Source organism: Pseudopipra pipra, chromosome 7 (genome assembly GCF_036250125.1).
Source record: "Pseudopipra pipra isolate bDixPip1 chromosome 7, bDixPip1.hap1, whole genome shotgun sequence".
Taxonomy (NCBI): Eukaryota; Metazoa; Chordata; class Aves; order Passeriformes; family Pipridae; genus Pseudopipra; species Pseudopipra pipra.
This window is the reverse complement of record NC_087555.1, coordinates 11030859-11175037: the sequence shown is the minus strand read 5'-3', so window position 1 is coordinate 11175037 and position 144179 is coordinate 11030859. Positions and strand designations below refer to the sequence as shown.

General features: G+C 44.1%; 2 long non-coding RNA genes across 2 annotated transcripts; both read right to left on the bottom strand.

The window, feature by feature from the left end:
• Positions 1 to 44337: 44337 nt before the first annotated feature.
• LOC135417019 (uncharacterized) lies at positions 44338 to 102749 on the bottom strand. The gene is made up of 3 exons (XR_010431865.1): positions 102561 to 102749; positions 83473 to 83541; positions 44338 to 46708 (listed from the first exon to the last, which is right to left on the bottom strand). It is a non-coding gene; the product is annotated as an uncharacterized LOC135417019 (long non-coding RNA).
• A 15941-nt stretch (positions 102750 to 118690) lies between these two features.
• LOC135417028 (uncharacterized) lies at positions 118691 to 139258 on the bottom strand. Its single transcript, XR_010431867.1, has 2 exons — positions 122224 to 139258; positions 118691 to 121668 (listed from the first exon to the last, which is right to left on the bottom strand). It is a non-coding gene; the product is annotated as an uncharacterized LOC135417028 (long non-coding RNA).
• Between the last annotated feature and the right edge of the window lie 4921 nt (positions 139259 to 144179).

Here is a 144179-nt window from a genome sequence, read left to right as displayed (position 1 = left end):
GATTAAAGTTTTTAAGCTGTATGCTTACTGTTGGAGCTCTTCTGTTTGAAGTGTTAGGAGTCTGAAAACTTCATCGGGTACTTTAAATCTTATGTACCTAAACCCTGCAAGGAAGTTATTTTTGTTGGCCATTTCTCAAGCACCAGCAATGTGCTTGGTGATGTGTGAAATGCTAATATCAGGAAACTTTCTTTCTCAAGTAATTTACATTAGAGAAGAAACAGATTCACTGAGACAGGGTGAAACCCTCAGGCCTCTGCCATGGAGTCAACAGGAGATGTTTTCCTCCTTAACCTGGGGTGGTTTTTTGTTTCATATTAAGGTGTTTTGGAAGAAGTGATCCTCCAAAACATCGGGCTTGTGCCCAGAGCATTGCATGTATTCTAATGTGTCTGTGGTGGGAAGGGAGAGGAGCTGACAGGCAGGAGAGGGCCTGGCTGGGTGCAGTTTGGGGGTCCAGAGACCGAAGCCTGAGTAGCCCCTGCTCCATTGCCCTGGTGCTGTGGGGTGCTGAGCACCTCCGGGCAGCGAGGCAGTGTTTGCACTGACTGCAGTGGCGTCTGCAGCTACTCACGGCACAGATGACAGGTTAGATCTGCTTCAAGTGTCCCAGAAGTGCCTGGACTTGTCATTTCTCCAAGTTTAAAGATATACCCGAGAATTCTAAAAATATTGCTTCTTCCCACGAAAAAGTAATAAATTGAAAACCATTAACATTTGTTAAGGGCACTCACCCTGCCCATGCCTAAAATCGAGGGAGTGTCCACTTAAGAGAGTACATATTCTTCCTATTTTAACCCACACAAATCGCACTTATAACTTCCCCTGACAGACACTGTCTCTATAAATAAGTCCCCGTCACCTCCCCCGGGTACAATAACACAGTATACTAGAGGTGTCAAACATACGGCCCATAGGCCAGATCAGCCCACATATGTACTCAGAACTGACAGAATCTAATCTCTCATCTGAAGAAAGCGAAATCTCTAGACCTCAGAGTTTAAAAAAAAAAAAAAAGAAAGAAAGAAAAAAGGCAAAAAAAAAAAGGGCTTTGGCAACGGGTTGAAACTAAGGAGTTCAGTAACATCTGCTTGAATCCACGGGCAGCCAGACACAGGGATGGAGGACAGGAATTTGTCATTGACTTCATTTGGATGTCAATGCTTTGGAAGGCTTATCAAGCCTCACTTTGTCTGAGAGATAATAGTTCAGTTTAACACCCTGAAGAAAAAATTAATGTCCATTTGTAGCCAATTAACCGCTTGTTATATATCTTTTGCCAACAGTTATTGAAAAGAATTTTCCTCCATGACACTTATTCTTCCTTTTCCTTTTCCACTCCAATGATTCTGTAGCTGCCATCATGGTCTGCTTCTGGCTTCATTTTGCTGGGCTAAACCAGACAAGATCCTCATGATCCATGCCTCCCTCGTTGTCCTAATAGCCTTTCTCGCTACCTGTTTCATTTTTCCTGAACATGGGTGATGATAAGAGTTTGCTCTGTGAAGTCTCCTGACCTTGAACTGGGTGGTTACTGCTGCCTTACTTCTAGGGGAATTACTTTGCCTCACCTGCCACGGCAGATGCCTTATTTTCTCAAGGCCAAGTAGTGCTAGTTATGTTTGTCCTATGACCAGCCAATACTTCCAGGCCCTTCTCATCTGCTGCCATTCTCAGATAATGAGCTCCCAGAGCACAGCAGTGATGCTGCTCTGACTCCTTATAGCTTGTGGTTGGGCATGCTGTGCTATTGAATCTCACCCCATTTCTGTCACTTCAGTCATCCAGCTCTTCCAGTTCTCCTGGTTCAGACCAGAAATATCCCTCCTATGTACTCTTTTTCTCTACCTTTGTTGTGTTGATCCAACTGTAAAACCATTAAGAAAATAAGAACACTTGTTTAAAAAGGATGTTTAAGATTTTTTATGTCAGGTTTTTAAATGCAGGGGTTTTGACTCATTTCATTTTGTAACAAACAAAACAATGGCAGAAAATGGAATTGCTTTCTCTTGCAAAATTATTTTGTGTTTATTATTCTGAAGGGTTGCCATTTTGACCTGGAAAACACAGTATGGATATTACTTTGATAAAGTGCAATGGTTCATCTGGTGTCCCAGCTAAGTTAGAGGAAATCCTTTCACCTGGAATTCTGCTCCTTGCCCCAGTCAAGGGAGTGGTCACAGGACGTGGTAACAGGAAATTTGGATAGGTGTAAGTAATGTTATCTGAAGAACATGGTTGGCCTCTGTTGATTCAGGACTTTACCTGTAACATTGTAAAAGCACTAAGATGTCTCCTCCTAGATGAGATATTTGTGAGACTGTGAGGATCTATAATTTTTTCTCGATCAGGTCTCAAAGCCAATTAAAAGAACTCCTGCCTTCTTCCTTTCATGTATAAGGTTGATTTTGCCACTCAGTGCTCTCAATTCCTTATTCAATAGTGAGGGAGTCACACCATGCTTCATCAACTATCCTGAGGGGCTTTTATGGCATTTAAGCACTGCTTCTCTTTATGTAAGCCCTGCATTTCCAGGCAGAGACATTTAAGGGACATATAACCTTTTCAGCAGTAAACCAGGAGAATCCTATTGGGGTGAAACCGGAAACCATCACACCCACACTGAAAACACCATCATAAAGTATCAATAGGAAAGTGAAGGTTGAAATTCTTGTTGTTCATTCTCATTTAGGAGACAGAGACATTCAGCATTGACTCGCTGAAAACTACTAGGGGAAAAATCATCAAGATAGATCTATTTTCGACCACAATACTCAAGTTGTTCTGCATTTTTTCAGTCAGGTTATTTCTACAACGAGACTTTCGCACGAGGCATAGAGCACAGGCCAATATACCACATTCAGCAGGGCTGGGAAAAACCAAAATGGCTTTATTTTTGACCCTTGAAAGTTTCTGATATCTCCATTTGGTTTGGATTTTCTCAATCTCCAACATGATGCTGTAGCCGAGTAGAGCATATGGTCCTAATAGATATTCAGTCCAGATGTTAGTTGTCTAATATGTATCCTGAACGGCTGTGCCGAGCAGCATATAAGAAAAGCTGGTGGAGCAGTTAAATAAGGAACATGCACATTCCAGTATTCTCACCAGTTTACGAAAGTTAAGAGTTCCAGATTGCAATACCTCCGGTTCTGTCACTTTGAATTTCTGGGAAATGTTAAGAGCATGAAGCTTGCTGTACACGCTAAGAGCAGGCGGGGAACGGGCCCACCTGAAACCCAAGCAGGAATGCGAGGCTGGGAGCTGTGGCGTGTCCTGGCTCGTGCGGGCCCTCTGCTCTGCACTCTGTGTGAGAAGTGCTCTTGATGCCTGTGGTCTCCTGGTGCCACTGAAATTTGGATAGCAGCTTGCTGTCCAGACAGTCTTGGAAAGGAGGTTAGTCTGAGGGAAAGCTCATGCTTAATGAGGGAGGGGAAAAGTTTCCTCTGCACCTTTTGAACCCAGGGGTTGGTCTCTGCTAAGCTTGAGCAACATCTATGAGTGGTAGAGGTTTTAATTCTGGCAGACTAGATGGAACTGGTGATGGACAAAGAGAAAGAGCATTAATCCTGTTGCCAAGAGAAGGGTTGCTCTCATAGTGGCAGCCTGAATGCCCCCCACCAGTGGGAAGAGCTTCAGTCAGAGCTTGCATACTGCTCGGCACAAGAAAATCCCACCACAAATTACAAAGCCAAGGAAGCCTTCATGTTTTCCCTGCTGCTCAGAGAGCTATTTATATTTTAGTGTTCAACATAGCATGTAAGCTGAGAACAGACCTGCTTTTCTTCTCCCATACTGTGTCCTCTTCTTACTGAGGTGATGCTGGGACTTCTGGGGAGTCCCACGCTGCTGGTTTCTGTGCACAGAGCTTGTGCACGGCTGAACACAGCCAAACTGGTTCACAGCAACTTGAAGTAGTCTGAGGCATCTGGCATGTCCTTCATTCCCTTTTCTTTGGCTAGAGCTGAGGAAGGATAAATCTGTGTGACACCTAACTATTCTTTAGCTCTCACAGCTAGATTTTAATTCAAGAATAGGGACAGGACTGTATCCACTGGGTTCCTTAAAAAAAAAAAGGGTCAAAACCTCCCCTTCTCTCCTTACCCTTTCTATTAATGAGGAAGATTCATTCCCTGTAACAGCCCCCCACAAACTGTGACCAGATGAGAGTCCTGACCTTACTCCCTGAGTCTTCTCACCTCAAGCCTTGTTCTGATTTTCATGGAAGTAAGACTCCCTGTCAGAAGACAAAACAAATTGCTTTATAGTTTTAACTTGTGAGTGAAACTTACTCAGCAAGGAAATTAGCAGCTTCAACACATGCATAGGTACACACAAACCCTCTTATTACTCAAGGAAACCTGAAAGCAGTTTCAGAGCTACAAGTTTATTGACTGGGAAGTCAATAAAAAAGATTAGCTTTTAAGATTAACAGTAAAACTTGATTGCTGCTTTCAGCAGCTAACCTAATAATTTCAGGAACAGAGACTCTGTGAGCTGTGGATCACATACAAAAACTTAGTGAATATCTTTGAGAAGAAATGTTTTTTACACATGGCTGGAAATAATTTAAGTCACGTAAAGCAGCATAGATATGTGCTAACCCCTATGTGTGGGTTTTGTCGTTGTCAAATAGAGAAAAGAAGACTTTGACCTTTTTAGGAACAAAAGGATAAGGTTTTCTTTATGAGAAGTACTCTTTAGTGATTAAGTCTCTGATTGTGTTAATTCTCAGGGTCTATGCTTATTAATGTTCAGTTGTTGATTAAAGGCATTGTCTGTGATTAATGCCTGTCACTGATGTTTGCACATGATGATGGTATTTCATCAGAAAAGATAATACTGTTAATAAGTCGCAGCCCTGAGAAATAAGCACAAGTGTAGGGGCCACACAGAGGCCATTGATCACACACATGCTATTGGGTACTAAGCTGGGCTCTTGCATATCATTCCTGTGCTTGCTCACAAAGGCTTTGTCTGCCCTGCAGATAGGCAACTTTCTGCTTTTGGGTTAGCCCAGGGAGGTGATGGAAGAGATGCAAGGGGAAACAGGACAACAGAGCTGGCTGGGTCCCAATAGCAGTATTCTGATGGTAGAACTTCTGGGGTGAACACCATGGTTACCTGATCTGAAAAACATGTGAGCAACTCTGAATTCCTTCTCGGTGGCCTTTAGAAAAATGTATTTGGTCTTCCTGCCAGGTTTTCATGATTCTGCCTCATCACCTTTGAAAGATTTTTTAAGATATGGGATAGTTTGAGGCAGTACTGTCTCTGTGCATGCTTGTGTTTCAGTCTGAAGTGTAGCTGTGTGTCTTTCCTGTATTGTATTAACAGCTTGACTGTGGATCCCTGAATCCCTGAATGCTGGAGGGAATTTGCACTTCTCAGGTCCCTCAGCCTCAAGCAAAATCAGAGGTTTGAGGTGAAGCTCTCTAAAAGCCTCCCATAAGAATAATGCACAAGTGGGTTTGAATTCTCTTGTCTGAGATAGCTGCTACTTGGCCATATGAGATGCAAAATATGTCTACTTTCCCAACCATCAAAGGAGTTAAGGGCAGGAAGTACCTACTCAGCAAAATAGAGTTGTCTTCAACAAGTCATTGGAGGAAAGGTGTTTAAAATAATAATAATAATAAAAGCAAATAGAAAAGAAATTTTAACTGGGGAAAATAATTCCAGTTCTACAGCATAATAGGTATATGTTCATATATTTTATTTTACTATTAGTTCATTACTCAGTGTTGTATCTGAAGCAAATCCTGACTTCAAGAGAGCTAAGTAATCTCAGTGACCTGGTCCTAGCTTTCAGGCTTAAACTTGTGCCAGGACTAATCCCTGGCAGGTCAGAGAGGGTCAAAGTTGCTCCCTTTTAAAGCTAAACTAGTGCTGGTCCTATGTGGATTACAGGGGTGATCGGAAACCTGTAAAAGACTTGTATTCTTCCCAAAGGAGGTTTGAACTGCACACAGCATTTGTAGGAAGACACAGATCCTTCCTGTTAACTCTGGAATCCACTTTTACTTCTCTTACTAAGTTTTGCAGACAAATAATTTTGCAAGAGTTAGTGGGCAAGAGGATCGCCCATAACAACTGGAAAGCTCAACGGGAGCCAAGGGGATGAGAGAACAGGAGGTAAGTATGATGGGAGAGGGAGCTTGGGCACAAACTGAGCATTTGTTTTATAATATGGAGCTCGGCTTCACTGTGAATTTCAAGTGACCTTGCATAGGAAGTAGTTGAAGTGGCCAAAAGCAGAGCAAGCAGGATTAGTGCAACAGGACCTCTGTTTCTGTGAAGAACCTTCTCATCCACCTGCACAGATACTCTGTGGAAGTCCATTTATATCATTAGGAATCAGTCCTCTCTGAGGGCAGTTTAGTATTCAAAGCTCTTGTCTACATGAAAATAGACCTTGAAAGGTCCAATGCAAGGTAGGTCTCTCTCATGGGGGAAAAGGATCCTTAGAAAGCAATACTGAAAGTGTAGCACTTTTTTGGTTAGTCTTCAGTTCAGGTCACCCAGCCAAGGCCCTCTCAAATCTCTGGCTCAGATTCGTCCAACCACAGATAAGTTTATAAACTCCAGGATTTGAGTGTTTAGATAATTTTCAAATATTGCAAGTTCTCTGTGAGTAATCAATCTGCTCATTCCAGGATGAAATACCCTCTACCTATGGGAAGTGTGATACCATGCTTACACCCAGGAAAATAAAACTTTCTGGCCTCCTGCCAGTCAAGTTGCTGTTGTAGCACTCTGCACAAAGCTGTGGCCAGCTCTGAGCCATTACAGAGGGATTCCACCAGAGTTTTCTGTCTTCATTTTTAATAGGTTTTCCGAAAGAAGAAAGAGAATAGTTTCAAGCAACTTTCATTTTTTGCTTTTCCAGACCTTACCACTGAGATTTCAGTCAATGGGAGTTTTGTGAGTTATAAGTATTAAACATTCACTTCTTACTGCATGAGAAGTGGAGGTTTCCATCCTCACATTAATAGATCATTCTCAGAGTTCTGCTTTCCTGGGCAATCTGCATCAAAAGAAGCAGGGCAAAATCAGCCTGGTGTCACTAGAATTCTTGCCTTGTTTAGAGATTCTTAGTGTGCCTAAGTTTGGCTTTGAGATCACCCTTTCAGTGTCTCTATTTTCTTTGACTTGACCCACCTCATTTGTGGTGTTCCAGATTCAGTCAGGTCCCAAGTTTATTCACAAGGAGGTGCCCCTTGGAGGCTTCATCCACTGCTCAGCTCAGTCAGTGAAAGGGTCCGTGTTGACTTCAGCAGATGCTGGATGAGACCTTGAGCGTCTTTTGCTCCATTATCTTTGGCGTCTACTGCATAGGGTGCACAGCTTGCAGGCATTCCAGAGCTTCTGAATTTGCCCACCATCTGCATTCCAGATAACCAAGTGCTTACTTCTTTAAAAAACAAAAAAAAAATGGTGCCTATAAACTGTCCTGGAAGTTTACATTACATCAAAGTTCAGAAGAATGCATAACTGTTTCATTCTGCTTCCAATCTTTAGTGTGCAGTTCTAGGTTATCCTTTCTGTTTTAGGAAAACCTTTAAACATGATTTGGGGTGACACAAAACAACCTAGCTGACTCTGACAAAGATAGTGTGCCCTTTCCAAAAAAAATCATTATGTCTATTTAAATATTAGGCTTCAGCTTGTTAGTGAAAAATGTGTCGTGCACAGCATTTTATTTTTTTTGTGTGTGGGAAAATACAGTACAGATTTTGAAGTTTAAAAAAGTCTGGCGAATTACAAATTAGGATAATAATTCATGGGAGTAATAAAATATCAGACTTTTATTGCACAATTGAGAAGGGCATTAAAAAGCATCTGGGAACTTGAGGTTTGGAAAGATGGTCTTTGAAAGACTTGGTGGGTTAAATATTAATGTAGAAAATATGGCATCTGTAAATGCCTGGAAATATGCTAATAGAGCTTGATTCAGTGAAGGATTAAGCATTCCTTTGGGGTGCTGAGTGCCTCCAGGAGCTCCTGCTGACAAAAGGAGCTGAGGGATCTCAGTATCTCCTGAAAGCCTGTGGTGCCTGAGAGAGCTGTGTTTATAAGGAACATGCCAAGAGCTTTTGGTGTCAGCTGGGCCAGCTGAGGGGGGCATGGCAAAGTGAGAGTCACCCATGCAGCACAGCATTTTCCCAGGCCAGCCTGGGCCCCAGGGAGCCAAGGGCAAGCAGCAGAGTCACCCCATGCAGCACTGGCTGGCATGGGATTGTGGGGCAGGTCACTTGGGAAGCTGGAGTGAGGGAGGAAACAAAGACTGTGAATCCCCCTGCACCTGCGGTCTGGTAGTCTCTGCTGCCAGGCTGGAGGCAATACCATCCCTGTTATCTGTGGTAAGCTGCAGGAACAGTGGCCAGAAACACTGCTGTGCCCTAGCGTGGTGGAAATGGGAAATGTCTTCTTCTGGGGCCAGAAGAAAGGGATCCTCACATTCTCCCCACTTCTTCTAACTCTGGGTAGCAACTACAGTTATCCTTCCGTAAAGTCTTCTTCTCTTTTTCCCTTAGTTTTAGTTTTATTCTTCAGTCTGTTGTTTGTTTAGATGTGCTGGTCTCAGGAGAACTGAAGTCCTCACTCATCAGCCTTTTATTGTTTATGCTGAGGAAACCAGCCCTTGTTAGCAATGGAAGCCTCTAGAGGCATGTGCTTTTCGTGCTGTTTTTCAACACAGAGAACCAGCCTGTGTGACTTACTGTCCTTTTGAAGACACTGTGAGTGCGAGGGAGACTGGTGAACTGGGACAATCCACCTTTATGCTTCAGCCACCACTTCCTACCTGCAACAGGCTGCCACAGCTTTTCACCTTGCCCCAGCAGTGGCAAGTTGCCAACCCGATGATGAAGGCTGCACTCTACTCTTCAAACACCTTGATTTTACTTACATTATTATTTTTAATAATAATTCTTCTCTCACTCTGTCTCTCCACACACCTACATGGTCTTTAGATTCCTGGAGGAGTTGCTGTACCATGTGCTCCACATAGTCTATGTGCAGCAGCAGAACTGTGATGGTGCACAGGGTGATCGATCCTCAGGCTCCACTGGTCACCGAGGAGCCGGGAATGCAGTGCTATCCCTCACTCAGCCATCCAGGGATGCCAGCACTGTCAGTGCAAGGTGCTGGGAGAGCCTTGGTGTACTGTGGGCCTTTGTTAGCACTTGTCACAGAGCAGACCTGTAAGGAGTCTGCATGTTGCTTATTCTGAGACAGAACAAATATGTCTCAGCTTTCTGGCATTGATTTTTGACAAAGGATTCAAGAAGCTGCAGCTGTGTTGGCTCATACCCTCCCCCACTTTATTACAATGCGCGTTGTTCTGAAATACTCAATTCAGCTATAAACAATCTACTCTATCAACAACATGCTTTTGCACTTTTTGAAATGGTGCTTTGAGGCAGATAAATGAAAGTAAGTATGGCAGCTTGCCAGTAAAAATCCTGCAAACTGTATCATCACAGGGGCACTGACTAAGACAGCACATTATTTTATTTACTGTGGAAACTGAAAATCCATTTCTGCCCATACAATAGCTGTTTATTTCATCTTTGCTTCATGTTTGTTCTAATCCTTCTTGACACTTCTAGATAGTAATGGTTCACAAGCTGTTCAGATCAGTGCTCACAGGACTCCATCAACCAGCACTTTTTTCTAGTTTTAGAAGTCCAGCACCCTCTTCGCTGGTATGGCCCACTGGCCAACAGCAAGGGAAACTGCTTAAGCCCTGGACACAGGCAAAGTACTGGGCAGGTCCTACAACTCCCTCTATCTGTCCCGTGGGCTAAACTAGCATATTCACCTCTACCAGCCAAGGGGCACACAGAAGCTTGTATTGTGAGTGCATTACAGCAGGCTGACCTGGACAAAGGAGTTCCTCAGGGTTTGAGTTTTTCTCTGTAGATACTCAGTCTATCAAATGTTTACATTGCCAACTGTCTAAATTTCATCATGCATCCCATACTAGAAAAACCGATTTTGAAATGCAGAAAGATGAGGTGACAGGGTGGCCAGTACATTCCTGCTAAGACCTGCTGGATTCAGATTAGCCTTGGTGATTTCCTAATCTGGGCAATGTGTCCTGACAATGTGACGGCCCGTTCCTCAGCTCCCGCTCTAGTAGAGCATGTCCTCTGGCACCACTCATCACAATGGCTTGGAGCTGGGAGAAAACCAGGCTGGGGAAGAATGTTGAAACAATTTCAAAAACCTCTGGAGAGAAAATGAGTAATATTTTGTTTTCCTGAATGGTTTCACTGAAATTTAGGGTAAATAATTGCAGTTGAAAGATCTCAGTTTTTGTTGTTCTGTTCTTTCTTTTCTATTTGTTTTCACACGCTTCTTTGTGAATATACTTACTCCTTTTCATCTCCAGCCTCTCCTTTGTTACCCCTTATCCCATACCCCACTGCAGAAAGGTGCAAAAACAGTGGAAGGGAAAGAACAAATATAATGAAGAAAAGATAAAAAACATTTCAAATTTCCTTTTCCAGATCCAGAGAAAACAGTTTTTTGTTAACTTTCAGATCTTAGTGATGGGATTTTATGATCAAAAATCAGCTGAAAAATGTTCTAAGGAACTGTTTTTAAGTCATAATTGATTACCTAGCTATTTCTAGGGAATTCCATTTTATCCTTTTACATAGCCAAAGGGCCTACCAAATTCATTTTGCTCTGGGGATTTCTTCCCTCTGCATATCCATTGTAACCCATCACGCTGAATGGTCAGAAAACTCATGAAGAGCCTTTGATGCTGTGTTGTTGGCCATCTTTTATAAACTTATCCAGAGTACAGTCTCTTCCTATGTCCTCTTCTTGTCTTTGAGGGTGTTTGTTAAAGTATAATGGTGTTTCATGCATGAATATGTTCTTTTCAGTGATTCTGTATATTCTACATTCACGGTTACTTAAGAAAGAGCACTTGTATGGAAGGAGATGCACCAGAGGTCAAATAGCAGCCAAAGCATCTCTGTGTACCCATGTAGGGGAAACACAGAACTTTGTGATACCTGGAAAATCTACTGAACGAACAGAACAAAACACTTTTAAAGCCACCATCCATGGCCCACAGACAGAATCTCCTTGGTGCTTACACTAGAGCTGAGAGTCCCAGTGAGAGAGAGCTAGTAACAGTCCTGTTGTGCCCATGGGGCAGTGCTAATGAGCAGTTGGCAATGGGAAGACAAGAAAGCTGTGTATGGCATGAGACTAGGTTGCTGGGCTGCTGGCAGGACAGCTTTTAGCAAAAAAGGGATGGCTGAAGATGAATTATTAAGAGTTACTTTGTTTGGAGAGAGGTGTCCCTTTAAATCTGAGGATTTGGCCCTGCTTTTACATGTTGCTTTCAAGTTCTGAGCAAAAATTGCTAATACAATTTTCCATTTGAGAATAACCTGGAAGCTGAACATGCAGGATTGCTGAGCAATTTCAAATGGTTGCAGGCAGATAGGTAGGTGTTGTTCTTCATTCTGCCAAATTCAGAATATACCCAAGTGCCTGTATTTCTATCTGGTTTGTCTTACCTTGAATCTATTCTAAATATACTAGAACTGACAATTACATACATGCTCTGTACACTTGAGACCCACAGGTGTACTTCCAAATCAGCCTAGGGGACTGAATTATGTCTTTGAATAATTTTTTATTATTCAGTTTTCCAGTGCTCATCTATAAGTATCAGCCGTACTCCATATTGGTGGCCCTTCATATTTTTATTTCACAAAGAAATTGTACATCTCTGTTTTCAGCCCATCATGCCTCAGATCTAAAAGAAATGGCCCTTCCTTTCTGCATAAATGTTTTCCTGGAGTGTCCCTAATGGTAAAAGTTATGTGCAATATTTTGGGTATACTCATTTGTGAAAAATTGTGAGCCGCTAAAACATGAGTTTATTCTCAAATGACTGGTAATGTTTGACCACTGCAGAGCTGGGGGTAAAGCTATTGTGTGCACACAACTGTTTTGGCAGCAAATAGAAAATAATGATGTGAAAGTGTCTTGGTGAGTACAGCTTATTTCACTCCGGGGCACTTAGTTCTGTGGTCTAGTTGACATGGTAGTGTTTGGTCAAAGGTTGGGCTTGATGATCTTGGAGGTCTTTTCCAACCTTAGTGATTCTATGCCAGGCAAATAGCAGCTTGGAAGAAGTCATCATCTTTGGAGCAGTTCCTGTCTAGATAAGGTTCACATTGTTCTGGCATGGGAATGATTGTTTGCCACCTGTGTGATCCTCAGGTGTGTTCAGAGCTGGGGGGAATGGGACAGGTGGGGATAGGAAAAAAGTATGAAGGAAATCCCACCAAAAATGCTCCAGGCCAGAAATACCTTTGTTTTCTTAGTGAAAACCAAATGTTTTAGAAGATTTTTCTTCTGGCCTCATATATCAAACATGACCACATTTTATCCTCTCAAATACTGACAGGATTTCCAGCTCTTTCCAGAGGTGCAGAGAGCTTCCACAGCAATGAGATCCTTAAAAAGATACAGAAATAGCAAAAAAAGCAGTGGATATTGTAAGGTGTCAATGTAATCAGCAAGCCAATGTCACCTCTGCCATGGCAGAGTATAGCATGTCCCTTTGGATCAGAGCTGGTGAATGGCTACTGCTCATCCTTCTGTGTTCAAATATGCAGCAAACCACTGTTAGAAATTCCCATAAAGAAATGTCTGTTTTATTCTTCTCCCTTTCTTTCGTTTGCTTTCCATTTCCTATTGCTTTTTTCTTGTCTGGAATGTCCAATGCCTTATTAAGCAGCATCAATTCTACCAAACTACGCATCCTTTCTCTCTCAGTTCCTGCACAATATGAGAAGTGTCGTCACATAGCACTTTGTAGTGCAGCCATCCTGGCGCAGGTGGAGTGACCCCTCTCACAGTCTCTTCAGCTCTTTGCCTCTCAGGAAGGATTCAAGCCCTCACCAGTACCAGTTCTGGCCTGAAACCTGTTGTTGCTGATTTAGGAGGGAAGTGAGGCCTCAGTGTGGGAAGGGAGGAGAGGCAGAGCAGTCATATGCACTGTGCTCCATTGAAACCTCCCTCTGCTCAGCCAGCCCAGGAGAAGGCCAGAGGGCACTTCTGCCCTGACCTGAGCTCACAGCACTCCCCTTCAGCACAGCCACCTGCACGTACCCTGAGGGAAGTGCTCATGCTCCTGAGCAGTCCCTCTCAGCCAGGAGGTGCCTGCTCATTCCAACTGCTTGTAAGATGAGACCTCATCCCTCTGGTCCCAGGGGGACCAGAGCTGCAGGTTCCCCTCACAGGCATGCTCTTAGGAGAGGTATCACCCGTGAATGGGGTGATGTAAGGGGTGTGTTCTGGGTGCCCCTGGACACAAAAGAGGAGATCTGACAGCCCTTTGAGGGAATGACAGTCAATGGTACTAGTTAATATAAATCAGGGACCCAGGAAGAAGTTTTCTTGGGGAAAGCAAAGTAAATCTAACCCCATTGGCCCCCATTCCTCCAAAGAGTGATTGCTCCCTCATCCTGAGTGGGAATTTCCTACTAAACAAAAAAAAGAGTTGGATTTTCCATGCAACAGATGCCAAATGTAACTGCTGAGGGAGAAAGCAGGTGGAGAGATTAGACATGCCTGGTGCTGACAGATAGCATGTTTGTGTCTAATACATTGGAGAAATTGTTCAGGAACAATTCAGCCATGTGAAAATGCGACCCTTGTAATATTGCCAAGGTCAGAAAAACCTGAGGAGATCCGCTGAGTAAGTGCTGGTCCTGCAAGGAAAAACCATCTAAAGGCAGTGCGGTCATGTTGCAGAGGCAGTTTGCCCATAGGGGCAAAGAAAGGGAGAGGAGCTCCTGCTGCTTTTACCTTTTCTTCCTGCTCATGAGGAAAAGTCCTGCATCAATATCCAAACCTGCTCAAGCCCACCTGGCTGTTGGCTCTTTAGTCACTTCCAGCTAAATCTTAAAAACCACACTGATCCAGAGAGGTTGATGAAACCTGTGGGAGGGAGCTGAGTGTCCTGTGGGTCCTGTTTCCATGCTGTCTTCTTTTCCTTTTGCTCTGTTCTGAAACTAATGAGGTTTAGTAACCTGTTTCCTTCCTTCTCATCCAGGCCAGCTTGAGGGAGAGAGGGAACATGGCTCTCCTGTAAATGTGTCCCTGCCTGGAAAGTCCTTCTGCAAACACATAAGAGATGTGTGAGCATTTTGGGGCAATCCTGGGGTGCACCAGGTGCAGAGAAGATGACAGTTGCTTTTTTAGAAACATCACAGACATACAGGCAAGAATATTGCTCCTCTGGAGTCCTCTCTTTCACTTCACTAAGGGTTTCATATGAAAGACCAGTCCTATATCTGCTAGAAGATTTAGCTGAAGGGAAGCAATAGCCAGATGCTCTTCCCAGGCAACTAAGAAATGCTGTGAGTTAGATCTCCATCATGCCCTGGCCAAATGAGCTGGGCACAGACACTCAATGGGCCTCAGGCCTGTAAGCAGGGAGGAATGGAAGAGGCAAATAGTTTTGGGTTGGTGCAGGCAATTTTTGCAATGCCAGTTTGGCATTCCATCACTCTCTTGGTAGAATCCGAGGAGATGTTTTCAGGGAAGGCAGCTCTGGAGATGTCTGAGGCTCTGTGAAGGAAAGAAAAAAAGATGAACTTGCAAAAAGTTAATTAAAACTCTTCTGATTATGAGGTAGAATTTAATACTTTAAAAAATGCAGTGTGACACAGTGCAGCACTGCAGCTGAATTAATCATGAATGAGGATAGTAATTTTTAATTTTTGTGTGCATGAGAAAAACACTCAACAGATTTGACAATTAGAGCAGGGTAACAGCATTGCATGGCACAATGTGAAGTAGTTTTTCCCAGTGGTTTTTGAGAGGGAGCTAAACAGATGTGCTCAAATATTTACAAGTGCACAATATTCACATGCTTTTCAAATGCTGACCCTGCTGATTCGTGGAAGTCTGCCTCAATCTGGAGACCAGCTACTGTGGTGACACAGGCTATTTATCATAGGTAACACAGCGGCACAGCCGCCAGCTCCCTGTGTACTTGTGTGCTCAGTTGTCTCCTACTTTCCTGACAGTGATACACCACCTCAGCAACTCACCTGTACCACCAGTTTGTCCCAACACAGTCCTGGCAGCAAACTGGGCCCCAGTGGCTTAGCCCCAGCATGTGGGGTAGGAGTGGCTCCTGTGCCACACCACACCAAAGAGAAGCAGCTTTGATTTCGGCCACAGCAATAAAAATCAGAGTAATTCAGTTGAAGTGTCACAAGGGCAAAGCACTCCTGTAAGGGTCTAATATTACATGTTTACACTGTGTAATTCAACAGGGTTAGCCATCAATTATCTGCATCAAAGTGACCACCCAGAGACCCAGTGTATTTGGCCTCGTCTGTCTCTTAGCTGTCCCCTGTCACGCTTCAATTAAGAGCTGAGAATGTCAGCTAATATTGTGCATATCACCAGCAATGCAGGGTGTTTCATTGCCTTTTTTTCCTCAAAAGGAGCCCAAAGAAAAGTCAGGTTTGTTCAGCACAAACTGTAGTTGGGGAGGATTCAGGTAAGCCAGATGGCAATGTCAGTGATGAATGGCACAGATACTGTAGGGCTATGCCTGAATATCCTAACTGAGAAAGCTGAGCTGCTCTGTACCTCACTGAAATATTGACTATTGCAGCAGTTGCTTTACACTGTTCAATTGGCTGTGTAATTGCTTTCACAAATTAAACAAAAACAATGGTGAAAATATGTAAAATGTCACCTGGACTGAATTGTGGTTCAGATCCCTGGTGAAAATGAGTTTGGCAGCCTCCCCTCACTTCTAATCTGCTTGATTTCAGCCTGAAGGCCTCTCTGCTCTAAAGCCCAGGTTGGTGTTGCAGGTCAGGCTTTGAATGTGGTATGGGTGCTGCTGTATGAGAAGCCCTGCTTATCTGGTTCAAGCCAGGATAATTAGTGCCCCATTTCTTTCAAGCCATCCCACTCATTCCATGCCTTGTATACTTTTTGATTTGCTGTGCCTGTTCTTCTGGGTTTCTTTACTTTGAAGGGCAAACATGCAGTGATACACTTTTCTCTTGAGTTCACATTTCTTTTTCTTTAGCATTTAGCCTTGTAGATGTGATAACCATTCACTTAGTGAAGATAACTGAGGGAATGAGAAGGGGCCAGATCAGGCACTTGCAGATTTACAAGTCAACAAATCCCATCTGTGTTAACCTTTCCTCAATAATCTCAGTGTCACAGACAGCAGGAAGTCAGACAAGGTGAACAGCATGCCCAGCTCTTTCCTCTCCCTCCCTGCTCCTCCGTGCTCCTCAGACAGCAGTTAAGGGGAATTAGCCAACTGGGTTTCTCCTCATTCCAAGGTGTCTCCTGGCACACCTCGTTCCAAGGTGGCAACCTGGCACACCTACCTTTCAGTTTCTTTTCACTGCTCTTTTGGGGGGCTGCACTTTGCTCCAATATCTCTCGTTTTCCAATCTGACTGTGTTCCTGATGCAGCAGCCTGTGTTTAGGAGCAGTGTGCAGCTGCTGCATCTGAAGAAATTCATCGAGAGACAGTGCCATGACCTGCAGAGAGTAACTGCAATTGCTGTGATGCGTCTCATGGGTTTTCAGGAAAAGAGGTTAATTCATCCACTCTTGAGTGGGGAGACTGGTAAACGCTGTACACTGAATCCCTTCGGAAATTATCATTTTTCTCACATTGCCCTCACCACTGGGTGTGAAGACCTCTAGCCAGTATTAACCACTGCCTGGTCCTGGAGCACTGAATGGCTTGGTTATCTCTTCTGGCGATTTAGATTGGAAAGCTTTTTTAAAGTACCAAATGAAAGATGGCTCTGTTTTGGCCACACTCTCAAAAGCCAACATGCTTTAGATGCCAGTTACTGTGTATCCTGAAAAGAATGGGCAGTTGTGAGTTAGCTGTCTTGCTTTTGGTTGACAGTGCCTCATGTAGAAAAGAAAATGAGATCTCTGCATTCAGCCTGAGGAGCAGAGTAACCCAGGTAGCAATAGTACAATATTCAGTCTCGGTGAAACTTGGAAAGTTTCTGTACCAGTGAGAATCTGGATTGCCACAGCTGGAATCATCATCAGGCAGTCACAGAGATACATTCTGTCAGGCAGGCTGGAGGAGCCCATGTTTCTCATCAGATAAATGTAGTAGTGCTTTTTAATACTTTTTAATAGTTTACAAAATTATGATAAGCTCTGCAAGGCCATTTAAAATGGATAATCTTCAAGTGGTATTAAGGATTAAAATGGGTCTGCCTTGTATGCCTTAATGGGCCCCTCACAGACTGTTCAACATTATCAAAAGGTGATTTTAAGAGTCTGTAATAAATATGTTCCTTTGGGGAAGATTAGGAAACAGGGTGGGATTTGCCATCCTTCTGCTACCTCCAAATTGCTGTGCTTTAACTGAATTAATTACAGCGTGTCTGTCTTGAACTCCAGAGTGCCAGTTCACTTCTGATCTCTTGCTCAGTAAAGAGGTTTGTCCTTAGGGGGAAATGTTTGTTCCAAGAGCCAGGGCTATTTAGTATTTGATTATCAGCCTAGGAGAAATTAGTCAAATAAGGCTCCAGTTTCATGAACACTTGCATGCATGTTTAACCTTCCATTCCTAAGGACTCCTTTAGACTTCAAAACGCAATAAAATAAAGTGTGCCTGCAGAAACCTTTTGGGGGCCAGGGACTATGAGAGTTATTTATTCTCAAACCAGAAGTGAATGACTTCATTCAGAAATTTTTCCGTGTGCAAGCTGTGCTTATCCTCTTCTAGTGTCCAACCTTGTCTTTGTTGCAAACCCAGCTTTTGTGCACACCACTGTGAAGGGCTGGGCCTGAAATTACTGGGAGGTTTGAGTGTGTAAGTGAAACTGGATAAAATGACAGAAATTACCCTCCCTAACCATTAACTTGTCATTTCACACTTTTTCGTATTGACAAAGTTCATGTCCTTGGGCAACCAAGTTGTCAGAGTAGTACATAACCCACAATAATAATTCTTCTTTGTCAGCTTTCTGAGGTTACTCTTTATATATCAACTACATCAGTTAAAGGACTTAAAATACGGTTATGAAACTTGAACATTTCATAAAATGTTGAAGGTTGAATGATTTTTCGAGGACCCCAACAGAAAACATAACTACTGTCAGTGTCCTGCCAGCAATGTGCTCCTGCTATTTTTGTCTGTCTAAAATGAACACACTGGAATTTATTGATTTGTTGAAAATTACCAGTTCAGGAGCACAGAGTGGTTTCTTTTGGTTTTACCAAATCTATTTGATCTTTACTGTTTCTGAAGTAGGATTTTACCCTCTTGGCTCCCCTAAGATTTGTGCTTTGGAGTCAGCATTCCCAGAGCTTTCATACTGACTGATTTTCCATTATTTTCCTTGCTGAGATACTGAGGACCCATTAGAACTGAGATCATCCACGTTTTCATGGACCTTGAGTGTGATTTGGAGGCCTCAGTTCAGGCAAAGAGCCTTCAAAAGTCACAATAATCTTTGTACATTACCAAAGGGTTTTGTGTAATTGTAAGTTTCTGCCAGTGTTGTGTGAACCCAGAAAACTCCACACTTAGCTCTAGCCATCTTTCTTGACTGACAGGTTATTTTAAGTCATTGTCACCGAAGCAGATCTTGCACACAGGATGTTAATTTTCTTAATTTGCTTAACCATATGATTGCAAAATATCAATATGTAATACAAGAGCAAGAAAACATTAATATAGTAATTTGTATTAACCCCACAATATGATGATGTGAGAAATTGCCATCTGTATGTCCAACTCACACTGGTTTTTAACCAAAATATATCGTAAATAGAGGTTAGGGGCTAGAGAATGTATTTAATTGGTCTGGTGATGCTTAATTTCAAGGAATAACTGAGGGAGGGGCAAAGGAGGGGTTTATGGGTCTGCAAACCTGCTAACCCCATGCTGTTGGTTGGTGTTCCCAGTTCACACGACAAGCAGAGCACATATTCAGGCTGAGCAACACCCCTGTCCCAGCTGTGGCGACATTTGCTTTTTATTGTGACTGCCTCCAAGTATGTAGCTCCAATTTAACTGAGCCTAAAGACACACACTTCCTAAATTTCAGATTGTAGTTTTTGGGTCTGTGATTAGTGCTTAAACTCTGACTCTGGGGTTAAACTTTGACTCAGGAAATTGAGTCCTATTACCTTCTGCATTTCACACCTTTAATCCTTTTTTTAGGCATCTTGATGAATCAGCCTAACATCCTAGTAATGAAAATGCTAAAGCAGATATTTGACTTGGAGCACATGAAAAATGCTGCACCAACATTTAAAGGCCGGTACCTTTTAGATCCAAGAATAAGCTGGAAAACTCCAATGAGGTATGTACTGCTTTTACTTTTATCCTAGAGTACAGTGGTATTTTTGCCTGCAGGACCATTCTGGGTGACTGAAAACGTGTGGAATCTGGAACATTTATGGTGCAAACATCATTTCAGCATTCTCCTACGCAAGAGATGATGAAACTTCCTAAGATGAGAGCCTATGTAAATATGTGTTATGCATCAGCTAGGCAAACAGATGAAGCACTCTTGTTTTTAGAAGCTCCAGATGATGGCCATGATCCTGTAATGTGATTATTGTGAGCAGAGACACATCTGCAATCCAGCTAATTCTTGCTCTGCAGATCCAATGCAGGACTGGGGTCTAATTCTGCACTGCCACCAGTACCAGCTGTGATTCAGGAGAAATGAGCAAAGCCAAAAGAAGCTGAACCTGTCACCCTAAAAGAGGTGGAAAAACATCAGAAGAGCAGGAACCCTGCCATCCATGCTGAGACAATACTTGTTCAATTAGGCATCTTCTGGCTGCATGGCATTAGCCTCTATGTCAGTGTCCAAAATCCCTGGCTCGCTACTGGCCTCTGCACATATTAGCTTTCTTAAAACCCCTCAGACTGAGAGGTGCCCCTTCCACTGGGGAGAGTGGGTCCATTCCCTCCTGACCATTGAGGGTCACTTCAGCAATCCTTTCAGAGTTATTTTGTCTGCAGAAAACACAGAGAGCAGCATATGCCAATGCCAACCCTGGCACCATGGTCACAGAAATGGGGGTGCTCTACTTCTGCATGGTAAATTTCCCCCCACTCCAGTAAAAACAAAATAGAGTTGTCACTCTAAGCTGGATATTAACAAACCTGTTCTTTTGCAGAAGTAGTACATATATGTGGGTATATATCTATAAACAAATATAAAAAAGAATACCCTCCATAAATGGCAGTCTTCTTCTCTTATTTTTATTAATACTTAATTTAAACCTTGACATCTAACTCTTCTTCAACATTCCTGACTAAAGAAATTAATTTACAGTTTGTTCTGAAAGCATATCAGCAAATGGGCTTCAATACAGATAAGCCATGTATTGCTCCAGCAGTGAGGTTAAGCAGCTTGTGCTTTTAACTGCATGGTACAAAATATATAAAACTATTTGCTTGAATATATAAATATATAAAACTATTAATCCAGGATGACCTGATATAATGTGATAGTAAGAGTTCTTTTCCTAAGAAGAAAAATTCATGCTCTACTCAGTACCTCCTGCTGACTCTCTGCTCCAAGTGAATTGCAGCCTCCAGCTGCATTCTCCCAGCCAGGTGTGATCCAGGAAGAAACTGGCAGCACATCTTTGTGTCTGCTAATGTAAATTCTAACTCACAGAAGTGGCCCATCACCAGCTCTGCAGTCAAAATGCTTTTTTTTCTTGTCAAGAATCAACACAGAACATGCCACAAGCACAAAAAAATCACCTGGTTTAAATCTCTAAAGAATGAAGCACATGGTTTACACTGATACACCATTAAGTATCACGTGCAAGGGTGGTGTTTCAGGACTCAGCCACCATAGATGAAATGAAAGTAAAAAAGGGAAATCTTGCACAAATTAGACAATAAATGCTTTTAAAGACAACTTATAAAGACTAATATCTACAGAAACTCCAGTGATCTGAATTAGAAGAGTTTAAGGTATCTGAAATAATCTGCTCCTCAGAACGTGGAGACACAGTCCCTCAGCCTCCAGCTGCTAAACTGTCCAGCAGGTCAGCTAAGGAAAATTGCATACTGAGTTTGAATATTTGTCCTTTTCTTCTGTGATGCAGGTTTAGCCTTTCTCTCTGCTCAGAAAGAGCATGAAACACAGTTAAACTCAGCTCAACAGCTCAATTTATGCTACAAATAGAGCACATTAGCTCTTGACTATAAAAGGCACATCTGGATTTGAATAAGTCAACTTTGTCTTGGTATGGTAATAAAGAAAAAGAGGGTTAACAAGAGATATGGTCATATATAACTAAAGCTAAGGGAAGCTGAGTAATAGTTACCAGCATTGGAAAAGTCTTTCATGGGACTTAAGTCTCACAGAATGAGTAAAAATCAACGAACCCATGATTAATCCTTGTAATGGAATACTGATAGTTGCCATTGGCTGAGAAAGAATTCAGACATTTCAGATCCACTGATACACTTTGGTCCTTTGGATGTTAAACTCTGAAGCAGTGCTGAGTTTGGCAAATTGATGATAAAAACCCATTCCTATTCTAATGCTACTTTAGCTACTAGCTTTTCCTTCAAGAGAGGGTTTTGTTGACAGCAAAATTATTTCCTTAGAAAAACACTAAATGAGAAGATGACAAATGCTTTTGTGAATGTTCACACAACTCCAGGAGCAATCAACCACGATTATTCAGACAGAAATGGATAGAGCTAAAATCTTGAAATTTGGCAAGAATAAAGTCCTCAGTAAGGAGTAGCACTTAGAGTTGCTCTGGAGAAAATCTAGTTTCATCAGCTGGATTCATGCTCATTTGGAATTGACCATGTGCAATAGAACATCTTGTCTGTATGGATGCAATTAAGAGATGCACAGTGAATAGTTGCCGTGTAGTCAGTGTAACATATGCTCCAGTACTTCCAGACGTGACTACTGAAGTTGGTAGCAAATCCTGATGTCTTCAACAAGGCCTCAGTGTTAGTCATATAAAAACTGCTACGTGTGAAAGCAGCTGGGGATCTCTCTCTTCACTGAAAAAATGTGAGAAAGAGAAGAGGAATCCATGCCGAGGAACTGACTGAAAGGCTGGAGAGGCTACAAGCACTGGCTTGTAGCATTCAGGAGATAAAATTATACTGCTACCCAGTCTGTGACCTGCTGTTTGCCTTCTGGCAGATGCTTTTATATTTTTTACATTTTACCTAGTGCATCTCAATAAGAAATCCTCAGCCTGACCGCTACTAAAGGCATCAGAGCATTCCTCCATGTCTCCACAAGCATTGATGTAATGTAATTTTAATCATAGGGCCATAGGTACTGTGCAAGAAGAAAGGCTGGATCACTGCGCTGGACCTCTGTCACAGCATCTTGGCCTCAAGGACTGAAGCTCACTTGGTGGCCTGTTTGATATAGGACAGTAAGAGGCTGCACACTCATGAGGCAGTGACCTGAGGAGAAACAATCTCAGTCCTAATGACAGTTGTTGATCTGAAGCCTCCTTCAATCTCTGGTGCCAAAATCCAAGGTTGAACTCTGCAAATCACATGTATTTCCCCAGTGACCTGTCCTGAACGCTGGCTCCAAACACCCCCCCACTGGAACTGTGTGTGGTTCCTGTGGTGGTCTGGCTGAGCCAGAATTTATTTCCCCATAGCAGCCTTCACAGTGCCGTGCTCTGCATTGGTAGCTAGAGGTGTTGATAACACACCCGTGTTTTGGCTACTGCTGAGCGCAGCACTGTAACATTCCTTCTTCAGTGGGAGGGGACACAAGTAGGCCAGCTGACCCACACTGACTGCTAGCTGTTGTTTTCTTTTCCTACCTTACTCTCTCCCCTGTCCAGCTGGGAAGGGGAGGGATAGAGTGGCTGGGTGGGCATCTGGCATTCAGCCAAGGTGAACCCACCACAGTTCCCCACTTGAAGTGGCTGATGTGAGCCCATCTCTCATCATGACAAACCCAGCGGGTGATGCCCAGGTTTGTCTGGCACTACAGTTCATCACCAACTCCCTGACTCTGTAGACAGCAGGACTGTGTTGAAACTTTAGACAAGGCAAACTTCAGACAAGGCAAAAAATGTCAGGTAAGATAAGGACAGATTTTTACCCAACCAGAACTTATTTATGCGAGGTTTGTAAAAGTTCAGTAGTTTTAACTCCACTGCTGTGTGCTTTACTGCTGTTTTCTGGAATCAGGAGAGGAAGTAACAAATTAGCACAAGGGAAAGCATTCTTGCAGCCACACTATGGTGGAGAAAAAAGTCATGAACTGCTGGAAATCCACCCAAAAACTTCCTTTGATCGTCCAAGATTTTTTAATCCCTGTTCCAGATGCCTGAGGTCTATAATGCAACAAGTTTTGGATAGGTCTGCACAACACTGATGCCAGATTTGAAATGGGATTTTTGATGCTCTCTCCTGTCTAGTTTCCTTTTCACAAGTCCAGGGGTTGGAACCTTTCCCTCCTCACTTTGAACTTGGGGTCTTCTGCTTTTAACAAAACCTGAGGAGATGAGGCCATGATGGGAACATAGGCTGGGTACCAGCTGGACACTGTAGTCCGAAAAGCCATCTGCTGTGGCCAGGAGCCTTGTGAACCTCAGAGGCTGCTGCCCCCCTGGCTACCCAGCTCTTTTCTTTTCCTCCAAGAATGCCATCCAAGAAAGCAGTTCTGTGCACCAGATCTTTATTAACTCCAGGACCAAATTGTCTGCTCTGGAGCCAGAGCTGGATTCTCCAGAACTAATTTGAACATCTGGATTTGAAAGTCCCATGTTACATTATTTAAAAGCAGGTCAGATTCTGTTGAACCATGATAGCCAGCAGGTAATTCAAGTGCAAATCAACAGCCTAGGTTGTATGTTTGTGTGTGTCATGAAGATGAATGTAAACACAGCACACACACTCCCCACCCCAAGGAAGGTTAGGAGGAGCACTGGCTGGCTTCTGCTCCACACAGCAGTTGTTAAAACATCACTGCAAGGTCATGGACAACATTCCAGCTCATCGACGCTGCAGATAAACACACGTCCTTCCCAAAGAGCATATGAAAACAGCTGTTCAGCATTACAGTGTATTGCAAATGATTTGTCTCTTCAAAGGTAGTTGTTCTTGGATAATCCAAAGGTAGTGGTCTGAGAAGCACTCGGCACCTGCACTTAGCTATACTGCTTGGAGAGGAAGCTGGAGCAGAGGAAAGGCAATGATATGCTAGACTCACTGGTTTGCATCCAACATTTATTAAGATGCTTTTGTGAATTAAGTGGAGAAAAAAGTCAGGTGTCTAATGACCAGACATCTGAGGTGGGCAACATGTCAAATATTTCTCCTACGGCCTTACAGTAATTCTTGGTTCACTTTCCTTGCTTCAAACATATTGGGAGGGCTCAGCCTTGCGAAATTCAGTGCAACACGGACCTGTGCACACCGTGGAAAACCAGACCTCCTTGCATATGGAAAGAGAACGGGATAAGGTCAAGACTGGCCTGGGCAGGTACAGGGGCCAGCCAGGGTCCTGACTGGAGGACCGGAGGTGGACTGGGAGGTGTGGATCCTTTGCTCTGCAATAGCCTGTAAAGCAGACAGCTCTACATTTCTCCTGTCTCATGGTCAAAAACACACAGACAAGGCAACGTGCACTGCATGTGCCTACTGAGGAAGCAGCCCACCAGGCCCTGCGGGGCCTCCTGGCAGGAGGTAGGAAAACATGCAGGAAAAAATGTGTTCTAGTACCGTCCTTGTCTTTTCTTTAGTTGTAAAGCTACCCAGGATAGTGTTTGTTTATCATCCTAGGCTTGCATGTGTGAATAGAGTGCTGACTCGCTGTTTAAAACCCCTGCAGTGGGCAAGCTTTCTAAAGCCAAATTAAAACCATTAGTTTGCTGCATTATCAATTGGGACAACTGACAATCGATGAGAATGCTTTAGAACAGACAGAACTCATGGAAGTAAATAACTGAATTCCTCCAAACTCCATTGCCCCAAAAATGTTTCCGTTAAGATACTGTTTACACAGATTTAATCAGTTGTGTCACTGGGGCACAGCGAAAACAGCCTGAGATTTAGCACCAGATTGCAATTTATAATCAATGCACCAAGAGTCACTGAAGTGCATAGCTCCTGCCCCAATTACTAATTAATCAGACCCAAAGAGGTCTCCATAAAAAGCATAGCAGTCAGCTGTGAGCCCTATAAATTCAAAGGGCTTCTCTATCCTTTATGTAGGAAAGGTGACCCGAGAAGCTTTGCATCCTGCAGTTAGGAGCTGGTTACAGGAAAAAGGAAGGCTGTTATTTGGTTTTGTTGGTTCTTTTCCCCCTCCCTCCTTAGTAAGAATGAAACCAGTTTGATTGCAGTAAAGCTTAGGCAGTATGAGATGCTGGGATGAAATGCGTTGAGTGACTTGTTTTCTTGAAAGTGCAACTATTCAAATGCTTTGGTTTGGTCATTTGTTTGCTTAGGTGTTTGGTTTATTTTTTAAATTTGCCTAAAAGCAATTAGCAAAATGGGAGTAGCTGCATTGGCTCCTAGTGGTGAGGTGGTAACAAAATGGTTCACAAGGCCTGTCACCCACGGAGGAGGGTTGTGGGGAGTGTGGCATGGGCTTGGCATTATTTGCTTGTTGAACTCCTGATGGATTTACAGCATTTGAGGCTTTAAAAGCTACACTGTGGGTACTCCAGCTGGGCTGGAGGTGAGCAGTGCTGCCTCGAAGGGGCTGAAGGAGATGCCCCTACACACATTTCCCAGGAATCTGCAGCTCCTTTCCAGAGGTTAGAGAGGTTTCTGCTGCCTTTGACTCCTCTAGAGTGGTGTCTGTTGGGCTCAATGGGTTCTGAAAAACACCTCAAAAGAGTACCTGAATTCTTCCTACCTTGTAATTATTTTGTAAAAGGGATAATTCTGACATTATTAAAAAAATAGAGAAGGAAATATAAAACTATGAGCTAAATTCTCCCATTTGATGTTTTTGCTTGTTTTATACATTTCATCCCACTACTTTTATGGTCAGACCAATCCTTTCTGATATTGATAGTCCAAAATAGAAACCAACATTTTTTAATACATGCTTTAGATAAAACCACAAGATATTGTGAAAACATGCAGTCCAATGTGTCATTAAAGTGCGTTATTTAAGTATAAATATTCTATTTTCTATTTTTTTTTAAGAGTTCTGTCTATATTTTAGGAGATGAAATCTATTTATTTTTTGAGGGCTAGAAATAACAGGGTAAAATCTTGCTGGTGGTATTTTTCTAGTCACTTTTCAAATGCACGACTGTGCATATTACATAGGGGAGAGAAAAAGCCTTCCCTCTTCTCACCCCTCGGCAACATAACAGGGAACAGAACTGCACATCTGTAAATAAATGCATCATTAGATTCTCATCAATTTGTAAGCTTCACTTGATGTATGGCTAAAATAATCCCACAAGGATAACTAAAGAAGTGTTTGCTTTCAAGCACACACAACACAGACCAGCAGAAACACTATTTCAGTTAACACAGTGTGTTGAAATTTTTGGTTGTTGGCTATTTTGTTTTCTTACAACAGTCCACACTGAAGAATTATTTTAGATGCATTGCTACCAATATATTCATTAGCTGAGGATCTCTGGACATATTAAAAGAACACAGTAAAACAACTAATGATGCACTTGAGCAGTAACAGGTTGTCATTAGAGCAGCATCTGCTCTCATCAGAGTTAATTATTCAGTTGCTTTGTTTTCCAAGTAGGTGTCTGGTAGAATTTAGCAGAATCTTAATTAAAACACATTTTCAAACTCCATGGATGCTCATCTCATCTAAAGAAATCAAGACAATTTCCACCATAAACATCAAGCTTCAGTTGAGCCATCAAACAGCAGAAGGAGCTGAGCCAAGGCGAGTTTTAGGCATTAACCATTACAGTGCCAGTGGGATGCAGGTTGCTGCAGGATGCAGGAAATGGTGCCCTGATGAACTCCCCTGATAAACTGTTCTATGAACTTACCAGTAGCCAACACAGGCACGCAGTTAAGTAATGAGAATACTCACACTGTGTAATTGCTTTCTCTTTACAAACCCCTCACATGCTGCATGTTAATTCTGAGCTGCAGAGGGGCAGAGGGGCAGGTGTGCGTGTGCTCCCCAAAAACGAGTCACTACATGTTCAGGCACAGACCTGCCTTTCTGCCCACTTCTGTTGTTCCACCACCACCCTGCCCAAGGTCCCCTGAGCTGACTTAGCAGCAGATGCTGGTGTTTTTGAAACTCTTTATTTCCCTGTGCTCTTCCATAGTGCTGGAAAAAGGTGATTTTCCTCTTATAAAAACTTCTCCCTTGGAAAGACAATGGAAGTATTCTGTCTTTGGACATAAAAAAATTAAGTGATTATTTTGAGGCTGCATTAACTGTCAGAAACTTCCTGCTAATATAGTTGCCACAGTCATGTCAGAGAACTTTTCCCATCAGATGTAGTAAACCCAGTATGCTTGCAGGGAGAGAGTAGGGAACTGGACGAATCCGTGCCTGTGTGTTTCCACACAGCTAAAAATGCTTTGTAAAGAAAACAGCTCTCTGAGGTAAATAAGCTTGGGTTCAATGTGCTTCACTTGAATGCCAATATCTTTACTTTCCAGGGTCTACTCTTTATTAGATTTCAGCAAGTGCATACCAAAAAAGTTCAGTCTATGAGTAAATAAAGTTTATTTCCCAGTGGCCAGCACAGAATATGAGAACTTGAATCTTAAGCTTGGACTTTTTTGCTGCAGTCTATTGACTTACACTTGGAGCTAGTTGGGAATTTTCTATCATAAAAATGCTGTTTCATCAAACAAAATATTTTATGAAAATAAGCAGGCTGAGACAGCTGGATTCAGATTTCTGGATGGGAATATTCTGCTTTTTCACATTGAAACTGGTTTTATAAAAATATTCTTATTTGTAATGTTGTAAAAAGTTTTTTGAAAACTATAGATGAAAGAAAAAAATCGAAATCGTCATGAGACATTTCAGGTTTACCACAATGTGTTTCTATTTCAGTCCTATTTTACAGTGCATTTCAAAGCTTTTTCGGCTGGTGATGTTTAGAAATGGAGCTGCACCTGGACAGTACTTTTGTTCCTGCCTTTCTGATCCCTTTTAAAATAAAAGCTGTTCTAATAGAGAGTACCTGTCTGTCGTGAAAGGGAAAAATGGAAATCTGTAATTCAGTGACTGTAGTTTAATGGCTTGTACAATTTTTTTCAGGTTATTTTGAGGAGTTGAGCAAGCAAACCCTCCAAAGAGCAGGGGTAGTGCCAGGCTCTGCAGTATCACAGGACTCCTGATTTGATTGATGGAAATACCTTCTGGTTTGGGCTCTTTAAGGGACAACAAACCTGCAAAGAACACCAAGACATTTCCTTGTATGTATTCTCATCCTCCTCCAAACTGCTGCTTCTCACCTCAGCAGCTGTAAGAGCTGTTTCCCCACCACCATGTTCCCTCTTCCCACCAGAAGTGACTCAGGATGAAGCTGCCAGTACTTTTATCTCCTGCCTGGATGACTTTCAGATCTCACATCCAACAAACAGCACACCGCAGGAGCACAGCAATCCTGGTGAGGGGAGATGGACGTCTCGGGGCGTCCTGAGGGGTTTGGAAGGACACACGTTCATTTCTCAGCCCAAGCCTAAGCAGCTGGACTCACTCTTTCAGGCACAGTGGCTTTTTGGGCAGCAGGGCTCAAACCAAGTATGAGCTGATAACCACAGTACTACCACCACCTCTGAAACCACAAGCTTTTCTCCTGAATACTCAATTCTGCATCAGAATTATTCTGAAAACTGGCTCACATTGAATACCTGATGGTCCACAGGTGAGCACTTGCAGGAGATGACCTGAATAACTCACCCAAGTTTTATCCCTCAGGAACAGCCCTGGCTCCCCAAACTCACACTGTTACCACACCCACGTGTGTTTGCGTGCTGCTCCACTGACTAACAGGCAAAGCAGGCAGGCAAATCAACAAAGCTGTGGGCTGGTGCAGGTGGCATTTTCATGCTACAGCACTGGTGGATGACATGGAGCGCTGCCACGTTCGAGCTGTGGGCTCCTGCTTCAGCGGGCACTGAGCAGCCATCGCTGCAGCTGCTGGGTGGCTGCTGCTGCCACGGCGAAAGCCCTGTGTCTGGGAAGCTTTTCAGCTGTGCTTCCTTTTGCAGCCTCCTTTTTGCCCAGACTAAAACCTATCCAGGGACCCCACAGTGTTGGAGGATGCTTCTGCATGACCTCTTACGATGTTCAAATCTGTCAGAAAGGTTGCCAGGATTTGCTGCTTGGAGGGGACAGCACGTGGGCTGTAGTCCCTGCTGTGGGAGTTGGTGCCCTGTCCTGAGGAAAGGTGGTGTTTGGGAGGGGAAGTGGCTTGCTGGTTGTCCTGCTCCTGTCATCAGAGCATTTGTTGCGCAGAGTGAAAATAAATAAATGAGAGCAATGCATTGGTCTTCACAGAAGCAGCTGTTATTCACTGCTCAATGGGGCCTCTGGTTTCTCCTGAGGAGTGGCTGCCTCCCAGCAGAGGTGGGTGCGTGAGCTCCATGTGGCATCTTCTGATGAAAGACACCATGACAAGCTGGTAGAACCTGGGCCAAGGCAGAGGAGAGGGCCACTGTTCCTGCTACGGTCACGGAGTCACGGTGGTGACAAGCTGGACCTTATGCATGGCCCTCACTTTTGGGAGAGAGTAACATTATTTACTCACTGCCATGTGCCACCAGCAGAAAGATCTACCTTGTGCCATGCTGTCTAATTGGAGCTTGGGTCAAACAGTTGCTCAGCCCCAAATTGTGGGCACACCTTTGCAAGTAAATGTATCTGCACACGTTTACATTTAAGCACTCAACTTGCAGCTGGCACCTGTGTCAGGTGGAGCTCGGCAGACCAGAGCACTGCCACTGAGTGGTGTGGGCTGAGCTGGGACTGCCAAAGGACCAGAAGGGCAAGATGTGCCACCCAGTGCAGCACCCGCCCTGCCCTGAGGGGCGTGGACGAGAACTCTCCCTTGTTGCTGTGAAGACTTCTGTGCCTGCAGAAGTGCATTTTTCCACCCTAAGCGAGATCAGATGGGTTGTAATAGCAGAGTAGGCAGAGAGGGGGGCACGTAGCAAGCCCAAAACTGTAAGTGGGGAGCTACAGCGATGCAAATAGCTCATTCCCAGAACTCACACTTTCAGCTTAGTGATATGATCTGATCAAATTTGTCAAATTCTTTGACAGCTAAAAAAAGAAAGGAAAATGAGGACTCTATTTGGGTAAATGGATTTTTATTAAAATTTTTATAGCATATTTTGTATCACTCAGAACTTAACTTGAATCAATGTGCCAAAGACTGAGTTTCTAGTGAAATTCTGTTTCCTCTTCCTCTTGCCCAGGCCTGATTGCAGGATCAGGCACCTGCACCGCCCTGACAGAGACACAGAGCAGACACAGGGTACCCACCACTGCAGGGACATCAATCCTGCCAGAATACCCCAGAGCAGTGCAGGTCTTGCTGGAGCAGGGGCAACCATGAGGACTGAGCTTAACCCTCCAAGGTGCCCCTGGGCAGGACCCTAGCACGGCCTGGGCACAGGTGCTTCAAGTTAACCTCTGGATGAGCTTATTTTTTTTACATTGATTTCAGCTGGAGCTCAGAGGTATGAGGTTGAGGCTGACTTGCAGAGGAGTTGCAGCAGTGAGAAGGGCTGATCTGCACCAACCAGCCCTGATAGGAAGGGAGCAGCATGATGACTGTCGAACAGTTTGAACTCTGCCAGGTAAGATGACATGAGTGTGCCTTTGTGGCTGGGTGGTTTGTTTTGTGGTGCTCTGGTGGGTTGTTGTGCTTGGCTTCCTGGCACTGATGCTACTTACTGCCTTTTGTGCTGTTTGAACCCAGCTCTGCTGGTTTTGCTGTGTTAGTGCCTGAGCAAAGTATTGGAGAGACTGCTTCTTGTTGGCCTTGTGAAAATAGAGATGAGAGCAAGTAATGGTAATGAGAGGGAGAGAGGAAAGCTATGCACTTGGGTGTAAAATCTGTTTTTAAAACCAAGATGCTCACTGTGCTCTGAAGTGCGTTGTTGCTACCAGGGTTTGACCCAGTTCTCGGTTCAGCCAGGCTGGCTGGTTCTGGGGAACTCCTCCTCCTTTCGTTGCGAATACGACATCAGCTCAATTAATCAGGTTCCATGCAGTGAATTGAAAACCAAAAAGTCCTCTGTGACATTTATCTCTCTCTTTATTCCTGGAGGAAAAAACACAGGCACACAAACCCCTCCTAATGAAAATCAGACAGTGTGAGCAAGTGGCTCTGAAGCAAAGTTTTTCTGCTCCTAAACTGTACTTCAAGTCATTACAGGCTTTGCTTGCCAACGTTACAGTAGCTGAAGCAGTATGTACAGCCTGTGATACGCAGACTGGAGTAAAACCTTCTTCATGACATTTTGTTGTATGGGAAAGCTTGAGTTTTTGGAAGACGCTCCGATAACACAATATGGAAAGCATGCTATCTTAGCATTTCCTACGCCGACTTGGAATGCCTTCTGTTTGGAGAAGATCCACTGGCAAGTGAGGGAAGGTCTGAACAGTCAATTTAGATTTTTCTTTTAAATGTATTCTGTATGCATATACTGTGGTTATTTTGAGATTTTTGCCTTCTGGAATGATTACTGTCTGATACTAGATAGAAAAGTCATTATGCATTAAACATAGGTGTACAATGAGTTCAGTAGCTTAGGGGAGCTGTGGATGGAGCCAATTAAGTTTCACCAAGAGGTGCAGACTTTATTTGTCTTTAAAACCCTATTCCACACCTGCAGAGTTGTTACCATTAAACTAAAATAAGTTGTAGAAGCTGCTTTTCTTTTCTGAAGTATGTTTTTGCTGAGGATACCCGGACATCCTAAAAATGGAGCAACATGCAGTTGCTGACCCTGGATCAAATGCATGATCTCGCTGTGTTTCAGACCCTTCTGCAGTTACATCCTTCCATGCCTAGCTCAGAGGGGCTTGACATAATCTTGAGGGGGATGTTGGGAATCCTAACCTTTCTGACCAGCATTGGTCCCCTCTGGGCTGTATCCTGCAAGTCTGGCAGCACAACTTGCCCAGAGGGGAAGCACAGTGCCTTCCATCCCTGTTTGAGCATGCAGGGCTACTCATGCCCTGTGGTACAACTGTGTTGTGCAATGGGAGCATCTGTGTGTTCCTTTCAAAGAGCTTACAACTCTCAGAGGAATGTGAGTGAGTGGGATGTTATCAGAATATGCAAAGGTGTTTTGTGCATTATATCTGTATTACCTGAATTACCTTCAAGGTGACCGTGAGTGGCGGGAGGATTGATGTGGTTGACTGGAACGGTTGACTGGCCAGTCTGTGTTGGTGAAGAGGGAAGGCTATGCAGGAGGAACGGCAGCAGTTGTAATGTATGGAGTGGCATAGCAGAAAGGATACAGATGGCTGTAAGGGAGGTGCCAAAGTGACTGGATAACCCTGCTCATCTACAGCATTAGAAGAAACAGCCGTGGAGCAGAAAAGTGGAAGCTCCTGCACTAAGGGGACCTCACTTCACCTTGCACTGCCTGTCTAGGGCAATGACAAGATAATGATACCTCTTTCTTGTCCCTCTCTGAAGGAAACAATAGAGAAGACATAGTCACTAAACTTGTCGGGCAGCCCCCAAGTACCCACAGCTTTTGCTTGTTGCCTTTGCTTCCCTGCTCAGAGCACGGCACAGCTTCAGGGTGGAATGTGACCTGCTGAATGGCTGCCCAGCCCTGGGACCTGCTGCTGGGGAACACAGGGAGCTCTGCTGGCTCCTTGCCTCCTTCATACTGTAAATGGAGCTTGAGTGATGTGTCTGGGTGCAGCAGGGCCAGCACATGGCCTTATTCAAACTTGGCCCAGTAAGCCCTGAAGCTGCTGAGCTGCAGCTCCAGTGGCCTGATCCAGCTCTCTGCACATCTGGGTAACACATCAAAAACATGGGATGCTCAGCTCCACCATGGCTTTGTGGAGCCCTTAGCCTGTGTGGGAAGGGGAGGCAGTGAGCTGCTGGTGCAGCCTCCTTTCCTGCTTTCAGGAAGCACAGCTGGCATTGGCCTTTGGTTGCTGTTGTGCAGTGACTGCTCTTTGTTTCCATTCAAAAAACATTTGCTTACCACGCTGCCAGTACCTGTGTGGTGGTGTGCCATCCGACATGCATGTTGCAGGCTGTCCCCCTGGCCCTGGGGAGTGCCCGTAAAAGGTAGGAAAAGTGTCAGGACCTGTTGCTGAGCTCTCGGTTCACACCTGACTGTTCATAAGCAGCATTAACTAAAATCTGAGGCTATAGGCTATCAGGGACAGCAGCTTTTCCTCCTTTCCCCTCACCTGTTGGAGGATGCAGCTGTGCAGTTGCCAAATTCTCTGCCAATGCCTTCTTAGCCCCAGGCTTTCTGGATACTGTGCAGTATTAAAGCCAGTAACCTCTGTGCTGTGTGCAAGCAGCTAGAGAAAGGCAATCCAAAAGGAACATGTGAAGAGAAGGCTGGAAAAAGAGCCTCTTGATTATTCAGTTTTTAAGAGGGGAAAGTGCTGCAAGAGCAGCAGAACTTATGAATCCTTTTTTTTCACTGATGCTCTCTCTCATGGCTTGATTATCTTGTGCTCATTCTGATTAAAGTTTTACTGGTGGGTGGAGTATAGCATTGCTTTCCCATGCAGGATTTGTGGTATTTAATAACATGGATAATCTTACATTGCAGTCTTGTTCTTCAGGGGAGAGGGACAGCAGTTCAAGTCTCTCTATGCATTTGCTTGAGAACTCCTAGGAATTTGGTACATCTGAGATTCCTCTGTGGCATAAAATTTGACTGAAATCAGCCATCAGAGACAGTAGTACCAGAAAGGACTATGAAGTAAATAGTACAGTTGCATACATCTTGCCTCCTTAAGAGACCAGACTGGGAAAAAAATACCAGTATGTTAACAGCATGCTATTGAATATCAGGGTCATTTCATTTCCCACATCCCCAGCTGCAGATTCACATGTTGCTTTGAATGTACCTGTTCTCTTAGGCTCTGATCTTGAAAACACTTAGTTCTTCTGCCTCAACAGGTGCCCTGGAAGCTGCAGAGCCCTTGCAGCACTGAAATGAGGCACATAGGTACAGCTGGTGAGGCCAGGGCATTAGGCTGGTTCATGGAGGAGGGGGGAATAGCTTTCATTTCTGAATGTGGATGAGGCTTCCCAAAGTGCTACTGCTGGATGGCTGAATGTGTTTAAACACCATTCTCATGGGCAGAGGGATCTGCTGGCTCAGCTTGGTCAAAGGCTGCAGCATAGGGTGCCCTACTGTGAGGTAGCACTGTATCCCTGTCCCTTATGGGTGGCAAGGGCAGGGTCCCATACCACAGAGATTGCTGGGGGTGGTGCCAGTGTTGGTGTCACAGCTGTGGCACAAGCACGGGGGCTGGCAGGGGTCTCTGCTGGCTCCTAGGCCATGGAAACTGTGTTTGTGCCAGGAAGGAAAATGTTTTTTTCAGGAACTGTGGCCTTTGGTGTGAACTGACGTAGAAAATGAGGTGCCCATGGGAGGCCTGCAATCCTAGCTTTGTTTGGGGAGGAAGGAATTCAAAGTTTAGCAAAACATTCCTAATCCCAGAAAAATGCTTTGCTTCAAAACTCCCAGCAGGACCCAAGTGGCCTGACATGCTTTTAGTGCTGTCCCAGCTCAATCTGCAAAATCCAGCATGAAGCCCATTCCAGAGCCTGTGCCGATGGGCGTCTCGGCGCGAGCATGGCCAAGCGCTGCTGGCAGTCGCTCCGGCTGCTCAGCGCTCGGTGCCGGCGCCAGCCAGAAACAAACAGGCAAAGTGCCGCGCCAGAGAAAAGGGAAACATCTTACTCCTTATTTAATCAATATCAACAGACATATTAACAATCACATGTCAACATGCACTATTATTTGTAACCCACCAGTAAACATGCTCCTGAGGCCAAATCTGGTGGTGCCCTGCAGAGGCAAGAAGGCAAGAGCATGTTTGGAGTGCACCATTTCCTCTGGAGATGTGGATGGGCTGGGTGCAGGGTGCTGCTGACACAAAGCTGTATAGGGGAGTGCTGGCACTCCAGGAGCGTTGAGGCTCCTACGCTAGCACGCGTTCCTGGGCTGCTGCACATGGATGGCAAGGGCAAAGTCGTCTCCTCTGCCCAGATGTGCCTGCAGGGACCACCATATCTGCTCTGGGCCCCACATGCGTTTACCCTTGTGCAAGCTTCACACAGGAGCCTAGAACTTCATCTTTGGTGGCTACCCGTGGCTGGCAGTGCTGCAGCTTTGTGTTATGTGATGCTATGGGCTAGAAGAAAAAGTGGTGTCTAATTAGAAAGACGAGGTCTGGCCTACAACAGGATCTTGAGGGCCTTGGTGCTTGGACACTGTTGCAGGCTCTGGAATGACAGCTTGCGCCGGGGATGGTGTGAGTCAGTGGTTCATAACCCTCCATGCGTGAGTGTGGACCGGGAAGCTCTTCTGGAGTGGGTCTGGGGAAGGCCTGCAGGAAGGCTGATGATGATGGGTGAGCCAGAGCATGGCTGGGGCTTCAGGTTCTCTCTCACCTGTGCAAGGAGTGGGAGTGGTGGGGTGGTGCTGTTGTTATGGCATTGGTTTAAGAACAAACTAAGCCTCAGTCCTCCTTTATCCATGTGAATGCAGAAAGCATCCAGTGCCAGGCTTCCCATTTCTTCCCTGAAACAGGTGAAGTTTCCTGAGTCCCACTGACTGCAATGAGGATATGTCCATAAAGAAGGGCAAAAATAGATCTCTACTTTAATTTGAGGAATGTAAGTCTTTCTCTAGTGGTAAAAGCCCCCTCTTCCCGCCCCAGGTGAATGTGCTGTCAATATGAGTGTGTGCAGGCAGGGTTGCACAGCCTGTTTAGGTGGTGGGTTGGTGAGGGAGATGCTACCTCCCCCCTCCTGGGGCCAAGGAGCAGTGTGGCTGCCCTGTGTGTGGAACACCAAAGCTGGGGTGTGGGCTGCCTTTCCTGAGCCCTGTCTGGATGTCAGCTCAAAGACCATCCACTCCCTGCAATATTTACAAATATATCTGCCTCTAAAATCTGCCTTTTAGTTTATCAATGAGACAGGGATAGCATTACAGAGCTGTGCACACACATGTTATAAATTCCCCCAGCAATAATTCCTTCCTCCAGTTATGCTATGTACTTAGTGCATTCCTCCAGTATGATAATCATCAACATGCCTTAAAAAAGAAAAAAGGCTAACGAGGTCAAAACAAAACATAGAAGTTGGCCAGATAGTGGGAAGACACTGCTGCAGCCCCTGAGGCTGGGACTTCAGCATCCTGGCAGCCTCTGCCCTCTTGGAGGACAGTGGAGTGCTGCCTGTTGAGAGAGCAGCAGTGCTGTGGCGAGTGGGTGGGTGACAGCAGCCAGCCCCTCTCACTGCCTGCCGGGCAAACGGCTGGGGCTGGCAGGGGCAGAGGGGAAAGGAAGGCTAAAACATAACACAAGTAATAGAATGCAGCTTGAAAATCTTTTCTCTATTTACGTATCAACCCACAAAGGCGGGGGGAAGCTCTGTGGTGTGTTCAGCTGTTGTTAGCTGCCTGCCCTGTGCTGAGGGTGAGGGAGCTGCCATGAGACCACAGCCAGGCCCATGGGCCAGCTTCGAGTTCCTCAGTCGAGGGGCGTGCCATTCTTTCCCAAAGCAGCTGAATTGTTCTTGGGCTCAAAGCCTGCTTTCCCACAGTTTGCACGTGAAGCAGTAAGTGGTGTAAGGCTGTTACCTGTCTTACAGGGGGTTTGTTTGTTTTTAAAATTGTTTTGAGGGCTCCATATCTGCTGATGCTTAACTAACAATGAAATGTGATCAGGTTTTCTGTGGCCAGTCTTCTCTCTTTAGCTTGTCCTGTCAAAGAGCTGCTTCTCAAGCTGGCCCTGGCATAAAGCAGTTGCTGTTTCTTTCCTTTTATTCTACTTTCTCGAGGACGAGGACCTTGTGACCGCTAATTGCTCTCAAGCCAGCGAGCATGCAGGTGTATGTCTGAGCTTTCTCTCTTCCCCTTGCCATCGTTAAATGGTGCCAGGTTTGGCCCCAGATTTGTCTTCTTGTGGTTGCTGTGGTACCCTGGCGTGCAGCATTGCTGGGAATGCTTTGGGCAGCATCTTCCAAGGCTTTCCCTAGCCAGGACTGATGGGTAGTGTCTTTTGGGGGTGACAAAGATGAAGAGGAGTTGCCTGTGTTTGCTCTCTGTGGGGCACCCAGTGTTGTCAGTCTGGCTGGAGCCATTAACAAAGGAGGTCTGGGTGGGAATTAGCAGTTGACAAAGTGCTTTTCCCCCAGCATCCCACTCCCTTGCTTTGTGGGAGCTGTTAGCTTTCCTGGTGAAACAGATGCTCGAGCATCGCAATAGCAGTATGCTCCCTTCAGCCTGAATATGTTACCTGCTTGCTAGTAAGCAGCAGAAATGGTGAAATGCATCCAAGATGGCCTTTACCAGAAAGTCTTGCCTGGATTCACGGGTATGGGGCCAGTTTCCCAGCTCCTTCCAGTGGCCCCATGCTCCCCACTGCCTCCCTGCACAGGGATGTCTCACTCTGCCACTGTGACCGACCAACCTATGAGGCCATGGGATACCCAGGGATCACAAGTGGCAGACACAGGTATCCAGGGGACCTGGTGGCAAGTGGAGGACTGTTTCTGGAGGATCAGAGTAGCTGAGAAGCTCCGCCTGTGCCACTTCTCAGCCTGCCACTGAGCTGTGTCGGCTCAGTGCCTGCAGCCTCTGCCCTGCTGACAGGTGCTGCATTCCACTGTGCTGCCAGAGGGCTGCTGGGTTTGGGAAAAATCTGAGTTCTCCCAGGACATGCTAGTGCTGAATTCTTCCTCAGACTTCTTTTTTTCTCCCAAAAGGTTAAAGAGACATATTTGGGAAAGGCAAGCGTCTTTTTACTTCTAACCCTTCCCAATACAATCGCTTATTTTCCATCCCCCAGGACAATTAAATTGTAACATTTCACCTAGGCAGCATGTGCAAGCCCTGCTTCCAGGGGCCGCTGTGGCAAAGCAAACCTCTGCGGTACCTGATGGTCAGAAGCGCATAAAGTGGTGTCGCATAAAAGTCTTGGGGGGAGGTGGTGGCAGCTTGAGCTTAGTACCTGAAGTGCAAATACTTGGCTGGGAGCACGTGTGTGCCTCTCTGTCTGCGTTCGTCTTTCAGGAAACAAGCAGCAGCACGTTATCGGGTGTGTGAATACATATTTACTACGGTAGGCCCAGAAGGGCTTTTCAACAACTTTCCCTGCATGTGTTGCTAACAAGTCACTCTACAGATTTACCAAGTGAGCAGAATCGCAAATGTTTCTCTTTACAATGAGAAGTAATCAGAGGAGGTCGAAATGGCAAACAGCAATCCAATATATACATTTGTCACAGATATAATGTAAAGTCAGCTCAGCCTCTTTGATGTCACATAAACATGTCATTTTGAAGCGACTCAGTTATGCTGGCATTTCATCAGCCAGTGCACAACAAACAGCACCAATTATGCTCCATCGCTGTTTAACATTTGCGTCCTTTAAAATGCCCATCCATTACCAGCAGAGTGGTTTGCAGTGTTTAGTCTCTGGTGGGGATGGTATTCCACAGCCCTCAGCCCCGAGGCAGATTCTCTCTTTCACTGTTTAACCCAGTAGTTTAATTACTGTGTGGGTTCAAAAAAATCCAAAACCTACCCTAAAAAATCCTATATGCCAAACCTTTGTAATATTTAGCCTCTGAAAAAAGAGATGCTGTGGAGAGATGCGCTGGGAGTAGGATTTCTGTTTGAGAAGGAAGGGAAGGACACCTCGCCATCTCCTCAAGTGTCCGTGTTATTTGTCTGGTTTCCCTCTCCCAGGGGGGAAGCTGGGCATGGGTCTCGTGGCTGGGCCCAGGGAACTGCCATCGTGGCACAGCCACAGTGACCAAAGCACAGCCCAACAACTCGACTGCATTGGGTCCCACTGCAGCCAGGCTAGTGCATCGAGAACCGCTCTGAATTCACGACTAAGAGATTGAATCCCAGCACTTGTGCTATAAAATACATTACTGGGTAATTGAAGGAGGATGCAGAGCAATCCGTTGTGTATTATCAAATGCATCACTTGTAACGTACATCAGCCCCCACACACACATGTACATCTGACGTAGTCGTCAGATCCTGCACCGATGTTCTTTCAAAGAGTTTGGGAGATGGGATGTTGTAAGTGTGGGGTTTGAAATACTAAAGCTACCAGCTGCTGAACTCGCAGAAAAGAATACAGTTATTCCGTTTGCTTCCCTGCTAGTAGTTAAAAAATAATTAATCCTTTTATGCTTTCTTTACATAATAGGCTCCAGCCAGAAAACTGGATGTTTCCTCGTCAATAAAATAAAAAAGAAATTCCCAATATTAAAGGAACAAAGATGAAATTGAGCAAGTCTTATGTTATTGTGGTTAACAGTCAATAAGGAAAACCAGAGTTTTGTTCTGCTGACTTAAAAAAGCATTAGGCTGTAAATATCTAGCTCAGTTCTATTTCAGTATTGGATTTTTTTTCCTTTAAATTTAATTCATGACAAAATTCCCTCCCAAAGTTTTGGTGTTAGTTTGCTTCCCTCCCTTCCTTTTTCAAAACATCGGCAATTTACATATAAGGGCCTTGTCTTCCTAAAATGTACAAGTTTAATGGAAGCAGTGATTTTTCATATAATAAAGTAATTCTGGGGCTGCTGCACAGTGAAAAGGGGATTTTAGAATTCATGGAACCCAGTCAAAGAATAGGAGTGCAACGTTAGAGATTTGCATTTGTGTGGGCAGGGTGGGTAGTGGGGTGGCTGCAGGAAGGATGGCACAGCTGCAGCTTCCCTGTGAAACCTGACCTTCAGTCACTGGTGATGGGACAAATACTTCTATATGTGCTTAAAATACTTGAGCCAACATAAAACATGGCCTCCCTCTGCTGACTTATTATCAGACAGTGTTTTTAAGGAGTTTTTTGACGTGTCTGAAGACATTCTATGACAAATACTCGTCTTGGGTGGGAGAGCCTAGCAATCCTTGCCTGGCACCCAGGAACACAGCTCCCAGGCAGTTTTACTTCTAGTCGGGGATAGGTTCAGGCATGCAAGCTGGAGCCAAAGGCTGCAAATCCAGCATGGCAGAGGTAACATGTTAGGAAGAATAACATATCCGAACGATTCTGAGCAGTTTATAGACAAGCAAAGTTGGACTCACACGTAAACTTGAGTTAGCCTGCAGATCACACTGGTCATTAAATATAGCCATGCTGTAAAGTGTGTGCACACAAATCCACTCTATATATTTTAAGTGCACCCATAAAGACTTTGATTGCAGTATTTAGAGGAGAAAACTGTTTTCTTCCCCTGAGCCCAGACTGTTCCCAATGAATAATTTGTCCAGTTCTAATGTATAATTAACATCCGAAGGTGGAGGCTGCTGTCGCCTATAAACATTACCATATTTCCATATTCCTACTCTGCAAGTTATCAGTTTTAAAAAGGAAACTGCACATGGACACACACAGGAGCGAAGCCGGCCCTGTGACCTGGCAGCAGTGAGTGCCACTGGTGACAACATGGTCACCAGAGCCACTTGCCCCACGGCTGTTCACATTTGTGGTCTTCCCAGCCTACCCTTTGCTCCCTTCACAGCCTTTGTTAGCCTGCTCTGCTGTCCCTGAAGGTTTATTACAGGCTTATACCAAGCCATAGGTGGCCATGGTGGGAGTGACACGAAAGTAGCTGCTGATGCCTTCCTGCATGCAAATGGGGGCTAATTGCTTCCTGCTGAAAACTTCTCAAGGATCTATCCACAGAAACTGTGGACAGGTTTTGGATCATCTGCAGAAATTTGGTTTGCTATTTGGAGTTTATTTGTGATTTTAGTGCTCCCCTCCCCCCCGCCCCCTTTAATCTAGTTCACTGAACAAATTCAAGAAACTTTTTTTCCTGGCCTTTTACCATCTGCTAGCATTAAATCACTTGATGCCAAATGGTGCCTATCATTCAGGAACAAGCACACTGCAGAGGTCAGCCTTTTCTGGAGTGGGACCAGAGGTGAGGTGTGTAGTGCTCTACCTGGCAGGGCAGTCACACGGCAGCTGCCAGCGGACGTGGCTGTGTTGAGGCCTGTACAGCTGTTAACCAGAGGGAGATGGGAATTGATGCTTGGGGGAGCAGAGTCCTGTGCTCCACACGTCAGCCTGACGCAGCAGTGTTCTGGGCCAATGGAGGAAATTAATAGCACAGCATTGGTAGCTGAGCCATCCCAGCACACCTGGCAGATGGGTTGTTATGAAGGAATCACCTGAATCACCCTGGGGCCCCTGTACTGCTATCAGAGAAGAGTCTTTTTGTTGCCTTTTATCTTTCGAGTTGCTTGAAGGAGGCGAGCAACAGCATCTTCCTCAGCAAGAGCTTTACTTGGGTGAAGGGTGTGACAGCCTGGGGTTGTGGCGCTGCCGGCCGGAGCACGGCCTGGCTGTGGGAGCCTGCACTGCTGCAGCCCCAAGCCTTCACACATCTCTGCACGTGTGTGGGATGGCAGGGCCCACCAGCAGCTCCAGCCCGTGTGCACCCACACTGTGCCTCGCCTCCATCCCCCGCCGCGGGGGCTCTCGCTCGGCACAGCCGCCGGCCGGGGGTGTGGGGTCTCTGCGCTGTGTTGCAATAACTCTCTTTGCTCTGCGGCGTGCAGCGCATGGGAGCATATGGCTCTGTCTGGTTTGTTTGTTTGTTTTAGGTTTTTTTGTTTCTTTCTATTTTGGTTTACTGTCACAAATAATTTAATTATCCCATGACTTGCCATTTCAGTTATGCATTGTCTCTGTTCCTGTTTGACTTGGGGGCAGCTGTTGAGCTCTCCAGATTTAGGGCTTAAATCTGCTCATCGTTATTTGTGCGCAGAACACAGCCCGTCTTGTAAAACTGGCAACTCTGCACAAGGTAGGCATGTGTGAGAGCTGATGTGCTGGGATGCAGCTCACATCCTGCACTGGTGGATGGGACCAGCTCTCGGCCCCCATGAGGGCCCAGTGGGACCCAAAAAGGCCTGAGCACACAGTGGGTGTTTGTTAGCAGATAGCAAATGGTGACCCACCTGAAGCACTCGTGGGGTGTGAGGTACGCTGTGGAAATCAGCTCAGTAATTTTTGTTGTTACTCTCAACAAAATCAGCCATGAATCTTTCTTAATTTGCTTTTTTTTTTTTTTGTCCAGAGCCCTGAGTTTACAGTCCCTCCTGTTCTCAAAGTTGCTTCTCTTAGGTCTGATACCAAGTAGCTTAAAATCAACTTCCCCTTATGCCACCTATATAGATGTATAACTGGAGAGGTCAATGAATGAGAGATGGAGATCAAGAAGTTCCCTGAATTCAGCAGCCTGGGGAAAAGCATCTCTCAATAAAATGCTGAGAGTGGTTTGTAATTAGTGTTGTGTTGATCACTGACAAATGAGGTGTGGCGGCCCTTGCTCAGAAAATAGAATCAACTTGTGTTGATCCATCGCTTCTTATCAAACTATTGGTGTTCATATTTACATCTGTAAATCCCAAAAAGTAGCTGTAAATACTTTGCTGGAGATGGATGGATGACTTGTGCCTACAAGCATGTGCCCAGAGGGGAACATTTGTTTGGCTTTTACCTGTGTTTTTCTTTCATGCAGTGGATTTAGGAGGTATGTCCTGTGGGAAGATAGGGAAGCAAACAATTCAACAGTATCTCACTGGAGCTCTGTAGACGTTTATAAGACATACAGCTGTTTCTCTTTTTAATTTGGAGGAATACAGGCCTCACAAACAGGGTGGTTGGTTGTTCCTACAAATAAAAGCCCACAGCTCAAAGGCAAAATATTTTGAAGACAATGTACAATAAGAGCCTTTTTTTTTTAGCCATGTAAAAGCTGTTTTATGAAATTAAGCTGGAAATATCATAAGTGGGAAATGACCACAGAATAAATAGAACCTTTTAGAAAGACAGCAAACATGTGTTATTTATTTTTCTAGTAAATGGAAGTGGCAGATTCAATCAGCAAGAAACATCAGATAGTTATGACCATTTTAATCACATAAAAAAAGTTCATAAGATTTGTTTATGGTACATTTAACTTTTTCAGTTTGGGTTGTGGGGAAGAAGTGAATAAGTCGCATTTAGTAGTAAACTAGAGATAAGATGGGACCATTTCTTCTTATACTGGCAGAAAGGGGACGAGAGGTAGAAGAGTGAAGTCTCTGTGCCATTACCTTTTGCACTGCATGTACACATCTGGAAAGCATTATGACCCATTGCATCAGAAATATTTTAAAACTATCAAACAGTTCCAAAGCATGTACTGTACCCCATGAAGAGAGACAGCCTTCATTCCTGCCATTTCAGAAGGCTTCTCAGCATGCCAAGGAAACCTGTTTTATATAGGTCTATCTCTGCTTATATTTGCTTGAAAGCTTTAAAGTCACGCTCAAAAATGTTAATGCTAGATGTTAATTTTAGAGATGGGACAAAGCAAGGGTTATAAAATAGCCAGCTGAGATTAAATTCCTACATAATGACAAGCTGCCGATATGCCATCAGTAGCTGCAAGAGGAAAGTGGAAGGAGGGACAAGGAAACGTGGCATGGGGCTTGGCTCTGGGGGGATGTGAGTGTCAACACTGACCAAAGCCAACACAGCGTTTCTTTGCCTCTCCCTCTATTTTGGAAGCCATGCATCTCAAGTTGAAACATGCCACATGGACTTGTGCATTATAAAGAATATAGTCATAAACAGATGTGTTGAGATCTTGATCTTCCAAGATCTTGGTCTTCTCAGTGTTCTTGTTGCTGATGTGTGTCCTTTTGTCAATCCTGGCGCATTGTCCTCTTTCAGTGTGTGTGTGTGTGTGTGTGGTCTGGAAGAGCTGGACAATTCCAACTGCTCAGCGAGAAAGGTTAATTTTCCTCTTGGCAAATGTTCTATTACAGTGAGAGGGGCAGGCTTGTGTTTGAGGGACAGAGAAGGAAAATATACAAGCAGCATAAATACAAGGGGATCTTAACTGTGTGTGGAATGGACTGACTTATAAGAGCAGACTGTGCTTTTGTGGCTACCACACGTGCTATTAGTGTCATCTTGCCTTGGGCTGTAATATTGTAATAGTCGTACTAGAGATGAATATTGTATACTTGGGATGTACTGTGTACTGTACTGTGTACTGTACTGTGTACTGTACTGTGTACTGTACTGTGTACTGTACTGTGTACTGTACTGTGTACTGTAAGAGGTGTCCCTGACATTACATGTTAAACAAAAGGAAGCAATGAGTAGAAGTATGAGTGTAATTTCTATCCTCGTTCTGATATCTCTGCTCTCTGGTCGAACACAGGTGTTTTCTTTAGAGACACCAGTAGATATAAAGTAAGTTCCAATCCTTGGGATATCAGCTGTATTGCCTTTTACAGAGCAGTGAATCCAAAGATTCACAAATCTTTGCTCAGGGAAATCACTGCTCAGGGAAAAGACAAAAGCTCAGGGAAGTTCATCTGAGGGAAGAGAGAGGAGTTAGCAGTAGGACAGCAGAGAAGAAATAATACTCAGGAAAGACCTAGAAGGAATTTAGGCTCAGAGTCAAGGAGCAGCAACATTATTTGAGCACCTTAAGTGTTGGTCCAGGCAGGCAGCACAACTGTTGCCTCCCTGCTCTCCTCCATCTCAGTTGCTTTTAACTGAAGAATAAAAACTTGTTAGATCTGGTCTGAGAGTCCAGGGATTTGCCTGCAGTACAAGACATGATTGGGGCTTGACCATGTCCAGAGTATAACTGCCTTGTGCATGGGGTGCCCTGGGATCCCACTTTAGTTGCTCAAGCAACTGGATGTCTTAGGAAACTGGCTGGAGGATACAGCATAATGCCGTTCACCTCTTGTGGTCTCGTTGACTCTCATCAAGTGGAGATAGCATATGCATTAAAATAAGAGTTGATTGTTTCTAGTGACAGGTCTTCACAACAAAAAATACCCGTTGCTTAATTGCCCCATGTCTATCAATGGAGTCAGTGTAAAACACAGGGAGCAAGTGGAGAGGTTGATTTGAAGATGACAATAAAACTTGTCCTTCATGGGGAGGTGTTGATCTGATAAAGAGCTGTTTAGAGTTGAAGATGTCTTCAGCAGTGTGCTGAAAATTGTCTGTCCCATAGCATTGTTTCAGAGATATGGGCCCTATTTCTTGCTTTCACTTTCTAGCTGAGCAGGGGGGAAGAGATGCTCAAATCCTGGGGTGGGAAGAGTAAAGATATTTTCTTGTTAAAAGTCCCCAGATGCACAGCATTCAGGTCTACTTATCTGATAGCAAAATAGAGCCATAAATCTTTCAAATAAGTACACAATGCACATTTTGACCTTTAGAAATCTATACAACATCATACTACTCCTTTTGCCTTTGCTTTAAAATAGTGTCTGTGAACGAAGTCACAGAAAGGGCTAATAACTGGGTAAAATTACAAAACTTCTTTGTTTTGTTTGGGCTGTGTGTCCCTAAATGTGTATTTACAGCTTGGAAGAAAACTATTGTCAAAAGCACAGTAGCTATACCTCAGGTCTAAGGCTATTGCTTGAATTCTGACTGCCCCTTGATGTTGTGCGTTTGGTTTATGAAACCTGTTGGATGGGCTCTCTTGCAGAGAGAAGTCAGGTGGCTGCTGAGCTTTGGGGTTTTACTGGGTTTGTGTATATCTGATATTGAGTTTGCATATATGTGGTGCTGTGTCAACAAGTGATGACAGCCACATTGCATTAGGCGTGACATTCAGAAGGTGGATGAGTGGTTAGCAAGGGAAAAAAAATGGGGGAGCAGTGGCTGCTGCATCCCTGGGCTCAACCACTGGTCTGTGGCATCAGCCTGCTCTGAGTGAAAGGGGTGCAAGGTCCTCCACTTCACCTGTCACCTCAAATTGTCCTTGATGAGAAAGCATGGACAGGTAAACACAGGCATGGTTTCCTCTGGCCCCTCAGCAGGTTCAGTGTTGGATTTGTCAGAGATTTGGGGATTTCTGGGCTCCCCGGAAGGTACACTCGCTCATCAGCAAAAAGAGCATGATACAATCCTTCTGTTGGAGGAAGCCTTGTGTCACCTAAGAAATGTGACGTGTGTTGCTGTATTTGTATGGAACTGCTCCCTTTCCCAAAGGCTGGATTTGGGGGACAGACTTTATTGGAAGGTCGTGACTCCCACTGCTTTGCAGGGACCTAGAATCAACACCCCAGGAAGAGATGGAAAGAAGATAGAGCAAGATTTTAATATGATGGGAGAAACATGTTTCCACTCTCTTGAAACACTGAAATGCTGAAACACAGGCACACCTTGGCTGCTCCAGCAACAGCAGCCTCAGCATTGGTGCTTAGGATGGGGCTGCTGACTGTCCCAGCTCTCTCTCATGCACATGCATGCTCTATCTCTATAGGTACATATACATATTTAGCTCAAAATAAACAATGCCGCACAACTGCTGAGTCAGAGGCTGGGCCCTGTCCGGGAATCCACAGCTTGGCATTGCTTCTGTTCCCTCGTAGGATTTCCAACATAATTTAGCCTTGAGCTTGATTAAGACCTTGGTTTGCAGGAGCCAAGTAAAGGCTTATAATAATCTGAAAGACAAAAAAACAAAGAAGTCATAATGCTCTGTGTGAGAAAAGCAAAGAACAAGGGTCACATGGCAGGAGGAATAGCTACCATTACACTGCAGTACAGCCTCACATGTGGCACTGCAGTGGATCCTGGGCATGATGCTGCTGATTCCAGTGCAACCAGCATATAATAACAAAGTCATGCAACAGATGATGCCTTTTTCCTCTGACTTGTGATGGTTTGTGTAAAAAAGGAGCATCCATGACACAACAAACACTAAAGTAGTTCAAGTTACACTGTGGAAACGTTGCACCACACCAGTGAGCAACCTCAAGGCGGGTTCTGTTTCCTGCCACCCATGTCATGCCATCCCAGCTGGGGAGACAGACATACTTTTTGTACTGAATTTTGGTCAGGAAAATGGCAAACTCAGCCCCTAGAGAGATGGCAAATTGTCTACTCCTGACCCACGTGTAGGCAATATCTCTGCATCAAAGCATGAGTGACGCTGCTGGGCTCGGACACGGTGGTGGGAAGGTGCAAGTGAGGGAGGAGCCCCTCACTGCACTTTGGTGAGCAGCCCTGGACTTGGCAGCGCAGAGTAATGTCTGTTCTGCATTCAGGACTCTCTCTCTCTCTCTGCCCCAAACACACACAAGTGGGTAATTAAAGTCACCAAAATGTTCTAATGTGAAGGTAGTCTGCATTTTGTCAGGAGGGAAAAAAACCAGCATTGGCTGCTATGCAATGCTGCGGACAATAGCTGGAAGAAGCCTAGCTCTTTTCTCCCTTGGAAACAGATCTCCCTCTCTAAAATAGACCTTGGCTGTTACATTCTTCCTACAGGATTAAAGAGACAATTTTTTCAAAAATATCGTTTTCCAGGATGCTAATTCTCCTTTGCATCTGAGGGGTCATTTATCCCTGCTCGCTGTTGTCCTATGCCAGCAGCATCTTTGGGCTGTTGTGGCCTTGGGGTGGGTGGCAGAGACAGACAGGTGCCATGCCACAGGCTGTCCTTGTGGGAGCAAAGTGGGATGCTTCCCTGTCAAGCTGAGCTGGGACTGGGTATGGCATCTGTGGCAGCAATGGTGCCTCTTCCCTTGTAAAATGAAGACCTAACCCTTGTACATGCTATGGGTGGCAGAGTCCCAGCACAGGACTGGTTACCAGCTGTGGGGAGCAGGAGGGCTAATGGCAACTCTCCACCATATGGGAGTGTTTAAAGAAAGAATTGTGCTGGATAGATCCCAGATGAGTTAACTTAATAAAGTTGTGGCCTAATTAAACCACATCCCTTGCATCTTATCTGTTTTCCTGCATGTCCAGAGCAGTGCCCAAAGACTGTGTTTTGCTACTGAGCATTCACCTTGTGCTGCAGCCCAATAACTGCTACCTGCACCCCAGTCACTGGGCAGCACTAATGAAATTGTGGGGGATATAATCCGATTTTGGGTTCTTGCTACCTGGAGTCATTACACTGGTCAAGTGCTTGCAGGTTATCCCTTCCTATAAATAGGGAGGCAGATGTATGCAACTCTTTCAAACATGGCTATTTCTATTAAATATATCCAATTAACCTTGAGCAGTACGGAAATCTAAGAGCCAGGAACAAAACTCATCATGTAAAAGGCACATGAAGTCTTCAGTAATGAAGTGAAATGCCTGTGAGTTTAAAGGGCTCTCCTGCTCACCCAGCACTTCAGGAGGTTTATTACTACCCAGCCTCTCAGTGGCCAGGCTGGAGATGTCACCTGGAGGTGAAAAATCTGTGTCTGGTGCAAGTTAACCAGGGGGAGCGGCGTTAGGGGGCACTCAGCAGGGTGGGTTTGTAAGTGAAGTCTCACACCTGCACCTGTAGGCACTGCTCAGTAGGTGCAGAAGCTGCCAATGTGGTTTGCTGTCAGTAGATGTGAATTTTAATGCAGTTCTGTAAAAGCCAGAGCCAGAGGGTGTCTGAGGCTGCAGAAACAGCCCTGTGGGTGATCCTTGGCCTCACCGGAGGAGTAGAAGGGGCCCAGGGCAGGACCTGGCAGGGAACTGGGGCAGCAGTGTCATGAGCAGCACTCTTGGCACATCCATTGATGCCTGTGTGTACCAGCACTAGACAGGCTGCCCACATGCTGCTCCTCAGCATGGAGCTGACACCAGACAGCTTGAGGAACTGCCACTATACAGATGTCAAAAAGAAAGGAAAAGAAAAAACCCTTTTGCCCTACTTGTTTTTAGGGAAACTAACTAATGGTGACCTGTAAAATATCATCACTAACACAAGTGGAAATCCTCTCGTGGGAATTTGTTACTGGCTTATAAGAAGAGAAATAAAAGCTTCTCTTGAGTGAGAGCACAGGTCTGCAGGCAGGATCAGACACAGTGGTTACTTCTCACTTGGCACCGTGGTCATGGCTACATTTCTGACTCCTAGCTCACACACAACCAGAAAGCTGATCCCCAAAATTACATGCCATTAAATGACTTGGAAGGAAAAAAAATATACTACTGAGTCCTAATACAAAGGTTTATATTCTGCATATCTGTTCTATGTCTTACTGCAGAAATAAACAGCCCTTAACTGAGAAATCTCTGTGGACAGGAGGATAATAGATGAAGGAGAGATGGTTGTATCATTTCACTCAGTTGGTCATTACATGGAATTATAACTGTATTATCAATAAGCCTCAATGTCATTACCTTGCTATACTTGGCAAATGCATGCGTGCACTCCAATAAACATTCTCCATCAGAAATATTGCAGCCCATTAGCTAACTCTAGTGCCTGAGCTGCTCACCTGACTGGGGGGATACACTGTGCTGCTCCTGCAGCAGCACCAGGCCCCCCCACATACCCCTTTCCACCTCCCGAGGGCTCTGGGCATGCTTCACCAGGATATGGGCACAGCAGCCAACCTTATTGTAATGTTTTGCTGAGTCTGAGAATCCTTCTTCAAAGAAAAAGAAATGTTAGTGCTTGTGTAGCCATATCAGCATCCACAGTCTGTGAGGTAAATCTTGTTGCAAGTTTCAGGATATATATTTTTAAAGAGAGAATTAATAATTGTTGCCTCCCTAATGAAGATAAGTGTCACGGGAGACTTGGGCTATTGTGTATTTCATGTATATGGTCTCAAATTCTTCCGTATCTCTCTGCAATTTATTTTCACTCAATTAATTTTATTTTATGATAAAGTAAATGGCCCACAGTGCTGATGGGCATTAGCTGTGGAGCTATCACATTATAATACAATCAGGTTAACTCCTAGCACTATGAGTTAACACTCCCATCTGCCACACATGTCCAAAAATTATTATCTTTCTGGAAAAGCACATCTCTAAGTCTGCTAGTAACCTGCAGCTGAGTTACTGTCACAGGCCAGAGGAGCATGCACCCTGCGGAGGGCTGCAGCACAGGACCTGTGTTGCCTCTGAGAAGGACCAAAGTAGGTCAAATGTGTTTACTTTTTTTTATAGGATCTTTTTTTAATTGTGATATTCTCAGTGCGTTAAACTTCTGTGTGTTTTGAGCGGCAATAGGAAAAGTTGAGTTTCAAAATATCGCAGACTTTCAAAAACAAAACTGATATTTTCTGAAGGTGCATTGAAAAATTCTTACAAACATTTCTAGAAGAGTAATTTGCTGTATTTGAGGAAGGACAACATTCTTTTGCCCTAAGTTCTATGTAACATATCCACACTCAGTAGAACCAGCTTTGTTCAGGAGGTCAGAGGAGCCTGCCTGCAGCCAGGATGTGTTTCCTAGCCTCTCTCCCAGTGACCTTGTCAAAGCAGTGCCTTGGATCACTGCAGCTCAGCAAGGTGCAGTGCAGTGTGCCCGTGGGGCTTCCTAGCATCCAGTGGGCATCAGGGAGGTGTGCTTCTGTAACACTGATGCTGTCCTCTGGCTGTGCTCCCCCGACTAAGGAGGTGTCAAACCACAGTTGAGACCTGCCCCATCTTACCTATCACGCTGGTATTGCTTTAAGAAAGGCTATAGTGCCTTTCATTCAGAGGGCTTCAGTTTGAAGAAAATGTGGTTTTGCTCAGAAAAAGGCCAAGTCCTTGGTTTAAAGCCACATGTTAGGCTCAGGGCAAAGCTTAACGGTCACGCTTGAAAATTCCCCCAAGCAGGGGTTTGTTGTGGAAATGCTGCCGCAGCCTTTGCTGTAGCAGCAGCCTGCTCTGTAACTAGTGCTCTCTTCTTACCCAGATGGCACAGGGACAGGCACCCAAATGGAGCAGCCCACGTTTTGTCAGGGCAAGGTGGGCATTGCCCTGTGGCTCCTTGCTCCCACCTTTGGTCGTGCTGCTCTGGGCACAAAGGCACTTGCAGCATGTAGGATGGGCAGGACCCTTTGGAGGCAGTGGGTGCTTCAGGCAGGTTGGTGGGTGGGAAGACATGTTTTTGGTTTGGATGTTGGCAGTATTGAGCACATCAAGTACTCCAGAGTGATGAGGCTGGCTTGAGCACCACGAGGTATTGCTAAATGGTGCAGTTTGGAGGCATTGTTTTCTCACCCCAAAAGTACCTGAAGCCTTTTTTTGCAGTCAGTACAACTGGAAACTTTTTTTTTTTTTCCCAAAGTTGACTCCAATGCCCCAGCTCTGAGAGGTGGTACTTGAGGGAATAACTCTTTAATGATAGTAATAAAAGCTATTTAGTCAATAACATACTCCCAGAGCCTGTGCGACTGCTTTTCCTGCAAGGAAATCCTTGCAACCTAAAGCAGTTTGCTAACGAGAGAATTCACAATCTGCTGATAAAAAAAGAATAATTAAAAAAAATCTTCCCAAATTTTAAATATTAAATCAACAGCAATGTTTGGGTCTCTGGTTTTGCCTACTCAGAAAACAACTTTGAGCAGCGCCTCTTGGGTTGCAGGGAGCATGGCCTTGGGGCAGGCTTGCCCTGGACGAGGCTGGTCTTGGCTAAAGGGAGAGATCTGCTTGAGTTGCAGTGCCAGGACAGCATCCTGCCTTCTCTCAGCATCCATGCCTGTGGCACTGTGAGACACCATGGCTGTCTTGAGGAGACACAGGCCAGCAGGGATCTGTGCAGGGGGCTTTGGGCTGAGCAAAATGGCAGTTTTACAGCTCAAGTGCAAACAACTAAAAACACTTTCTGAACAAGCATCCAATAAAATTGTATTATTACATCCTGTGAACAGCTCCAAAATCCTTAACTTGGGGATATCAGCAGCTCCTCAGTGAAACTAAGCTAATAAACAAGTAGATAATTAACAAAGACAAAAATGAATCTTGGTACCAGTGACTTCATATTAAGAAACCTTCTGGTTTTAATATTTGGCATGTATGCATGAAATAATTTATTGCTGTTTCAAAGCAATTTCAACTGTTAAACATTCATTGGTTTGCTGAAGGAAATGGTAAAAAAAAATTGTTTCATGTGAACATTAGTTCTTAATTTTAACATTTCCTTATTTTCTATAATGGGATTTGATGTGGCAATAAGCTTTAGGAACAGATCTAAGTGGAAAAATATTGTTAGCAGGTGAAGGTTTTCTTACCGGATCCCTGAACTGTCTGCAGAACAGGATGGTTTCATCAGCAAGCACCCTCTGAAGCATGGAACTTGGGTGTCAGAAGGATTGCCTCCCTCCTGTGCCCACGCTGAGGAGTGGCCTTAGGGATAGCTAAATACATCCATAGCTGAGAGGCATGTTCTGCATCCCTGTGCTGCTTGCTGCCCAGATTTTGGGAAGTATTGATTTACTAAAGGTGCATGTGAATTAAGTGCATCAACTTATTAATATGTGTGCAGCTGGGGGACCTGTGTATAGAAAAGTGCTGTTCAATTGTCACCATGGGTTTGTCAACCCTTGGCAACCCAGGCCTGGCCACAGGCATCTGGTGAGCCCTGGATCACTGCTGGACCTGGAAGAAAAGCTCTGCTTTGCCCACAGCTTCTCCTAATGGTAACTTTAAGCTTGTCAAAAATTGAGTTGTACGTAGAAATCAGAAATTTTTGCACACACACGAATTCCGTGCCCTGTTATATCTGGTTTATGTTTATGCATTGACTGAAGAAAGATGATGTTTTGCTTGACAGAACTGTGCAGCTCAGAGATAATATGCAGAAACGTCTCCAAAGTACTTCCAATCTATTTTTATTTTTGAAGCAGTCCTGGACAGTGTCATGTTCTCATCTTTAACTCTGAAAACTGAAAAACCTACACGAGGAGGACCCCTTGTCTGCCTGGTGCCAAGTGCCAGAGAGACCTTGTGCTGCTCCTGCTCAGCACAAGGGCTACAGTGTGACATGCCGTGTGGCAGGGAGGTGGCTGCGACAGTGTTAGAGGAGCTTTGGGTGAAAGAAAAATGATTCTGGAATAATTCCTACACAGCTAATACAATGAGAGGCACAACTAGGACGGGGTGCTCTGCGCTCTCAGTTTGCAAACGCCTTGCCAAGTCCCCCTCCCTGCTAAGCACCAGCCTGTGGCTGCCATCCCTTTGCACTCCAAGCACTCTGCAAGCAATGTGCATGGCTCAAGCTCCCTGCTTCACCACAACTCTGTTCACCTGCATCAGAAAGGTGTAATCTAATGGAGGCATGGAAAAGTGATGCTACGGTTTTATTTCCCAACCTTATTTTACTATTAGTGCGGTGAGCTATAGAAAGATATGGATAGGCAGGAAAGCTGTGGCATACTTTTGAATAGGAAATCTAGCAAATTCTTTGCAGTGAATTTAATCTCCTGCATTTTTGCCAGTTTGGTTTTCACTATTATTGGGCACAGTTAAAAATTAGTAAAGCTAAGGTAAGAATTAAAGTTTGTAATTAAATTTTCTCTCCCTATCATGGTTAGCATGAATTTGATGTTGATGTACAAGGAAAACTCCTTTTTGCAACAATTAGCTTTCAAAGAAGCAGGCTGTAATGGAAAGCATTTGCTAAATTAAAAAGACTGGCAAACCACGAGTATTTACAGTTAAGGGGCACTTTCTGCTCGGTGCAGGGTCAATGGCAGACTCCAACGCTCTCTGCCAGCGCCTGCACGGGCCCTGTGGCCACCGGGCGATGCCCTGCTGGGCATCCATCTCAGCTCTTAGGCAAGCCCCTGCACGTGGCAGCAGCCAGGGTGGAGGGGAGTAGCAGGAGAGCCCTGTGCATTTATCCATCAGCCTTTGTATGGAAGTTGGAGGTGCCTTTGCTCCACTTGCCGCCACTCTTCCCCCGCGCCACAAAACCGGGGAGGTGGGAGCTGCCCGCCTGCGCGGCGGCTGCCCTACATAAAGCGAGTTCCCAGGCTTGCATCTCATTTCAGTGCAAAAGTCAAACTGAATGACTCATGCCAAATCTTTTTATCTTGTCGCTGCGACTGTCAGCGTAGCAGAACTCCAATATGACTATACTTATTGGAAGGATTATTTTTAAGTACCAAGCATATATTTATATGTGCATCGATATTTCATCATTTTCAGCTGAATTGATCTACTGGAGCAGAATAGTCCCTCTTTATAATAATCTCCAACATGTTAACTCATTCATCTGGGTAAGCCAACAAGTTCAAGTGAGGCCTCCAATATGTTAATTATTCATGCATGAATCTTTTATTTCATCTAGCCTCATCCGCCCCAGACTGCCTTTTCTAGGAAAGCTCTCTGTTGAGAAGAAAGCAACAAATACTGTACGGTGATTTGACAGGGGGAAAAAATCCTCTGCATCTTCCAAATTATAAATTGTCTAGTCTCAGCCTTTTTTCTCTACTGCCATCTATTGTGCAGCAAAAAATGCATAGTTCAGCGGCATAAAATCGTGAGTTCTGGTTTAAATGAGAAGGGTCATTTGTTGGTGGCTTCTGGATGCTTGCAGTTGCTTCTGCTCATCAGAGAACCTATTAAGTTAATAAGGAGAAGTAAAACTGACCAGGAAGAAATAATTAGGAGGCCTTAGGAGCACCTAAGAATATAGATAGGATCTGGTGTTAGAAAGTACAAAATGGGCTGCCTAGGCTTTTCTTGTAAAAATTCCCATAAAGGGGAAGTAGCCTCTGGCTCCCTGAATGGTGCAGCATGGGGCCAGCCCTTGCAGGGCCTCAGGCAGGGTAGGCACAGGCTCCTGCCCCCCTGCTTGGGGCTTATCCCCACCCCAGAGGAACCAAGCAGGGGCCCCTTGTCTACATTTCTGCTCCCCGCTCACACTGCACAGCTGCAGCCCCTCCAAAGGGCAACTGCTGTCAGTACCTGTGCAGCATCAGGCAATGACCAGAATGGAAATAGGGGTTTTCTTCTCTGCTCCCTCCCTCTTATAGGCTGCCTCCTCTCTCCAGAGCGGCACTGTGTTTCTGCAGAATGGGTTGTGCCACTTGTGCGGAGAGCTAAAAGACTCTGTTACTGTCTGTAGTGACAGTACATGGGCAAAAACGCCTTCAGAAAGGCATGTGCTGTGGGGCAAGTCGTTTTTCTTTGTGGGATTGGTTCAGGTGTATCACAGGTGTTTTGTTCCTTGCTCATACTGGTTTTACACTAACCCTGCTTACTTTGCCAGGGTTACTCCTGCTTTACACCAATATGATGGGAGAACTCATGCCCAAGGCCATCCCCAGAGAGCCTGGGTTTTCAAAAACATCAGCTGGCTTCAAAACTAGGACTGTGTGAGTTTCCCTCAGGGCCTTGCTCTCCCACCCCTGGTGGGAAGATGACCAGGAGCCATCATGGCAGAATGCAGCAGGCAGCCCTTGCCCTCTCTCCTTGAACTGCTGATGCAATGCTGTGCATGCAGCCCCCGGTGCTGCAGGTTGCTGGTAACCACTGGTTCTTAGGGATGCCTACTCCATATGGGCAAGGACAGACCTACCAGTAAAGGGAGGATTAGTGCTACTGGAATCTCAGGGCAAGCCTCTCAGTGGTGCACGGGGGATGCAAGGCAGATGCAGCAGCAGCTGGCCATCCCACTGTAAGGGCAAGGTCCCTTCTCCTGTATGGCTCTGTTTGCTTCCAATTTTGTCAGCCATTTCCTGGACAGTAAAATAAAACTGCCCAACAATAAAGCCAGTCAAGTCCTCATTCATTTAGGCTGCCTGTCAGGATGTCCCCATGAAGATGCATTGTCTCCCATCATCTGTGGCACACAAAAGGGAAGCGTGTGGTCACGTCCCAGCTACTGACTTAAATGCACTTGTATGGCATCAAAAGCAGTAAATCCACAAACCAGTGAGAATTCAGCAGCAAAATCAAGTGCAGGATCACAAGCATTGATGCATGCTTAAAAAGATAAAATCCTAAAAGGTTATGACCAGGATATTTTCAGGTGAAAAAAAGGTCAAAATAATGAAAATTAGGATCAAAGTAATGGAAAGTATATGAGAATTAACCATTCTTAATACATCTTGCATGAAAGATAGCTGAAAGCCAGTTACTGGTGGAGTATATATGACAGAGTATTAAATTGGTTTTGAACACGTGAATGGTGTAATGCGCCGTGGCCCCGGGGCGGAAAGGAATACAGCAACCACAGCGAGTGCCGCTCCCTCTGCCGAGCGCCGTGGCAGTACCTGTTTTACAACTTCACAAATACTAAAAAAGTCATCCATCTGTGTCTAAACCAAAATGACATTACATATTTTCTCAGATTTATTAGTAAACTACTAAGTAGTAACATTAAGCTTTTAGAAAAAGATTAACGACACTGTGCGGCGGTAACCTGTCATCTTAATTTAAGGGAAAGCGGCTGAAAATGCTCACTCTTCGTGAGGAAACATGCAAAATCCTTCGCCTAATGGATGTGGAAATGGTATTAGATCCCTCTCGCATCAGGACATTAGAAGCGTGTTATTTGTTCTTGATTTGTTTGTTTTTAAGTTTGGCGCTGTTTTTGTTCGGGGTTTGTTTCACGGCAGAGGGAAGAGAGCGTGTCGGTCCCTGCTGCTGCGTGTGCCCTCCCCGCCCTGTCCCCCGGCTCCGCCAGCCCGGACCGAGCCCCGGCCCGCTGCCGCTGCCGCCCCGGGCTCGGCGGGTCCCCGGTCCCCTCCGCTCCTTCCCCTCAGCTTGAGCAGCCGCCGCCGCCCGTGCTCGCTCCACCGGCGGGCGAGGGACTGCGCGTCCCGCACATCCCGGGGGGCCGCCGGTGAGGGGGCACGGGGAGCTGCCTCTGTCCCTCCCCTCTGCCCGGCGGCATCCTTCCGACGCTTAGACCGTTGTGTTTAGGCTTCAGGCTGATTCCCCTGCCGTCAAAGGCTATTTAGGTGATGCTGGGAGAACCCAAACCTTTCAAGGAAGTTAAAAGTGCAGATGAGAACAACTGCGTGTATTTATCGACATTACAACAAACGTTAATTTTTCCTCTTAGTCTGGGAGGGACAACATCAACATATATTTTTGTCTTCATTTGCTTCTTTCAAGCATTGTAAATGGCAGCTGCTTCAGACTAGGAGCATATGAGAAGCGGTCCCGGTTCCTGCTGGCTGGGATGGAGCTGCGCAGCAGCACCTCACAAGGAATCTGCCACCAAACCCGCTTTTCACAGGAATCTCATGATTTGCCAAAGCCAATAGATTCCAGTGACATGTGGGTTGTTCTGAACTTGGGCTGGCAAACCTGCCAGCCTCTGCTCAGTGCCTGGTAAAGCCTGGAGACAGGGTGCCTGTAGACTTGTCCCTGCCCTGTGGATTGTCCCACCCAGCCAGCAGGGAGCCCCAAAATTACAGTGCCTGCGTCTGTGCTGCCCTACATGGAGCTACAGGGCAAAGCTCACAAGGCTCAGCTTCACCTGATTGTTGCCAGCTGAAATGTGATGCTGGTTTGAAATGGTAATTTGAACTGTAGCCCAGAATTAATTGATATTAACATAGGAATCAAAATACTGATGTTGGGAGATAGTAACACTGTTGCTTACTATGCATTGGTGTAAATGAAATGGAAGATGCCAAACAGTGGCAAAACAAACCTTCTAAAAGCTTTTCAGTCCATTTGAGCACAGAGGCAGACTGAAGAGAATTGTCCATATCAAGGCTGGACAAAAATTCCTGATTGCTTCCCAGATAAGCAGTCATCAGTATGTGCCAGTGAAACCACATGCTCAGACAGCACATTTGGCACAAAATTCCAAGCCCATTCGTACCTGCTATTATTGCCCTAAAATCTCTTAGAAAACAAAGTAACGGGAGAGACTGCACAAAAAACTCACTAATGATTCAACAGTAAAATATAATATAGGTATTGAGTCAATATTGCATTCTGGTCCAAAGCTCATTTGGGTCAAAGCATAATTCCAATAGAATGGGATACAGATTGGATCAGCCCTTAATGAGGTGTCACAAAAGAAGTGTCAGTAAAATATACAGGCCAGCATATATTTTATGGGGAAGATAGTCTGAAGTCAACATTACAATTTACTAATTCAGTAGAACAGCTGGAAAAATAAATTTGTTTAGCTGGAATAGCACATCTATTTATTGAGCCTCCTTCCGAAGCTGTGCACATATCAACAGTAGGATTGGTCTCTAAAACACGGGGGAAGAGAGGAGGGGGATGATGGTGAATTCAAATTGATGCGCTACTTATTCCACACTAGTAATTCAATTAATGATTTTATAGACCCTGCGCTGTCTCACATTCTCAGTTGTTCTCAGGCAAATGAGATGGGGAATCAAACAATTAGCTGGGGTTGGCAACGTGGCGGGTTCAGCCTGAGCAAAGTGCTGCACAAAAGCCACCTTCTGCTTCCTGCCCGAGTGTGGGGCAACAGGGAGCTCCTCTTTGGCTTTTGGAGAGGAGGCTGGGTGGTTGCTTTCACACTCTGGCCACCAGAAACTTTGGTCCATTATTTTCACCACCCGTAATGGACCAGTCAGAACCGATGCAAAACACTTTCATCTCATTACTCGCTTCCGTAACTTCTTTTGGCAGCGGAAAAACCCTAACTGAGGTTTTCCATACTCAATCTTTGCTGAGGGCTGATGACATAAGGAAATAGTTGTGTGTGATTTCTGAGTTACGACCAAACTTTTTTGTCAAAGCTGCAGCAAAGCCAGTGCTTGAAACTTGAGATGAATGTAAACTCGATTCAGGAAATTGTTTAGGTACCTGCCTGATTTTAAGCAGTGAAATAGTCCTCCTGAATTCACCTGAATTACTAAAGTGCTTGAAGATAAACATTTGCTGACATCAGGCCCTGAGACCCCTGGTCTGTGCTGCTCTCAGACCTGGATGAAGTTAGGGCAAACAAAGTCTCCCGTAAATCATGCTTTAAGTATTTAATTTGGCTTGGGTACTTCATAGTAATATTTGGTGTTCTGCACCAGCAGAACTGCCACTGAGACATTATTTTCATATGCACGTGTGCATGTACACTGCAGGCACCAGTTGTCATCGTGTCCCCTATACTGCTGGGGCGGGTGTGGGGGTGGCTGGGCATGTGGGTGCCTGACAAGCCCGTGCCCTGGCATAGTCTGGGGTAATAGCCTTTCCAGATAAGCAGCAGGCGTGCAGCACTGAGACATTCCTCTTTCAATCTTTTTTCCCCAACGTTCATCCTGTTAGTCATTGTTTTGTTTGCAAATGAACGTCTCTCTGAAGACTTCAAACTGCGGTTTTGCTAACATATCTGACAGCTGCCATCCTTGATCTCGAGGATCCTCTGCACCCGGGTTGCTCAATGTGGGCAGGAATGCCAGCTGGACACACCACCAGCATTACCTGTGCTGGACCAGGGTTGCAGGGAGGGTGCCTAGTGCACACAGGGCATGGTCTCAGCACTGATGCCTGCTGCTGAGGCACACTCAGTTATTTTCTTCCTATGCAGCAGAACTACCTTTTTTCAGGAGGCCAGTGGAGGTTTCTATATTTTATTCACATAATCCAGACCTTCAGTGTCAGTGCCTGAAACGAATTACTGTTTATATTAGAAACTTAGTTTAATAAATTAAGTCTGGTCTATGAACTGTCAAAGTTCCTATAGTCTGCAATTCATATAGAACAGATGCCTTTTCCATGACTCTTAACTAGAAGTGGCCAACTTGATTGCTTCCTTTTTGCCATTACTACATTCTGTAGGTTTAGTTATCTACTGCCTACAGAGAATTCAAAACAATTTAAAAGGGCATCTGGTATAAAGTACTCTCTGGGAAAAAAAAATCTTTCCATATACAATAACTTTCTGTTTAGGTCAGAGAATTATTCAATAATTGGCACTTGTTTGACTAAACCATTCAGAATCAGTTTGGTTTAGGTTTTCCAATTGTAGGTAGAGTTACAGGATTTTTTTTCTTTCCAAACAAGCAGGTTTGTAAGTCCTAATTTCCAACATATTTGTGGCACTGCTGTGATTAAGACCTAACAACTAATTTTTGTACAAGTAACAAACACATATTTCAAAAGTGCCATAAATAATTCAGTGATTTTTTTTCCCCCAGATTGTTTATAAATTATAAATTTTCATTTACTCTGTCCTAGTTTTATATAATACTGATAAAAACGAATAGCTAAAAGCAATGGTTTAATTGAAGAATAGAAAACAAGGATAGGATGGTCAGAACAGACCTCTTTGACTTGTGTTCCAATTTCCCAGTCACCATCATTTAAAAGGCTGGACCCCCTAATACAGGCTGTTAGAAGTCCTCACTTCCAATATTTATGTTTTGTGAAGCACTCTTAGTGCACAAACAGTTGTCACATGAAAAGTTAATAATGAAGCACATCTATGAGGATGAAAAGAGAGTGGGGCTGATGCTCATTGCATCAGGAGTTGCACGTCCAGGCATTTCCAGGTAATATTTTTTCCATGTTGCACATTAAAACTATTCATCTCAGGACCTCGAGCCTGCTGGCACAGGCAAAGGGAGATTCTAGGACTGGGACAAGTCCCCACAAGGACCACAGGGAACAGCTGCCTGATAAAATTTTCATTGTGCTCCCTGCAAATGTGTTAAGCTTTCGGGACAGGCTATAGCTGTGTCGTGGCTGGAAGTGAGAAACATTTTTCTGTACTCCTGTGTCTGTCACAGCCTGTGAGATGAAACAGCCGCAGGATAGCCTGAGGTGGGGCCACTGCTGCTGTGGATACAGTGTCCATTTGGCAGAGATCATTTCGTTAATGGCTGGGCAGGGGCAGCTGACAGTGGGGCTGTGCAGAAGCTCTACACCACTCGCCCCAACACATTTGAGCCTTACTCAAGGACAGCCTTAGCTGCTGTCCAAAATGTGCCTCTCCAGGCAGGCTTAGCTACATTGCAAACTTGTGTTGCAGCACAGGGCTGTGGCCCATGAGTCCCTCGTCTACACCCGGAGGATATTTACCGCCAATGGCTGTAGTTAGTGTTTTGTTTGGTGATGATTTCCCCAGTTCAAGCTAGCTGTGTCGTGCCACTGAACACAGGTTGTTCTCATCTAGAGCACCACCAGTGTTGCTATGCTGTTACATGCAGCAGCTCTCCATCAATTGGGTGTCTAAACCAGTCTGGGAAGAAGTTCTTTGCTTTCATGCTCTTCCCTTTGATTAGAAAACCAGAGCAAGGCCAGAGGAAGAGAGAAATCTCCAAGCTGAAGAGACAATCAGTCTGTTTGGTCTCGCAATCTGTTCCCACCCATGGCAAAAGCCCTTGATTTAGAGGAAGGTGAGGGGAATTGGGTAATGCCAAGTTTGAAATAAAAGTTAGTGAACCTCTGAAAATGAGCAGTTTTCTCATATCTCGAGGCATGAGAAGTCCCTACCTGCGGCAATGTACTCTGCCTGTCCCAGCTGGGAGTGAACACTGTCCTGACTTGTTGTTTCTCTATAAATCCTCTTTTTCCTTTACTGTGAAGGTTTGTATTAGTAAATAAAAATCTCGTGATAGTGGGGCAAATTGCTGGGAAGGCTGACATAAGAAGGAACATGCTGACATCCCCCAGCTGTGTCAGCCAGTGAGCAAAACCAGCCTGCAAGACCCAACGTTTCCCTGTGATGTAGGGATGCTGCTCCATCCCACTGCATCTGTGTCAGTTTACACAGCCAAGCATCAGGCCCACAAGCCTTAAAAAACCCAGCCGGTCACTCAGTACAAGCAGAGAGAAGGGAATGTATAGGTGGCAGATAAGAGGGGAGCAGGGGCTGCCAGGCCTCTGCAGGAAGCTGTGCTTCATGTCAAGTGATGCCCAGCCTTGCAGACAGCCCACCGTGCTCAGGGCTGGGGGACGTGGGGTTTATTGAAAGCACGGCCAGCTCCCACAGCCCCAGCTGCCACTGCTGGCTCGCAGAGCTGGGCAGCAGTCTCAGGCTCAAAAACTCTTTATCGTTCTTGCTTTCGTAATTGATCATGGCAACATGGGTAATAATGTTACTCATTAGTCATAAAAGTTGTTTCCTCTGTGGAAAACGGAACTGCACAAGGGCAGTTGTATATACATCTCTGTGTTTATAGTAAGTACACATATAAATTATGTATACATGTGTAAGTAATATGTAGGAGCATAATTCTGTTTGTGTGGGAGAGAAACATCTCTGTTACTGTGTATGTGTAGACCCAAACTCTTATGCAAGTACATTTTGTTGGACATATTAATAACAAGCAGAAATCAGGATTTGGAAACTAGAATGTAAATGGCAGAGCTGAGAGCACACTGTCTGTGTGAAGTACAGTGCTAATGCATGGTTTGCTTTCATACAGGAGGATGAACAACCCCAGAGCTAGGGAGCACCGGGAGAGTGCCATCACTGCACTGGTTTTGGTGCAGCGTCTTTTCTTATAGAATAGATGCCCACAGAACTCATCCCCTTGTAGTTGCTGGCAAAATTCCTGTTGGCTTGGGTGTTTTGCAATGTATAGTCATCTCAGGGTTCCTGTAACAAGGGACATGATACTAAGCAGGGCTCTTAAGTGTGTAATTGTAGGGGTTGATGGTCTGTGCCATGTATGTGTTTAGGTGTGGGTTCAAGCACCTGGCTGAACAAGGCTCAGACTGGCTAATGTGACTAAGGTGCTGCTGCTTCAGTGAGAGGCTTCTCAGTTTACACAACTGATTTTTTTATTACCTCTCAGGCCGAAACAGGCAAGGATCAACTCAAAATTTTACTTCCAAAAGTACTTTCTTCTCTTATGCTTCCTCTTTGATTTCTAATTTAAATCTATTCAGAAACCTGATGTAATTCCCAGCTGTGTTTTGCTTGACACTTTTAAATTCATTTATTAATCTCAAATTGTTGGGAGGTTGGTCTTTTTTTTCTTTGGTGTGTGTCCTTTTCCTTCTGTAGAAATGACATGACTCCTATCGGCTGGATATGCCTTTCTCCTTCAGTTATTCTGTTCTGAAACTTTCTTCAGTCTGCAATCCTTTTTTTTTATTGGCTTGTCTTTTTTTGACTTCTACCCTTTATTTTACTGTCTCTCCTCTCCACAATGCTCTAATTATCTTGACTTTCCACAGCCATTTTGCAAGCCACTAGCCAAGGCAATTTCAATATATTTGAGCTTGCCAAAGTATTCTTGGATGGCCCCTGCAATGGAATTATACTGTACTGAACCTAAATCCGACCCGCTGCTGCTCTGATTATAGTCCTGCCTGGTTTGCATTGAAAAACCCTAGCACATTTAAAGAGACAGGTTTCCTATTATCTTAAGAGGCAGCTGTCATTCTCCCACATTTCTTCCTTTTCTAATTAGTTTAGAGAAACCTTGTCTGTCAAACCCACTCTTGATGGTGATCTTTGCACTCCTTTTCTGAAGCTGAAATGCCATTGTCCCATAAACCATCAAGGGCTTGCTGTGAGTGACTCCATTATACAGCGCTATGAAATGAAACGTTTTTTCAGCCAAATCCACATTTGTCTGGTTCATAGACCACTGGAATTAGAGGGACTCTTTCCGCTGACTTCAGGGCTTTGGATTATGGCCTATTTCTATTTGCCCTAATACGTGCAAGCTTTTGGCTAATGCTCCGTGGCATTGTCCTCTGAGACACAGCTTTACCTCTCATGTCTTTCACTACCAATAAAAAAAAATTCTGCACTGACCCTAGATGACCTCCCAGAGTTTTTCTCCACTCTGTTGTGGGACTTGTGTTTTTTCAGCTGTTTCGCCCCAGCTGGAATCACAGAGAACTCAACGGCGGAAAGTTGTAGAACTTTGCCACGATTCTAAGGGCCCAAGTGAAGCAGTTCCCACAGTTTATGTCTATGGATATCGTGTAATCCAGGACTACATCCCTTGTAGTGAGTGCATGAGGAACCAGTGCATGCAGTTGCTGGGATCTGATGGAGGCAGGGCTGAGGGCCATTCTTTTGGATACTTGCTGTGGTCGGCAAGCAGTGGGATGGCTCTGCATTGCCCTTGCCATCCAAGACAAGAGGAGCACTGTGTGCTGCACAGCAGGAGGAGTGGTCATCCAGCACCTTGAGGCTGCAAGCCCTGCTCAGCCTTCTGGCAAAGGCCCGTGTCTTGATAATGGGCAGAACTGCACTGATCTGCTGTTTCACTTCTTCTATTTCAAGTAATTTTTATTTAATAAAGGAAGAAAATCCCAGAATGCACTGGGCAATAGAAATAAACCTCTTCATTCTAATTTTATTTTTGTGTTTTATCACTGTTACTTCACCTTGCCTTCCTGTCAGCCTCACTCTGTGTACCACCAAGCTCAACATCGTGGTTTGCAGTCATATGTGTCCCTTGAGGTTTCTCCTGTTTGCAGAGTTTCATATCAGGGCAAAATTTCATGTAATGAAAAGTTAATCCTGTGATACCTGTTGAGGGGTTCTGTTGGGTTTGAGCACCTCTCTAAATATCTGAGTCCTATCTGAAAGCATTTGTCAATGAGCTGTGGGGTTCCTGAGGCCTTTGCAATGGTACTGTTGAATGATGCCTAGTCAACTGCCCATTGAGACCAGTGGGAATGAATTTAGGGGCAAATGAGCGTCTTTGAGAGCCCATAGCCTGGGTGTGCTAGGAATGACCTGTATCATGGTCAAAGATGGCAAGCTCTTGGCTTCAGAGTCTTGGGAGAGTTCAGTGTAGGCACCCGTGCATGCAGTCAGGCTGCAAGGGCAGCAGAGACAGAAGCTGCTTTGGTTTTTTTGTCTAAATGAAGGTCTCTGACAATTCATCTCTTGTTCCTTCTTACTCAGTAAACTCACTTAAGAACAGCTTGATAAAAAACAATACAGTAAGTATTTAGTGCAGAGAGATGCAGTCTCACCCTGCTCTTGCTCCTGGACAGGGGAGCCCAGGACTGGCTATGATTACACGCTTGGGTGTCCTCCCTGCACAGAGGTTTAGGGTATTTGGGTACCTGCCCAGCCCAAGTATGAGCTCCAGGATCAGGACAGGGTCTGCTGGCTTGGGGACTCAGAAACATCTCTGAGACAACTTGTTAGAATGAAGAACCAGTGCCAGAATGATATTTAAACTGAATGAAATAAAAAGCTGAATTACTTTAACATTACCTTTGCGCATATCTCTTTAGGGATGCTAATTCCTTCAAACTTAAAAATCTGTCAATCCCTTTTTGACACCTCCTTCCTCCTTTCTCTCAGAACATACCTTTATTTCTGCAGCTACTGTACTGACACCTCTTCCTTGTTCTCATTTTAAGAGGTTCTAAGCATTAATTGTGAGCCTCCCAGCTATCTTCCTACAGGCTTAAATTATGCAGATCCACAAGCAATATGTGATCAGAACTATCCAGTCTAACTGATGAGTTCTTGTACAGTTTTGATTTCTCAGACTCTCTTCTCCCTGTCTGCTGCAAGAACAGGGTAGTCACTTTACACTGTGCATGGCTGGTGTCTGTGCTCCATGTATTTTTGCTTGTCCCCAGCTCCTTGACGATGTGCCCAAGGGCTACAGCCATAGGGAAGCCTCCGTCCGGCCTCTCTCCAGTCCCCCGAGCTGGGAGGGGCAGACCCCTCAGTGCTTCTCAATCATTTCCCACCTCCCGTGAAGCTTTTTCAGGCGTTGTCTTGGCAATCAATGGCACCTCAGTGTTTTGTAAAAGGATTCTGCGTCCCTGTCCCTTGATGGTGTTGTTGAGTCCCTACTTATTCACTTCAAGGTCTCCAGCGCCGGCGGAGCGGTGGCATCAGCAGATCGCAGGCGGCTCAGGTCCTTGGGTCCTTTTCTTTATCCTTGGAAGCCTTGAAAGTTTTCCCCAGGCGGGAGGTGAAGAGTCTGTTAATTTCACACTTCAAAATAATCTTTGCCCTCTATTTCTCGTTCTTATGTACAATTGTGTTATCCAGGGAGATGTTTTAGGGACTCAGGAACAATATGGGGCTTCTCCAGCTTTCTCATCCAGTGCTTTTATTTCCATTGTCTTGAAGCATTTCTTGCCATTCACAGAAGCCGACCACAATGCCCTGCAGGCTTCTATTCCTCTGGCTCCATGCTTGGAGGCAACCAGCCAGGCAAGCTGGTGGTAAATATCTAAATCTTGGCAATGATAGGATAAATTACTTTCCTGTGCTGCAGAAGGTAGGGGGACAGACCACCTCGGCATGTTTCTGGTGACCTGCATTACTGAACTCCAGGAAAGTGAGGGAGAAGGAGGGAGTCCCTGCTCCTGCCCACTGGGCACTGGTGCCCCAACAGAGGGGTCAAGTGCTGGACATGAGTTCAGCAAAATATGACCCCCCCGCCCCCACCAGCTGGTGTTTTCTCTTTTCATCCCAACCCTTTTATCCAGACAGGTAGAGAAAAACAAGCGGGATTTGCCTGCTGCTCTTGCAATTGGTCCTTCCTGCAGTCTGATGCCATCAGAGCAGCCCATTGTCTGAGGGTAGCTCTGTGCCACTGGCACGGTGCCACCTCCATGCCACGCTGATCCTCTGGCATTCTGTCCTTGAGATGCAGCAAGGACCAGGTTTAACTCGGAGACTGTGGTGATATGAAGAAATTGAAGCATATGAGCATTTGTAGCATACCAGATATGGTCACATTTCTAGTTAGATTTTCTCCAACAGTTTTGATTCAGTTTCAGCCAGTTAAAGGTCTTGCTCTCAGCTCATTTCACACTGCAAGTCTTGCACACAGCAACTGGGAAAAACCCAGACTTGCTGACTTCCAGCACATATTTACTGGTGCACATGGGATTTTCCAGAGTGGAGCTTGAAATATTTTTAAATTAGAATTTTTACACTGAAGGATCCAAGAGATGCTATGGTGAGGCATCCGTGTATGTACAGGACAGAAGGACAAAATCATGGGCTGAGCTTTGCTGGGAAATAATGATCCTGGGAAAGTGCTGGGGTAACTGATATGTTCATGCCGATGCCGTGCCACCTGGGGAGGACCTAAGCACAGCTTTTGGCTGACACTATCCTCATTTTTTCTTCCTGCTAGAAAAAAAGTCTTTGCATATCTGATATCAAATATGGCCCTTCAATCCTGTGCCATATGCCCTGGCAGCTCATGGCATGTCAGGCTGTCCCTCACTGAATGTGACCAGACACTACCCCAACTAAGCTGAACTTTTGGGATGACTGAGGGGTCTCCTGCTTCACCCTTCCCCTTGTCCCCAAATCCCCACCAGAAGCTCCAAGCACACTGCCCAGTACCAGTGGGGAACAATGAGGTTGTTAGGGGAGGGTGCTTGCAGCAGGCTTGGGAAAGAACAGGATGTTTTAATCTTTTCCTGCAAAGTTTTGCACAGGAACGGGTGTTATGTTTGGCTGTATAGAGGCGTCCTGTCCTAAAGAGCTGGTTTTCTTCTTGCCTGAGGGGGAAGGAATGATATCAACCAGATTTGTTGAATGCTAGCAGTTTGGCATGTCATTGTTGGAATTGTAAACACTTTGGGTCATCAGCCTTTTCCTCTTCTGATGCCTTTGCCTGTGTCTTGCATGAGGAGCCCCTTTTCCTTGTTTCTCGATGCTGCAAGGACGCTGCTAAGAAATTACTGGAGCATTTCTGTCCCAAAGTGCTCACAGCTGCAGAGCCTCCTCTGGCCCCTGGAGCTGCTGCTGTGATATCCCCTGCAGCACTTTTGTCTTTTTAGGCTGCCCCCTTTTGAATTTCTGTTCTCCTTGCTCATGGCCAGGTGTACTACCAGCATGTTTTGATATCTGCTGTTTGGACTCTCCCATGCCCTCTTCAGTGGTGGCCAGTCCCTCTCCCCAGCCGCAGCAGCCACACAAGAGCACACGTCCCTGCACAGACACCCATTTGTAGGAATGAACACGTCTTCCTAAACACTCAGGCAGAGAAAAACCGTGTGTGTTTTGGATTAGCCTTCCCCAGCTGTTTTTCAGATAGCATTTACCCTCGAGCTAAATGGAATTTGTTTATGCCCTGCCCAGGTTTCCTGTTCCCATGGGCCCTGGCACTGTCCCCTTTCAATACCCCCAGTATCCCCTATCCCTGGGTCCACAGGTCCAGTCCCTGAAGGGCTTTATAAAACACTGCAAACTCAATCACCCCAAACGACCCATCACTTCAGAAAGCCCTGGGCCTTGTCACCCCACAGCGCCGTCAGTTCCCTCCCATTCCCAGCATGCTGGTGCACAGGTGGCTGCATCCAGCTGGTCCATTGGGGTTTTGTCTCCAGCTCTGCCTGCTTCTTGCAGTCCCCTGCTGCTCTGCACCCAAAATGCTATGTCCATGGTCTGACTGATGCTGGTCCAGCAGCTGGGTTAACCCAGCACAGACCAAGCTACACATGGCAGAGCATGTTTTTGGGGTGGGATGAGCATCCTGCTCCCCCCCAGCTGCTGATGAGGCAGCAGCTGCCCACCTCCTGCCCAGCTGAGGCCTTGAGGGGTCTGAGCCAGCCATTCCCAGACGTAGGAACAGCCCATGTGCCATTCAGGGAATTGCACAGGTCTAGTTATCAGATTGGAAATTTATGATGCCAACATCAAAGGGAAGGAGACCGTGGTGAGAGTGTGGGTTTTCACAAATGCACAGGCAGCAGGATTGACCCGACCTGCAAATTCTCCCTGCAGCAGGAACCACTTAGCAAATCGGGTCAGGTCCTGCCTTCAGATGTCAAAACTTTCTCACAAGCCAGTAACCCGCTTTGTATTCTGACTTTAAAATGTTTATTTGCCTCTATCTTTGTGAGAGTCAATTTTGCAAAATTAAATGTCAGGGCAATGTACTGTGGGATCTTTGATTTAGTATCTTTGATTTTATCAGTTGAATGAAGACTGTGGTGAGTTCACAATGCAGTAACTCGTGCTACCTGGTGGCTTGGTGGCAGCTCTGTTAACTGGGGGACAGGCGACCTTTACTGAAGAGCCCGTCTGAATCCAGGCTGGCTTTGTTTGGGAGAGGTTAAGTGCACTCCAGCGCTGACAATCACAATGTGAGAGGCTCTCAGGAGGCAGCAGCCGTGCAGTGCCTGTGTGGGAGGGAGGGGAACTGCCTCAGCACAGGCGAGACAGCCAGCCTTCCTTAAAACTGAGCGCCGGAGAGATGATCATCTCCACTTGGCAAGCAACTGCTCATACTCATGTCTCTCGTACTCAGGGAGAGCCTCTTTCCTTCAGTTGGAGGGCCAAAATTGTGCTCCGGTTGCAGGGAGCTGAGGAGCAAAGCATCCCATGGGTTCAGGAATTCCTCCCCAGTTCCTGGTGCATGCTGCACCCTTGCTCGGGCGTTACTGCATCGTTTATACTTTAGCTCCATCAGTTAGGAAATACTTTGTGCTTTCATCTCAGCATTTTGAACAACTAGGGAGGCACCACTACTCTACCAGCAGCACTAAGGGCTTTCTGCCTTTGATTCCTGCTGCGGTGCCCAAACTCTTGGTTTCGGTGAGGACAGGCCATTCCATGAAGCACACCAGTATCAGGAGAGCTGAAGCTCATCGTTTAAGAGAGCTTATTAACAGAAAACTCAGATGTTTAGAAAACCCTCCCCTGAGGTTTTAAAAAAAATGTTTTCTAAATATTGTTGCATGCCATAAGGTCTTTCCCCCACTGCCAGTTGCTTCTCCAGTGCTTGGATGGGAGTCACGAATTCACTGGCAGGCTGTGCAGCAAACCGCCGCTTCCAGCTCCTGCCACCCATCAACTGGCCCCTATTAGAAGAGATATGGCAAGTGGTTTATTTGCTGCCCATATGGCAGTCCTTATGGGATGGATGTCAGGAGAGATCAATGCCTGCCAGGGGGTCGGCCCCCTCTGCAGGCATCACTCTGCCCCCTGACACCCCCTCCCCATCAGAAGCCTGCCTGTGCTGAGACTCCACTCCCCCTGGCACCTCCCTTCTGACCTTCCTTGTCTTTTACATAAAAATAGGGGCTGTGGGGTAAATCCCATCAAAATCATGACCTGCTGGGGTTCTGCTCCCCTTCAGGTTTCCTCATCTGCAGAGCATCGCTGTTGACTGGCCACCAGCATGGACCCTCTGTTAACCCCCTTCTCCCAAATGTTTTCTTTGGAGGGGCCATGGCTCCTGTGGTTGCTGACAAAGTTTCTTTGTAAACGTCCCGTGGGCTGTCGGTGCCTCCTTCCCCAGCCCAGCCAGCAAGGAGGGCTATCACTAATGTGTGTCATTCATCAAAGCAAAATTACATGTGTCCCAAAAAAAAGGACAGCATGCAGACAAATTACAGCATGCAGCAAATTGCTTACTTGCAGAGGAAAAAAAACACAGCCCTCTGTTTTTCTCCCCTCCCAGAGGTAGGTGTTTAATTCAACATATTAACACTGAGAAATGTAATTATAGCTGCAGGACAGGGGAAACCCAATTGCAGCACAGCACAGCTTTTGCCTCAGCGGGTGGGTGTGGTGTGGCCAAGCCATGCCACATCCCAGCAGGGTCAGCCCATGGCCTGTGCCACACTGGCCAGGCGAGCCCCCCACGCTGCACCAGGGACCTGGCATGGGGAGCAGCCCTGAGGCCACTCTGCAGCCAAAGCACCTGGGGCCACAGGGGAGAGGAGATGCCTGTGCAGAGTGGCATGCTCAGGCCAATTTTTTATTATTTTCAAGGGTTAGAGGTTTAGATTGTATTTTTAAGTACCTTCCTGCATTGAGGGACACTTCCTTTCTCTCTGGCTGCAGCTGTGCTGTTCTGGTGCGAGCTGAGACTGAGGCTGGGGAGGATGGCTGGCCACGTTGGTGAGCAGCTGGTGCTGGGGAAAGGGGGGCTGGAAGGGGAACCCCCAGCCAAGTGTCAGCCACATGCCCTGGGAGCCAGCAGTCCTCCCAGAACTCTGGGGCAGAGCATAAGTCTGGTATGTCCCTGGCATAGCACCCAGCACAGCTCCCACATCTCCAGAGGGAAGGGTGAAAGGGGCCTGACCCCCAGCCACCCTTGGTTCCCACTTGGCTGCCCCTCCAAGAGCACCTGGCAGAGGTCTGGTCCCTGGATTTTACCTTTCAGATTGCAAAAGCCCCTCTTACATAGTTAATTGATTTTCATTAATCACAGTCTTCTCATCTACTTGTTTATATTCTTCCCTACTTTACAAATCTGATCTGACATCTGATTTACAGATTTCAGAAATTAACCTTTGTCCAATGTTTCTGTTTCAAGGCATCTCTATTTATTTACATTCCTGTCAAGTGCATTTCAATAGGAGTGAGTTCTACTTTTGGCTAGCAGAGGAGCCTATTGTTTTCCATGGAAAACAGTTTTGCCAATGGGGTAGAACCTGAATGGGTAACTGTGGGTCAGAATGTAACACCCTTACTGGAGCTCAGCAGCACTGGGCTGTAAGGCATCACAGATGGCTAGGCTGCAGTGCAGTCCCATGGCAGCTTGGGCATCCCAGACACCTGCCAGGAAGAGGGAGCTAATGACAGATCCCCCTGCCCCAGCTGGCCCCTGCACCCTCAGAGCTGCACCCTCCAGCAAGGCTGCACCCTGGCACTTACGTTTGGTTTGCCACAGCAACCTGTGCGCTCCTCGATCAAACTGAGAACAACTGCCTACAGGAATAGGGATTCTGTATTTCTCAAGCAACAGATAACCTGGCAATGACAATATTTTCTTATTTGTAGAGGATAGTGTATGCATTCTTACTGAGGTACCTCAGAAATAATGCTCTCTGGCTCACTCCACGTTCAAGAGCTACTGTCTTTTATGAAGCATCATGCAAAGGGCAAGAGTAGCTTCTCTTGTAGTGGCTGCTGTAGACCTTGCAAAGGAAAATAAACCACAATTCTTTATCGGAATGAAGAAAAAGAAAACAGAGAGGGGGGGAAAAGCGAGGGCATGAATGCACCGAGGATTATAGTTAATTTTGGAGTGGCCCCAAAATAATTGCCTCTATTTTCCCTGGTGCTGCAGGCAGGAGGGGACTTAGGGAGTGAGAACTGGTGGGTAGTACCACACAGAGGCAGCAGTCCCCACATCCATGCTAACAGCAGCAGCACGGACCTTGCAGTGCTCAACCACCACACCGGGTAGCAGAGAGTGAAACAGCCAGGCCAGAAAAATAGCAAATGTGTTTTTCCAGAAATAATGTTGAAGGATAAATGTAAATGTAATAAAATGTAGCATGGTATTACCAAAGGTGATTGGTATCAGACTGATGTTGTTTGTTTATTTAGTGAATGATTTCTCCAAAGCAATGTCCTCCATTCCCTTTCATACAACACCCTGTGGGAAATTATAAGATAAACAGGTGATGATGAGAACTGGTACGGGAGCTGCAGGGTGGGCAAGGGCAGTAAAGCAGAGCAGAGATGGTGACTCTCATAGCAAAGACTTTATACATTTCATGGGGATGTGTAGCATGAGAGGGTAGTTACTTGCCCAGTTTCTTAAACACCCTTCTTGGGACCGGACCGTCTCTGTATTTTAGCCATTTACCTTGACAATGTCCTGATGAAATTTGCTGGGAGGGCAGAGTGGGATGTGGTACTGGAATATCTGGAAGGGAAAGCAATGGTCATGCACTTGGGAACTCTTAATTACTTCTGTTGTTAGCTGGGAGTGCATTGATCAGGAAGTATGTAGGGGCTGAAAGACCCGGCTGAATTAATCAAGCTCTGGGAAGTCCCACTGGAAAGTGGGAAGGTAGTGATGGGGTGCGTTGGTCTGGACAGCCCCAGCAGAAGCAGCACCAAGCAACACTATTCAGTTTGATGTGAAGGTGGCAGATAATCATCCACCTTCCCAGTGAAATTGTGGGTGGCTCTTACCACCGCAAATGAGCCTGACCCCAGAACAACCTCAGCCCTTCCTCACCTTTGGCTGCTCTCACTGTCAAACCACATTAGAGCCAAATGGCAGGGGGGAGAAAAAGCCATAACCTGCAATAACCAACCTGAAATAGCCCAGAGGACCTGTTGCTGACCTCACGGGCTTCCTGCAAGTGTCTCTCTCCTGCTGTAGCGTGGGTGGAGGCCAATGCTGATAGCCCTATGTGCCACCTGCACCCCCAGGCGCCCCAAGCCACCACCTCATCAGCAGGGTGGTGGAGAGCAGTGCATCCAAAATGCCTCCTGTGATTAGGGACCTGCTGGCTAAGCCTGTGTGCCCCCAAAGGCCAGGTCAGCATTTGGTTGCCCTGTGGTTACAAACCCAGCCCGTGACCTTCCCGCCATCTGCTGTCCGGCCTCGCTGTAATGGAGGGGTTTCTATTCTTGCTGAGCTGAGTCCACTGGCGCTTACCCATCCTGTAAACAAAACCAACCCTCTGGATTTCAGCAGACATCAAGGATGTAATTTAGTTTCTTAACAGCCTTGCTGAGGCTATTTCGGGATGCATGCTCCGATGGTGGCACGGTGCTCCCTACCGCCTCGGCCAGCGATTAGGCAAGGGACAGCAGGATGAGAGCCTGGCAGGACATGCTGATGGTCAGAGACTTCAGCTGCAGGAGGGCTGCTGCATTAGTCTTGCTTCATTACAATTATCTCACTTGGATGATTTCCTTACCTTCTTTCGCAGTTGCTGTAAGGCCATCATACCAAGCACAAGCATATTGGTATTTCATGTCCCTCTGAAAAGTGAGGGCAGGAGGTGGAAAACCTTGTTTTCCTCTCAACCAGGTTTTCCCCACAGTGGTGTCCTGTTAATGGTTTAATGGCAGCCCAAGCCCTGAACATTTTTTCTGCACTGGCTGTAGTTTGACATGGTGTTGCTACATGGCATACTCCTGGTATCAGTGATACCTTAAATCACTGTTTGTAAATATCAAATAGGATGCACTTTGGTTTCAGGCATTTGCATTAGTTTGGGTTTGGTCTGCAGAGCAATACATGACTGTCAGAGCAGTGGGGCAGAAGGACGTAACCAGGAATATATATCCCTTTTGGGTACTCTTTAAAAGCAGCCAGGCGGCTGTAAAGGGAATCTTTCCTCTTCATAAAATACTAGAGGCAAAAATTAATATCTTGTCTGCATTTTGTATCTCAGTTGCTCCCTCTCCTTTCCACTGACCATGAACTCTGCAGCTTATTTACGTGCAGCCACTGGGATTTTGTCAGTTCAGGCACCCTTTGGGAAACTGTTCATTGCCATAAATCCAAAGGCTCTGGCAGAAGTCTCTTGTAACCAGATGAAATGCCATCACCTGCATCCCAAGGCTGCCATGGTGCTGCAGTCTTGGTCCCAGCATGCCATGTGGCCCTTGCCATGTCCAGGCAAGGAGGCAGGAGCCTGGGCTTCAGACGAGCAGTGAGCTCCTCAGCTCTCCTCCCCTTGTGCCGAGATGCAGCCTGCTGGCACTCACCCAACTGCACACTCCAGCACCTGTGTCTGAGTCCCCCTGAGCTGAGCATGGGCAGACTACTCAAAAGTAAGGTAAAAATTTGCTGTCCTGGCTGCCTGGGCACTACTGTTTGTTCTGCCTTCAAACCCTTCTGTTTGCAGTGCAGTATTAATGTGAACAGTGGGGTTTGTCCATGGAATCCTTTTCCCTGTTTCCTCCTTCAGCCCTGCATTTTCAGGGACAACTGTCACAACGTGACATTTGAGTGCAGGGATATGGCAAGTTCGCCTCTACAGCGATTCTGATCTCGCCAGCAGCCAGGGGCACCAAGTCAATGTATTAAAACTTCAGCCCTCTGTAACACTCGTTCGTTAGAAACTGAGCCATTTTCCTCAGTGCTTGCAACTCTCCATACGTCTGCAAACTCATTCAAAACCTAAATTCTTTCTCTGAATTAGATTGTCTGCCTCCCACTCAGGCAGATACATTAGCACTGACTGTGTAACATCAGCTCGACTCTCTGTATAACATATGAATAAGCCTTTGAAATTTTATATTCTGCCCTGCAGCATTTATCTCATATTTTGATCCTGATTTTTCTCTGCTAAAACGCTTACTGGTCTCTTCAAGTGCCTTGATGGTTTACTTGCTTCTAATTTAGGGTTCATTTGGGACTTGCCAATTTTTTGATTGTTCGGTAACAGTTTGTTCACTTACTAATATACATTCTCAAGCCAGGGATTACAATGACTTTCTGAATTTGATAAAGAAAGTGACAAGAGATTTTTTTCACATTTCATAATGTGTAGATGTAGTAGTTTATACTCCTGAAGGAGATTTTAATCACCATTTTAATTCTCTGTTTGAAAGAAAAAAACATTATTTACCTTTAGAAGCAGAAGAGGGTTCAGGGGTAATTTTGAGAGTAGGGTATAATAAGACACATCAATTAATTAAAACTTAAAAAATATATTGGCTAGAAAAATTTGTGTTGATACAATATAATACTCTAAAATTAGCAGAGATTTGATGTGTGCCACAGAGCAGTAGATTGAAACATGGTGGTAAAAAATAATGCCTTATGCTTTCAGTAGATTGCCTAATATATTGCCTTTGTGACTAATCTCATGAGCAGTTTGAGTTCCCAGCAACCCTTAAAGGCCAAGAAATAGCTTCTTGGAGTCCAGGAGGGGAGGAGGGCTCTGCTGGCCCCCGAGCCACGGCAGAGCCCTGCTCATGAGGCTGTGGTAGGCAGTGCTGCTGTCTGGGAGTTGCTGGGAACTGCCAGTCTCCAGCTCTGGCAACTGGCAGATCCCCCTAGATTATAATAAATGGCAAACCTCCATCGACTTTGAGCGAGAAAAATATCCCATCTTTTCATGTGCAATGTGGGTAATAATTAAAAGAAACATATGGGTTTTCAGCTGATGTACAGCCACATAAGGATTATCAATGGTGTCTTTCCCCCTGTCCGTGTCCCTGCCCCATGGATCTGTTTGCTTATCCAACGGCATCAAAACTCAGCAAAAAAAAAAAGGCGCCATGCTTCTATTGTGTGCTTACAACTGCGGCGCTACCTTTTTCTTTTCTCAGAAAGAAAACGCAGACCGCCCTGCAATTAGCAGCAAACCCATGAATACTTTCTTCGTTAACCACAAATGGTTCTTTTCGCGATGAGCGGGCTCACATATGTTCTAAATATGTTCAGTTTCATTAGGCGGCGAAGCGCTGTGGATCTGCTATTTTATTCAGGAAGGCAAACAAGAGCTGCATATGTGCAACATAAGTTGAGGAGAATGGGAAAAACTCAAGGCACTTGCAGAGTGCCTGAGATGCTCGGACGTGATGATTTAATGTGGGATTGCTCCCAGCTTGTTTCCGTCAGCCTTGTCACTAGCACAGATCAGCATGATCCAACCGATGATGCTCCAACTGATGATGCTCCTGCCCTTTGCCAGCCTAAAAGTCCTTCAGAAAGGTGGATTTGGGTGCTGCAGGTGACCCACTTTGGCAGGGTGGTTGGCCAGCGTGCTGCAGTTCGTCTATGCTGCCCAGCAGCAGGCCCCCAGGCGAAGGGGCCAACTGCTCCCTGACAAACAGTGACCCTTTCTGAAAAAAAGAGTTACCAAAGGAGGCTGCAGCAGGATGTGGCACTGATTGCTTCTTCCCACAGGGTAGGGGGGGAAGCCACCCCAAGCCCAAGCCCCTGCACTGGGGGACAACTGGGCCTCAGGGTGCTGCGGCAGTCCACAAGCTGAGAGAGATGACTGGGGGCTCCCCCAGATTTTCTCCCATTGAAGAAATTTGAAAAAATCTCGCTCAAATTTTTCCATTTGTCATCACTAGGGATTTTTTACTTATTGCTTGTGTGTTTCTCTAGTTATCCAGTCAAAATGTTTCAAGTATTGAAAATGCACATTTTTTTAATAACTCAGAAGCACATTCACTTTTTCTTATTTTTTTTTCAAACCATTTTGGACACAGGAAGCAAAGCAGCAGGTTCTTCAGACCTCGGTGTCTCTTTTCTGTTTCTCCTCAGAAATCATGGTGGACCAGTTTTAATCCACATAGCAAGTTCATACAGAGAAGCAAATGAAGATTTGTGTAAATCACATTTTTTGTGTAAACACACACAGTGTTAAAAATATTCACACCTCTAAGCATTTCCCATCACGTGTGCACTAATGAGTGGATTATGAAATATGTCTTCTGTGTCTTACACTCGGTCCTTCTGATCTTCTCTCTCCCACCAGAAGGGACCCCAGGGAGGCTGGCCCTGCCTGTGGGCAGGGAAATGTTGTGAGAAGTCATAAGAACGTGCACTGTGTCCTTGATCCCTCCCGAGAGCTGGAGCTACTGCATTACTGACGAAATGTCAGGGGACTCGGCATTTGTCGAGGAGACAGTTGTCTCCTACAGAATTGTGACCTGTTGGAGGTACCTTGCAGGGGCTACAGAAGGTGATGCTGACTGGGTGTCCATCCATGCCTGCAGCCGTGCAGTGCCCTCACTTAAATTGCATGTACAGAGCGATATTCCTCGGAAATAAAGACAGCAAAATATAAACAAACAAATACATCTCAGAGGGCCCCAGGAAAGGAGCTGTAAGAAATTAATCTGTTACTATTTGCTGATGGTGTAGAGGTATGTTTTAAATGCCTGATTTGTGGCAGAGAAACAGTTGTAAAGCACCAAATCAAATAAACTAGTGAGAACTGCCTTTGTAGGAACAACAAGCAATCAATAAGTATCCTAATGTCTGCAGCTACTCCATTCATTTTCCTTCCTCCTAAACCCAGGAATTATATTAATAATGTCTTCAGCTGTGCATGGGCTGCTCCGTAATCTTTGTGCAGTGCTGCTGAGAGATCTTCACCTCGGCACACCCCAAGCCTGCTGCAAAGAGCTCAGGAAGCATGGAGTTAAATAAGTTTGCCTTTTCCTCCATCTGAACAATTGGAATCAGCAGTTTGCATTATTTTAAAAATGAATGCTTGGAATCAGCAATTTTCTTTTTCCCTTTTTTTTTTTTTAAGATCTTGAGGCTTTTTTTTATTTAAAGTGGAAAACTACATTAAGTGCAAGGCACTCAACAAAGAAACAGTCATAAAGCCTAAGTATTCTTAGAGTTATAAAATATGTCCGTGGTGGCAATTCTACTGCCAACAATGAAGTTTTAAGCATTAATATGCCTTCATTGCAGTTTTAATGCCTTAATATTGACTCTATAGCTCTTTTGGGTAATTTTGCTTTCTCTGGTACTTGAAAGGTGATGATGTCAGCGTTCTTCATACTGATTCATATGCAGGTTGATGAAGCTGAGTTATTTATTGAGTTCCATTATATTTTCTATAAACATTAGTTCTCAATAAACAGAGACATTTAGCCGAGGGTTTATTTATTAAATAGGTACTGTACAGATGGTTTTGCCACACATGATGTGCTGCAGAGGATATTACTCAGGAATAATCAGCTGTGTTATAGCTTGGCTAAATTAATAAGATGATAATGATGAAATTGATGCTTTTGAGCTAGGCTTGGTAAATGGTTTTTGCATAAACAAACTGATAAATTTGAGAAGCAATTACTTGCTTGTCAAAGATAAAAACACAACAGGGCCCATTTATAGTTAGGTCCTATTTATTTTTAAAGATTGTACCAGATTTTATGTTTAATACGCTGCAATTAAAAAATAATACTTAAATGAAGAATAATAAAAAACTAACTTTCTGAGCTCTCCTTCAAATTTGAAGATGCAGCATTGCTTGATTAGACATCAAGTAAACTTTTTCAAGGCTTTCACTACATCTAGAAAAAATGTAATTGTTTTATGAAAGATGCTGCCTGGAGTTGTGCAATGCAGACTCTGGCAGCGCTTTTGGTAGCAGTATTTGCTCTAAAATCAAGCTGGATTTCATATAGAGAGACACAGTCTGCAATTCCCCATTTAATGTGGATTTTGCAGCAGCAAAGCGAACAAACCACACGTGTACTCCCCACACGCATCACCTTCATGTACGCAACAAAAAATAATTTAAATGGGTGTGTATAGATGTGTGTACCTGTGTATGCACAGTGAAGACATCACTTGACTTGTCTACCAACAAACGTGTGTGTTGTGTGGTTTTACATACCAGGAGTAGATTATTTCTGTTTATTTAGAAAAACAAAGGGACAAGTGATGTGCAGCCCTTCAGGTGGTCCTGCTGGCAAGGACCTCATGAGCATCTGACACTATGTTCCCAGAGTGATAGCAGGCCTCTACAGTGATCATGGTTGGTGGTTTCCATCTGAGGGTTTGAAGGCACCCTGTGAACATGCATTTAGCTTTGTAATGTCCCTGAGGGAGAGGTATTATTATCACACAGCTTGTCGTCACCTCCTCCTATGGGGACAGGCAGCTGCTGTATGCGCTGGTAGGACAGTGATGCTCCTAACAACTTCCTTTACCTTCTCATGCACAGAAGGAAAGGTTCAGGCCTTCGGTTATTTCTCTTTTTCCCTGAAAATTGCCGTGCTCCAATGGCACCTCTGTCTTCTACTTATAAATGCTATTGTGGGACCGTCCTGAGTAGATTATACCTGAGGAGTTGTATGGCCAAACATAGCAAGCCACACAGGCATGTCCTAACTTACAAGTTTCCATACTTTCTGACACAAAAGGCTTTTACTTGTAGCCTTACATCCTTACTCTGTGAGGATGTAAAGCAGTAGTAATGTGTGGGAGCAGTCCAGCCCTGCAGGAGGGCACAAGTCCAGCACAAGCAGGAGGTCCTGCTTGCCCAGGAGGACTTCCACCTGGAAGTGGCATGGCATCATTGGGAGGTTTTGCAAAGGGAGTAGGCACAGAGCCCTTCCTCAGGCTATTTAAAATGTCACACCATGAGCAAAAACAGATTTGTAACAATCCTTCTTTGAAATGTAACATATTTTTTTAGGAAATTTGGTCCTGAAGTAGTAGTGTAAGGTATTCTATGAATTTATGTGAGCAAATACTTCATATGTTTTTCTTGCAGCTGTTTGTAAAACGTTTAAGGTCTTATGCCAACCTGAAATTCTTAGCAGGGACAAGCAGGAGTCATTCTCTCAGACACAATGCCAACAATGGCTACATAGAAGAAAATTCATAACATGTCACAACATCAGCAATATATATAAATTCCATCACAACCAGACACAGTTTTTGCTGTTACTTCAGGCTGATTACCTGAATTATAGATATTCATTGTAACAAAATTAAACAAGGTCATTGGGCTAGCCTTAAAAACCTGAAACGAGGTTGTCTACAGTAGTATGAACCTCATTGATGAGCTTTACCCTGCCACATGGGTCTGGGTGCTGACCTGTGGGGTAGCAGAGCCATCACTTGACAGGATGGCTGGAGCAGCAAGGCTCCTGCTGCAAAACCCAAACCAAGGTGGCAGCCACCATCTTGGCTATGCCCAATTCCCACCCCCCCAGAGGGAGGTGAGTCCCCCTGAGTGCTGCAGAAGGGTGTGGGCATACCCCGGGTGGGAGGAAAGAAGCATCTGTCGCTTCCCAGTAAATGTTCCCATGTGTCTGAACCTAGACCTGACAAGCTGTACCCTCATGTAAATGGTTGTGCTTGTGGGATACAGAGGAGTAGGTTTGCGTTCATGAAAATAGTATTTATGTCATTAAAACTGTTTATAGACTTTTACAAATATTCACAAGACGTGCTCAGTGGTCTGCAGTGAGATTTGGCATGATGTGACTTTGTGAAAATAAAAAAATACAGTGTAGGTCAACCTGCTCAGCTTGGACAGGTTTGCAAGGAAGAGGGACTTCCTTGCACTGCTTCTCCAGGAACAAATTTAGCTCAGTGTGAATTGACATCCCTGCTGCTGAACTGAAATGTTTTTAGCAAGGACGTGTTGAGTAGGGAAAGGTGAAGCCATTCCCATGCTGTGGTACCACATTTACCCAGGCTGGGGTCAGTGTGAAATAGAGCTGATGGATGGCATGGGTTCACCTAAAAGTGGGTCTTGGCAAAAGACTTGGGTGAGACCTTTCTTGGAAAAAAAAAGTATATTCTTTTGGGCATTGCCAAGGTTCTTGCACTGAGGAGGAAAAAAAAATTGGAAAAGTCGATATCACTTCAGTACTTTTCAAAATAAAATTACTTTCTAAGTATTTCTGGAAATTTCATGTAAAAAAAAAAATTTAAGGGTATGCTTTGTTTTTTTTTTGAAAATGCCATGTTCGAAGAAAGTATTTACTTTTAAGTAGAACAAGACTGCTGCCAGTTAAGATTTTCTCCTCCTGCACAGCTTTACAGTACCCAAATATATTGTTGGTCAGTGAAAACCGAGACAGAATTTTCCCAAAATATTGCTGAAGTTTTTTCTTGCTTTAGACAAGGTCAGTACTCAGCCTTGGTTTTGGTAGAAGCGTCAGTTCGCCAAAAAAAATCTACTCTGAATAGAGAGAAATCTGGAGCTGCAGCTGCACAAGACGCCTGTGCTTAGGACTGCTGGCCGTGCCATGCCAGCACAGCCCTGTGCTTGGCCTCTGCCCGCGGGGCCAGGGCGGCTGAGCAGCACTTCCTTGCACGTTTCTGACCGTGCTGCAAGGAGCAGCCAAGTCACTTCAGTGTTGTTTGCTGTAACTCTTACACCTGCCTTAAAACCCAGCGTACGGCGGTGCTTTAAAATAGAATCATTCATTATTAATTAGGTCACAGTAAAAAAAATCCTATGGATGCATTCGTGGCCCTAAATGAGCCAATTGCAAATAATGTGATTGTAATGAATTCCAAAGGAATAAATAATGACTGAGCCATTAGCATAAAGTGCCAGTCACAGCTCTGCGCTGCCCGCCTGCCCGCCTGGCACCGCTTCCAAACCCACCCAGCCGGCCGCCAGCCCAGGCACAGGGAAGTTCCTGCCACAGGCTGGCAGGGGGGTGGCAGGGTCTGCCCCACCATGTGGGGATGCAGAGGGGGGTCAGGATACTTTGGTGACTCCTACTGGGCCTTGCAGTGGCATCAATCGGAGGACAGCCACACCAGAGCCCCTTTTTAGACAAGAAACAGGATAATGTGGAAACATGCAAGAAAATATTTTTGCACCTCTTGCTCTAATATATAATCAGAGCTTTCGTTCCATGGTTTGCACAGGCAAATTAGTTAGAAATTTATCTGACCAGAAGTTCAGTGTGGCGTACGTTTATGGTGAAGTCCATCCCTGTGCCTTTGTTTGCTCTCTGTCACGGAACAATTGTCTGCCCTTTTAGGAAATTCAAAATTTGTTTCTATTTTAATAGACGCTCCTAACCATAAACAAAAATTCACATCACTTCTGATTGCAGCGTGCTTAAAAATCTCTCAGAGGAAAACATCACTTGTAACCTTCCTTCTTCTACCCAGGGCATTGTCCCAGGTGTTTCCGGGAAGCCACTGAGCTGGTGGCAGCACCAACCTGTAGCAGGAGAGATCTGCACAGTGCTGGCAGTGACAGCACAGACAACTGAGCGAGCAGAGGGCAGAGATAGAAGGAAAATAAAACAGGATGAGGCTGGAGGGAGAGGGGTGCAGGGATGGAGAGGTTCTGGGAAAAAGAGCTGTTTTCTCCAAGCTGCATGGCTGTGCCAGGACAGAGCGACGTGTTGAACACTGCAGCAGGGTAGGGACCAGTGGCTCTGGGGACTCCAGCCTGGGGCAGAGCCCTCCATCAGCCTCACCAGGCACCCTGGCATACTAAATAAGTAGGTAGAACAGGTAGCAGGGTGGCGGTGGGACCTGTTTTGTCAGCATCCCCTTCCCTCCCAGCAGCCAAGCAGACAGGCGCGTCAGGTGCTTATGCCCCTCTTATGTCTGCTGTTAAAAAACCCAGCCAGGGAATGTCATTAGAAACAGCCACACCATCTGCCTCTTCCTCCCCTCCCCTTTAAATAAGGAAACACCTTGTCAAACACATCCCACTAAATATCCCTAACACCCTCCCGCACGCTTCGCGCTCAGCGGTTCACGGGATCGTGCACCATCTGGACCCTCGCACTACATCTTGGTGGCAAGGCCCCAGCTCGGACCCACCGCATGCCCCATGGCCACTGGAGGGTCACACATCCATGTGGGGCAGCAGGAGCTCACAGAGTTAAGCAATGAGTTCATGGGAAAAAAAAAAAAACAAAAACAAAAAACAGCAACTTCACATAATGTTGTTAAAGGTAGAAATTAACCAAAGAGGACCTTAAACACAGATATTTATTAACATGTAAATGGACTGAGTCAGCAATTAGTCAACAGTCAGCATAATTGAATAGAATATAGTAATGGAATTGCCATTTAATTATTCCCATTTTGTTTAAGGTAAATATTTACCACAATCATGGGGTTTCCATTGTCTTTTGCACAGAACATCAGTATCCATGCAGATGGTCTGTGTCAAAGTTTCTCAAGAACTTTAAAAGGGCAGGTTACCACCTCCTATCCTCGTGTTGGTGTTCCCTGATGACATGGGTGAGCGTGGCCAAGGAGCATTGCCCACTCTCCTGTGCTTGGGATGGGCCCTGTGGGACCCAGTGGCCAGTGCCTGCAGGCCCTGAGCCACTCAAGGTGGTAGCTGCGTGTGGTCTGGGGCTTGCACCGGCTCAGCTCCCTCCCACCCACAGCCCTGCAAACCCAGGCAGTGGCTCAGGCACACGTGTGCACACACAGCCCCCCACCCCTGCTCACTGACCGTGCAGATGAGTCTTTGTTCTTGGTGATTACTGTGCAGACAACACACTCACCCGGCTGCACCGAGACACTGCGAACGCACCAAGCGATGTGCTGATAAGGGAAATAGTGTGGAGAAGAGCCTAAGGAGATAGAAGAACATTATTTTAAATTATCTTGGACATAAAAAACAAAGTGAGGATTTGGCAACCTTGCAGCAAAACCCTCAAAACCAGTTATTCCTTTTAAATAAAAACAAAAATGAGAAACAGTAACTATTAGAAATCCCACCTGGTGCTTTCTCTGTGTTAATGATGCTTCTTAAATTGCATGTGGGTAAATGGTAATTTTGTCTCACACCATTAAAAACTAATGGAACCCTTGATGATAAGAAATGCCATAGCTAGCTTGTTGGAAAACGTTTAATTAATAAAGTAATAAAATTATTGTAAACTAGTGCAGTTTCACAGAGGATTCGATGGGATATAAAACAGATAAAACATCCTTGAGAGTTGGTACAAGAAAAAAATGCTTCTCTATAAAAAACAGCACTATAAACTTAAGCTGGTCTGTGTTATACCAAGTTAACACAAGCTGTGATGATACCAAAGGTATTTGGATAAGCCTTTCATGGAAAGTGGCAGGAAAACCTCCTGAGTGCAGACGGGTGTGCTTTCAAGGAGCAGAAGCCAGAGCACCTTCCCCTGTACTGGTGTGGGGCTGAAAGTGAGGGTTAATGGGAGCTGCAGTCCTACGAGCCCAGGGGAATAATTCTGATGGTGTTATTGCTGTTATTGGCCTGTCCCAGAACCTCCAGAGTCAGGGACACCACCTCCACTAGCCTGAGTGAGTTTGGGGTGAGGCACCATTCCACCCCGCTGCTACAGCCACTTTGCTGCATAATTTTTGTGAAGCAAGTGGCTGGCAGAGAGTGGAGAGGAGGAGTAAGACTCTTTCCTGCCCCAGGGAATGAGCCCCGATGCTCCACACAGCTGGTTTTCAGCTCTGTGCAGGTGGCCAGCTGGTGACGAGGGCAGTGGCACTGCTGCCATGGCTGCAGTACCAAGCGTTTACACGCTGGTAACTCAGTGCATGTGAGTGGCATCCCAGCTGCTCCACAGGTGAGAAGAGTTGGAGAGGGACAAGCATGGGGAAAAACACATGGGGAGCAAAGGCTGGTTACCCCTCCTCATCCTGCTGCTGACCCCAGTTTGCTCTTCACATCTTCCTGGAGGCATTTCCTTGCAAGCTTTGGGGTTGGTCTCCTGTAACTGGGAGACTGTAAAAGAGAGGCTTTCTGCATGGCATGAGGTTGGTCAGGTACCTCTGGTATGTACACACCCATGTACCAGAGCCTGTAAGTCTCCATTACACAGACACCTCAAAGATTTGCAGATGTTTCCCTTCAGGATGGGTGTAATCTGCCAGGTGCCCAAACTTTCATTTAGCCCTAAGACTAAATCTGCACATCTCAGTGACAAGCACCATCAACTCTATTCGTGAGTGCTCAGCCCATGGCGATGGGAAGCAGCAGGAAAGAACAGCTGGGAGAAAGGCACACAGGCAGGTCCTGGATTTCGGGCTGTCATGAGAGCCAGTTGCAGCCCTGGGCACTTGGCAGCCCCTGTGCAGAAGCAGTGCTGCTGGGGCAGCAATGCCAAGCAACACCAGCACTCTGTGATGTGCCACAGACAGACCTGGAAAGGTTTGGGACCGACATGGGCCAGTATTTTTCCAAACCACCGATGACATTTTTCTATAAAAAGCTGAAAGTGTTTCTGTAGTGGGCTGGCATGCCTTCTTTCCTCCCACATCAGAATAGTTGAGGCTCACACTGGGAAATGAAGGACGCTCTGCTGTGCTCCCAGTGTGGATGGTTTCTTTTACCAAGGCTTTGTACAAATACCGTCACAGCCATGGTTTCTTGTCTTCCATGTAACTAAAATAAGTGATGTTGCAGTATGTACAGCTTGTGCATTGCTGTACCACAAAGGTTAATCTTGTGTTCCTTAGTTGCTTATGGCCTGGTTGTGATAAGGGGATGATCAGACCTTACTCACAGAAAGTCTGGTCTCCTCACCAAGCCACCACAGACACTGCTATGCCACTGATGCAATCACTGCTTCTGGTTAATGTTTGCAGCAACATATACTTTCCATTTGCGTGTCTTTAGTTTCCTCAGCAGTCTCCACCTTGATCATTAGCTAGAAGCCATCCTGCTTATCTCTAGTTTTAAAACAAAGTGTGTGTTTTTTTAAAGCACATCAGCACGAATAATACTGCTGACAATGTCACCCACAGCCACCCAGTTGACACAACACCAAGGGCTCCTTACTCACTTTGGCCTCAGTGCATGAACAGACTGGTGATATAAGACCCTTTCCCCACCCAAGGCACCATCCACCTCTGGGAAAAACACTGTGGTTTTCCTCTTGTAGGCAGATTTATTTTTGAGGTAGCCTCAACAATGTGGGCACAGGGAGAAGGCTGCTGCTCATTACGGAGGCAGAGTGAAAATGTTCGTGGGGCTCCATAATTCAGCCACACTGGCAATACCAGCAATGACTTTTCTATTTGGTGGTGTGTGAGAAATGAAAACATGAGCAGGAGTGCACAGAAGACTGGTATGGCCAAAGCTGGGATATTTGTTCCCTGGCAAACTGCAGTTGCTCTTGATTTAGGCACCGTTTTCCCAGCTGATGTTTTGCAAACCCGGCAGAAGATTCAGCTTTCAAGGCTGTGAAAGTGAACGCGGGGCTGGAAGCCGCCCCTGCTCACACTGGCATGAAGTCAGGCCGAGCCTCCTTCTTTCAGAAGATGTTGCTTGTTCCAGGACTGTGGGGGCAGTTTCAGGACGGAGATTTAATCTTTTATTTTTCCCATATGTCATAAGTATGTCTAAGATGATGACAAAATAATAAATTGGTGGCTGCATGAAACTTTTTTTTTTAGCAGCTGTGTTTTTAGAATATTATAATTAACCATCCTTTTGCCTTAATCACTTAAAGATTTCTAAAATAACTAGGAGCTTACTGTACCTTCCCTTGATTTGAAGCTTTCCCATGTGGGAACCATGACAATTTTTTTAGGAAGGGACGACAGAAGAAGCAGGGCAGAACTAGAAACACAAAGTCAAGTTTATCAGTATAAATTACAGCATAAATTACTGAAATTACTGTAATAATTTTAACTTATAGCCATTGTACTAGAAGCAGGAAGAGAGGTGATATTGTATTTAATCTGCAGAATGATTGAGTCACTTCGCCTGGACTCATTTTTGCAGAAATTTAAAAGAAGTAAGTGCAGTATTTCTCAGAAAAAAAGACAGGGTGAATTGTGAGTAAAGGGAAAAATATTTGTCGACCTGCCAGGGAGAAGCACGATTAAAAGCTGACTGTTAATATAGCATGTGGGTGACAGGGCTGTCTCACCATGTGGTTCCTGCGCATGGCTCAGGTAAAAGCAGAGGGCTATAGCTAAACAACACTATACTGTCTGTCAATGTTAGGGGTTTTTCTTTTTTATATAAATGACATGTTTTCTTTTGGCAGATGGGACCGAGCCTTGAAGAATAAATTTTTTGGAGGCAAATTGGCTGCCTAGAAATATATGTATTTAGGAACCTGTCGGGTGCTGTGAGTGTCAGCACCACCCCAGCTGAGCTGGCCAGCACCACTCTGCAGCTCGCCTGCTCCAATCTCCCCACAGACCCCCCAAATCCCCAGCCGGCCACTGCCGGGTTGGAGCAAGAATGACAACTCCGATACAAGATTTGCTCTGGATATTGCTGATATTGCTTTGTGCCTGCCTTATAAAACTTCCCCGTTGGCTATTTTTCCAGCCAGGGGATTTTACCCAGATGAATGTGCTTGCCTCCCTCTCACCAGCTGCCAAAATCCAACTTATCTGTAAGTGGAAATAACGCCTGGCCTCTGGTCGATCAGAGCCTCAGTGCTCTTTACGAGAGGAGACGAAATAAAACCATTCCCCGTGTTAACAGCTGTGAAAGCCGACGTGCTGAGAGGTTAAGTGATTTGCCGGGTGTGAAGTAGGATGGTGCCTGGCTCTCGGGAGCCCTTTTTCGGGAGGAGGATGGGGGTGGGGTACCACAGACCCCAGCATCACCACCAGCCCCAGCCTCCCATAAATCCCCATTCCCAAAAGGGCACCTGGTGGGAGGGACCAACCACCTGTAATGTGCCTTACCCCAGACCAGGCATAAGCAAAGTTTTACCAGAAATAAAATTATATTCTTCAAAAATCCTCCTAAAATTTTGTACTGAAAGCAGGTGCTGGGTTTTGTGAGCCAGCATCAGAAATAGGTGGCAGCTGCGAAGATTTCTGAACATCCCAGCAGTGCCTAAGTATTGGGAGGTAAGCAAGGGAAGAGATAGATTAAGCCAGAATCCTGATACCTTGAAGCCTACAACAGTGCATATGCCCAGCACAGCCTTTTTTCTGCCTCGAGACATTTAGGCCTGTTTGTTTAACCAACAGAAGTGGGCACCTTTTAAGAGCAAATCAGGATGCCCAAATTAGAGCCTAAGTATCTATATAGTTCTTCAGTATAGGTGGTGCAGCATATGTTAATACAGCAGAATAGTTTATTTCTATAAATGTAATATTTATTGCCACTTTATACAAGGAATATTCTAGACATGGTGGCTGTATATGTACAGGTACAGGTAATAAAAAAGGCACTGTAAAAGGCACACTCAAAAATAAGCAGTGTTGTTCCCCAGTTTTGTAGGGTCGGTAAAACTGATAGCAGCTCCCTAGCAGTGGCTTCATCTCCACACTCACAGTGTGTGTTCTTAACACCTTCCTTCACTGCAAAACTGAAGTATTTAACCCAAAACATACAAACAAATCTGTTATTCTTCTCCTTTATTAACCTTCAGAGTCCTCTGAAATCGCACATGAAGAGAAAGCTCTTCCCTTTTCTTTTGTCTAGGAGAAGAGATTTAAACTTTATATACAAATAGATACACACATACATGTAAGCCTTCCCGTGTAATCAGGCACACACAGAGCACTTTGTCTTCCTCTCTATAAATACATATACACATATGTATATCCACAGATATGCAGGCATGTGTGCATATGTGTGTGTACAAAGAGAGAAAAAAAGACTTAGAAAATGAAAGACAAATGTTAGAGAATGATATTCCCAAGCCCTCAAATCCCTAATCATGAGTTTGATGCAATATTTGCCCTAATGGGAAATGATAACTGGCACTTTTCCAAAGCAAACCTCGAAGAAAGGAGCAATAAAAAAGGAAAATGCTAGCTTGGCAGTTAAAGAAAGAGGAGCCGAAGCGAGAACTGCTGTCGGAGATAATAAAGAATTAACCACAAACCCCTTTTCTATTAAGCACAAAAAAAGGATATTAAAATAACATGCCCCCTCCCTAAATGTTTCAAGGCTTGTGTCATGCTTCTCTGCTCAGCTTCCCCGGGATGTTCTGAGGCGCGGGGCTGCAGCCCCGTTCAGCCGCCTCCCAGCTCCTTCTCGTGCGAGGAAGCCTGCGCTGCTCCAACACACAGCAACTCACAATCACGCCCCTGGTTTTGTGAGCTTACACAGTACGTTCCGAATCTTGCCCTTTCCTACGAGAGGGAGTTTGGTTGTGGCCCATGACCCTGTGGACCTTCAGGCCCTAGCTGTGATGAAGCAGTTCTGCAGGGCTCCCTCTCCCCTTCCCCTCCCCTCAGGAGGCTACAATGCAGGCTGTGTGTTCTCCATACTGCCCATAGGCACAAAGAGATCAGTTAAGTATACAGTGAGTCCTAGTGCCCTGTTTTCTGGTTATAGCAGCAAGCATCAGTGCTTTCACCTTCTTGCTCTTACTACCATTTTTACACTTGGGGTATTTTCTCACTTTAAAAATTACATGTGATAAATTACACAAAAAAGTGCCACAGATCTGGGACAAAAAACTGGTGCAAAAGAATCGTATCAAGAGCAGCTAGATATAGGAGAGAAGACAACAGGAAGGAGGGCTGTGAGTCAGGAGGTACTTTTCCATCTAGTATCCCCCCTAGGAGCCTCCTGGGACATCCTGTAATGTTACTAGCAAATAGAGATGCTGTTCCCAGTGTGTGTGTGTGTGCCTAGTATGCCCTCATGCAGTGCTCCACAGCCAGGAGTGCACTAGAGAGCCCAAAATCAACACCATTTCTGGCAGGTCATGTGATGTGCAGGGTTTTGGTAACTGATTTTGCTCATTTTGTGATTACTCAAACCATTTTAACAGCAAAATCCAGCATAAATATCCCTTGAAATTTCCACCTCAACTGAATAGTAGATTTTACTATGGCAATTTTAAGTTTGCAAAACAAGTGGTACTCAGGGCACTACAGACTCAACAGGCTGAATTTACCCCTTTATATCAAGTCAAAGAGACCTTCAATAATCTTTTATTTCAAAGACATTTATGACCTAACTTTGGTTCATGAGCACATAAGACATTAATGACATGGAGTAGTGAAATGTAAAACTCCTTTGGTACTTTATTATTATCTGGGTCTTTGATACGCAATTTCACAAGAGCTAAACTAGCAGCTCCTTTAACAGCATTTTGTAGAGCTGGTCCTCACTTGTGTATTAGGAGTGCCCCAAAGCCAAAATGGCACAAGCCAAAAAGGTGAAGATGCAATAAGGAATCACTAAAACTTTGTCATAAATGTCAAATGAAGCATATCTGCCAGTAAGAGCTTATTTTAAAAAACAGTGTGTAGGTTGCATTGATCTTAGCCACTACAAGGGTAGAGCTTTAGAAGGAAAAGAAAAAAATGCCTATCTGTACAAGATGTTTTTTAAACCTAAACATCTTGCTCTTTTAGGCTTCTACAACTCTTTGCAAAGGAGGTATAACCCGCAACTCAGGAAACTACTAATATAATCTATCTTTCAGAGATGAAAATCAAAACTCCTTCCTGAGCTATGTCCATGCTGAAAAGCAGAGTTAAATATCAGCTGCTTTTATCTGAGTGCCTAAGTTTAAAACTACTTAAACAGAATTCTACCAGCTTTTGAATAAAAGCCCATTGTTTGTCTGCCAGTGCCAGTCTCGGTTAATTTCTACGCTGAGCTTAAAAAAAAAAAAAAAAAAAAAAAGATCAATAAAGGTGTAGGTGGAGAGGTTTAAAAAATAACTACTGGAAATGGTGAGCCAAGATCTTCGGAACAACTTGTCTCTGCCTGAGGTACAGGCAGGCTGGTTTTTAGATCAGTCACCTACAACTGTGGTGTCATGAAGTGGAAAAATACCACCGAGAGTAATTTTTAGCAGAGAACACCAACAGTTCCTCTCACATTCGCATCCAGTGAAACTCTATTCCAGTTAGATTCATTGGCAAATTCTAAATTCTTATTTGATTTATCAATCACAATTTTATATTGTTAATTCGTACGTTCATTAGACAAATCTATCTCTCTAAGGTAATCACTTAAGGTACTGTTGGCATGTGAACATGCACAAATGGATAATTCTTAATGACCTTCTAAGTTGACATATTTTTGGCATCAGTTTTCTGTATCCTAATTTCAAGCTGCCTCTCTGGTGTTATTGTAGGGCTGACTTCACAGTCAAGGAGGACATGCAATTGGAGGTTGTTAATAAGATTGTTCCCATCAGATATCAGCAGAACAAGGAACAATAAGGTCAGTAAGAAGTCCTCTATTTCAGCAGCCTTGGAAGAGAAAATGTTTGACCAGATTTATGACTTTTTCACTACTTCTACAGTAAATAATTTTTGCCCTGCAGATGTTTGGTAAAAAAAAAAAATTGTCAGGGAAGTTGGAACTAGATGATCTTTAAGATCCCTTCTGACTCAAACCATTTTATGATCCTGTGAAATGAAATACAAGTCATTCAGGCTACTGTTCTGCCAACTAGTCTGCACGATGCCCTCCCACAAGGCCAGGCCAATATCACAAATCTTCGACTGCAGGTTAACATAGTGCAGGTGAACCACAGACCGGTGTAGATATGGCATAGCCACATCTTGCAGGTGTCTGATGGAGGAGCTCAAACTCTTTAGATTTATAGGCAGACCTGTCACTGTCTATGCTTGCCAGTTTGCAGAGTTACAGAGGAACCAGCTCAACTACCAGAAAATGCAAGAATGTTTTCCATATTCTCAATTTGATAGATGGCATTTGCCCAGCTGAATGACCATTAGTCACTGTGATACCCAAACTCCAGAAGATTCTGCAAACTGATATTATCCCCACTGAGGCTCTTTGGGGTTTCTTTCCATCCTCAGCCCCATACTGTTACTGCTGTTCACCCAGTGCCATGAGACAGTGGAGAAAAAGGCATTGTCTTAAACACAAGGTTTTCAGGCTTTTCAGCATTTCCACAGTGCTTCCCAGAGCAGATCCAGACAAGGAAAGGGCAATTTCTGATATTTTCCAGTCTACAAGAGACCAGAGAAAGAAATTTGGGGGGAAAAAAGTGGGGTAGACATAGCATTACCATCCACTGAGGTTTGGCAATTGGCTTCCATGGACTGGGAGGCAAGCTAGGCAGGGAGTGAGGAGGGACAGGAGAGAAAAGTACGAGGAAAGAGCCCTCCCCAAGCTGACGGCCAGCACGACCGTCAGCCCCGCATGAAGGAGCCACTGGGGCTTGGGGTGGTGGGTCGTGGTAGAGGCTGGAAGGGTTGTGTGGGCAGCCTGCATCCTCTGTGCCCAACTGCCACCCAAAAGTCAAAGAAAAGAGTTTGCATCCCTTCCTCAAAAGCACAGCTCGGGTTGCAAATCCAAATGTATGGGCAAAATGTAAATGCATTGTGACAAGCTGTACGGGGAATCAAAACAAGGAACAAGGAGCGTATGTTTCTTTTAGAGAAATGTCCTTTATCTCGCAGGCAGAACGAAGCGTGTGGCATTCAAATGTTAAGATTTTTACACACTTCATGAAATACTAAAGAGAAACCAAAAAAAAAAAAAAAAAAAAGAAGAAAGCAACAAGAAAATAACCCAAGTCCGTGTCACTTCTCAGCTAGTTTGGTTATTGCTGCTCCTGAGTACTGTAACATATGCACTTTCCCTTTTGAAAATGTATCAAAGTTGTTATTTTGGGGGTGGGATAAACTCTTACCCATGCATATCTTATGTTTTGAAGCCAAGAATGCTTAAGAACCTGCTCTGGATCCGCACATCAGATGCATAAGTGATTAGTGACAAGTGACACAGAAACAGAGAATGTGCTGTGTTACGATGAATAATAAACACGCGCAATTTATGCAGGCAGAGCAAGCGAGGAGATGGCATCCTGCACTTTTTCCATATAAATAATGTGAATCTCTCGGCAATGAAGCCAGGCCGACCAGGGAGTTTCTCCAGCCCACCAGCAGCGCGAGCCGGTGGTGGATGGTGGGGATGGGCGAGGAGGGGTCACCCACCAACAGGACTGCTTCTGGCTTCTTATGGGTCATCACAACTGATGGAAATTAATTGTCTCTCATCTAGAATCAATGCAGGAACAAGATTCACAGGGGGCAAAATTTTTCTTTCTCTGGGAGAAAGGAGCTTTTAGATAAATGAAAAAAAAAAAACCAACTCACTGAAAAATATTCGTGTGGTTTTCTATTTCCTGGGTTTCTGGAGAGCATCACTACAGTGATCATTTTTGAATGAACAGACTTGATTTTTAGATGAAGTTTCTCCAGGAAAGGTGAGCACGTGCCCTTGGGAGGCTGTCATGGCTGAGGAGAGCTGGCAGCAGGTTTTCCAAAGGGCCACTGTGTACCTAGTGGGCACCTTGCCACTCTTGCATTCTCCATTACCAAAACCACACATAACCCCCCCCCAAAAAAAAAGCCAAAGCCAACCAGACGTTCATCCTTAGCCCAGCTCTAGAGTTTTTCCTTGTGTGTGCATCTGCCATGCAGACACATCCTCCTGTAGTCCCATGGACACACAGCCTCCTGCAACATGCCCACTTTACCACCTTCTTTCCTCTGCCCCTTACTGCCCTCCCACAAATAAATCCTCCAGAGAAAAGAGAAAGACGTAATTTTTTTTTAATTAAAAAAATATCCAACTGCTACTAACTCCATTTTTTCCTGGCTGTCCTGGCCTGCCAACTCCGAGCAAGCTTTTCTTTATAATTTTTACACTATCTCTACACTTCCAGAAATGTACGCACTTGGATAAAAGTAGAACTGAGAGGGGAAAATGCATATTCTGTTAAATAAAAAAAAAGTTGGAAAAAGTGTCTAAAAGATGGATGTGTAAAGAAATCATACCCGTACTTTAACTCTGAGTTTGGGTTATATAAACTGTACTGTGGTAATTACCAAGCTCCTCCAGATTAATAAACAATTACCATAGTAACTACATCGTCCTATGAAACCTATTCTCATGAATTTTTAAAGCATAAATGGAAATACATGCCGGTTGAAAAAGTCTTCTATTTATTTTGTCCCTGGAAGACAAGGCAGACAGATCCATTAAAGGATCCCGTCAAGTTATTTCTTCCTCCGCTGGTTACTGCAGCCACACTTCGGACAAGTGCCATATATTATGTACTAACTAGGAAAGCCCATTATGTGGCGCGGGGCCTTGGGCTGGCAAGCAGCGGGGCTGGCCTCGCACCCCGCTCCCCTGGCAGCTCCTGTGCTCTCATGCCTTGTTTCCACAAAGGGTTTAGGTGACATGGTTCACCTTTTTGTTTGCCAAAATTTAAGGGGTTGTCCCTGCTTGCCCACTGGGCTCTTTTTATTTTTCTTGTGGATAATGTGTGAGAAGAGGTTGATGTTGCATGACCACACACAGGAAAGACATCTCCATCAAATATTTGATAAGTTGATAAGACAATGCACACATCCAAATCTAACTTTCCACAGCATGGTGTGCCTTGTTTCCAGCATATCCACCAGTGTCCCACCGGGCTGATCCTACTGCAGGGCATGTCACAGCCTATTTTCCACGTATGGAAAAATCCAGCATGAGCTGCTCTTGTGTCAGTGCCTTGCACCCAGGGCCGTGCCAGGCATGTGGGTTCAGCCACCAGGAAAGGGCTCTCTGCAGCCCCTGTGCCTCTGCATGGTCTCACCCTTATGGGAGGAGGCAGTGAAGATGGGTAAATGCTCCAGCAGAGCAGCACACACCAGGGGCGGGCTCCTGTTATGTGCAAGCCAGCAACATGGGTCCCCCAGATGCCCAGCAGGAAGGGTGTGTCCGTTTGGTATTGCCTTTTCCCCCAAAGCCTGAACAAAGCAGCCCCTCAGTACTGCCCTGCGCTCCTCCTGCCTCTGAAACTCTGAAACGTGCCCTCGCTCAATCACAGGAGGCATCAATGATTAAAAGCAGTCTGTAAGGTGCACCTAAAGTCATTAAAAAAAAAAAAAAAGAAAGGCTTCCTCCTTCCCCAATATCAACCCTTGTATTGTACTATCATAGACAAAAATTTGGTTTGAAAGCTCACACCCGTATTTCGGAGCTTTAACACAGCTGAGCTTGGCTTTACTGCCAAATAACAAGATTATATATCAACCTGTTGATAATTCTGACAGGAAAGCTGAGAAGTAGATCTGAGTTAAAAAATACTGTTTGGCATTTGCAGTAATAGTCTAAACCAAGAGGTGAGACTTTTACGCTTCGAGCTGCTTACTTTTGATAATTTTGATGAGCTGAAATAATATCCCCTCTTTTGCAAGAAAGTATTTCTCCAGAGACTCTGAGAGTTAGGAAAGCCATTAAATCCTTGTGGATTGAAGGTAGAAAAATAAATTGTATGTATTTTAGACTTTGAATGATCTTCCTATAGCAATTTTCGGGGAAAAAAAACTATGAAGAATTCTGCAATTTTAATCTCCTCAGTAGCTTCCCATTACTAAACAAGCAGAACACCACAGTACAAATGTGGATGTTACATGTCATCTTGATCTGCTGCTTTTTTCTTTCATTAAAGCTTTAATGCAGCAATTATGGCTACGTTGCCCTATAAAAAAAGGAAAAGGCAGTTTACTTTAAAAAGTGAAATTGCATAGCCTACTATTTAATTATACACAAATGTAAATGGCCTATTTTTCCATAACTGGTTATTACAGCACTGTTTTACTTTCTGAGTTTTCACAATCTCTAAAACCTACAACGCTTCCTGCTATATAATTGTTTTGCTACATTATTGTTTTCATCTTATTTTTTCTTTTAATGCGAGTGCAGCGGGATAAATCTTGGTTTTAAGCCAGCCAGTACTTCATCTACTTAAGCTTTTATAGATGAAGATTGCTGTAATTATCAGAATACCCGCTTATTTCTGAAGTATTATCTTGGCAACCTGCTGGCATTTACAACCAATTAACAAGCTTTGCCCATTAGTTGCATAAGGGGTATCACAGAGTAAAGCCATTGTGTGCTAATTTTCTATTTTAGATAATCAGTTTGGCCATCCAAAATGGAAAGGGGAAGAAAAGAAAGGTTTGACACCCAGTGGCAGACATGTAAAAATGACTACATGCCTCTCTGAGACAAAGGTATCCAGCAACCGCATGATTGCTTCACTGTCGTCACCACTGGGTTTTAAGTATTTATTCCTTTTGTCTCTTTTGGAAGAGAAAATAGAAAGTACGGCTTCAGCAAAGTAATCATGTCCTCTTTTTATTTTTTAAACAGACTGGCTTCTCCCTCTGTCCTTGAGGGCTTGTAATTTCACCAAATTGTATGAGTGTTAAACACGATTTCCAAAAAAAAAAAAAAAAAAAAAAAAAAGAAAGGAAGAGTAAGCAAGAGAGAAGGAAACCTGTCCGCCAGTGCAAGTCACAGCTTTCCTCTCCTAATCACGGGGCGAACAGAGCCCTTATGCCAAAGGCAGCCCCTCACTCGCGTCGCTGCACCGCACTTGGTTAAAGCCATGTGGCCATGTGCAGGCTGGGGGTTTAACCAGGCGCCGCTATGAGCAAATGTGTTCCCGGCCGTCCTTCAGCCCCTGGCTGCTGAGCTGTGCCAGACCCGGCTGTCTCCTCCCTGCCCGGGAGCATTTTGGACAACAAGCACACACACACACACACACACCCCTCCCCTCCCTCCCCCGGCAGGATGCTTGCTCGGGCAGTAATGCTGGGCACTTCCCCCTGAGGAGAGGGGAAAAAAAAGCTGAGAGAGTCTGGGTGATTTTTCTAGGCATTAATCTTTGGTTAAGGCACTGTTTGCTTTCCCTGCTCCTGGTGCAGAGCCTGTGATCACAGAGCTGCATCCTGACGTACGCATTCCCACCAGATCCATCTCCAGAGCTGCCCCATGAGCACCGCAGCCCCGTTTATGCTACCCCATCCACACAGCATTTGGTTGGGTCCTGTCTCAGGCACAGGCACCATAAACCAAAGCTGGCACACAGGAGAGCGGGCACAGCTTGCAGCACTGACCCCACACCACACCAGCCCCTGCTTCCACCTTCCCACCCCATCCCTGCTGCCACCTTCCCACCCCATCCCTGCTGCCCAACCAGGCACAAGGCTCAGGCTTCCTTGATCTCCCACTGACCCCAACTCGTGAGCTTGGCCCTTCTACTCATCTCCACCCCTTCTGCCTGGAGCAGCCAGGACCATAAGGGCCTCCTCCCTGCCAACGCTTGTCCCACACCCCACCCCATAGCAATGGGAGAAACAGGTCCCAGATCCTGCCTAGGGAGTCTCAAGGTAAATAACTACCAAAAAATGATTATGCTGGAGGCAACAGGGCTTACCCATTTAATTGTATATAGAATTAGATGTTAGACCTGGTATAGATGCTTGCATTTTGTAATAAGGATAGGAACTAATCAGTTTAAAGATGAGCACAGTCCTTAAAGCATGGTTAGATCCCATTTACTCTATTGAACAGAACGGGTGGATGGTTCATGCTGTAAAAGGGTTTTATAAAATGTAGCAAACTGTACAATGACATGTTTTATTTGCCTCCTGTGGTTTAGATTCATATTTTGCTTTAGCATAAGTTAAACAAAATTAAGACTATGATTATGCTAAGAGGATGCAGCCAGTAAAGATAGAAAATGTTGAACTCCTCAAAGTCATAAAGAATTGTCAACTGTGCAATTAGTAAAGAGTGAACACATACAATGAAGTCTATTAAGTCATAAATGAATGAGAAAAATGTAGTGCTTGGCAATTTAATGTGTATATTTGTCTTAATTATTTTAAATTAATTGCTATTGGCTACAAGCATTAGAAAATTTACAATTTAAGTAAGGTACAGCATAAACCCTCCTATAAAGTGAATCTAGTTAAATAGCCAACCAATTTTAAAATTATTTAGGCTACTGAAAAGAAAGAAGTAAGAAGGGTTTATGAGCAGAGTGCTGGGAACAGCTCTAAGCTCCTCACAGCTGGTCTCCTGTGATGCTGTCCCAGGCTTGAGCACCTTGAAGCCCTTCCACTGCTGGCAGGGAGGACAGATCAGCCCTCTCTCCTGACACCTCCAGCATCATGAGGAGACCTCACAGATGTTCCCTTTCTGGGCACCTCTGGACAGTTTTCTCCCAGACTAGGCCTGGACTCACAGCTGCTCACAGCCCTTGCAGTGGGACAGCACGCCATCAGCCCACACACCACCAGCAGAAGGCCGTGACCTTTCTCCTCTGCATGGTCATGAGAAGATTATTTTTGGAAAAAAATTATAAAGTGTTTTTTTCCCCAGTCCTTCACTCCTGAATGACCCCTGAGAGATGCAGCTCATCACAAGCTAAAGGAAAACATTTTTGTGAATGGCTCATATAATACACAAGTACCTTTCCAGTGTAGTAGTTTGTCCAGAGGTGGCTGAGGTGCACTGTGTGCCCAGTCTCTGTGAGCAGCAGAGTGATGTTCTGCAGAGGTGTCCCTGTGCCCCCCTGGAGGAGGCCTCTCCAGCTGCCTGCAGGGCCCCGTGGCACAGCTCCTGGCACCAAAGGGCTGGTGGGCAGTGCAGAGAACCGCTGCCTGCTATCAGGCTTTGCACTGTCTCCTTGGGGTGGTTTCGGGGAGCTACAACCAGACAAGGATGGGAACTGAATGAGGCAAGGGATGTTGCCCAAAAGCAAACATTTCAGAAAAGTCAACATGTTTTTTTTCTGATGTTTTGTAAATTGAAAGCTTCTATTTCCTGTTCTGCAATGTGATTTGGAGATCACTTGTAGTCACATTTCACTTCCTTTTCAGAATAAAGATGATTAGAACCATAGGATAGATACCAGAAGGTATGCCCTTTTTCCCAAGTTTCCAATTTTCTAACATGGAGGAAAGGAAACTTGTATTATAAGGGAGTTTCTTTTAAAGTCTCAGGTGAAAAAGCACTTATTTGCCCAGTTCCAATTAAGCCATTCCCAGTCAAGATTAGTGTGCCCCAATAGCCTTACCAAGTTGATGATGGGGCAATTGGAAAAGGGGTGAGCGGAAAAATTCTCACCAGGGAGATGAAACAGTACACAAACTCCCATTACATGTTCTACATCTGCAAGGAAGGAGACACGTTCCTCCAGGACTCTAATCTCCATCACTAATATTATTATTAAATATTTACGCACTACCCTAAGTTTGCATGACACTTTACAGAGATAAAAGATGCTCTCTTTGCACTGAAGATCTTACAGCCTACATCAGACAGAGAAAGCAAAGTTAGCAGAAAAGGAGACATAATGAAGATTAAGAAAAGGATCTAATGCTGGTGACCCAAAAGCATTTTTATATTGTAACAGCACATGGGACTAGGGATGATGAAAGCTTATGGCTTCAGGGCCCATTTTGCTTTTAGTAGCCGTTAAACCTCCTTTCAGACTCACAGTGGTCATGTGGACCTATTTCTCCACATCTTTGACCCAAACAAAGAAAATAATTATGTCTTGTAACCTCTAGAAAAATACTTTTTTCACCTGTTTTTTTCTAAAGAGAAGAGATGTCAGGCTGAAAGAGTTCAGCAGTGCATTATTCCAGGCTGCACAAGTGGGAGAAAGGGCTACACACTGCACCACTGAGCTGAAAATAGAAATATGAGTGGCTCAGTCCTTCAGCTTGGGTTTTCTCCACTTTGATTAATTCCCTCACTTCATTTTAATTTCTGACAGCGCAACTAGAGAGCCACGATGAATCAGCCTTCCCTGTCAGACACACTGGGCTGGGATGGCTCTAGCCTTTAGCTGAGGCCGAAGAGATGCAGCAGCAGGAAATCAAAGCAGTGAAGGTGGAGAAATGGAGATGCCCAGCACAACTCTACTTGCTCAGGGCATGGGGCGGGCACATGCTCAGCAGATTACAGGGAATACACCTCGACAGGAATGACGCTAAAAGGAAAGGATAACACCAGTTCTATAGTCTGTAAAATAACAATTTTTAATGTAGACATCGCTACCTTGGGGAGCCAAGCCAAACCCAATATTAAGCTGCAGCAGGAGGATGCCTCTCTCCTGCCTCCAGGCACGGAAGGGAGCTGGCAGCCCCAGCAGGAGCCAAGCCCACTCTGCAGCGCTCCCTCTGCAGCGCCGCCCCCAAAACTCCCTGGCACTGGGGGACTGCTCAAGCAACAGCAGCAAGGGCAAGGCCACCAGGCTTAGGGACAGCAAGTGGCAGTCAAAGAAGGGAGGTGCTGGCACTTTCACCAGAGGGGGTCCAGCCTCCCCAGCTCAGGTGGCCAAAACCCCTTCTGGGTCTCCACCATCCACTTATTATTTTCATTCACAAGTTTTGTGATAAAAAAAAAAAAATAATTTTTCTGCCTTTTAAATTTTTTTAAAGTAATCCTAGTCGAATCAATGACAATGACAGATTTCCCTGGGTTTCCTAGAAGATACACATTTGTCGACTGACCCGAGGCCCCGTGCAGAGAGAAGCAGCAGCAGACATCATGCCCCCTGAGACAACAACAGGCAGGACACGCAGGGCAGAAGAAGTGCAGTCTAAGGCATATAGCAATACAGGTCTGCAGGCCCACGCATGCACATGTACACACACATACATAGGCACATATATACACACACACATATACATTTACATGCTCCTAGCAATTCAGTTAGATTAATTTGCTTTGACTATTCCATTATTTTCCGTGTATAGTACTTAAAGAATCAGGTTAAGCCTTCTGCAAACAATGCTCCTTTACCTCCACATGGGTGTTGTGAGACTTTAATTAATGTTTTTAAAGTGCTTTCAGATCCCCAGAAGAAAAGCACTATAGAAGTGTGTAGTCTGATTATTTCATAGCATACAAAAGTAGAGGTGAAAAGAAATATTCTCCTCCTTACACATAAAACTACTGATCTCAACTCCTGCATTTAAAAAACCCCAAGATGTTAAGAAAGAAAAGAATTCTGACCATGAACCTACTTCAGGCTTCCCCTTTGCCTTTTTCATCTGATTTCTGGTTGAGTGAAATAATAAGCTATTGTATTGCTGTAAACTCTTTGTAAGGAGGTTTGACTAAGACAACAGAGTTCAGTGCCAGCAGCTACTCTGATCATTCTTTTAAATGGAAATTTACCGTCTGCTGCATCACATGGAAAAAATATAGAACTATTTTTCACAGCTTGTTCACTGAACAGATTATTGGAGGGAAGAAAAAAATAAAAAGGCTTCATTTTCTACAGATCCCAAATCTCAGCGTAGAAAGTCTTGGCAATTTCCTTTTGAGAGGAGACAGATTTCACTTTCACATTGATTTAACAATGAGAAGTGCGTCCAAAATGAGGGCCTGATTCTGAGCATTTAAATGGTTAGCCATAGCTGACTCCATAGCTTATCTATGGGAGCAAAATTACTCACATCCATAAGCCTGTGTAGGATCTGGTCCTAATATAGAATCAGTTCTTGATGTCATAAAATCTTTTTTAACAGCATCTTGTGTTACATTTAATTTATTTCACATGGCCTCATAAAATAAGATAAAAGCTTGTAAGTCTAAAAGTCATATTAAAAGGATGGAAAAAAACCCAACCTACTGTCTATTCATGTTTATTAAGTATTATCTTTGTGCAACTTACATTGTTTTAACTCCAGAATTTCCAAATTGTTTCTAATCCTAACAGCAGTCATCAAGAGCTGCCAGTGCACGATGTAAACAGATTACAACACACCCGCTTTTTGGAGAAGAAACTCATTCCCAATGCTCTCTACAGACAGGTTGCCCCTTTTAGCTCATGCTAGCAGCAAGGGCCTTACAAAAGTGCCTTCCCTCTCACTTGAGCAGGGCACGGACAAATGATGTCCTTGCCCTGCCTGGTCCTGGGAAGTACAGCGGTGTGGTCTAACTTCCAAACTGAGCCCAGGAAGCTCCAGGACAACAGGCACAAGAAACACCAACTAGTACTAAGCATGGTTTAATCTAATAGTGGCCTAGAGAGTGCACAAGCAACACTCCACTTCATCTGTTCTTTAATACAGAAAAAGACTTCTGGCAGAAAAACGTCTTTGGGGCCAGAAAGGCCTCACCCTTCTTTAAACGGAGGCTGTGGAGTGCCTCCCCTCCAGCACTTGAAGTGTACTTTCTGCTTCAGTACCAGCAGGGGAAGGACAGGACTGCAGCCATGGACCCCAGGATTTAGGGTGAGCTCACCTGAAGCCCAGGGAATGTGGCCAGGAGGTCCCAGGAGGCATGCATGGTAGTCTGTGGTGTGTGAGAGGAGAAGTATGTCCATGGGTGTAGCTTGGCACCCACAAACTGCCCACAGGAAAAAAAGGCTCCTTTTTCAGTCTTTGAGGGACAATGCTTCTGTATGCTGGGAGGTGGATGGATTCAGGGATGCAAGTCAGAGGATGATCCTGATCTGCCTTTAGGGCTCCCAAAGGTGTGTGTGTGTATCTGGGTGGTTGGGTGCTCCTCCAAGGTTGGCAGGAGGCAAACAAATGCCAAATGGGGGCATCTTCCTATTCACAGCACGGGTCCTTTATTTTTGCAAATGTATAACATAATTTATTATAAAAGTGCCTTCAGCGTCTCAGAGCATGTCAGTGACCTTAGAGAGCTACTGGCAGGAGTACTTGTTTGCCAACAAGGAAAAAAAAATGGTAAAAATAAAAAAATCCCAGTATTCTGGGGTATGAGCTGAGGTAATGTTCCATTAAAAAAACAAACCACAAAACAAATAAAAACACACACACACAGATAACTTGCCCTTTTTGTCAGCTCATGTTTCCTTAGTTTATCAGTTATAACCATTACCATAAGAAAATGATGAGCTCTTACCTGATGCTGCTGTTAGCAAAATGGCTTCACTACCAGAAGGCCATCACAGACTGTCAGTGTTTTAGGAACCAGCAGCAGTCCCACTGCCTTTCCCCCAGGAAGCACAAGCCAGAGGCAAACCCAAGGGCAATGCAGTAAACAAACACTGTGCTTCCAACCTAAGTCCTGGAAAAGAAAAGTTACTTTTGATGAAATATAAGGATTCCTGAGGACAACTTTCAGTAAAGATAAACTTTAACCATGATCTGACACAACAGTCAATAAATAACTTCAAGATAATCGCACGTACCGCTTTGGTAGGCATGGTCTAACCCAGGCGGAGATGCTTTTAGAACATGGCTGTTGTCACCAGCCCTTGATATTTTTCTTGCGAACCAGGCAACATCCACATTGAAAAACCTACGCCACAGCTGTCAGGGCTTCTCTCCAGCAGATAATTAAATTCCATTGTGACAAGTGAGCTCAAGTTTAGTGACACCATCCCTGCCAACCAAACAAGAATGAGAGCCATCAGCTGCATAGTCGTTGATCGCTTTGCTGAAAGAAGAGGTGTCTGCAGTACTTACCAGCATCCTCCCAGGGTAGGTGCTCAGCCCCCAGGAGACACCTGACAATAACATGAGTACGTCTCAAGGGATGATTGCATTTGGATCAGTGTGCTTATGCAGGAAGGCCTGGCAAAAGTGGAGCAAGTCAACAAGTTTAAAGAACATTCAAGATCTTTTCCAAACCAGAAAAAGGCAGGGTTTAGCCTGGGCGGTTGCATGGTAGGCTTGCAAAAGATGAAGCCATTGGTGTTTTCTCCTATAGATTGCCCTCTCAAGTTGCTCTTTTAGGTAAAGAGTTTATTTTTTCCTCATCATATGCACAACACATGTTTTTGTAAGTATGTCTATTTTCCTTAGAATATAGTTTTTTAACGTAGCTTACCCATCAAAAATCAGACTGCACATTAGCTAGTAGCTATTTAACACCCTAATAACTACTAGCTATTTTGCTTCATATATAAATTTGTTATTTCTAAGCTAATTATTGAATTATCCAATTTTAAATGCAGCTAGAGGAAAAACAAGAGAAGAATACCACTTCTCTGCTAGCATCCCAGAGAGACTACCCCAGTTAATAAAGGGTGACCAGGTCTCACTTTTAAGAACAGCATGAGTTTGCTTACTTCGCCCATTGCTCAAGTGTTTAAAGCTAGTATTTATGCTGCAGTAGCTCCATACAGGCTAGGGGGATATCACAGTTCCAGAGGCATACACCTGCCTCAGACGTGCTGTGCCAGCTGAAGAACAGCTCAGACTCCACGCAGCCTCCAAGGTCTCATCCAGTACACAGGAGCCCACTGCTAAGCCAATGGCCAGAAAATGTAGCAGGAAATTAAACCGGGCTCTTCCTTAACCTCAACAAATGGCTCAACCAGGCTTCTGCAGTCAGTGTCTCAAAGTCTCTCCATCCTCTCTAAAAACTGACCACTAGCTCACACTTTCTGATTCAAAGCTGGCTACCCCAGTCCCTGAAACATTCATCACTGGCAGCTGGGCGGGGAGGTCTGAGGCTTGAGAGCAACTAAATACCCAGTGTAGAAACTTAAAATCACGGATAAATTGATTGGCCCCTTTCTAGATCTCATCCTAGGCTCCCAAAGGCTGAGTTTGTTCATCGCCCTATGTGCTTTGCTAGCAGCATTGGCTTCTCTGCTTGTCAACAAGCCGATTTCTGAATTCTCAGTGCAAAAGAAGCCTTTCATGGTTTGGCATCCTCTTATATGTTTATGCTTCTCAAGATATATTCTCTAGCCAAGTCTTTAAGTTCTTACATTAGTCCCCCAGCCCAGACATCAATCTGTTGCTGATCAGGTCTTTTCACATCATGCTGCTTTTATCTGGAATGTTGCTTCTGATGCATTGAAGGAAGCTGATGTTTTTAAGAATGTGGTTAATTATTTTTTTCCTTTTTGTTTAAAATAACACTGAGCACAGCTATTTCTTTCACTGTAAGACTTTAGCAAGAAATTTGCCTTATAAATTCTATTATGCTGGGGAGGTCCTGATTTGCATCTTTGTCCTTGGATAGCGTAGATGCAGCACAGAGGTCCATAGAGATTGATTGATTCCCCCCCCCTTTTATGGTCTACAATAAAAAGTTTCTTTAAAGGGGAAGAAAAGAGAGGCATATGCTTAATATTGAAGAATGGCCTGCTTGTGCTTGATACATTGGAGAAACAGTTCAAGAACACTTCATCCTACTCCAACTATTTCCTGCACTTCTGCCAAGGTTAGGGAAACCTTGGGTTAGCTGCTGCCTGAATACCGCAGACGGGTATCAGGCTGAACAAGTTCAACTGACTGCTTAGATTTTTCATCTTTATTCTTTCTCCTGTTGTCTTCCCACTTTGGCAAATAGAAATCACCTTCGACTTTGGGCGTGGCCTCAGCTGAAAGCACCCAACAAAGAGAATTCCCTGAGAGATGCTGGCTGGGGGGTCAAGGTCCTTCCATTGAGTCCCCCAACTCAGCTGTGCTGGTGATCAGCCAGCTGTTATGAAAATGAGATTCTGTAGATCAGCATGGTCTGGGATCAGGTGGGTAAGAAAACACAACAGCATAGTCTGATAAATGACTGAAAAATTAGACCAAAAAAAAAAAAAAAAACCACGAGAAAAATCCATCTCCCTCATACTTACACTCCCATTTTTTTCACACCAGCTAATTAACACAAAGCGGCAGAAAGAAAAGGTATCAGGCAAGTATGACAAACTTTACCTCATTTTTCATTTGACTTAAATGAAAAACACTGCTGGCCAAAACAATCCTTGGATGCCGATTGGTTTTGCATAAAGCTCCTCTGATGTACAAACCAGAGGAGCAGCACTGGGGTAGAGAACAGACGGATCAAGGGATCCCAGCTCTGAACAGCTGTGGGACAACCAGGCCACCACGACTCCAAATGGAGGGTGCAGTCCTGCTCCTGCCCTTGCTTTGAGCTGCCCCTTACATAAAGAAGCAGCCCATTCACTGTCTTTTTGCTCTGCTCTCGATCTAAGGACTAGAACAACCAAGGGACTGAAAAGACTATTTTCTGTCTAATGTCCTGGGTGACTAACCAGGGTCAAAACCTGAAGCGTTTGCTTAAATTTAGATTTAAACTTTTTTGGCTTTTTTAAACTAGCAAATATATCTGAATACCTGGTGCAGAAATGGCTTGGGTCAGATGATTGTATCATGGAGTAGAACTGGAATGGGCTTTGACAAAGTTACAACCATTCTTATCACTATGGAGCTCTCACAGAATATTTTTGGCGACAACAATATTTTCCTGAACTCATTCTGTGTCTTACACTGAGAGCCACATGGGTAAATCTGACCTGCTGGTCATGTAAAATAAGACAAAAATACAGCAAATTCCTCCTCTAATGATTGTCTTTTTTTTGTAGGAAGAATCATACTAATCACTGCTTTCTCTCACAGGACCATGGCCTGGGCCTAATTTTAAGAGGTTCAGTCATTTAGAGACAGGAAATGGAGAACACAGGGAGGGGGAAGAGCTCAAGCACTTCAGCAGACATAGGAGAGCAACTCCTTCTTCTGTGTGCTCCCTTGGGGAAACTGCAGAAGGCACATTGCCATGGCTACCTACCTTGACAGACAAGTCTTCTTTCCAGGTATTTTGTGGCAGCAGAAGGAACCCCAGTGCCAGCTTTCTTTTTCTCCTCTCTTCCATGAGGAGATGCCAGCAGTGGTTCCTGCTGGCCAGCCCACCTCCTCCCACGGTGCCGGCGCTCACCAGCCCCTCCAAAATCCTCTGCAGATCTGAGGCTGCCCTGCCTCTGCTCCCTGGGAGCTGGTCTGCTGCAGATACCCTGGGATGAGCTGTCACAGTCCCAGGGGACTCTGGGGAAAAGGGCCTGGGCCCTGCTGTGCTGGGGGAAAGCTCAGAGGCAGGAAACAGTGGGAGAAGGACCAGAGAGAATGGGGGAAGAGCACAGGTTTACTGGGGAGGAGGTTTCTGGGAGGACCAGGGTTCACTTCATGATTATCAAGTCAATTTTATGATACCCTTATTTTTTCCTTTCTGAACATTTGTGGTTAGAAATACCCTCATTGTCAGTAACGCAGTTAATGACAAGGAACTAGCAGCTCTGCAGGCAGCTGGCCAGGACGGTGAGGGGCACAGAGAGCAGAGGAGCCATGGAGGTGCCCCCAGCCCTGCCCACCACAGGTGCACCCCATGCTCTGTGGTGAATGGCTCTGCCCAGAGACTGCCTTCGATGGGCAGTGACAGGGCCCAAACAGGGACTGGCCGCCAACAGTCACAGTCACTCCACACCCTCATCCCAGAGCTCCCCACCTGCAAACAACAGCGTGGGGATGCTCACAGCACTGCCCAACTCCTCACAGATCCACTGTATCTCCCAACACTGCCTAACTCCTCTGAAATCAGCGTTCACAGGTCCCCTGTGCCCCCCAAAGGCAGCCAGTGAGGACACGGGAGGAGCTTCCCTGCACAATTCCACCAGCTCTGCCCGGCAGCCCCAGCCCTGCCACTCACACTACACCCCATGAACCGCATTAAACACATACTCATTTAGGGATTACTCAGATGCTGCTCAGTTCTAGGTCAATTTTATTAACTTGAATCTTGTTAAAGTTTAACATAAATATGCTACTATATCACCTGTATATATGTGTCATGATAATTATATGGCTACAAAATTCTTTTAAAATACAAGGGTAAATTAGCTACTACTGCATAATAAAGCCTCACAGACTGCTCTGGAACCCATGCAAAGAAATACAAAGATTCCCATTATCTCTGTATCAGCTTCACATGGAATAATCAACTTATATAATTAAACATATGTACAGATTAATTTCTCTCCAGTTAAAATTTTTGCTTCCTAAAAATGTTTTGTCTAACCTTATCAGAAAGGATAGCATGGGTGTAGAGGGTGAGCAGAGAAAGGAAAGACATCGTATCATAAGAAGCTTGTAATGTTACAAACATGAGAATAAGTGTGGGTTTTTTTAAAAAAAAGCACTGCTAACTTTTCCACATTTTAGCAAACTTTTCAATTAGGATTTCTTCCTGGCTATTTAAATATGCTTAAAGTAATGATTTGCTGTAATTTGTCTTTTTCCTTTGGAAACATACCGTGCTATTGTCAGCTTTAAAAAAGAAGCAATTTTCTGACTTTTGAGATTGAGTAGGTCATGGAAAAATTACTACTGTGGGAGCCTATAATTAAATAGAAAATGCAGCTGCACCTATAAAAAAAACTAAAATTAAGTTTATTCTATTAATACTTGAGTCTTGAATTATATTTGACTCTTCAGACGCAGGTCAGCTCAAACTGTACCTTACCTGCAGAACATCACTAGCTGCACAGCTATTTGCAAAAACAGACTTCATATAGTATCTACAAACATATTGCCAATTATTTGCTGGTATCTGGATTAGATTCAGTGTAGCATGATTGTCATTTACACATGTAATCCCTTTCTTTCCTCTTTTCCTAGGACTGGCACTACATCTTTGGGTGTTGGTTTCATGTTTGGCTTTTTTTTAAGGAAGTCAATTAAAATACATCTATGTAAAATCACTAATATTTATTATAAATTTCACTAGAAGAAAAGAAGTACAGGAAGGGGCTTAAAAAAAAAATTATGTAGTACATCTGAATTGAATAAAGATCTCTTCCCAGCATTTGACTAGTCATGAAATGAAGACAAGATTCTAGACAATACTATGATACAAAACCAGGCTTTGTGTATATATAAAGAAAATTTATCATAGATCCTGACTGAATGTTTACACAGTACCAGTTACAGGCTCTGAATTAAATTCTAAATGAAAATATTGGGAAAAAAATAGTGACCCACGAGAGATTTAAACCATCTAAAATATACAAAATTAACAAAAGCCTCACCAAAAAAAAAAGATACAGAAAGATACAGACAGTTCTGACATCGGATGATAAAAAATACTTGTATAGAAATTTTAAAAGGACTATATAAAATCAGAAGAAGAACAAATCAGTCTAAAATAATGGTATTGATTTTATTTATTAATAGTAATAAAAATAGCTTTTTAATAAATAATTGCATTTAGGATGACCACCTCTCATGATTTTCTAGGGTAATAATAGATGGGATTCTACAGCTCTTTCTTATTGCATGATACTACAGAAATTAATAAACGCAGATGGTCTTTTATATATTATATAATAATTTGTAAATCTATATTTCCTTAAAACCTCCTTTAATTCAGTAAGTTTATGGGTTATTTTTTCCTCTCAATAAATAGGAAAGAAATTATCTTTCTTCTTTTCATCAGTCATTTTCACATGTCCAGGTTTCTGTGCTATTATAATGAACATAACTAAATCCATACAGTTTATATAAATGCTTATACCTTATTTATTACATATAAGAAGCTGAAATCCTTTCTTCATGTGCAAACTCAACTTCACTATTTTTAATACACTTACATATCACATCTAATACAGCTATCCACAACCACTGTGAGAATGAAAACAGAACATCAGAAATGGTAAAAAAAATAAAAATGTGAGGAAACATTATACACAATACAGGAAAGATTTTCTTTTCCCCTGTTTCAGAAACTACTTGTGAGTGAGTGTTCTCGCAGAGAGAGCCCATAAAACCTATATCATCGCGTACACTGCTTGATTAAGCCCAGAAGTGATCCTAAGAACCAGCAGTTTAATTATTTGATTTCACATCTACAGCTTGCTTTCTCTTGGCTGCCTGTTTGGTCAGTGGCATGATTTTTTTTCTTTTTCCACTTCATGTCGTGGAGCTGGATTTCTATTTTCCAGATGCGTATATTCCACGGAGGAAAAGAAAACTGATCCATGAAGTTCCTATTTGCATAAAGCGCAGAAACATCTGTCACAAGATTCTTTTTGGTGGATTGGAAGCATCGGGAGGTTCTGCCGTTGATCGTGTGCCTTAATACTATTGAATTCTGTTCCTGTCAATAGGAGCTCTGAGTGAGGGTGTTTAAAGAGGCAGAGAAAAGAGAGTTTGCTCAGAGAGGACATATTCTTACTATTACTTGAAATGAGTGATCAGTTACGTGATGCTGTCTCACACAAACACTTAAAAACGAGCTCTGCCCCAGGATCAGCAAATTCCCTCTTCCGTCTGATATAAGTTCTTTGCAAATACAGATCTTATAAAGGTTTTCAGTGATTTAATCAGCATCCTGCAGTTGCCTACAATGCACAACAGCTTTTTTTGGTTAAACTTTATGCAATGACTGATCCGTGTAGCAGGGCTGACACTAGAAAGTGCTCGATCTGCTGTGCTGTTTTGAGTTTTGATTTTGGTTTAGGGAATCACATAAAAAATCTTGAGGAAGAATTATCTGTGTCTCAGATCAGGAAAAATTTCATTCTGTTTCTGTATGTATATATAATGCATGACTACAATCATAAATATCAGGTGGACCAGCCAATTCATTCATACAGAATACATAAATAGAATATAATCTCAATGAAATATAATAGCAACTATTAAAAAAAGAGAATGACTATGGTAGGTCAAGTGTTATTTTTAAAAACACTGAAAGTACTTTTAGTAATATACAAAATTCATATTTCTGCATTACATTCTGCTCTTTTTTTTTACAGATGATTTTTAAAATTCACTAGCTCTGTTGATAAAATTGTAAAAACAGATTTTTAGGTTGGCCTCCCCTCTCACATCACTGAGAGTCAGAAATCAGTCTAACTTACAGTATGCAGTGCAAACAAAGTGCTCTTCTCAGATCCTGTGTGTTGTGGAGTTTAACAGCCAATCTGAGAGGAAAATAAAGTTTCTTCACATTTACTATCTACTTATGTCAGAAGTAACATGAAGGTGATCAATACAGCACTGTTCTCTGTTTTCTGGCAAAAGCTCCAAGATAGTCTGTTTCTTAAGGTGGGTCAGCAGAGATTAATATCACATTAGTAACATCTCATTAATCACTGTCAATGTAAACCAAAAAGGTTTTAAACATTTCTTATTCGTAGCTGATCTCTGTAACATGCATGTGTGCTGCTTTTTTTCCCCCCTCTCTCCTTCACACATTCACAGATACCTCAACTCAACCATAAATGTCCAAGTGCAGGAAATACCTCCTCAGGAGCACAGCACAACAGGGTCACAGTATATTGTGAAACAAACAATTGTAAAAATAAGAATTAAAACCCAACAACTGCAGCAGGAGTGATCTTTGCTCCCACACACGTATTTGTGTAAAAACTTCCTCTGGCAGTGGTTCACCAGCAGGCAGTAATCAGCTAAGATACTTCTTTGTAATTTTTTTGTTTCATAAATAATACAGGAGTTTACTAACAGGAAGTTTGTGGGAAGCAACAGTAAACAGTCTAGCAATCCATCTGTTATTGCGGAATGCAAGAAAGCTGAATCAGATTCTCTGCAAGTGGACTATTTTTGTTGTTTGTGCTAGAGAAGATGTGTGGGAAATGGGCATTTAGAGTCATTACTAATGTGAACTCTTGTGGACATCCTTTCTCCCGCTCCTTGCGGAAGGGGATGGCTGGCTGCAACTTCAGCAAGAAGTTCGAGGACTTCTGTGGCTACAGAGCAGCTTATGTGAAACCTGAGCAAGCCAGAGAAGGCACTTGGATCGGATGTGAAATATCCGGGTGACACTTACAAAGGGACTTTTGCTCCCTTGAAATCTATCTCAGAAAGAAAGAAGGAATGACTTCTAAATTAAAACATACATAAACTCGTGTTAGCGCCTTCCTCAGCATCAAGATATTTATCAGGAAGAGGGTTGAAGGGTTGGAGGGAACTGGAGTAGGAAGAAACAAGGAAAAATAAGGTAACGATGGAGGTTGTACTGACAGACTTTCCGTGCCAGCACAAGTAGGGAGTCAAGCAAGGGTGAAAAAAAAGCTAGTATCTTTCCTGAAGACAGACTGTTCTGCTGGCATTCGTCCACCCTTGATGTATTGCTTATGAATAGAAGGCTAGAAAGAGAGCGGGGGCAGGCGTGTAAATTAGTCACTACTACTACAAAAGCAAGCTTTCCTTGCCAGCGGCAAGGCAGTGTCTCACCTCAAAGATTTAACTTGAAAGTGTGCGTCCAAGGCAAAAAGTTGTACTGCCAAATAAATGAAAGTCAGAAGCCTAAGTATAGGATTATACTCTGTGCTAACTAGGAATCACTTAATTTTAACAAGGTAACAAATACTGCTTATTCACAGTATGTCTGAACATCGCGAAGCACTTGGTTTAGAAGAGACAATAAATACACGAAAAAAACCCTCTGTCCAAAACAAAACCTACCAAAAAGATGTATGAAGTTGTCAATAAACAAAAGTGTCAAATTGCTGACGACTGTGCCCGGAGCAGCCCCCGCTGCCGTGCGGGGAGGGCAGTGTCAGCAGCGTGTCCCCAAGTCTTTACAATGGCGAAGTAACGCGTTCGGGAGCCGGCCGACATCCCACGATGCTGGCACCCTCGGGGAGGACCGCGGAAGCGCCGGGCTCGCCTGGCTGGAGGGTCCCGAACAGGGGGAGCCCCGGGCGCTTGTGCTTCCCGTAGGGAACCGCTCCCGCCGCCGGGCGAGGCCGCCGTCTGCCGGCCGCCCGTCTGCTGCCCTGCACGGGCCGCGGCTGCGGGGCCGAGTTCTGCGGGAGGCGGGGAGCGCGGGGAGGGAGCCGGGGAGCTCGGGGCAGGAGCCGGGAGCTGCGATCCCGAGGGATCGGGAGGGTGCGGGAGCCCCGCGCGCACCGGGAGCTCTCGCGGGGCTCTGGCGCCCCCTGCCGGCCCGGCGCGCGCACGGCGGCCGTGAGGGCGCTGAGGGCTCTGCCCGCCCCGAGCGGGGGAAATCCCGGGCAGCGGGATTCCCCGGGGAAAACGGGAGCCACCCGAAGGACTGCAGCCCTCCTCCCAGCCTCTGGCACTGCTTGTGCCACACAGAGACACTTCCGAGCGCGGCCCTCCCATACAGGCTGCCCAATCTCACCAGATTTACCTCAGTTTGGATAAGGAACATCCGTACAGTCAGGGAGGGTTTTTCAGGGCTGCACTGAAGTGCAAACATCAGCAAACATGTTTTTACGTGACAGCATCGCACCATTGCCATTGCAGCCCATAGTGACAATTTTGTTATTATTCCTCAAAGCAGTAAAAGACACTACCTAATAAATGGTAACACAATTCTGGCAGTGTGCTCTGGGATGTCCCTGCTTGAGCAGGAGGGCAGACCAGACAACCCACTGTGATCCCTTCCAGCCTCACCCACTCCGTGATTCTCGGAGTCTGTGAACTGTGAACTATAGTTACGAATTCAGCATTCTCTATGTCAATTAAACCTGGACAATGGGCAGTTACCTAACAATAAAAAAAAAAGGCCAAGCTTTTGATGATTTTCACTGAAACTGGTGTAAAAGCTTGGAAACCCTTATTTTGAAACATCTGAGCCTCTGATGTCAATGACTGCACAGAGCAGTCCATCCTCTCCTCACATGAGCCCCCCAGAAGTGGATCACACAACACCACCACCCTACTGTGGGTTTTTCCATGATGGGCTTGGATCACTGACACAGGCAGTAGTAGGGAAATTGTCAAAATGTGGTTTAGTAAAGCTGTGGCATTACTTCCTATTACTGTCTCCAGCTGTAGCCCAGCACTGGAAACATCAAGTGTTTCCAGCTTCTTTGTTTGTTTGTTTAGGTTTTTTTGAGTATGGTCAAACTATGCTCCTGACTGGTCCAATGCCTTGCTCCTGCCCTTTGAGCGTTTACCTCCAAGTGACAAAGCACAGCTGTGTGATTTTATTGCTTTGAAGACTGAGAAGGATAACATATCTTATCATCTAGATCTCATCTACTTCTGCACAGAAAAAAAAATTGCACAGTAAGAATTGGTGTCATTTTCTAACAATTTTTTTTGTACTGCCTGTATTTAACTCATTTGGATAGAGTAGGGCTTATCTATTTCTGCATCCTGATGGGGTTGATTTCAACACTCACCAGTGTACCAGCACAGCTCAGGTTACTGAGTGAGGTAGTTATGATGGTCTGGGGCTCCACCTAGGCACACACAGCCTCTCCGCAGGAGTAGCTCACTTAAGCATGGCGTGCATTGATGTGCATAATTTTTCTCTTTCTGTAATCAAAAAGAGTCACAGCAAGCTTAGGAATCCAGTGTTCTCTGTCACAAGAAACTGCCATGAAGAAGGGTCTTGATGGTTCCTCTCCTGGGTATCCATTGATATACGTGCTTCTGCAACCCTGGGTACCCAGCAAAACCCATCCAGCAAGTGTTTGATGTTATAGACATTTGTGCACCACAGAAATTATAAATGTGAACTAACTGCAGGCTGACAAAATGGTCCCAAACTGACCAGTCTGGACACAAAGCCTTCCCTTCCTCCCATTCTTGCCAGATATCTTGGCTCCAGCCTGCCAACAGAAGAGTCTAGCATTGGGTGCGACTTGTGCCATTACTTATCTGGATTTCCTGGCAGAGGGCTACCAGATCTGTTCTCTAATGGGTCCAACAGATCAAAACAGATCCAGCACATCTCATTTCTTTCTGAAGGCTCTAAGGGAGAAAGTGACATCACCACAAACATGCCAAATCTTCACCTCCAAAATGCTGAGCCCTTGGTTCACGCTGGCACCAATGAAGTGCAATAACACAAAGGTTGTAGTAGTTGACAGGAAACTTGGATTCTGACCACTTTTGGGCAGCCTGCCTTAACAACCCTGTTAGGTCTCACCTCCAGGTAGCAAAAATAAGGCTACTTCTTGTCCACCTTTCACATGCCTATCTTATCTTTCAGAGGCATTGGCTGAAGCTGCCATTCCTCATGAGAGTCTCTGCTCAGGTAGGTTTATGGCCCCATGGTGAGCTCTGAGGATGCCTTCTGTCTCACTCTCACAACTTCCATAGCAGTCAGTGCTCCTCTCAGCTATAATCCCTGCAATACCTGAAAGGAGGGACTTTCTACAGGGGTCAGAAGCTGGATTCAGGGCTTTAATGGCAATGCAGTCTCTCTCCTTGGACATTCAAAAGACATCTAAAGGTGGAGTAGATTGGATTCCCTGAAGCAAGGTTAATCTGTCATCATAATTACAGAAATGAATGGTCAAAAATCCTCCTTGCCAGACTATCTCCATGGGTGAATCAATATGTATTTTATACCATTCCTGTTACTGCTGTTTCTCTGGTGTTTGCAGGTGAGCTCATGCTGAAAACCACCAGCCTGTCAATTAAAAGTCTTATAGACAGGGACCTTAGAAATCAATCCTAGATTGGAACCTTTGCCCAGTTTTATTGAGTCAGTCATTATGGTATTTCCTCTTTGCCATGGGAAATCCCTGTCTCTCTAGTTACCTTTTCATTCCAGTTTTGTGCCCAATTCAGTTACCTGGTTCTTACTACTTTCTCTTCTGTTCATGGTGAATAAAACCACTTTATCCATGGAACAGTATTTCCTATGGCTTTGAAGATAGTGAAGCTAATTTAAAACACACACACACATGGATCCATGTCTGCCTGCACACACCTGCAGACACACACATGATTAAAATTCAGTCCAGGAGGAAAACTCTGTGAACAGGAAATCATGACACCGTGCAGCAGGTAACAAAGCAAAGCCTTACTGTAAACACCTGGAAAAACAGATGCTGAGAGGGTGTGAGCCAGAGGCTGGGAATCACACAGATCTCCTTTGTATTTCATAATAGAATTCTAGACAACACTGGGCAAAACTGGCCATAAAAAGTCATAGCATGGGGAGAAGCAGAAAAATCTACCGTGGTCTACAAGACAGACCACAGGCTCACTGAGATCTTTGCCAAGGAAGGGAGTTTCTCCCACTGAAATAGAAAATTGAGTTAATAGCAAGTAGATTATAAAGGAATATTGTCTCCTTGCTCACGTCCATGGAATAAATGCAGTAGCTCTTGTTGACATGTGCCCTTGAAAGACATATGCTGGTTTACTAGGAGAGAAACTAAGGGTTCAAATGCTGCCTTCAAAGGAGGGCTTGGGTGGGATCAGAGCCCCAACATTTCTGACAACCTGAAGCTCTCGGAGATGCCAATAGAAATTCAAGGTGCTCAGCATATTATTAGAGGAGCACAGAACCCACAGCACCAAGACAGAAGACAACTCTTTGCTGCTTGACATCAGAGCCTCTGGCACCAAGCAGGGAAAGAATGAAGCAAAGGAAACACAAATGCCTTTGTACCAACAAAGGAAGATCTGTAGAATAGTGTCAGTGGTTTCCAGGGTTAGGAGTGGAAAACTCATGGTGACTCTTCCAGGACCTTTGACTCTTGTATTATGTTCCCACTTCTAGATGCCCTGTGGAGTGAAGCCACATAAACTCTTGGAGCCTTACAAACTCCAAGAGGCTGCCCAAACCTGCCTACATTGTCAGATCTTCTCCAAAAGCCACACAGCCAGAATGACTCCGGCATGTACTTGCTCAAGCATAGTCCTTCTGCTCTCCATCTCTTTTTTCTCCTGAGAGAAAGCCAACCAGTTTATATTCTCTGCCTGATAATCTGTCCTCTTAGGTTAACCATGAATTCAAATATTGGAATGCTTAGAAACAAACAGAAAATGTAAGAAAGTTAGCTAAAATAGGTTAAATTCAAGATGGGTATCTGAAGATCTACTACACAGTAGCAAACAACAGAAACCAGCAACACAGGTTGTCCCTATAGGCACTGATCATTCTTGACTCCTAAAGGCACCAGGAGCTGTTTGATGCTTCTGTATCCCTTGTAAAATTAAGATCAGTACTGATTTAGAGGGTGCTGATGTAGCCAGACCTTAATTTGATCGGGCTTAACTGTCCAGCACTTAAGAGTGTCCTGCCCTCACAGGCCAAAGTGTAATAGTCCAAAGCATTTAAGTCTTCTGTGGGCAGACAGCTTTTGGGAAAAGACTTACCAAACCAAGGCCCCATGGCCTGGAGATCAGCTCTTCTGTCTTCACCCTCATCTGCTCAGCTTGCTGTCACATTGTTGCTGAGGTCAGCTCTTCCCCAACAGCTTTGCCGAAATCTCTTAAATCACTTGAATTTTTTTAAGACATCCAAGACAAACAGTCCCAGAAAAGGGAACTGGGACGGGGAAATTATTGACATACTTACTGACAAAGAATAGATTTTCTTGAGAATTGAAAATATATTGCTTCCAGTTTGGTTACTCACAGAAAGTGCTGCTGGGAATGCACCAGAAATACATACTTACATGTTCTTTACTCTCAAATAATGGCAAATACAACCAGCACTAGAGATGCTGAGCACTGATGTGTATTTTCTCCTCCTGGTAGTATAGCTCTGAAGTAGGAAATATCCTGTTGAAAATACAAGGCATTTATATAGGTGGCATGGATGCAGAGAGCTCAGTGCTTAAAGAAAAACATCAGGTTTTTTTAGTGACAAACAAACAGGCACATTCCTAAAGAGCAAGCTTAGGGCATCAGTGTAGTATCCCTGTGTGTCGCCTGCAGCTAACGTGGGACAGGGTTAAATATCCCAAATGTGCACATCTATCTACAATTTACATGAAATACAGTAATTAAAATTGTGTATTCTCAAATAAAGGAATAATTACCTGAAAGTCCCAAACACCGTAACAATAATTTTAAATGTTAATCTAGTAAATGTTTATAACTAATTTTGTTTTACAGTCTTGTGGCATTTCCAATACAATAGTTCCATACAGAGCCTGAGTTAAAAGAAATAAAAAATTGCCAGATTTTCACAGCTTTGAGTTCTACTGAAGGTCATCATGAGGTCAGTCTTTGTGATGTTCTCCCTGGAGAATTTTCCAGCCCTAGCTCTCTGGATATGTTTTTCTGTCTTTGGACAGTTTTTCTTCCCAGCCCCTCTCATTACATGGAATAATACATCTTCTGTTTCAGTTTGAGGCTATTGTGTAATGTTCCACAAGTCACATCTTGGAACTAAAGTGCTCAGCGTTCTTCTTATGCCCTTTTCTTTTTCTTTTTTCCTCTTTTTCTGCCTTACTTTGAAAACATCTCCCTCTGTCTGCAGTTGCAGATGTGTTCACCAGTAGTTAATTCCGTTATTTCTTGAAGTATTTCTGCTTTCCATCTATTTCATGCCTTCTCTGCCTACATGTATAGGCAGAAAATAGCAATAGCAGCAACACTTGTATTTCTGAGTGCTGCCCTTCTGCAGTACCCCTTTGTATGTTCTCGTTTCTTACCCCTGCTACTCCCCAAACTCCAGAAAGTACCAGGTACCAGCTGCTGGAGGTGCTGTGCTCCTGCGGGTAACACCGTGTGTCTTTGTAAAACTAAATGTGTCAATAAAAGTGCCTGCGCCCATCGCGAAAGAATAGCAAACATATTCTCGCACTTGAGAAATGAGCTGAGAGGTTTTCCGGCTCTTCCGCCCTGAAACAGGAGCGGTTCCAAAATCCCTGGAAGGTACAGCTTGCCGCACCGCGGACGCCAGAGGGCAGGCGAGGCTCGGCCGGCTCCCGGTGCTCCCGGCAGGACTGCGAGCTGCCTCCCGAGGGCCGGGAAACCCCCTGGACCAGGGATGGGCACACGGTCGCACCGGGAGAACACGCTGCTGGGAATGTGCGAGCGATCGCCGGATGAGTAGGGAAGAGAGGCCTCCTCGTCACTTCAGGACGCGCAGGGGGAAAAATGAACAGGTGAAAAGGAGTGGACGAGCAGGTGTACCGCGGGTACAGGTCAGAGGAGGGATGGGGATTATGAGAAACCAAAGCTCCGCTAAGGCTCCCACAGCACGTCTCTAGCAGAATCCGGCATGTCATTCTGCGGAACAGAGGCAGCATCCAACGTGAGTGAGGCCGAAATGACCCACATCTCAGCTACATGTTACGGGATGTCAACCAAAATCTGACTTTAACAAGATGCTGTTCTTTGTGTTCATCCCACACAGTCATTGAAAACTCCTGAATTTTTAAGGGACTGATTGAAAAATTCTTTTAAGAGAACTGCAGGTTTTAAACAAGTCATCTTCATTACCTGCAATCCAAAATTCTCCCTTTTAGTATATACGTGGGATCTAGGTATGTATTTTCTCATTGCTTCAACCTAAAAAAATGCACAAAACAAATGTTCCAACATTAAAGCTTTATTCATTCCAGGACTTGGCAATAATGCATAAACCTCAAGTCAATAGCTGTGAGTGAACTGCACATATTTCTCACAGTACATTTAATTAAGCTCCCAAAGGTTTTAATTTTAAAAGATTTTAAAAATTTTATATTCTCCTATTTCTTTCGTAATATAAACAGGAAAAGTTCTTTACGTGGTCTGATGGGAATATCTACAAGAAAGCATTAGAAACTGCATCTTCAAGCACCTTTCTCTCCCAGCTCAGTTACCAAATTCATTTCCTTCATTGGTGCTCAACCAGCTGCAAGGTCAGAGAAGTGTGTAGTGCATTTTTGGCACAAAAAGTGTCATCTATGTGGATTTAAAAGTTGTATGTGTATAAAGATAATAACGTGCAGTGATAATTTGAGGCAACCTAAACAAAGGAATCCAGACAAGGAAGAATTCAGCAGCTCGTCAAGCCTTTCCAATGATCCCACTAAATAACTGATCCCAAGGCTCAGTCATACTACGAGGAACAGAGGACAAATATACTTGGCATATACTGGTACCCAACCTAACTCTGTTTAGTCCTATAATCAGGCAAACAATCAGATAACAGTTACACCGATTTTTTATGCACAGCACAGTGTTTTCCTTCCCCAAGGAGCCCTTCAGCAGAGGGGACTGAGGCTGCCCCTGCTCCCTCTTTACCTTTTCAGGACCAAGGCTGCAGACAGAGCACGCAGGAGAACCCCTCCATGGGTTGTCACACAAGCACAAAGTGCCTCAACAGGAAACTGTTCCAGCCAGGAGATTTCAAAACAGTCACAAACGTCCACTTCTTTCTTTAAGCTGTATCATGATCATCATGATCAGTGTTTTCCCTACTAGACTGAAATTTCTTGAGAAAATATATACCTCTCAAAAGGCCAAGTTAGCTGTTATTGTTACAGTAACATACAGTATCGCTTTGGAAATAATGACAAATTATTGTGGAATAATTTTTCTGTCCGTGAAAAGCAGCCAGAACGCATGGAATTTGGCTCCACCAGTAAAAATATCAAACATTTGCTTTATGTTCCACTTTCTTAGGGGAAAAGAAAAGAAAGAAAACTCATTTTGGAAAGGTCAGAATTTATAGGAGGAAAAGGAAGGCTTAAATCCCTAAAGTGCAGCAGGTTTAACTCTGTCCCTTTTAATCATCTGGACTGTAGGAGCTTGGCTGACACCAAATTAAGGAAAACTGGAACCAGATGGTGTAGCTGAAGATTTCTATGCTGATCTTTTAAAGCAGCACTGGCACACTTGAAGGGAGGTAAAACATAGTTATGTGAGGAAAGCAACAAACTGCAACCTGTAAGTGAGAAGTTTCAAAACACTGAGATCTTTGGTGGCTGCATGGTAACAGTAGCTGGCAAACACAATGTACAGTGAAAATATATTCCCTTCTCCATTAACTTTAAAGTTTTTCAGTCTCTTCTCTTCCCCTTTCCACCAGCAGGTGTCCCACAGACATTACGATACAAGACTTACAAATACATGGTAGGTTATTTTTCTAGTCGGAGTTAATGAAAAGTCTTCCATTGCAAGACATCATAAAGCTATTTCAGAGATATTCCTCTATCAATAAAAAGTTGGCCCTATTTAATGGAAGCTTGGAAAGTACACTGTCAAGTTAAATTTGTACCCACATTAAAAAAAAATGTTTAGAAACACATAAAACTGGTAGGAATGTTTACACAATTTAAAAACTTTCCAGTAAGGACTGTAGACATTAAACAAATCAGCTTGTTACAGAGTGTTTGAAGCCCAAGCAGTAAAACACTAAGTATTCAGGAGTGTAATTTGCCTTCAAGCACTTTTTTAAAAAAGGTGCTCTTTGTTATCAACAAAAGTTGTAAAAATAGGTGGGGACAAAGCAATCTCATGGGTGAGTACTGAGTGGGCTACAGACAGAGGGTTACAGGTTTGCAGGGCAAGATCCTAAACAGGATGGTACTGGTTGTCATGTCAACCAAGGACTGTGATTATGATTTATAAATTTGCAGTAGCCCTTTTAAGGGCACTTTAGGTTTCAGGATATGAATCTGGTGACAAATTATGGCTCCAGTGGAGTCAAAAGCAAAAATTCTTCAGTACACACAAAGCAGCCCTACTTCTTTTGTTTCAAAGACTGCCAATACTCACATACAGAGATTTTACTAAATTGCTTGCATAGTACAGCCAAAATATCTTCTAAGAGGTGATAAATTCTTCTCCTTTTTTAGCAAAATCCCTTTAGAGGAGCATAGCAACTCAAAACTGGCTTGTGTCCCCTTTCTGAAGGACACCACTAAGTATTACTAGCTGTAGGCCACCAAATCCCTCAACACAGGGCTGCTGCTGAGGCATACTTCGAGAAGTGTCTCTCATGCAGCGTCCTTTTCTTCCTAATGAAGGTAGCAGGAAGATTTCCTTCCTAATGGTCAGCCCACTGGAGCCTGAAAGTCAGCCCAGATCCTTTTTTTTTAGGAGCTATTTTACATGGAAAATGTGATACCAGATATATTAATGATACACTAGTAAGAAGAGAATACACCTCAGCTTCCCTCAGTGTTGTTATTAGATTTATGAAATAGGGCCTTTAAAAGCTCAATTATCTGTGTTGTTACTTTAGTCAGCAACCAAGACTTAACATACATCAGAAGGTCAAGAAAGAGAACATTAAAGTGTCATCTTTAGAGGGGCTTTCATCTATCATAAGCATAACCAGTACAGCAGAAATTTTATTTATCACTTTTCCCAACACAGTGCAATCCAGATGGAATGGAGAGAATTGATCTGTGTCCATTTGTGTTACCAGCTCACATCAATGCAGTTACTAGATTTAATGATTTCTAGCTCTTCACAAGTATGTTCTTCAGGGGACAGGGTTCCCATCCAGTTGAATTTGATAATACACATGTAGCATAAGTGAATCTCAGGTTCAGGTGTGGATAATTCTTCCTATTTGTCTCCTGGGAAAAAAGGAGGATGAAAGCATGAGAAAGACAATTAGTTTATTGTCTAAGGATATTCTCCACTGAGGTTCCTTCACTGCCTTTTCTCTGAGTCCAGGAGTCAATATGTTTATGCTAAAGAGAGCGTCATATAGAAGCTCCTTGTTGTTCTGTCCCTGTATGTCCTACTACACTGCCTCTCCTGTTCCACTGCACCACATTTAGAAAAGACATTTAGAAAAGATGAAGGTGTCTTATAGTAATCTACAATTATAAGTGACAGCGAATATAAAATAATAAGTATCATATATTGGTCTGATTAATGCAGTCTTGTCATATTAATTCATTTTCTTAAAGGCCTGTGCGAAGCTTGTGCAGGGCCAGATCCCTTGTGGGTACTGAAGAGTAGCTTCAGTGGAGACACCATTTTAGGAAAGTGTACTCGAGATGTATGTGCAAGCCACAGGAGTGCACTGAGTTCTAAAACCATGGCAGAGACTGCCAATACCATGAATTTACCACATAAGACAAGATGTTCTCCTCCTCACAGGAATTTCAGAGCAAATCTACCACCTGAAAGTCTGCATGGGGAACTCCATCCTGGTTGCACATGAATTTTCCCAAGAAGTAAATTCCTTCCTCTTCAGAAACATCTTTCATGTCCTTAGAGAAGACAAGTGAAGAAGAAGAATATTTCCACCATTCCAGAGATAAACCATGACAGCCCAATGGCTGTTGCAGCCCCAGTCACAAGTCTCAGGGCTGTGACTGGGCATGCAAGCAAAAGGAACCAGCAGTTGAACTAAAGAGGACCAAAAAAGGAGCCTTTCCAAGTGACTCACTATAAAGGATAAAAAAAGGAACTTGCATAGATAGCTAAGTTCTTTGGAGCACTAATGATCTCCTCTGTCTGCAACCCTGCTTTGGAAATGGGAGCCAGCATCACAGCATGTGGGCAGATGACTCTGGACAGCTTTCTCATGACATATCCCTGGCAACCCACCCATGTCTCAGCAGCTTCCTTGGTCATTATCCCACTGAAACAAGACACAACAGGGAACACTGAACCATGTTCCAGATAACAAGATCCAAACTGTATGCAAACTGCTCTTGTGACATAGAAATTCCAGGATCCAAGGCCACCAACAAAACAGGGGAAAGAGATTGGTTGTTTAGCAAGAAGATCTTGCCTAGTTTTTGGTATGGAGGATGCAAATCAAATTAAACATGTTCCTATGCTGTTTAAGACAAGAGTTGTGGAACACTGCTAGAAATGCTGCTAAGTGTCCACCTAAGAACCTCCATCATGGATATATTTGACACTAGATTAGCAACAGGGGGGATTTTTTTCCTGCAAAATTTTGCTCCTTAGTGGAGATACAGCCAAATAGAGTGAGTCCGCAGGTCTTTAACCCTCCATACAGATCTCCCACACATTTAGTGAGTATAACAACCTCTACCTTTCTGATCTGGGATCTCCAGTCATGTTTGGCCCACAGCCTTGCAGGTATGAATAGAGACAAAGCAACTGTTACAATTCCAGACCTGAGTTCAGCTTGAGTCCTCACTCGAGCTTGTTCCATCTGCCTTTGCAGCAAAGATGCATTTGTTTCTGGGTAACTTGAGTACATACCAAACCTGTACATTTTGTACAGCATGAATGAAATCAAAGAAACCTGCACAAGAGCCAATATTAGCTGGGCCTCAACTACCCAATACTCAAATAATAATCCATTTAAAAAGCAGTGTTTTCATTTAAACATGCAACATAAATAAAATGTCAGCTAATGTTACTAAAAGACAAAAATATGATTCCTATAACTTCAAAAATCTCAAGCACCTAAAAGCCACAAAACGCATATCTGAAGACATCCATTCTCACAAAGCCCACATTTTTAAAAGCTATTAAAACCACATACTTCACCACAACAGTAATGGTATTTGCACACAATTTTATCAAAACTCAACACTACATACTTTCTTTGCTGTGAAACCCCAGCAAACTCTTTCTCAAGAAGCAGCAATTATCAGCACTTTCTGAAAAAATATTGGTCAGAGGATATCACATCCCTAAAAGCAACTTGTTAAATCCGCTGATCAGAACTGAAGTTTTAAGTCAACAGTAATGGTCTTATGTCCAAAGGATATGTTTAAGCTGCATGAAGTTAGAAGTTCTGCACTTGATCTCCCATGTTTGTTTTCTGTGAGGGACATCATATAGGGACCACACTGTCAGTTTAGCAGCTAAATTGTTTGGTTTGGAATTATTGATTTGTTCCAATTCAAAGTTGTTCTGGAATTCTTTCAGGTTTCCTTTTTGACCCTCAAAAGACCAAGATATTTTCTCTTTATGCCTAGCTGCCAAGATCCAAATCTGTATTTTCTGTGTTTCCCCGGTAACAGCTGGTGATGTCATAAATTTACTAAATGGTAGAGGGAGATGCTATGCTCTGTGCAGCCATGAAAGTCTGGAAGAGAACCGCTAGCTGGCTCTCTGCCCAGCTGCCAACAGCATTCACCTTCTCTGCCTGCCCAGCTCTGTATCTGGATCAGTTTGGAGAGTTCCCCAGAAGGCCTGATTCCTTCTTGGCAATGGGACTGGAAGTCACAGAAATTATTTCTACTATTTCAATCTCAAGCGCTTTGTGAGCTCAGTTTGCTGAGAACTGTTTTCCAAGCAAGGTTTGTATCTGAAACGATGCTTGGAGTGTTTTGTTTGTCGTCAATGTAGCTTTCAACCTGATCAGAACTGTCAGTAAGCTCTGCTGCCACACACATCACTACTGTGAAGACCAGGGAGCTCCTCTGAAGGGCCATACCCAGGGAGGGTTGGCAACTGGTTCCTGATCAGCCTGGGTTACTCTACCTAGAACTGTGTCACACAAGAAAGAGTTGGGAAATGGAGGAACAAAGAGAGGAGGTATAATATTCTGGTGTCTTACCAGGAGCATGACATCCAGAAAAAGTGCATATATCCAGTAGAATCCATAACACATACAAACTTCACTGGAAGTTTCATGTCATTTCACAAAAGAGTCACCTGCAAACATTATAGCATATAGATGAGAGGAAAAAAGCTTTCCCATCACTACATACTAGGAGGTAAAAGCAACAATCAGATAATTATATGTATAAAAATTCCTTTGTTTGTGTACTGCAGTCACTTGTTTCCTGGCACATACAGACAATGAAACTGGCATTCCAGTCCTGAGATATGACTCACAACTACGCTGAAAAGAAAACAGGTCTGCATGTTATTCTTAGAGATTAAGCAAAGCGCTATGTATTCTAATTCAGGGCAGTTCTCTTTGAGGAAGAAGCCAAGGAAGAGGAAGATTTAGGTATGTTACAGAGCTATCAGTGCGATTTGGATCTGATTTGTCTAATGATTTCAAAGAAAGATCCTTCTAGATCCTCCTAGACACAGTCCCTGTCATACTTCAACTGGATACTTGGAAGTAGATAGGAAGTAAGGGAATTCTGTAGTTGCCCATGACTGAGAGACAAACGAGATTTTATATTTTTCAGGGTCTGTACTCCTTGCAGGTTAAAGACAAATCTAACAGAAGCAGATACAGAATTTCTGCAGAAGTTTCATCAGCACTCTACAGAGATAATGTGCCTCTCTATTTTATGCCTGCTTTGGAGTTCTGATGTATCTAGAATGAGGGAACACCACCTGCGTACTGCATTGCAGTGCCATATGGCTCAGATGCAACAAGCAAACCCAGCTCAGATGCCTGTACATAGCTGTGTGACCTTTAAGTTAACCTTGTCATCCAGGGCTTTACTGTGGGAGATCATTGTATGGATAATTGTTCCTGGTGTCATTTTCAGGGTCAATGCATTGCCCATCTCCAGACAAGGCACAGAAGTTTCACTGGTGACCCCAGCTCAGCCAGACCATGAGAGTTACAGGAAAAAGGAAGAGATGTAGATGAGCAGGAAAATAAGGACAGCTTTTCCTTCTCCATTTCATTGCTCAGATCCAGTTTTGACAGCTTACAGCAGAGCAGTGTCTCACAAACTCTTGTCATAGGGGACATCCCAGGAAAGATCAAAGAACTGCACCTACTGAGAAATACTGTTCTTGTCTACATCGAGTGTTCCTTAAAGTTTGGTCTAAAGCTTTTTGGAAAGGCTCACCATCTGACAGCTGGTGTCTCTTCTTTGCCTCTTCCTTCCTCTCCTCAATTGAGCAAATAATGAGTTTGCTTGGTATTTCATCAGCACCAAAAATTACTAAAGTAAATTACTTTGAGAGATAAGACCCCCATTATTTCCCTTCTTGTTTATACATCTTTAGCCTAGGACTAAGTTCTTGCATGAACCATAAGGAAAACAAAACAAAACCCCACAAAACCCAAACTCCCTAGACAAATAAGAGGAATTCAGAGCAGAGTGATGAACTCTACAGTACTCTTTAGAAAAGATGCCTAGGAAGAATATTACTGCTAGAAAAGCAATTATCTTCACTACTGGTGCAGAGTGAGGAAAAGAAAGCCCTAGGCCAAAACTGGTATCAAGCTTATTTAATTAATTTCTGTTATTAAATCATAAAACATTTGAAATCATTAAAAGGCCAAACTGGACAGCTGAGACCAATTATTCAGGAAAATACAACTATGGGAGAGGAATCCTCTCCTGAACATGAGCAAGAAACACAGGGAACTGCCCAGCTTCAGTCTCACTGAGGATATGGAATCATTGTTGATATTTTTAGCATTTTCAGCAGTGATGGACATCTCTAAACAGAAAGCAATTAAGGATTTAATGCCCCACCAAAATGTTTTGTTAGCTTCTGTAATAAACATCAAAGTACCTGGACCTTAGACCCAAGAGCCAAATAAATATATAATGATTTCATTATCTATAAGAAAGAGTGAATTGTATCTGGTAATACAGCATTAAGAGCAATAAAGCATTAAGTGCATCACCACATTGGCTTAGAACTAGGTAATGTCATATTTTAACATCAAGTGTCCTTAGAAAAGGTTAATGAAGGCAGGTTGTGTTTTTCAAAATAATTATCAAGTTAATGTTTAACAGTCTGAGAGTGGTGACATTGGAATGCAAGAGTGAGGGGTCACATAACATTAGAAAGCTGACTAAGACATATTAGTTGTAGCATAAGATGTGTAAGCAATGCATAAAATCCACAAGCACATATGCATATTTTATGTTTTGAAGGTGATACTGACATGCCTGACGGTTTATAGAGGAGAAATGCTATTAGAAAAATAGATCTCTGTAAGCAGTTTAGCCTTCTTGCTTCTATCAAGCACAGGAGACATTACTTATATCACAGTGAAGAGTGTTATCTTTCAGAAAATGATGCAGAATACTTGCATGATTTGAGTATAAACTTAAGGCCTGTGGCTTTTCTTGTGCAAACACAAGATTTCCAGTAATAATTGCAGCTGATGTCTTGTGGCTTTTTAGAAGGATGGGGCTATTTAAAAATCCCAGTTATTAAACTGTGCTGTCTTCACCTTTATGTTAAAGGTAACAGCTTGATAGATGGAGCTTATTGCATCTTCCTTATCAGCTGCTATATTTGCAGAATGTGCAGAACACAGATATGCTCTCCAACAACCACAGAGTTGCCACAGAGTATTTTCACCTTGGTGGCCACTTATTTTTTACTATTCTGAATGAAAGAGATTTTACAGCTTCCTTGGCACTCAACAAAAAAGAGATCATTCTTCTCTACCAAATAGTGGTTAGAAGTGGATAGCGGCCCACTGAAAAATACCATCTTAGAGAAATTCTAAATTGGTCTCTTCATTTTTCTGAAGCTGAGAGGTGCTTTAGATATCCTCCAAACCAAGGGATAAGTGCCAGATGTACTAGAGTTTGAGATTCCTCATTTTTATGTTTTTCTTTAGTAAGGAGAACTTAACTCTTTGCTTTGCTAGCATAAACTGGCTTTCTTCATGCATTGTGCCTGGTATGGAGACTGACACCAACATGACATATCCTGCCCTCCCAATGCAGCTGTTCCATACAGAGATGTCCCATTAACAGAGCCAACTGCTGGGATATGAATGGAAATCTGTTCCTGAAGAGGTAAGGGTTGAAGTGACACCACTCCCATTGGGAGCCTCATATCATCATAAGATCTTTACTCAAAAGAGACTTAGTTGTCACTTTATTATGGTTCTGTCTCCATTCTCCCTTTCTCTCATCTTTCACCTCTATCACATATCTCAATTCTTGATACTTTGAGATTATTCTGTTAGGCATACAATTACCCCCTTGTTTATGGACATACATGTGCATTCAACCAGCTTACCTTGCAGGGAACCCCAGCTCCTGCTACTGTGTAGAATAGCCAAGTTCACACAGATGGGCAGGGGGAGGCTCTCCCTCCACCCTTCAGTGATCTACAAAGAAGAAAGGACCTTTACTGTAAATCACATTCATACTCTCTTTCTCTCTCACTTAAAATGGCTTTAGCCAGGGGCAACTCTAAACGTACTGTAATGTTTTGACACTGGAAAAAACACTCAATATGTCAATGCCAATCCATTCATGAGCTCACACAGCAGCGTGGCAAGTTCTGGCTACTGATGCAGTTACAAAAAGATGCTGAGTAAGGACAGCATAATTCCTAATGCAAATATTTCTTCTTTATTGTGCTGACAGTTAGATCTCTAAATAAGCATATTTCTCAATTCTGTCCAATACTGCATTTCAGTATGATCACATGGTCTAAGCTCTGCTGAGATCAACACTGTAAACCCCCCAAAATGAAACTGAGCCATCAAATACCACATCTAATTTCCTATATACCTGCCAATGAAAGCCAGACAATCGTAAGTATCTGTGCTCCAGAGCAGTAGCTACACACTGAAGATGTGCAGGGGGTCTGGAGTCATCAGCACAAATGAGCAGATTCAGTTGCTCTCAACACTGCATTACTCAAGCTAACTCTGAACTTATAATAAAGAGATTAGTCACAGAAATTTTTAAACAACCAAAACTCAAAATATGGTTAAACCACAATAGTTGCCATTTGTGTCTGGGAAACTTAATTTTGTTAATTATAAGTAACAACTGAGTTGCAACGGGATCCTGTAGTTTACTATGTACTAATAAATTATTTTTACCAGGTCATGTTACATTTTCCTACATCATCAGTATTTACAGCCACAAGAACATTAATAAACTATAAGCATGCCCTAATACGTATATATATCTATGTGTGTATGTATGATATACACACTAACATATTTACCCTTCTTTAAAACTCTGTGCACTTAGCTTAGAAAAGCTCCACTCTGAAACATCAAGGGTGAAGGGGAATAGCTTTTCTTGTACAGAGTAAAAGGTATTAGCAGCTGTCTGCTGTAGTGTCATTCGTGCTCCAGAAGAGGCACTTGACAAACCCCAACAGGAAAATGTCAGTAAAGACACAGGCAAAGTTCTGCCAGGGGAAAAAGTGACTTTCATCACTAATTGTCACTGACTTCCAGCTGTAAGTGTGCAGGGAGGAACCAACTCTCAATTATTTCATTTATAAGTGTTGGCATACATTTTCCCTGGATTCTTGTCTAGGATTCTTGCCCTTCTCTCGTGCCCGCCACCATGAGTTGAGATTTACTCCACTCAAGCAAAACCAGTGGAAAAAACCTCAGATACTCCATTTGTTTTTCATGAAGAATATTTGCAGTCACTCTTTACCCTTTTATGATGACAAAGCAATCTCAGAATTTAATTTGATCAGCTCCTTCACCTTCTCCAAATAGTGACATTTGGCACAATTACCCTAAGGAATTTTTAAAAATAACAGGAGCAGCAATAACAAACATACTCTGAACTTGCTTCTGCTGATTAGGAAAATGTAGCTGTCAACAGATAAGAATGTCGTGTAAATTTAACACTTTTTTTTTGGAGACCTCACAAGGCCACATACATGACTAAATGCAACTCACAAACACTTCTGGCAGTGAAGCGCTGAGCAGACTGCAGGCAGAACTAGCACCAACACCCTCAAGGGCAACAAAATAACTCTCAGGAGCCCACAGAAAATTATGAATACGGCTGTGCTGAATGAGATGCAGTCAAAATCCTAAGGCTGTTTTGAAGCAGACATGATTTTGTAGAACATGAATGTTATTAAGTTCTGGTTTCAGTTTTATCGTAAATATTATTAATATGACTTTTCTCACAACAATCAAATATTCTTGGGATAAAGCTCTAATACTGGCTAAATGAAATAAATAGAACATACCATGTTCATTGTTTACCCTTGCATAACAACTTGCTTTACTTTTGGGTCTCTGGGACTATTGTACCAAGAGCTTATTTAAAATAAGGAATAAAATTTCTGAGCAACCATGTATTCATGTAACTGGGAAAGGAAGAAAAGAAAAAGTAGGAGAACAAAGTGATAGCTTTGATCAGATTGCCAGCAATTTGACATGAATGTATCCTTAACTATAATATAAAAAACCCTTATCAAACCCCATCCCCAAAACATCTTACTGGAGACATGTCTATTTTTAACAGCAGCCAGTGTCTGACAGAGGCAGATTTCATCCTCACCTTTCACATATCATGAGGAGGGGGGGAAAAATCAAAAAGAAGAAAAGCAGCACATACATTTAGTGTTCTTTTTACCATAACAAAGCTTATCTTATTTGTAGGTTTTGGCCTTCAGTCTTTCCTGCTAAGCTGATTGAACTCTTCAGGAAATGATGCATGAGGGGAGGTTTCCAGTCAACTCTGTTGAGGAACTAAAGATTCCCAGGAAGGTGACGATAAGCTGAAATGATAGGTTATGATAGGAGGCATTGCAGATATAGATAGGAAGAACAAACCAGCTTCAGCTAAAGACATCCAAAATGCATAAGCCTGAAAGTGCATTTAGAAACTATCAGCCTGGAAAGACTCCTGCTTCAGCAGAAATGACTTCTCAGGGGCAAGCAGCCACTTCAGGACTTTGTAATCAGTATTTCACAACTGCTGCACTGTAGGCATTCCTCCTGGCAGCATTACTCACTTGGCTGCCCATATGCCTGATCATAATGGTTGTTTCTTGGCCATATTATTACTTCTGTAAGGCAGCAACCTTCCAGCTGCATGACGTATGTAACCCACAGGCATGTACTTTTAACATATGCTGCATCTTGTCCTTTACATTGTTCCTATTAAGCCAATGCTAAATGAGGAGACTGGGACTGCTCTGTCCTCTTAGTAGTCAGTAAGTCCCAGAGTAAGAACTGAAAAGCTTCCAGTGTTGCAAGCCTGGCCTGAAGGATTAGGAACAGTAAGGATTAAACATTGTCATGTATCAAACCAGGCCCTCACGCTGAGTGTTCTTGCCTTGTCTTTTCCTTGTAAATTACCCTTTTTTTAACCTACTTTCTCCTTTCAAACACAGAAGTGCTCCAGAGTACTCTTGTAAAACTCATTCTGAATAAATACTCAATGACATTTGAAATTAGATCACATCACTGTTGAGCCCATGAGACTTACCAGAAGGTGCAGTACAGATGTAAGATTTACATGAGCTATTCCTGATTTATACCCATTTAAGTGACAATTGAATCAGAGCAGTATTTTTTCTGCAGTCCAAGATCAAAGACTTGAGTGTTTTACCTGTCTGTCTAAAGAAATTGTCTCATTCCCTTGGTCATTCATAGTCAGTTTTGATTTTGCAGTTCAGATAGGAGACTTGCATTCTGCTGGATACTGGAAATAAGTATTTGGCTGTAGAAAAACTCTTTGTTACTTCTCCATTGGGTTATATAAAAAACTTCTAATCTCACCATCCAGTATTTACTGCATTCTTAGCTTCAGGTTATATATATCTCTATGTTCAGATCTCTAGTTCATAGAAATGAGAAGTGGAAGTAGTTAGTCACCCCTAGCTTTCCTCACTCATGTATACACCATATACACACATACCCACATGACAGAATCTGCTGCATTCAAAACACAGATGACCCAGTGAATCAGTCATGTACTGAAAGATTTAAAATAAACTACCCTTTTTTGAAACAACAGGCCATGAAGCTTTACTTTGTGCTGGGCATTAAATGGGACCTGAGCAACCTGACTGTCATGATACAATGTGTTTCCAAACAGTTTGGGCTTATGGATTTGGTAGTTTTCCTCTGATATCTATGCATAGTCTGCACAGAGAAGGAGGCAATACACAGAAGGGGAAATTGCTCTCCTATCTCTCCAACTGTCTTCCCCACAAAGGTGTACGCTGTGGTTCTCCATTTCATGATAAGCTGCAGTTTCACTCCTGATAGAGCACAGTGCACAGGCTCAGCATTACTTAAGAAGACTCAGTCTTGGCAAAAGGGGAGAAAAAAAGAGGCTTTCAATAACTGATTTTTTTTAGCAACTTCAGAAGTTCTGGGAACAAAAGATCTGGCCTGACTATACAATTGTAAAACTGGAACACAGTTTACGAAAGTCTGCTCTCATCAGGAGCTCAGAACCTCCTCTTGAAAGGTTGAAGTCCTCCAAGCGCTGGTGAGAAGCAGCTCTTTTTCTTTTCCCAATGTCTTTTGGCAGTCTTTACTTCCTATTTGAACCTGGGATTAATGCCAGGCTGTTCCTGAAGTGTTCAGACCTGCCAACAATTTGTCAAACCTCTAAACCAGAGTAAGGGCACAGTGCAGAGAAGCAGGGTAAATTTAGCCCATGCTGAAGTCCCACAGCTGGATTCCTCTGTGATATCCAGAGCAGTTCACTTAAAACTAGCTCAGGAACCTCTATACTCTGCTGTGACACAGGCATGCTGCTCTGAGACCCACTGCCTCTTTAAAGGGCAGTCTTGTGCTCTTGAGAAAAAATCATCAAGAGGGAGTCATAGAAGTCCTTTCTGTACCCTTTAGCCCAAGATCTTTCTGGATTAACCTTTCTTAGCTGAAATGGTGAAAGGGGTCTTTCCGTGGTGGTATTTGTAAGGTTGAACACCATGTGTCAGGGCCCTGTGAAGGCCAGAGACAGTGGGTGTTCCCTGGGGTACCTGTCCTACCACCCCAGCCAGGCACCAGGGAAGTCTGGGGGCAGCTCCAGCCATCAGACAACTCCCTGGGCATGGGGATAGGACAACACCAGGACAGGATGTATCCCCATGGGTGGGGTCAGGTTCAGGTCTGGAGCAGGGAACCAGGAGCAGACATAGCTCCAGGATGGCTGGGCAGGGCCTTGGGGATGGAACTGGGCTTAGGCCAGCCAGAATGTCAGCACGCAGATCAGGCCAGGCTTGGCATAGCCATGTCTGCAGAGCTGGAGATCAGCTTCCTATGGCACCAGGGACTCAAGTGCGATACAGATCCATGGGTTGGGCTAAGGAGAAGCCCCAGGAGAGGCTGGGCAGGGACAGTGAGGGCCCACATTAGTGCTCCATGGCTCTGACAGTGTCACATCACATGCTCTCAGGGCTATCACAGAGAAAGGACTGTGCAGCTGCCTGACACTAGGCTGTAACCATGTTGGAAAGTTTTGAAACACAAGGAGGAAAAAATTATATGTAAGCCTCCAGCAGGAAACAAAGCATTTTGGTTTGGATTTTTTGCATTTGGCAGGCAGAGGGCATACTCAGCCTAGACCTAAATATAGCCTTCTGTCTGCTTAGAGGCTATTTATTCTTTCTGTCTCTTGACACCAGTGTACACAAAATTTATTCAACCTGCAGCAAGTGTATCATTCATACAAAACCATACAATCTGTTTTGGAGAAATCAGCAGCCATTTTAAGTAGCCATCAGTGCGCTGGAGGTGCAGGACTGGCCAGCAGAGTCACAGTCCTCCTTCCAACACCTGAAACTGGTACTGGGAGTTGGGAAATAAGATGTGCAGAACCAGTTGAGGTAACACCTAGGGTATGACTGATCAAGAGTTTTCCAGCTGACTGATTTTTCCAATAAAACGTCACAGATTCTGCTCCCATAAGAAATCACTTTTTTTCTGTCAGCAAAGTGAGAACCACAACTCTCTGCCCAGCTGCCTCTAAAGCTTTCGCAGTTTTGTTCCTGCCTCCAGGTAAACAGTCTTTTTTGGATCCCTGCATGAATAATAACTGCATGGAAAAATTAGCGACGATGAAAGTTTCAATGCAAAAGCATTATTTTCCACATGCATATACTCTGTTGTTAGTGATTAAATTAGCAGCCTCAATCTTAGCTCACATATTCATCAAAGAATTTTATTATGTATTAAATAGTGCAGCACATATATCCTCAGTTTCGTAACTATTCATCTGGTGGAAATCTGACAGTTCCTTAATTCACACAGAAGACTTTGTCCATTTGCTGGCAAAACTTATTAGTGAATGCAGTGAGTCAAATATATACTATATGTGGCACACAGAAACATTTTTCAACTAAGTATTTACAAAGATCACTTTTTTCTATGCAACATCAAGTTTTTTTATAAATAGACACACTGTTAAAACTGAGCTGCACAGCTGAGTCCCCAGAGGTGAGGTGGGTGCCCCAAATGATGGGGTCCCTGGCATACCCAAATGACGTGGTCCTGGGAGTCTCTGTGGCTCATCAGTACCTTAGCTGCTGGAGTCCTCAGCATTCCTTGCATTTAGGATGTGGTGGTGATGCTGGAGACACTGACCCAGCCATGGTTGCACTTCCTGCTGTGGGCTGAACCCAGACTCAGTGTCACCTTTGCATGGCCCAGGGGAGCAGGGAGATTTGGTGGGGTTGGGGCATCAGGTGATGCTCCAGCAATGGCTAGAACACATCAAGAAGGAGTAGTAGGCAAAGAACTGGGACAGAAGGGAGAGAGGGAGTCATGGGGGGACACTGGGGAGAGGGGCAGGGACAAGAACACAGGGACACATGGTGTCTACAGGATCCCTGAGTGATTTCGTCCTTCCCAAAGCACAACAACCCTAAAAGATTCCAGGATATGTTGGTGAGTGAAAGGCCAGGAGTTTCAAGGGCCTGCCTAATATCCATGGTAATGGAAGAGGAGAAGATAGATCAGCATGAGCATAGTTTTAGGAGAGTGTACCAGGCACAGCTTGTTTCTCCAACAGAAAATTATCTTCTGTAATGATTTGTGCCAAAGGAGGCACCATTCCAAATTAAATCAGAGAAATCTGTCAGGCTCATCTGAAATCAGAGGCCTGGGCTCACCGCCAACACCCTCCAAAGCAAGGAGTCATCACTGGCATTTGGGGCATCTCAGAGGTGAAATGGTATCCACTCACTGAAAAAACAGATCTCAACAAGGCACTGAGGGTAGGCTTTCCAGACCGTGTCCCCAGCTTCAAAGGCTGTACTAGGAAACTAGATCCAGTCTATTAAACAGAGCCCACTAGCTGCCATGGAATGTTTCTGTCAGGCCTCACTGCTCATCCACAGGAGTCCAGAGATGGAAAATGCACCATCATCATGGCATGAAGTTGTTCTTCTCTAGAAAAAAACTTACAAATAGGATAATTATATAAACCTGAAGCCTTATGTGGGAACAAGAGCTTAGGCAATTCAGAATTACACAACCTGTTTATCAAGCTAACATCTAAATATCCCAACACAGCAGGGATAAACCCCACTGTCACTGAAGATGAGAGTCCACTGCTGTTTTTAGCAAAGGCAAAATTTCTCACAGGGCATCAAACAGCATTGAAAGAAAAGAAATAAGACTATTGCAAATCCTATGGAGATTTTGCTTTTCATAGAAGAATAAAATGTGAAATGTAAGCGCTTCATTTAGTGCTTTGGAAGATAAAAAACTCAAAGCCTTAATCTCTCATTTTTAAGAACATGAATGTGAACCTATCATGAAACATCTATATCAATAAATTCCACTCTATAATTTGTGTTTCCTGCAGAGATGTGTTCCCAACTCAGAGTACAAAGAGAATAAGCAAGGCAGGTACTTGGACAAAATAATAAACAAAGCAATGTGAATGCATTTTGTGGAGAAAACAGGAAAACTCTTAAACTCCTAGCACATCAATACACCTGTTAAGAAAATCATGGCTATTTATCCATGCCCTTCTTCAATGCCTGAAAATACATCTAAAGATGTGCAGGTCTAGCTCTTCAAAAAACATTTTTTGTTCTAAGAACATCAACTATAAACATGGTTACAAAAGAGAACTAAGCACCAAAAAGTCTGGTGCTACTGGGAAAAATGTAGCAATATGTACACCTCTGATGGTCCAGCCAGCTGCACAAATCACAGATCAAGTCTGCAGGCACTTCTTCAAGAGCCCTAACTACCTATGTTGCCTCTCAGGTAGCTGCCTTTTGCCTGCCAAAAATTAAATTAATGGGTATTTTCAGTCCAAATCTATTCCCACATTAACACTTGAATCTGGAGATGGTTTGGAAAACGCACATGCACTTTTCTTATTCCACCCAAGAGTTTTAAGATGGTTCTTTTCCAGGAAAAACATTGTGTTCCCTTGAACAGAATTATAAATAGGGAGAGGACATTCAGTTGTGCTGTTTCGTTTCATTTGACTGTGCTTTCTGTTCCAGTAGCAGCACACAGTGGGTGTGATGCAAGGTATTCCAGGACTGGGGTCTGCTCCCAGTTATAGGAAGTGATGCTGCATGAGCAGCAGGTCCACTGACTCCTGATTCTTGAGCTGCATTCACTACTGGTAGGCACTCACAAATCATGTTCAACCAATCCTTCTTTGCTGTTTGTCCGGGTTCTTTCTGCCCCTTCAGTAGATAAGTCTGGACTTCAGATTTCCGAGTTGGGGTCTAACTGTCTACATCTGAAATGACTGTTGGCTAAATGCACAGGCTGCACCACGGTACACGCCTTCTCATCCTCTTTTGCTTCCATTTAAGATCTCAAAACATATCCATGGCAACTGCAGCTCTTGCTTACAAGAAAACAGAGACATCAAGAAATGTCTAGAATTTCCTTCCAGAGTCTGGCATCAAAACATGGGATGTAAATTCAATGCCTCTCAGTTCCCTGGGAAATATGGTCATCTCCTTGGTATCCATGGTCTTCTCCAGGGACCTCAGGCAACTAGAGCACCATAGTTAACCTAAGTACACAGCAGCAATCAGACATAGCACTTGGCTTGAAGAGATCCATTTCCTGCTTGAAGGTGTAGAAAAGGTGTGACAGTAGGAAGAAGACAGTGTAGGGAAAAAAATAGCTCATTATAAAGGAGCAAGATATGAAACAGCAAGCAGCTTGCATTTCATATGGGCAGAAAGGTGAGGTCTAGGAGAAAAAAACTGATGTATTGGAACAGTCTGTTCCAGCAAAGCACAAAGCTAAATGTGGCACAGAGACATGCTATTCACCCACAAGCTCTAAACCTACAGAGGAAGCATACGCCTGTCAACATTTTGACTTATAATAGAATTAACATCACGTTACAGCAAAACCAAAAAAGGCTTAAAAAGACAACCCTGAAATGGAAGAGAAAAATGAAGGCATTGAAAGGGCTTGTCACAGTCTGCTGATCCTGGCTGACACGTACTGAGAACAAAAGTTAGAGGGGTTGGATTTGTAAGAGAGTCTTCCACTGTCCAATATTTGTGTGCATTTACAAACCCAACTGATCCTTTGGGGGACAACAGAGTGAGATTAGAATGACACATACCTGGCAAGAGAGACTCTGGATTTGCTGTTGAACTAGTCATCAAAATATGCATTGTGCCTTTTTCTTTCTTTTTTCTTTTCTTTTGTTTGGTTTGGGCTTTTTTTATATTATTGCTCAGATACTTAATCAATTATTCATTTGTAAATGAAGGTCAGGCTTTTTCCTTCCCAGGGATACTCATATAAACAAAGAAATGGGAAATTATAGTTCTGGAAAGAAATCCAAAAAGGATGTTCCAAGACATCCTACTGTAACATGTGTCTTCTCCTGTTAAATTGCAGGGATTATATCCAAGGCAGATGTTATAGAGAAATTATGCTTCTTATTAAACCAGCTGACATAATGGGGAAGAAACAGACTTTTCTCAGCCTTCTGGTGTACTTTAGAGCCTCTGTTTTCTTGTTCCCAAGACTATGTAATTTTGCCTTTTCTTTTTATTACATCTCTCTACAAAGCTAGCTAGATCATGCTAGTTATAAGAATGCTACTAAATCATTGCAAATTCTCTGTGAAAAGACACCACAAACATTAAAGTTAAAAAGAAGTTTTCTAAAAATATCTTATCCCTTTGTGCTGATTTTGGATCAAGCCATAAGGGCTCAGCACTGATGCTGTTTAAGTTCAGCTGAGAAAAAGGAGTCAACAACAAAAATGTAATCCTTAGGGGTCTGAGTTCAGGTAGGAGACAAAAAAAGCACCAATTACACCCACACAGATATAAAATGGTATCTCTTCCCCCCTCCCCCCCAAAAATTGTAATATTAACTTTGGTATCCAAAGGATGAAAGCATCAGCCATGTTGGATCTTAGCCTCACATTTCTGTCTGATAAGAATGAACAGCAGAAATAGCCCACGACCTAACAACCTTCAAATTCTGTTTGCCATATTTGTTGGGAGATAGATGTTACAGCAAGTTTTGTTACCTCGGGCATAGGTAAAGTTAGATGTTCAGCAGCTACTGGCATCCAGCGGATGTTGCATGTGTGTAACCATCAAAAAAGCAATTCGTGAACACATTTCGATTGTAACTCCACGTTATCACTATTGCATTGGTTATCACTATTGCATATTGCATATCAAATACCAAGTGAGTGTGCTTTTCCCAGCTGCTGAAATATTTTCCCCTCACAGAACATGAAAGTGGTATATTCTGCTTGCTGGTGACTCTATGATGGGCAGTAAAAACTGCTACACAAAGGAGTTAAAACTTCACAGATTTAACTCCTTTGTGTTCTGCCACCATTGCATGCTGCTACTCAGAGGAAACAACAGAGAAAACTACCAGCAAGGTTCACCAAGTTCTGATGTGGATGAACTCCCTTTAGCCCACAGTTACATGAGGCAAACCCCTAGCATTCAGTACCAGAAGCATGCACAGTAACAAAACAACTCTTGCTTCATACCTTCCCATCATGACTTTGCATTTCAAGACAGTGAAATGGCATCTGCAAAATAACATTTCTTGGCATCCACAGAAGAGTCTGTGGTGGCTGTTTTCAAACAACATGGTAGCAGGTTAGGACTTGTGCTCATATAGGACCTAGAAGCAAAGCCAGAGAGTCACACCTCAACAAACACCGGGAAAAACTTTGGTTTAATGTGGCCTCCAGTAAGAACATTTATGGCTATCACAGTAGCATCCTTGGGTCCAGGATCTCTTTTTGTTTTATGAGGCATAAGCAGAACTAAACACCATTCTGCTTTTGCAAGCAGAAAGAAACATGTGCCTACAGAGACAGGGCAATGCTATGGAGAAGGGGGCAGACAAGCTCCCAATGAAAGTGTCCAAAAAGGGCAGTCACTTGGTGCGATCAGCCCGTTACAGCTTCTAATGCTCAAGCTGTTCTTCTCAGAGCTAGTCCAGACATATCCATCCCATCCTGCAGGTGTAACCAAGAAGTAATAGCAGGTATAATGAGTAACACTGGTCAGCAACACTGCTTGTCTATTGTCTGGCTTATCTGAGCTATAGCCTTCTTCCCTGCCCTTCCACCATGTTTGGCAGCCAAACTTATAATCAAACAGAGGCTAGGCCCAGGAGGGTAGGTACTGAAGAGTTTTTTTACTACCCAGTATTGGCACAGGCTGTTTGTAATGAGCAGTTCCCAGCTGCAGTGTTGCTATAGCTAAGCCATCGTTTCTGGCCCTGCTTTCATTTCCAAGCAGTGGCAGGACTCCGAAGAGCTCAGTGAGCAACATTATCTTCCCCATCTCCCCCCACCCTTTGGTATATCTTTCAGTCTCTCTGAACACTTTAACATTTACCAAAGGTGCACATGACATTTCCTCATTTTTGCAGGGGACATTAAGATATTGGGGTCAGTGTGTAATAACAGTATCACCACTGAGGGGAACCAGGGGCATTTCCAGTGGATCTTTCTGTTCCAAAGCCAGCTAAGACTGCCAAGAAAGAGTGCCTTTTGCAGTGATAAGGTTCTGAACAGACTGGGGCCTTGACAATTTTCAGAGCAGAAAAGGGAGGCAAAGAGCAAGAAATGTCAATGATTCTCCAGGGTTTACAGACCTTCTGCTCCTACTGAGTTGCTGAGACATTATTTTGCCCTTCACACATCCTGCTTTAACCTTGTCAGAGCCCAATGGAAATTTGTTGAAGGGTTTCTGTTTAACTTGGAATTCCTTCAAGTTAGTCTGGTTTCCTATCAACTACATTTGCCCATCAGACATCCTCTTGTGTGTGCCCTAGCATTGTCAAAGCACTACATGGCTGCTTCATAGCCAGCCTTTATTAGGCTTGAGGAAGAGCCTAATGAAAATGTACCTCTGTTACACCAGGTTCTGAGAAAGCTAGAAAGAATAAGCAAAAACATGTGAACACTAATGTAAGATGAGGCTATAGTTTTCCTCTTTTTTTTCCAGACATAACAGAATAATTTTTAAAAGCCTGGTAAAACCCAGCAGGTTTTAGAAAGGAGCTCCTTCTAGAAAGGAGTTAGAACCCATCTATATTTACATCAGGAGTGAGGGAAAGGTGAGCAGTGTGAGCCACTATGGGAAGCTCCAAATATCTGTAGTTATACACACACAGAGGCACACACACACACACACACTGCCTGTACAAAGGCATGTGGGAAAACACTGCAGAACAGTAAAGACTACACAGGAGCGCCAGCATGTGCATGGCTCCATTTCAAATCAAACAAGGACAATATTTGTTGTTCCTAGCTAGTTTCTTAGCACTCAGGAAATCAAATGCCATGCTATTCTTCCCTTCATGCTTGGCATTTAGGAAGCTAGTGGGCATTGGAGTGCTATCTGCTACAAAATCTTAAGAGGGTTTCTTTTCCTAACAAATTTTTATCTTTTCCAAGAAAAAACTTCAGTGATTTAGGAGCAGTTGCTGTATAACCCATATCTGCTTGATAAAAATTTGCAAAGTTCACTAGACCCTGGAAAGCTGACAAGCCTGTGGAAGCCTTTACGCTGGGTTTCAATGGGAACGGGATCTGATCCTGCGCAGACTGCCAGATTTCACACCAGCCAGCTAAGGCTGGATAGAAAAAACAGAAGTAAAAGAAAAACTTTTAAATGAAAATAATCAGCTGTTTGTAACATACAGATGAAACTGGGTATACCTCTCATCTGACATTGCTCCTTTAAATTCTTAAATCACAAATAAAACTACTGTCCTCTTCCCCGTAACCCTTCCATATGTCAGCCAGGTCCATTGCCTCTGCTCTATTTATTTAAGCCTACTTTGGCATGTTTTTTCCCCCGATACCATTTTTACTGAGTGAGCCCAGCATAGCAGGAATTTTGATCTCCTTGTGCCAGTTATATAACTCCTCCCCCCCCTACCAAGAATTGGGGCCACAGGCACACACCGGAGCAGATCCACCTGAGGAAGTAGCAGCTTAATTCTCTATAGAAAGTTGAGAAAACCCCAGTGTTATTGAAGATAAAACATGCAGATAGTTCTATTTTTCTGAGAATACTTGGCTGGCGCACTAAAAGCCCCCTTATTCCACAACATATAAAAAAACCCTGGAGATGAGCAAGTTTCTTTCCTACCCACTCCCTTTTACCACCTCTGCTGATTTGTGGTTAGACTTCCTCATGAAATTTTACCTAGAGAATTTGCACAAAGCTTTGACGCAGAGCTAAGAAAAGATGTTGCCTCTGAAGAACCAACCTCATACTGAAATTCCAGAGGCCTCAAAACTCCTCAGCACTGAACAGGGAGGCAGCACAACGTACCTTTTGCAAATGAGGAGTGATGCCTTGTGTACGGTCCAGTCAAACCTCAAGGTCACCGACACCTTGCCTTGGACCTCTCCTGGGAAACAAGCACGGAGCAGAGTTGCTGAAACAGCACCAAAATCTTCGCTCATGTGATGGACATCCAGCTGCTGGGTAGACAGAATGCCCAGGAAGATCTCATTTCTGACTCAGTGGTCTCAAAAGAGAGAAAATTGTAAGTAATCAGGTCCAAAAGATGACTTTGATCCAACTTCTTGCCCAGTTTTTTGGGGGTTTTGTTGGGGTTTTTTGTTTGGTTTTGTTTGTTGGGGGTTTTTTGCAGGAGATGGATTATTGTTGCAATCAGCATTTGAATACACTGTTTCTTGGGGCATAAAACATAGGGTACAAAGGGCACATTTAACATCAGTGCTGAGCTTTACACACCTGATCACAGAAACCCTTCTACTCACCAGATAATCCCTCTGAACTTTGTGGGACCCTTCACAAAACAAAACCACCAAAACCTTGGTGTGCAAAGGCAGCATAACTCAGCTTTTTGTTCAAAGTATGGCCCAAAATTTAATATAGATGGTTCATTGAGGCTCCTGTGGAGTTACTGCAGAGCAGGCTTTTGCCACATTGCTTGAATACAGCAACCCATGAGATCTGGCAGCAAGTTCAGGGTAAGTGAAGAATCCAAATTCTTTCCCGGTTTGTCTGCAAAATGTGATACATGAAATATTTTGCTTGTGATAATCTGCTTTCTGGCAGGCAAGACAAAAGGATTCAGTCATTGTCCAGTAAAGGTTTCAAGCAGAAATAGCCAGGAAATCAGTGCAAGAAGAAGCAAACAAACAAACACACACAACCCCCTGCCCTGGCTTCTCCAATCCTAAAGCAAAGTTCAGTTTATCCTCAAAATGCAAATTTATTATTTTTTTCCAACAACATCTTGGCAAGAAGAAGTGGAAATTTATAAGCACCTTTGGCTTCACTTAGATGATTTCCATTGAAGTCACTATCTTCTTCCCTTACATGTGTTAATATGGGACATATTCATCTTGTTTCCTTTCTGATCTGTGTCTGTAAGAAGCAGACACTGCACATGCTAACCCAGCCAGGGTAATGGTGCCACAGACAGCTGTGCTGGGCCGTGTCCATAAGCACCACACAGTGGGGGCGAGGAAGGCACCCCAGGCAGGGATAACCGGGCAACCTGCAAAGGTGAGGTCACTACGAGTTTCCCAAAATGAGCCCTCAATAAGCTGGTGCTTAGGCTGTCCCCGAGGCTTGCCTGGTGCTCGTGCTTAGCCAGGTGAGCAAGCAGTCCCTCTGGTTCAGTGGCATGAGAAAGAAGTGAAAAATTCTGTGTCTGCTCCAGACACAGATGCACACAGGCAGTTTTACATGTTTAGATTACCTTTCCCCTTAGGACTGGGGCTGTATTGGAGCCACCTGTGTCCTCTGCTGCTGGCCCTGCAGCTTTTTTTCAGAATACTCCGGGAGAAGAAATGCAGATATATTTCTGGAAATTACACAGTGATGGTACAGCTGGAACATCCTTCACCCAGCCAGCACAACCGCTGGCTTCAGCCTCTTCAGTTTTATTTCAGCTCCAGAAACGTTGTTCAGCAGAGCTGTAACAATACTAAACCAGTCACTTCCCACCCTGGTGCTGCTGCAGCCACCAGGACACTGGTGCCAGACAGGCTGCTCCAGTCAATGGCTGCTCCTGCTGGATACCAGGTGGGCTGGGCTGGAGTACGTGCACATGTACAGCTGTTGTGATCATAAACACGTGTGAGGTTCCAGTTCTGGGAAAACACATCCACATCTGGGCTATCTCAAAGCTGTTATCTGCTGGATCTATTTTCTCTAGTCAGCATGGGAAGAAAGTAGTGACTTTTTTTTTTTTTTTTTACTATTTCACAGTTATAACCCCATAGCTCAGAAGTGCTGCTGGGACAGTTTTGAGGCCTAAAACACTCATCCATCAGCCACAGGACAAGCAGCAATCTCCAAAAGCAGTAAAAGCCTGAAATCCAGAGGTAGTGTCACTTGACAAACAGCTGAATAGCCTTGACCCACAATCCAATGGAGAGTAATTTGATGACAGAAGCTCTTTTTATATGAACTAGTTTTGTACTCTCCACATCCTGCATTTCAATTTTTATAGCTATCCTATAGCTGGAGCAAAAAGACTGCAGACCAGATCAGGATGCAGTGGTGGCAGGATCTTGAACATACAGATTGTCACTGTCAGGAATGGCTTGCAACAGGAACAGCCCAGTCTCAATAAGAAGGTCGTACTTTTTAAAGAGGTGGACAAGGAATAGGCATTTTTCCAAAACAAAATGGGATGTCTCAAACTCAGCTTTAGGCTTCAGAGGGCCGAGTCAGTGCCTTCTCTGCAGGCAGTGCTTCCTCTTTTGAAGGACACGGGCAGATTTCACAAAGTTGCAGCAAAATTTTCTTAGGGTTCTGACTGACTGGTAAAATTATCCTGCTAGTGGCTGCTTGACAGGAAAGCAAACACTAAAAGTGGGCTGTTTTCCATCCCTTCAGATCTTTTAACATTTTAGTAGTGGTGTCAGTAGGGAACAGGAAGTCTCAGAAGTACTGAAAATAAAACCCCTATAACTCCCTTATCGCAATACACAACTCTGAGTCATCAGCATAGTTGGCCTGCAGCTCAGAGTTTTCCCATTAAAATAAGCCCACTGAAACCAGCTGGGATCAGAAGGTCTTTGTCCTGCAT